This window comes from Tiliqua scincoides, chromosome 3 (genome assembly GCF_035046505.1).
Source record: "Tiliqua scincoides isolate rTilSci1 chromosome 3, rTilSci1.hap2, whole genome shotgun sequence".
NCBI lineage: Eukaryota > Metazoa > Chordata > Lepidosauria > Squamata > Scincidae > Tiliqua > Tiliqua scincoides.
Genome location: NC_089823.1, coordinates 8,859,163 through 9,003,341, shown reverse-complemented (window position 1 = coordinate 9,003,341; position 144,179 = coordinate 8,859,163). Strand labels below are relative to the sequence as shown.

Here is a 144,179-nt window from a genome sequence, read left to right as displayed (position 1 = left end):
TAAATCCAGGTTCAGGTTGCTCTCAAGTGTCCCATTCTGACCAGAGTTTTGTGTGTCCACAAGAATAATTCCTCCATTGGCTGCAATATATGGTTTGTACTGGCCTGGCAGAAAATGAAGGGGGAGATCTGGAACAGGCTTTGATTTCTACAGGGAGAGGAAGGAGGGGTATATTGCTAACTTCTGAACATCATGACTGAAACAAATGGCCCTGCAGAATCCCAGGATCTCTTGGTTCCTTTAAAATTGATGAGTTTGTGTGCTGAAATTGACTTGTCTGAACTCTAGAGAGCAATGTGCTGTTTGCTTTGTTCTTGACCATTTTCTTTTTACCTGCTTCTCTTCAACAAAAGACGTTTCTTAATGCCGATGTGATTTTGTGGGTTGGGGTTACTCTGAATCGGGACTGGTGTTTACAAATACACTATACAGCATTCACTCCTGTTAAGTGTAAATACTCAATGCATTCATTCCATTTGTGTAAAAAAAGAAAAAGAAAAGGAAAAATAAAGCACACACAATGAAAAAAAAAAGTTAAGATGTATGTTTCATATCGGCTGAGTCCTTGCTTATTTATTCTGTCTCAGGTTTGATTGATTCACTGTTTCTTGATAGGGATAGTATAGAGCTGTCACTGTTCTTGCTCTCTTGCACTTCGAGAGGCAGAGAATTGCTACAGCTGTTACATTTACCACTTTTGCTTAGTAGGGTTCTTGTGCATTTAACAATGGATGACAAGCAAAAATTTAACAGATATGGCTTCCCCCATTCTTGCACCTCCAAGGAAGGCATGAAAAATGTTACATGAGAAGCAAACATAAGAACAGCCCAACTGGATCAGGCCATAGGCCCATCTAGTCCAGCTTCCTGTATCTCATAGCAGCCCACCAGTATCTCACAACAGATAACAAGAGACCTCATCCTGGTGCCCTCCCTTGCATTGGCTTTCTGTCATAGCCCATTTCTAAAATCAGGAGGTTGCACATACACATCATGGCTTGTAACCTGTAATGGATTTTTCCACCAGAAACTTGTCCAATCCCCCTTTAAAGGCGTCCAGGCCAGATGCCATCACCACATCCTGTGGCAAGGAGTTCCACAGGCCAACCACACGCTGAGTAAAGAAATATTTTCTCTTGTCTGTTCTAACTCTGCCAACACTCAATTTTAGTGGATGTCCCCTGGTTCTGGTGTTATGTGAGAGTGTAAAGAGCATCTCTCTAACCACTCTGTCCATCCCCTGCATAATTTTGTATGTTTCCGTGTCACCTGGATCCAGCCCAGGTGGCTGGGAACTTCCCAGGAGTAGGGATCTCCTCTGGGGTAGAGACCTCCTCGAGAGTAAAACCTGAGTGCGCGCAGGACTGGGGTCCAGCACAGAGCACCTACCCAGGAGAGGGAATGAGGGCCCGCTGGGAACACCTGGCAGGCACGTGGGCCAGAAGGGTGGGGCCAGCCCAAGAGGGAAAAGGCCTCATAAGGAGCCTGGAAGGGAAGGAGGGGGTGGCTCCTCTCCAGAGCGGAGCAAGGCCCATGGACAGCTAGAGGGCAAACAGCCTCCCAGTCTAAGGGAAAGGTTGGAGACCTCCAGAGGCAGGGGATGGGGGTCCACCCTGACCTGAGGAAGTTGGAGGGAAGGCCTCCCCGGCCCAGGGCCCTCTTGGACCCAGTGAGTGACCTCTGGAGAAACAGGACCGTGGAAAGGGGGGATCGAAGTGGACCACAATCAGTGGGGACCAGCTGGCTGGGGAACCAGCCCAGAGCCAGCTGGGGCCCTCCCAAGCTCAGGCAACCTGACCCAGGCCAGCAGGGGGGTATTCCCCAAGAGCCCAGACCTAGGGCCCCAGGAACCAGCGCTGAAGGCTTGTACGGAGAACCTCCAGGGACGGGAAGGGTCTGTTCCAGGGACCATTCGGCACCGACGGCACCAGTCGGCATAATATGTGTAAGGCTGTGAAGGAACAGCCCTGATGAATGTAAAGTGGCTGACCCTATTAAACCGGCTGTATCAAACATCTGCTCCTGCCTCCCGTCTGTTAGCGCGCCACTGACCGTCGTCCAAGGACCGGGTACCACCCCAGGGAAGGGTCCACCGCCCGCCATGGACATTACACTCAGTCATGTCCTTCTGCAAGAGTTCTCCTGCTGCTCGACACAAGAGGGACAAGCAACTCCAATATCCATGTCTTTGTGTGCATGTGACAAGGAGTTGTCAGAGGGATGGCACCACAGTCGATTGGGTGCCCAGTCATCAATATTGTGTACCTTGCACTCCATAGCACAATTCCTTCGAAATCTCTGCGGTAAGCATACAGATAGCAACACAGAGTAGAGTGGCACAGAAACAGCACAGGGACTGAAAATTTGGTATAAAATGTACAGCTGTCATTGTGTTCCTGATTTTCTAGGGGTGCAGAGTGGTCTTGGCACCCTCCCTAAGGAAAACTTTTACCCTTTGCCTTGAGACATGAGAGTAGAAACTGGTTCCATTTTAGAGCAGAAAGAAAGACTGAGATGTACAAAATAATGCAAGGGAGGCAGAGAGTAAATAGATGGATGTTCTTTTCCTTCTCACACAAAACCAGAACCAGGGAACATTCACTAAAATTGGGAGAGTTAGGACAAATATATAATTTTACGCAGTGGGTAATAATCTGTGGAATTCCTTGCCACAGGATGTGGTGATGGCATCTGGTCTAGGTGCCTTTAAAAGGCAATTCCTGGAAGAAAGGTCCATGATAGGTTACAAGCCATGATAGGTATGTGCAACCTCCTGGTTTTAGAAGTAGGCGACCTCAGAATGCCAGATGCAAGGGAGGGCACCAGGATGCAGGTCTCTTGTGCTCCCTGGGGCATCTGGTTGGCCTCTGTGAGATACAGGAAGCTGGACTAGATGGGCCTTTGGCCTGATCCAGCAGGGCTCTTCTTATGTTCTTATGATGCGATACCACTCTTTTTCTAACTCAAGGGAGGTCAGGAGGAACTCTTACGATGTTTGGCCGCAGCTTGCTGATTCCAGGTGCCATTTCACCTCCATGCTGATGGCTTCATCACATGATGTTCTTCTTATTTGCAGTTAACAAAGCAACAGTTAGGTGAATTCATTTCTAACATTCATACACTTGCACACACACTTCATGAGATCATCACCTGGGCTGGACATCTGTGAACACACCCTTCTTAACACTGAGAAACCTGGGCTACTAGGTGTCAATTTGCAAAATGGCCACACTGGTAAATGGCCAAAAAAAAGAAAAAACTAATAGTTCATTGATGGGCTAGAGCAGTGATTTTTCAACAAGAGTGCCCCACGCAAGCTTGGAGCACAGCAGTTGAAAATCACTGTAAAACTCTTCCTGGTTCTGGGCTCTGTTTCTAGGGCAACTGTCTGTAGTAACAAATGGTCTGCTCCACCAGCAAGAGAAGAGGAACAATTCGTTTCTACAGACAGTTGCCCTAGAAACAGATCCATAGAACCCAGAAGAGGCAGCTGGAAGTGACATCCCGAGAGACAAAGACCATAGAGCAGTGTTTCTCAAACCGTGGGTCGGGACCCACTAGGTGGGTCACGAGTCAATTTCAGGTGGGTCCCCATTCATTTCAATATTTTATTTTTGATATACATTAGACTTGATGCTCCCATGGTATGTGACTGCATTTGGGGAAATGTACAGTCCTGAACAAGCTACTATGTATATTCTTTTAACAATGATAGTCGATGGGACTTACTCCTGGGTTCATGTGGGTAGGATTGCAGCCTAGGATTGCTAAAAATTGTCCTGCTTGATGATGCCCCTGCTGGTCATGACATCACTTCCAGTGGGTCCTGACAGATTCTCATTCTAACAAGTGGGTCCCGGGGGCTAAATGTGTAAGTACCACTGCCATAGAGGTTAGTGTGCCATGAAAAAAAAAAAGGTTGAAAGTTGCTGGGCTAGAGAATCACACTATTGAGATCAGTTCAGAGGGGGGCAGCCCTGCTGTAATGAAACCCACAAGTCCTACCACTTGCCCCAGTTTTAGCCAAACCAAGGCCAACTTGCAGTCTTCTAAAAACAGTACCTGGGGGGGCACATAAGGCAGGAGGCAAGCCCCCCCTTTGGCTGCCATTGCAATTCAAACATCGGAGAATCAGAAAGAAATCCAGAGCACTCAGAGATATCTCTGTGGCCCAAAAGCTTTGTCTGGGAATGTTTGAGTGGGCAGTGGGGAGCTTCTGAATTCAGCAGTGCAGGTCTATCTGCCCAGCAAAGCCACAGAGGCCAAAGGTCAACTGAGAGCACAGGTCTACCTGCCTGGTAGGGGTCTGAAGGCAGAGCCCTGCCCCCCCAACACTGGATCTACCCCTGTCTCCCTGTGAGGGTGGGAGGGTGGCACCTGCATCTTTTTTCCCCCTGTTGTTTGGGAAATAGGGATGACAACTGTTGTGAGAAATAGGGGACTTAGCCCAGTGTGAGGGAAGAAATAAACAAAAATACCAGCGCTGGATTTTAAAATCTTATCTGGCAATATAAGGACACAAGTCGGCATGTGCCGAAAAAGCTTGCATGCCAACCTTATCTTTCACCAGCTTTTTTTACATTCAAAAGGTCCATGCAGCACATTCTTGACATGTTGTTTGTACATAGTTGCTTATTACTAGTAAATATATCATTAACTATTTTACTTCCTTCCAGGAGCAGGGATTATAGGTTCTCTCTTGTCTTTTCCTTGGTAGACTAATAATATCTCCATATCTCTGTTAACTGGGGTCCTTCTGCGGTCTCCCAGGAAGGGTACCTACAATCAGTCAATGCCCCCACTTAACTGTTTGATGGACTTAGCATGTTCCTTCTTGTAGCCCCTTATCTTCTTGCAACACCAAGCTCTTCCCTCAATTTTCCCTGGTCTACTCGCTGTCTGTGCTTGCTGCTGAGGAAGCAGGAGTCATTCCTTAATTTACTTTCTTTACCTTTCTCTGGAAGACAAAGGAACAAGGGATTTTCCTGCTTCCCAGCAACATTGGACAACAGGGGTGTCTAATGACAGGATACATTTCATTCAATTTGTTTTATACTCTCACTTCACAACTGCCAATGGACTTGGCAGTTTTTTTCCCTGAAGGCTGCCTCACACTGAGCCTCTGTTGGGGCTATTGTTGGGAGGTAGAAAAAATGCAACTCAGAGGTGAGGTGGCCAACGAAGACAGCTGGAGCTTAGGCACAGGGGCAGGGCATCCAGGCCAATCTGCCCTGTTTGTCCATTTGCCACTGAAGCAGCTGGTTCAGCTCACCTCGTCAGCAGGCCAGCCCTGCTGCAAAGGGGGCCCAGAGGGTTTCTTGATTGCTCAGGAAGTGCGGGTCTCACTTACCAGTGGAGCCACTAAGGGGTGTGGACTGCACCTGGTGATACTGTTGGATACACCAAAATGACTTGCTGCGGCCATGCTGCTGACAGCGCTTCCTGTGGTTGTGTGCAGCAGACAATATTACCCAGCATGCCCTTCACTGCACGGTGGGCTTGGATGGAAAAGGGATTGGTCCTGGGGCGGGGGGGCTTCCTCAGGGGTTCCTCTGCACACTGAGCACAGCTTAGCCAGGCAGGGTAGCGTGCTTGCCGCCTGTCCTGCAGTGATCCACTGTGAGCACCAACATGACTCGCTGGGCCTCCGAGCTGCCTGAGATGGACCTCGCACAAGAGCTAGGAATTCCCAGAAGTAATTGGCACAGCCCTGAAAGGGGTGGGGCTAGCCTGGGGTGGGGAATACACCATGCCAGCCCATGGGGGTGACACCATCCCTAGTGATGCAACTGTTGATCGCTATACAACTTCTTGACTAAGCTGACACTGATGAAGGAAGCTGAGGTTGCAGCCACTTCTTTTGCTTTGCTAATACAGCTGCTTACTCCAAAGTCAGGAAGCTCCCAGGATGCTGCTTGTTTACTGGTGGAAAACTGCCGATCAAGGCAAGGTGCAGCCTGCTGTGAAATTTTTCAAACTGCAGAAGAATGGCAAAGCATTTCCTAAGCCAACCCGGTAGGGACAGAGAGATGTTGCTTGGAGGCAGCAAAATGTGGCCTTTCCCCAAAGGCTTCTGGGACCTGCGGCCTTCCATGCCATCAGCTCAATTCAAAACGCCATGCAACTAGCCTGGGGCATGCTTTCTTGGCATGTACCCAACAACACATACACATGTACAGAAAAACTAGGGCTTTTTTGTAATGGAACGCACCAGAACGGAACGCACCTTTTTTTTCCCCTCCTCTCCACCCCCCACCTTTTTTCCCTCCCTGGACCTCCCCGCCCCACACTGCTGGCTAGGGAGGGATTCGAACCTCCAACCTTGTGCTCCACAGCCCAGCACTCTCTCCATTGGACTATAGGAAAGCCTATAGTTAAAGTGTTCAGAACTAATATATAAGATGTTGAGCCCAGCTGGTGGCCATCAGCGCCTCAAGTATTAGTTCCAAACACTTTGAGCCTAAGAACTCTTATGGCTCAATGGCTAAAGTGCTGGTCTGTAGGGTTCAAATCCCTATGAGGAAGAAATATATTTTTTTTAGGTGGGGAGGTGCTCCATGGCTGCAAAATATAAAGGTTGGTTGCCAGTTGCCAAAAGGGGGGCCAGTTGAGGCTGCAAAACTCCTCAAAGTTCAGTCCCAGGCAGGCTTTTTTTTAAGTCCCAGGTAGGACTTAACCCACAGTTAATCTCCTGGAGTGAGCCCCCTGCTGGAGGCTGTGGGTTAAGTCCTACCTGGGACTTAAAAAAAAGCCTGCCTGGGACTGAAATTTGAGGAGTTTTGCAGCCTCAACTGGCCCCCCTTTTGGCAACTGGCAACCAACCTTTATATTTTGCAGCCATGGAGCACCTCCCCACCTAAAAAAGAAAAATTCTTTCTCATAGCAATTTGAGCCCCTAGCCTCTAGTTCCACAGACCAGCACTTTAGCCATTGAGCCATAAGAGCTCTTAGGCTCAAAGTGTTTGGAACTAATACTTGAGGCGCTGATGGCCACCAGCTGGACTCAAGACCTTATATATTAGTTCTGAACACTTTAACTATAGGCTTTCCTATAGCCCAGTGGAGTCCCTCCCCACCTAAAAATAATGGGGTGTTTCACTCCAGCTGTGGCAGGAGTGCTTTTGCTATCAGAGAGCTCACACGGGATGGACATGTGTGTGTGGTTATTGACTACGTCTAGTTGTATCTTATTACTTATTTCTCCAATAAAAAATGGTTTATAAATAAATAAATAAATAAATAAATAAATAAATAAATAAATAAATAAATAAAGGATCAACAAGTTGTGAGTTCCTGCACCTTTTTTTTATTTATTTTTTTTTACAAAAAAAGCACTGAGAAAAACAATGCATCAGCACCCTTAAAATGCTCTCCTGAGAGAGGACAGAGTGGAAAAAAGAACCACCTGCAGGAAAGGTTAGCTCAGGAGGCCTGCCCTTGTTTTCTGTTCTGGGCTCTTCAGAAAGTTTGAAATGACATATTGGCAGCTCACCAGAGAATGTGATGGGGAAGCCAAATCCATCAAGCCTGCATTTGCAAAAAAAAATTAAAAGGCAGGAGCTGTGAATACAAAGGACAAAGGTACTCTATATCAGCACCAGAAATAGCACATTAATAAACATGGTGAGGACAGACTAGGTATGATATGAAATCTCCATGAATAGGATGGCCTGTGAGTTTCAGTGTTAATATGAAGCAGAGTTTACTCTGGATGTTGAGGGCTGTAACTTACATACGTAACTTACGGATGTTAACTTACATATGGCCACATAAAAAATAAGAATGGCGCCAACATGGCCGGTGCATGGAAGGGAGGGGGGAGAGTGAAACTAAACAGACTACTGGATCCATGTTTGACTGGCTGGCCAGAATGTCTGTCAAGAGCATTGCAAGTCAGGGTGGGAGGTAAGTTGGGCTGAGACAAACTGTTCTTCAGGGCAAAACATTTACAAGCTGCGATGAGCATGCACATTTGACCACATCTATTGTGCCTCTGGATTCTCTTGCACATAAGAACATAAGAACAGCCCCGCTGGATCAGGTCATAGGCCCATCTAGTCCAGCTTCCTGTATCTCACAGCGGCCCACCAAATGCCCCAGGGAGCACACAGGACAACAAGAGACCTGCACCATGGTGCCCTCCCTTGCATCTGACACAGCCCATTTCTAAAATCAGGAGGTTGCACATACACATCATGGTTTGTAAACCGTAATGGATTTTTCCTCCAGAAATTAGTCCAATCCCTTTTAAAGGCACCTAGACCAGATGCCATCACCACATCCTGTGGCAAGGAGTTCCACAGATCAACCACATGCTGAGTAAAGTACATTCCTCAAGTAAACGGCAGGAGGCCAAATCCAACACATATGCGCCCCTCTTGGAGAGCTTGCACAGAAGTCCCCACCGGCACAAAAGTTGAGAACAACCTAGCATGGATAGCATTTGTTGGCCAAAGCCAAGGCGAAAGAGCGTCTCTCCTTTCAAATGGAAAATAAAGCCCAGATTAACAACCACCATCTGCTTCCGACACCAGACAGAATGCAAACCGGGATCCTGGCATTTTGTATCAATTTGATTGGCAAACGTTTGCCGGCTGCTGAAATGAAACCAGGCAATTTGACTGAAGCCAGCAGCCTGCCAGTGGATGGATATGGATGGACATGAATTCTGCATCATGCAGGCTTCCCTCTTGCAAGGTCAGACTTTAAAATAAAGTCTTTTATTAAATTAAATTAAATATTAAAATAAAGTCTTTTATTAAAATAAAGTCTTTTTATTTTAAAGGTCAGACTTTAAAATAAAACAAAAACAAAAACCAGTTAAGACATTGGAGAGTTATAAACCCAGCAAGGCCACCCACAAGCAAGAAGAAAATATTTAAGCTCCACTGGAGCCCAAATTATTCATACTGGCTAAGTAGGCTATCTGGAGGTATGCCATCTTCCCTTTTGCATTCAGCCAAAGAGTTGAACAGCAAAGGTTTTGTACAAGAGCAAAGTCGACTTGGCTGAGAATATGTTATGAATGCAGCAAACAGCTCTATGTTTGGCAGGGGCAGCGGTCGGAAGGGAAAGTACCTATGGAATTGTGGAATTTATTCTTTCAAATCCAGAACTTGGTATAAAACAGAAAATCTATCAATCAGAGGTGTAACAAGGTGGGAGCCCGAGGGGCATTTGCCCCGGGTGCTATACCAAGAGGGGCACAACTTTTTTCCTCCACAGAACCTCCTCCTCTTCCATGACTTCTGGGTTCTCCAGAAAAGGAGGAGGCACCAGAGGCGGCCCCTTTGCGATCTGGTTGCTGCTCCTGTTCCTTCTCTTGAGGGGGCTCCCCAAAGCAGACGACAGCCAGATTGACCCCTTAGGGAGCCCAAGGAGCAGAGGGCAACAGCCATATCATGAAGCAGCTTCCACCAGAGCCTCCTCCTTCCTCACATACAGCATTTCTAGCTTGTAGCCATTTCTAGACTGCTGCCAGCAATACTGACCCATCAGTGTTAGCAACATATTAGCATCGTACCCACAGGCTGTTACCCTGCACATGCCCGATCTCATCTGATCTCAGAAGCTAAGCAGGGTCAGGCCTGGTTAGTACTTGGATGGGAGACCGCTTGGGAATACAGGTGCTGTAGGCTTATACCATAGTCTTTCAAGACTGAATGTTGCCAACCACAGGCTGGCAGCAGCTCTCCAGGGTTTCGGACAGGAAATTTTCTCTGCCAGGGATAGAACCTGGAACTTTCTGCTCTGCAACTGAGCGATGGCTCTTCCCAGATTTTGGAGTGGGGGGGGGGGCTACATCTTGTCTCTGCTGCACAGCCTTGTAAACTAATGCGCACTAAGGCACTGTGAAGTTGGCACCTACCATTTTACAGCCAATCAAATACGTCACGTAAGACACCTGTATTTTTATGTATATCTTTATCCAAAAGAACAAACCTCTCACTTGGCTTTTAAATCAGTGGAGAACAGGCTGTTGTGGAAAAAATGAATACAGCATACTGCAGGAGGTGAAAGAGTCTTCAGCAATGTGTAAAGGGGGGGGGGGAACTAGGGCAGTGATCCTTGATTTGAGACCACAGGTGTATCCTTATTACCTTCTCCGAAATGCTGGAAGGTGTACTAAGGATCACTACACACCAGTTGAGGGCACCACAAATTTCTGAGTATGACAAAGTCTCCAATTAGGAAGATTCATAAGAAAAAAAAAACAGCACATTCTTCTAGATGTTTTAATGGCAAGGCAAGTCAGTGTGACATTGCCGAAACTAATTAGTTCTCCCACAAATTTTTAAACGCACCTGAACCTTTGAGTGTCAGTCAGAAAGCCAGGAAAATGAGTCAAAGCAACTTCCATTTCACCTAGGCAGCAGGCTCTTCTCCTGTCTTGGTAAAAATGAACTGAGAATGTGTCTGTAAACTGTCAAGTTCAACTTCCTCTCTGAAAGTGATGCTCTAAAAGACCAAACCAGACATGACATTAAATGTGTCATCATCTAGTAAGGGGCTTGTTTTTCATGTAACACACCCGTGCATGGGCCCAAACTACACTGGAACCACAACATGGAAACCTGACGCTCTTGAAGCAGCTGACACTGGAATGCCAGTATACCCCCAGGTCCATAGATCTCCACGAGCTGCACATCATAGCTCTGATTGGGACTCGGCTTTAACCTGGAGTGTCTGCACTTCCCTTACCATATCAGTGACATATTATATGAATGGACAGAGTGGCATGGCGTTGTGAACCCTTTGCTCCTTGGCAAGCACAGTTTGGGACTGGTACAATCAACATCACATCACCCCAGCTGCTGTTCATCTAACTTGGGGGTCCAACACCTTGGCAGACACCCACAGGGGGACACGGAGCCTTGACACCTATGCCTTCAGTTCCAGAGTTCATCACTGGAGTCACCATGCTATCGAGCTACAGTTTTGTCACCAGTACTATACAAAGGTTTTGCAATTGAGCTAGACACAACCCCCTGTTCCATAAGGAATGTAGTTCTAGTCCCTTGGGAAGGGGGCCCCATTCTATATGCTCATGTCCTTCCTGCTAATCACAATGGTCATCAACAGGATACATAAACTCCACATCGAATGAATCCTGATAGCTCCATGGTGACTGAGGCTCATCTGATTTGCACCTCTTCTCAGGATAGCAAGAGTATCTTCACCTCCCTTCTCACCCAAACCTCCTGTCATAGAATCAAGATTGAATATCACACCACAGCCTCAGAACATTAAAGCTGACAGCATGGAGGATCTTTCTGCAAAGAGATCACAAAGAAGAAGGACATGTAGCTTGGCTGCAATTATAGTTCTTTGGGTGGTGATCTGTGCAGATAAGAAAAAGATCCTCGCTGGATCAGGTCAAAGGCCCAGCTTTCTGCATCTCACAGTGGCCGACTCTCAGGGAGCACCAAGACAACAAGAGACCTGCATCCTGGTGCCACTCTCTTGCACCTGGCATTCAGAGGTAGCCTATTTCTAAAACCAAGAGGTTGTAAATACCCTTCACAGCTTGTGACCCGTGATGAACATTTCTTCTAGAAATCTGCCCAATCCCTTTTTAATGGCATCTAGGCAAGATGCCATCACCACATCTTGCCGAAGGTTGCCTCACAGATTACTTACATGCTGGGTAAAGAAATATTTTCTTTTTGTCTGTTCTAACTCTCCCATTACTTAATTTTAGTGGATGTCCCCTAATACTCAAGCCACTCACGATACTCAGCCCACAAGACCATCTTTCCTCTGCCTGTCTGGTTCCAACTATTAGATCTCTCCTTAAATGTTACCATTTGAGCTTTAGGGGTGTGACTCAAAGAAACTGAGCAACTGGATACTTTTTCCACTTAAGAAGCGCACAGTGTGTGCCCCCCCCCCAAAGGACAGAGACAGAATGCTTAGCAAAGCTCTGGAAGTTTCCACCGTTGGCCCTGACTATGTGTGGAACTCCACTACTGGTGTCAGACTGCACTGCACAGATGGCCACCCAAAGCTCTATAGATATAGGTAATATATTTCATAGACCTTCCAGAATTACAAAGGTCCAGAATTATTCAGGTCTGTCTGTGTGAGAGACAGACCTGAATCATGACCTTTAAGCACCGCTTCATTCATCTTCATGGGAGCAAGTGCTTCAGTAGTAGTGGCCAAAGGATGTTGGCAGCAGGCCAAAAGGTGTCTCCTTTCACAGTGCTTATCAAGTATCCATTTTCTCAAAACATTTTTCACATCACATTACATGAGCAGAGGCTTTTCTAGCTCCTCAAGGCTGCTTTTGCTATCACAATGAGAAGTTTTTGTTGTCTAAACTGCAGTGGCATAGCTGTGGGGGGCAGGGGGTGGCAATTGCATCAGGCAACAAGCTTTAGGGGGGCAACAAACTGAACTTGGACACTAGTGATCAAAATTGTGAAAACCTTGATATGTACAAATAATACCATTCCATTATATATAAGTGGAAGGATAATTTAATGCAGAATGCCATGAAACAAACTGCATTGAAATATCTGTGTTCTGTCAACGTATGGCCAATTAACCAGAAGATGAAAACACAACTGCCTTATAGAACAAAAAGTGGATTGAACTCATCACGGACCAATAAGACTGATTGGCTCTTGGAACTCACCCTTCAAGCACAGTGTCTAATACGGGGCATATTTTTTATTTATTTAAATTTGATTTTGTCGTGGAGGGGGGCTACATGATCTTCTTTGACCCCCGAGTAGCAGATGCCTTAGCTACGGCACTGCTAAATAGCAGAGTAGAGTGGAATTCTAGAAAATTGCTCCTTGCATGATCAGAGAGCATGTTTCTCCTTGTGGGGAAAGCATAGGACAGATACATAAAGAACATGTGAACATTATACACATAAGTTACACCTTCTGGAATACCCTTGACAGTAAAATCTGCAGCTCTATTTCTAGGGCAACTGTCCGTAGTCATGAATTGTCTGTCCCTCCACAGAGGCAGCAGAGGAAGAGGAACAGACAACTCATTACTAGAAACAGAGCCACAGAACCTGAATAAAGTCTTTTGGAAGCTGGAAGTGACTTCATAAGAGGCAATGACCGTAGAGAAGATCATAGAGGTCAATGTACCAGGAGAAGAAAAACACTGAAAATTGCTGATGTCACAGCACCCACACTTCAGCCCGTAAATCTTTCGTGATTCAAACATGTTCTTAAAGCATAAATAACAGGAGTATGCCATCATATATTTCCAAAAGGTCAACCTAACTTGTCCAAAGCTTTTCCAAAACAATATGAAAGAAAACCATTTCCTTCGAAAGACATGACCGAAATTTGGGATCTCTCTTAATTTCACGCTTCAAGCTACATCCCACAGTTTAGCCAGCCAATATTTTGTTTTCACGTGGGTACCATAGTTTTAGCTTCAGCTCTTCAACATAATCCTTCTCGACGACTAGCATGACCCCACCCCCTGCCAACATCCAGTGGGATGTGTTTCTGCTCCAAGCTTATAAATAAATAAATAAATAAATAAATAAATAAATAAATAAATAAATAAACTCCTACACATAAGGAGAAAATGTTGCTTGGCGTTAAAGGCCAAGCGAAATGACATTTGACATTTTCATTTTCAGGTTTGCCTCCACGGACTTTGTGCTATATTTTGCTGGTTTCTGACATGTTTCCTAAGCAAGACAGGTGAAGAGAATGTCATGTAGTAACTTTGATTTTTTACACCCTTTAACTCCTGTAAGTTTCTTTGTTTTCTCTTTTTGGAGAATTCAGGGATGGTTTTTCTTAAAAAAAAAAAAAATTTTAAAGGCAGCATTGAGGCCACTTCATTACCAAAGATACCCAAAAGTTATATAGCTATGAATGCAAGAATCTCTATCCTCCCCCCTTCAAAGAGTTCAAGTTTAAAACAATAAAGCCACTGAATATTCAAAATCCCAATAAAATACAACACAAAACATACCAGCTGTTTTATTCCCTACACCTTTTCTAATTATCCCAAGCATGGAATGAGCCTTCTTCACCTCCACTGCGCATTGGGTCAATACTTTCATCCAGTTGTCCACCAGCACCCCAGGATCCCTCTCCTGATCAGTCACAGACAGCTCAGAACCCATGTGAAGTTTTGATTTTTTTTTCCCCAATGTGCCTTACTTTACACTTAATTACACTGAAAGGCATCTGCCATTTTGCTGCCCAGTCTCCCAGTTTGGAGAGATACTTCTGGAGCTCCTCACAATCCCTTCTGGTCTTCACCACTGAAAAAAGTTTAGTGTCATCCGCAGACTTGACCAGTTCGCTGCTCACCCTTGTCTCCAGGTCATTTATGAAGGGGTTGAAGAGCACCGGTCCCAGGACAGATCCTTGAGGCACACCGCTTTTCACCTCTCTCCATTGTGAAAATTGCCTATTGACACCCACTCTCTGTTTCCTGGTCTTCAACCAGTTCTCAATCCATGAGAGGACCTGTCCTCTAATTCCCTGACTGTGGAGTTTTCTCAGTAGCCTTTGGTGAGGGACCGTGTCAAACACCTTCTGAAAGTCCAGATAGATAATGTCCACAGGTTCTCCCGCATCCACGTGCCTGTTGACCTTTTCAAAGAATTCTAAAAGGTTCGTGAGGCAAGACTTACCCTTACAGAAGCCATGCTGATTCTCCCTCAACAAGGCCTGTTCATCTATGTGTTTTGAGATCCTATCTTTGATGAGGCATTCCACCATCTTACCTGGTATAGATGAAACAATGTCATGTTTATTGTGTGAGTTATGGGGGGGGGGGGAATGTCCTGATTCCATCATCAGTCTACAACCCAAACAAGACATGTGCAATAAAGCTTTGAAGCATTAATAGTAATTATATACAGTGCAATTATTATATGCAATACAATGCTCATTTTTATTCACAGCATTTTATATTGCATATTTCAAGTGTCCTGCGCACTTCACACAGATTATTAATCATTATTATTTATAGGGTGTGCAACACCATACGAGAAAATGAGATGCCCAGTCCTTACAAAAGAGCACATGATCCATGCAGCTAATTTATAAGGTGGCCCTGTATAACTCTTCTCATATTGTAGTCAGAGCGCTAAGGACAGCAGAGAGAACTGCTAACTGCTTTGTGAGTTCATGGCCAAAGTGAGATCCATTCTGAGGCCTTCCCAGTCACATTCATGACCATTAAACTACTGTATCTCTCCTGATACAGATTTATTCCAGTCCCCTGGCCCTTTCTTTCTTGTTGGGTTGCATGAATGTTCGGTTTCCTGCTTTGGGCCTTGCAGAATTCTTAAGAGCCAAGAGCTTCTGCCAGTCTCTCCTCCTTGTACCTGCAGGGTTATTAATCATTTCACATTTGCTCTTGTAAGAGCCAGGAGTGAGACCTAGTTACTCCAACACTGCATTTCCTCGCAAGCTAAATACAACTAGCTTTTTGACAAACTGCTTCCAAACTGTCAATGAGGAACAGGTGAGGGACTGAAGCATAACTAGAGTGGAGCCTGAGGGGTACCTGCCCTGGGCGCTAAGCGAAGGGGGGGAACATGAGTGGCTCTCAGGCTCCACCCTAGTTATGGAGGAGGCACTGACAGCTTCATGCCCCCCTGTTCCATCTCCCGTGGAGGTTCCCCTTCATAGGAGAAGGAACAGGGGATGTGATCAGTAGTGTCACTAGGGTTTGCATCTCCCAGTAAGGGAGGTCAATGTTTCTGCCTCATATGGACCTCCTCCCTATACAGTGGGAGGGACAACGCCCTGATCAGTGGGGATGGTGATGCACCATTACCCAATTGCAAATGGCTTTTTGGCTATAATTTTTAAAAGAATAGAGATATTTCAATGTGGTTTCTTTCGCTGCATTCTGCATGAAATTACACATCGCATCATATATAACATGATGGTATTATTCTAAAATACCAAGATTTAAATTTTTTTTTACTAGTACTGGTGTCACTCTCTCTCTCTCTCTCTCTCTCTCACACACACACACACACACACACACGGGCACATCACCCAGTGTGGCCCGGGACTCTCTAGTGACACCACTGGGTGCGATGCCACTGCAGTGAGCGCCCCTCCTCTGGGGAGAAACCAGTAGCTGAGCAGGCATCAATCAGGATCACAACCCCAACAGACAAAGTGGCACTTTAACTCATTTCCTCACCACTGAATGATGCATACAATGGAAGTTTTCTTTCTCTTGCAAATAGTAGCCATGGGGGACTATGACCCAGGTCAGGAACACAGATGGGGTCTAGTTTGCCATTTAAGAACACACACATTCAGGAACCTGCGCTGTTAGATTGGTGTCTTCTTTCAGACAGTTTTAAAAAAAAATACCTCTACGAATCCCCCATGAAGGTTACTTTTCTGCCTTTCATCCCTCGGAGAAAATTACTGGTTTCCACTCTGCGATGAGCAGTGAGCATTTCTGAACAATCGGTATCAGTAGCTCCCCACCTTTCAGCACTTTTCAAGGCGCCCCAATCTGTGGTATTTGCAGATTTCAAGCCAGCTGAAAGGTTATCATCAAGGTTGTGGCGCTCATAGCAACCAAAGCCATTCTCTCTGAATGACTTTATTTTTTTTTTTCACCCAACATCCTGAAATAGCAAGAAGCTGTATAATGGAGTGGCTGAAAGCTCCATAGTCTGCCCAGAAGTCAGGTAGAAGCTCTTGACAATGAGGGGAAATGCTCTTTAGGAAAAGAATAAAATAAAAATCTCTGAATTTATCCTGACAACCTTTCAAAGAAAGCCCCGAACACAGTCTTTATTTCTCTTGCAATCCTCCTGCATATCCTTCTGAGCTCCATATCCAGTCACCATGGGGCAGGATACAGAGCGTTCTTGACTCAAAGCATACTTGACTCCTCTCCTGACCAATGCACCCTCCTTTCCCAAGATGCTTGAAACACAAGGTTTATCAAGACCTGCTATTCAGCTTGGTGGCATCTCCTAACTCATCCACAAATGGGAGGTGGTCCCAGAGGCTGCCTGACTTGCCACAGAAGCCTGTAGGGGCAATCTCCCATTTATGGATGCAAGAGAAGAGAGGAGGAGGCAACAAGAGAGCTGCAAATAGGAACTTTTCCCCATAAGCTCCTGGGACACAGGGCACTTAGAAACGTTCCTGTTTATGAATGGGATGAGTGGAAAAAGGTGGTGACACAGCAACTCTATGAATGGAGACTGTTGGAAGCTTAGTTACCTGGGGCTGAGTTACCTGCTGCACCTCCACACAAAAGTGGACTGGCAGTGAGCCCTCTGAAGGTCCAGGGTGCTGGACAACTGCCTAATGGTGCCAAACCCAGGTACTACACTGGATTCCTCGTCCCCACACAAGAGCTGCCTACAATAGATAGAAAAAAGACAAGGTTTATCAAGACCTGCTATTCAACTTGGTGACATCTCCTATTAAGATGGATGGAACTTGCCCTACAAATAACCCACCACTTTCTGTTCAGTTTTTAATCATCCTAGTTTCTCCAAAGGGATGTGTTTTGGACCCATCTTAGAGAGCATGAAACGGTCCAAACAGCAGGCACCAAATCAAGGTCCGCGGGCTGCATCCGGCATCCAAAAATTGTCTTCCCCGTGCAGTGTGGTGTGGTCCTGCACTACAGCAGCTTATCTTTTCTGCTGATCACTCCAGAAACACATGCTGGGCAACTGCTTTTGCTGCCCATTGCCCCAGCAGGTTATGCGACTGGATTTCTGGGCAGAAGCAGCTGCCTGGCACATGTTTCAGGGGTGATGGGCAGAAAAGCCGCTGCAGTGCGGAACCTTAAGCACCGTGGCGTGTGGCGAAGACGTTTTCAGAATGCAGTTGTCCCAATGTTTGGTGACCACCAGGCCGTAAGAAGGCTCTCCTTGCCAGGATAGACCACCTCCTCTACCAGCACCCCAACAAAGAGGAAGAGTTGGCAAATGGCATGTTCTGTCCCATGGCAACATGGCCCAAGGAGCCTATAAAAGTTGCTGCTTGACTTTCTGATGAAAATATAAGTGGCTGGCAAAGTAGCAGCATGAGAAATGTCTCCTCCCTCCATTTCTGCTCCGGTTGTTCTCGGCCCAGGTGTTTTTGGCTGGCTGCTGTGACCTGCCTGCTCTCAGTTCTGCTCCCATTAATTTGTGTTCATCATAAATTGGTGGGCTGCTGTGTAGCTTGCTTGTCAGGTGCCAGTTTGAAATCTCTGGGGCTATTTATAAAAATGTGCTCCTTCCCTTTCAGCTTCATTTTTCTTTGCCGTGTGCTGCAGCTGCTTGTGTATTCCATTTGTGGCAATATACAAAAAAAAGTATTTGATTAACCAGGCTATTTAGAGGTAGGGCACATAAAACTATAGTACTTCATAGTGATGGTCTGCAGCTTGGGTGGACTTCAGAAACCGGAGTATTTTTTTTTTTTAATCAGTTGTTGGTTTGTTTCAGGAATGTAAGAATCTACTTCAGGAGTTCCAAAACTGTGGGTCGTGACTCACCGGTGGAACACAAGCCTGTGTGTATCACACGTTGGGCCCTCCCTTGCTCCAAAATAGCTCCAGATAGGAGCCATTATGGAAGCTGACCAATTTACAGGGCTTCCAGAGGACTCTTGGCTGCAGACCCACTCTGTTGGCCTCGACAGGCCTTGGAATGGCCCACATAAAACCTTCGGAAGCCACTTCCATTTTGCTTCTGAAAATTGAATGGGCTTCCAGAGGCTTCTGTGGGCCATTCTGAGGCCTGTGGAGGCCCACAGAATGGGTCTGCAGCCCAGTGTGCACACAAGCCAAAAGGTCAGCCTGGAACAAAGTTCTTGAGTGGTGCCCACTGCTCGTTATTGGAATCCTATTCTGTGTTTCTGTGGCCAGCGCATTTGGAGAGAGCAGTGCTGTTTATTGCCAGCATGGTGCAGATCTGAGGTTAATGGAATGTAACTTCCCTCTGAGCAGACTTCAGTTCTCTGTCTCATGCCATAATACTCCACTTATAACACGTTCTCCTGTAGGGCGAGAAAGTGGCTGGGGGAGGGAGGAATGCGACACCCTGTAGTGTTGTCCAGCTTTATGCATAATTGAAGAAGGAGATTAATTTACACACTAGTACCAATGCACAAGAACTCCCCACCCGAGTCTATATTTGTTAAGGGGGTGCAGAAAGACAGCAATGAATATTTCCTGAGGGCTTGGCTGAATTTTAACCCACGTGTTAAATGTCTGAAACAGAAGTGATGGTACGTTTCTCACAAATGCTCCGATTCCAAACATATTTTCTCTACAGAGAGCCCTACTGATGTTGTAGGGATTGATTTTCAACCAAGCACACTTGGGCCAGCAGTCTTCTTTAAATTTCCAGTTTGTGATTCTGCAATGGAGGTGAGTCTGCTGGGGGGCTTGGCCCTCCATGATGCTGCCTAACATGCATCCCACAGACTCCTGTGGCCACACATTGCAAAGGAAAATACGGGAGAGCACATTGTCTTTGACTGAAGCCCACCTGCCATTACAAGCATTAAAGAACAACTGAAGACCATAAATGCACTGAAGAACATAAATCTGCAACAGATTTATTCTGAGTCGGACCACTGACCTAGCAAGCTTTCTACTGTCAACATTGGCCAACAACATCTCTCCAGGGTTTCAAGCAGAGGCCTTTTCCTGCCCTACCTGGAGATGCTGCCAAGAATTGAGCCTGGGGCCTTCTGCATTAGCTGTACTACTGAGCTGTGACCCCTTTGGATGGTCTTATTGATATATTATCAGCTGATTGATTTGCTGCCTTCCTCTCTGATTATTTAGGTTTCTACTGTGCTCATCGCTTTGCGCAAATTTTTTTAAACAGCCGCTTATAAGTCGTCTGATCTCTGAAGCTAAGCAGGGTCAGGCCTGGTTACTACTTGGATGGGAGACCTCCTGGGAATACCCAGTGCTGTAGGCTTATACCATAGTCTTTGGAGACTGAAAGACTGATTTCGAGACTGATTTTTTTTTAGCACTTCTTTCGCCAACTGGTAAAGCTTCTAGTGGTCAAGAAAGAATGCGCTCCGCTTTCCGTCTGCACAGCAGTCCTCTGATAACCTCAATTTACCTCAGAAAGAACCAAAGTAACTGGGTTGAAGAAAAGTTTTGGGATCATTTTGTGGAAGTTGCATCTTGTCCCCTATTTTTCTGAATGGCTGGACCCACGTGGAACTTGGGCAAACGCTTTTCTAACCCTGGGTTGGAAGAACGGATTACAAACCCCTAATCATTAACGTTAAGAATGTAAGATGGTCCTCAAGCAGAGTCTCAAACAGGTCTTCCCCTAGGCAGGTCCTCATCCCCCACTCTCTTATGCCCTCTCAGGCACAAGGAGTTATTACCCTGAACTTGGTTGCACTGCAGCACCACCCAGCTGATAGCCAGAGAGGGTACGGCTGCTCATCAGCCCAGCCATCCGAGGTGATCCAGGGAACCAGTAAGTGCCCAATTGGCTCTACATAAGAACATAAGAACAGCCCCACTGGATCAGGCCATAGGCCCATCTAGTCCAGCTTCCTGTATCTCACAGCAGCCCACCAAATGCCCCAGGGAGCACACCAGATAACAAGAGACCTCATCCTGGTGCCCTCCCCTACATCTGGCATTCTGACTTAACCCATTCCTAAAATCAGGAGGTTGCGCATACACATCATGGCTTGTAACCCATAATGGATTACATGTAACAGTTGCTTCAAACCTAGGTCTGGCTCTTCACTTGTATCTCTAGGAGTAGCCACACAGATGTCCATACTGTGACCCCCTCCCGAACCGCTTGTGGGATGCTATCAACATTATTTCACTCCATACACATCTCTGACTCCATCATTCTGGAGCTCTGTCTGCTGGTGTTTGTCTTGACTTCTCCCTGACCCAATTACATACAGTCAATTCTCATTATCACCTGGGGTTATAATTCCTGGAAATTATATTATCCTGGGGGTTGGGTTCCTGGAAAACCCTGTGGATACCTGTAGACACTGAATCACTGATCCTATGGGGAAAATGGAGTCAGGTTCTGCAGACCCTCTTCATTATATACTATATTAACTTTACAAACCTGAATCTTAAACTTGAAGTTTATGGGCTGGGTGATAGTAAGGGCAGCATCCAGTATAAACCACATTAGCTCTTCGTTATGGAACGATTCCTAACCCTAACAAATTATTATTCCTTCCTAACAACATTATGCAAATAAAAAAGGTATTTTACAGCATATGGGTGGTATCCAAGACCTGGAGCAATTCTTCTTGGCCTTTATCCTGACAGTCCAGAGAGACCACAAACCGTCCCCATTGTGTTGCAAATGGCATTCCACAGATCACACACACACAGCTAACTCCAAAAGAGAGAGGTTACTTTTTAAATGCAGCAAGGCAGGGAAAGTTTGCTGTGAGAGAAATGTGGAGACCCACGGGGAGGGGGGGGAGCTACATCGATACCATTTTTCTCCATTGTGGGTCACAAGACTGAGAAGTTAAGAACAGATCTTTGGTGACAGCAAACTGGATAATCTCACGAGATCTGGGTAAAAGCAACTCCGGCAACTTTTGCATTAGCACGCTCTCGCTCTCTCTCATATATAAGTTTGAAAAAATGTCTGGCTGAAACCAAACTTCCCATTCTGCCTCGAGCAAACAGTTCCACTCACAGATCCAGCAGCCCAGAGCAACACTGTTCATGCACAGAAAATCTGTTGCGGATAAAGTCGAAAGGTGCGCCCTTCAAATACTTGGCAGAATCTGCTGATGGGCTGGCTTATGGTTTCAGAAATGTCCCACACAGCTGAGCTTTATCAGCCCTGATTCAAGGACACAATGCATGATAGCAAAATGTTTTTAGTCCAGGCCCTAGCAGCAAGTACTTTGTGGCAGACACCCACCACCAGACAGGCAATACTGTTCTCGATGGACTTACGCTCTGACTTCGATGGTAGCTTCCTTTGCTCCTAAAAAACCTAAGCTTTGTCTGAAAACCAGTAAGGCTCCTTTGCCCCTTCAACTGTTCTAGAGAGAACATCCCAGAATTTTCTTAGAGGATCTTCATCAACACAGTTTTTGTGCTTTATCATTCGTTCTTGAACAGGTTTCAAGTTTAGCAATTTGCAGGGGTTTTAATCATGGATCGATATGCATAGGCAGGGCTTAGAACTGCAGCGGTAGACTCCGCTTCTGACTTGCCATATTCGTTTCCATCTGAAAGGCACATTCCCACAAATGCACATTTGTTTCAAGTGTAACAACAGCTGTGTGCAAGTCAGGGATAGATCTTGCCACCACACTGTCACTCTCCCATCAATGCACATTGATCAAAGACTGGAAAGGACCAGTGGCGTAGCTATGGGGGGGCAAAGTGATAAGTACTGCAGGTGCAACATCACACTGTAAGTGGCCCCTCCCACTCAAATTTGGAGCCATTCCTGGCAGTGAAGGCAGTTCACAGGCACTCGCTTACCCAAACTCCTGCACACTGTCATTGCTGCCCAGAATGGCTGTGATGACAAGTGGAGGGGCCACTTATACAATGTATGCAGGGCCCTCAGTACTCACTGTCGTCCCCCCATTATGTTACTGAAAAGAACTGGTGTTCATGCTGAAGACTTTCTAGAAAATTCTGGAGCAACCTCCAGAAAGCTAGGGGGAAAAATGTACTTGGACACTCTAAGGCACCAACTGCATTTATGAAATGTGATTAGTACGTGTTATTTTATCATAATTAGGTGAAAGCAAACACAATCCCTACTCCTAGAGGGAAAATTATCTCTCAGATTGCGTCTCTCTGTTACTTTTATATATAGCCGTTACTGTTGACGGGAAAAACATGAACAAGCTCTGAAAACTGAAGGGCAAAATGGTAAAACAACCGAAATAGGGAGCCATTTGTGATTTACATCAATTGAGCAAGCCCTGTAGAATATATTCATCAGCTGTGCAAAATAGCTGTTCCAATCCCATTATTTTTTTCAGATTTTTAACAACATAAGCTGCTTATTTCCTGCAGTGACTCACTTGTTAAAATGTTCCTCTTAACTAATGAAATTAGAGAGGATTTCTTTTTTTTTTTACCCCCAAAGTGCACAGAAAGCCAAATAGGTATGAGATGAGTTTTAAAAGGCATGAACTGAAAATTAAGTAACTGTATTAAAAAAATCAATCAGGTGATGAAAAATTTAGGAATGCTGGGTGGAAGCTAGGCATTAACTTGGGCCCATTCTCAGTAGCATATTATTCCATTTACACAAATATGTTTGATGTTGTTGGATCTTTTCAAAATTAGACATTTATACAACTTGCAGCCCAATCCTATCCACACTTTCCTGGAGTCAGCCCCATTGACACTAATGGGACAAACTTCTGAGTAGGCATGCCTAGGATTGGGCTGTTATGTAACACAATGGTGGGATACAGACACAGCTAAGACCCCAGGGAATAGCAACACTCTCTCCTAGTTACCTGGCTTTGATTTCTTTCTCATTTCGAGACCCAGGAGGAAAAGTAAAGCACTCGTTGACCATATGTAATAATAATAAACTTTATTTATATCCCGCCCTTCTCCCTAAAAGGGACCCAGGGCGGCTAACAACATATAAAAAACAGATTTAAGAAACATAAATTATCACACATAGCAGATAAAAACATTAAAAACACATTAACAGAGACCATAAAAACAGTAGTCAGATTAAAAGACAGAATAAAAAGAGCACAAAAGAGCAAGTCACAGAGGAATCAGGCCTGTAAAAACTACAAAATGTGTAAAAAATGTTAAGAAGGCCAAAAAATCAGAAGGCTTGTATGAACAACAGTGTCTTCAGGCCTCGACGGAAACTCTCAAGAGAGGGAGCCATTCTCAAGTCAAGGGGAAGGGAGTTCCATAATGTTGGTGCCACTACCTATTTCTTGCAGCCGCCCCCCAGACCTCCTTGGGTGGCGGCACTTGTAAAAAGGCCTTCTCTGATGACCTGAGAGGGCGAGCCGGATTGTACAGGAGTAGGCGGTCTCTAAGATATCCTGGCCCAGAGCAGTATAGGGCTTTAAAGGTCAAAACCAGCACCTTGAATTGGGCCTGGAAACGAATGGGCAGCCAATGTAGCCCCCGGAGAAGCGGACTGACAGAATGGCAACCCCATTCAGAGCAAGCCGATAATCCAGCACCTGCATCGAGGATTTCCGAACCAGGAGAGCCTCTGTCTTATCCGGATTTAATTTCAGCTTGTTAGCCCCCATCCAGATCCTCACTGCTTCCAGACAGCGCTCCAGGCCCTCAACCATCATCCTGGAGTCTGGAGGAAAGGAGAGATAGAGCTGGGTGTCATCAGCATATTGATGACACCCCACTCCAAACCCCCGGATGACCTCTCCCAGCGGCTTCATGTAGATATTAAATAGCATGGGGGACAGAATTGAACCCTGTGGCACCCCACACCTCAAAGGCCAGGGTGTCGAACAGGCATCCCCCAGCACTACCATCTGGGACCGACCCTCCAAGTAGGAGCGGAACCACCGCAAAACAGTGTCTCCAACTCGGCCAGTCGGCCCAGAAGGATACCATGGTCGATGGTATCGAAAGCCGCTAAGAGGTCCAGCAGGACCAACAGGGACGCACTCCCCCTGTCCAGTCCCCGGCGTAGGTCATCCACTAAGGCGACCAAGGCAGTCTCCGTTCCGAAGCCCGGCCTGAAACCAGATTGAAAAGGATCCAGATAATCTGCTTCATCCAAGACCCTCTGGAGTTGGGTCGCCACCACCCGCTCAATTACCTTGCCCAGAAACGGGATGTTGGAGACTGGCCGGTAGTTATTCAACACAGTGGAATCCAGGGAGGGCTTTTTCAGGAGGGGGCGAACCACCGCCCGCTTCAAGGTGAGCGGCAACGTCCCCTCCACCAAGGAAGAATTGACCACCCTCCCCGTCCACTCAGCCAGTCCCCCCCGGGCAGCTCTAATCAGCCAAGCTGGGCAAGGGTCAAACAGGCAGGCAGACAGCCTCACACTCCAAAGGAGTCTGTCCACATCCTCAGGCTGCACAAGTTGAAAAGAATCCCACAACACTGGACAAGCAGTTGCCAAGGGGACATCATCAGACATTGTCAATGTGGCATCCAAGTCGCGACGAATACGATCGATTTTATCTGCAAAGTGTTGGGCAAACACGTCGCAGCGGCTGACCGTGTATTCCCCCTGGACTACCGGAGGGGCCTGATGAAGGAGGCCCCGCACCACACAGAACAGCTCTGCCGGACAGCTATCAGCAGACGCAATGGTAGCAGAGAAGAACAATCTCTTCGCTGCTACCACCGCCATGGAGTAGGCTCTATAATGAGCTCTACTCCATGTCCGATCGGATTCATCGCGAGTTTTCTGCCACCGTCGCTCTAGACGCCTGTCCTGCCGCTTCATCATTCGCAGCTCCTCAGTGAACCAAGGAGCTGCTCCAAGTCTGCAACGTGGCAGAGGTTGCTCCGGAGCAATCTCATCCAGAGCCCTGGACATTTCCCCGTTCCAGAGGTCGACCAGGGTCACAGATGAGGCGCCAGTCTTGGCAGTGGGAAAGTCCCCCAGGGCCCTCAGGAAACCTTCAGGATCCATTAGCCTCCGGGGGCGGACCATAGAAAACGGTCCCCCACCTCTGCGGAGGTAGGAAGTCGCAACAAGCCTAAACCCTACCAGGAAGTGATCTGTCCATGACAACGGAGTGATCTTGATCTCCTCTACATCCAGATCGCTGCCCCCGTGCCCAGCTGTGAACACCAGGTCCAACACGTGTCCTGCTGTGTGTGTCGGGGCCCAGATCTTCTGGAACAGGCCCATGGTTGTCATGGCAGCCATGAAATCCTGAGCTGCACCTGCCGCAGGGCCTCGGCATTAACATTGAAGTCCTTTATATGTACATAAAGCTACTTCTTGAAATGTTCGCTTTTAAGACTGCATTCTGCCTTCTTATTCAAAAATCTACTTTTCCTATTATGCCCTCTGCAGCACCAAACCTAATATATCACATATCTGCACTTTTAATGTTTGGGCTGTGTGCGTCTCATTTTTAATATTGCTTGTGTTATAATCTGAAACTGCATAGTCCTTGGATTTTTTTCTACTATTGGATAAAGTTTAATAAAGAGAATGTTTGGGGGGGAAATAAAGGGTATTTATTTAGTCAAAGGAGCTCTCTTATACTGAATCATAAGAAGAATCCGGCTGGATGAGATCAAGGCCTATCTTTATAGTCCTGGATTCCGCTTTCCCCAGGAGTCAACCAGATGCCTCTGGAAAGGTCACAGGTAGAGCAGGAAAGCAAGGCTGGTCAACTGGTGTCCAGAGGTATACTGCCTCCAAATATGAGGGTACCACATGACTGAGCAGCAGCCAGTGACAACCCTTTCAGCAAAATTGCCTAATCCCCTTTTAAAGCCATCTGAGCTCTTGACAATCAACACATCCCATAGCAATGAATTTCATAAACTACTTGCAGGTTAGAACAAGAACAGCCTCGCTGGATCAGGCCATAGGCCCATCTAGTCCAGTTTCCTGTATCTCACAGTGGCCCACCAAATGCCCCAGGGAGCACACCAGATAACAAGAGACCTCATCCTGCTGCCCTCCCTTGCATTGGCATTCTGACATAGCCCATTTCTAAAATCAGGAGGTTGCACATGCACATCATGGCTTGTAACCCATAATGGATTTTTCCTCCAGAAACTTGTCCAATCCCCTTTTAAAGGCATCCAGGCCAGATGCCGTCACCACATCCTGCGGCAAGGAGTTCCACAGACCGACCACACACTGAGTAAAAAATATTTTCTTTTGTCTGTCCTAACCCTCCCAACACTCAATTTTAGTGGATGTCCCCTGGTTCTCGTGTTATGTGAGAGTGTAAAGAGCATCTCCCTATCCACTCTGTCCATCCCCTGCATAATTTTGTTTGTCTCAATCATGTCCCCCCTCAGGCGTCTCTTTTCTAGGCTGAAGAGGCCCAAACGCCGTAGCCTTTCCTCATAAGGAAGGTGCCCCAGCCCAGTAATCAATTGTATGAAGAAGTATTTTCAAACGAATGCATGCAATTCTTGCCAACTATTCCCATTTCCTGATCCCTCTTCCTAGCAAATCACTGCCCCTACTTTTTCACCTTTAGGGGGCAGGCAGTCTTGTTAAAATTTTGTTAGTGTAATTGGTGAGCATGTTCATTCTTCAGAGTTCAGCTTCCTCCCAGAGGCCTAGAAGTTCAGTTTCTGAGAGGTGCGTGTTAAGAAATTTTTGTAGATCCAAAACCAAAAAGAACCATTATTATTCCTTTGACTTTTAACCCAACAGAATTCAGGCTACTGCAGAATAAGTAAAGAAAAAGAAGAATGCAATCCTATGCACACTTTCCTGGTGTTCTGCCAGATTCCAAGTTCTGCCTAGAGAACCTATGCCCACTTTTGAGCTAATTAGCTCCCCTGTGTACCCCAACAATGGCCCTGATTCTGCCCTGCAGCACTGCTGGACCCCACCAGTAGGGTAGCTTGCCTGTTCAACCTACAGAGGTCTTCCACAGAGGTCTTCCTTCTTCCCCTCTCCTGCCAGCAGCTCCTTCCACCACCACAGCAGCACCTTGGTCCTCAACAGGTCTTGGACGTGACAGCCAAACACCAATCTCCAGTGTCTTCAGCAGCCTCTGCTCCAACAATCTCCAGTCCATTTACCCATCAGTCCTTTAGTCCATCAGCCCTTAGTCCATTGATCCCATCTCCTCCTACTACCCACACCAAACTCTCCCTTCCTCAGGTGCTTTTATGTCTGAGGGCCCTATTACCTTCAAGTGGCTGCAGCTGTGCAGCACACCCTTGGCTGAATACCCAGGCCTTAACCCTTAAAGGGGCCACTGCTGGCACCGCATCCTGCCTACAGTTCTTCCTACAGTTCCTACCTCCTACAGTTCTTCCGTGATTCCAAAACACCTGGACATAAGTCCTATTGAACTCAATGGGGCTTATGTCTGAGTATACAGGCTTTGGCTTGTGCTCAAATAGTCTTAAGGAATGTGTAATAGGGGAATGAGTGGCTGGGAAAATGGGGATATAAGAATGTTCTGGTTTCAGGCCGGGCTTTGGGACGGAAACTGCCTTGGTCACCTTGGTGGATGACCTACGCCGGGGACTGGACAGGGGGAGTGCGTCCCTGTTGGTCCTGCTGGACCTCTCGGCGGCTTTCGATACCATCGACCATGGTATCCTTCTGGGCCGATTGGCCGAGTTGGGAGTTGGAGGCACTGTTTTGCGGTGGTTCCGCTCCTACTTGGAAGGTCGGTCCCAGATGGTGGTGCTGGGGGATGCCTGTTCGACACCCTGGCCATTGAGGTGCGGGGTGCCGCAGGGCTCAATTCTGTCCCCCATGCTATTTAACATCTACATGAAACCGCTGGGAGAGGTCATCCGGGGGTTTGGAGTGGGGTGTCATCAATATGCTGATGACACCCAGCTTTATCTCTCCTTTCCTCCAGACTCCAGGGTGGCGGTTGAGGGCCTGGAGCGCTGTCTGGAAGCAGTGAGGATCTGGATGGGGGCTAACAAGCTGAAATTAAATCCAGATAAGACAGAGGCTCTCCTGGTTCGGAAATCCTCGATGCAGGTGCTGGATTATCAGCTTGCTCTGAATGGGGTTGCACTCCCTCTAAAGGAGCAGGTTCGCAGCTTGGGGGTCCACCTGGACTCGCAGCTGCTCCTGGATTCCCAGGTGGCGGCTGTGGCTAGGGGGGCCTTTGCTCAGCTTCGGCTGGTGCGCCAGCTGCGTCCGTACTTGGATCATGCAGACCTGGCCACGGTGATCCATGCTACGGTGACATCGAGGTTAGATTATTGTAACGCGCTTTATGTGGGGCTGCCCCTGAAGACGGTTCGGAAACTGCAATTAGTGCAGAATGCGGCGGCCCGTGTGGTCACTGGAGCTAGGCGGTTTGACTCTGTCAGCCCGCTTCTCCGGGGGCTACATTGGCTGCCCATTCGTTTCCGGGCCCAATTCAAGGTGCTGGTTTTGACCTTTAAAGCCCTATACTGCTCTGGGCCAGGTTATCTTAGAGATCGCCTACTCCCGTACAATCCGGCTCGTCCTCTCAGGTCATCAGAGAAGGCCTTTTTACAAGTGCCGCCGCCTAAGGAGGTACGTGGGGCGGCGGCAAGAAATAGGGCCTTCTCAGTAGTGGCACCAACGTTGTGGAACTCCCTTCCCCTTGACTTGAGAATGGCTCCCTCACTTGAGTCCTTTTGGCGAGGCCTGAAGACCTTGTTGTTTAACCAAGCCTTCTGACGTTATGGCCTTTTTAACATCTTTTATATATCTTTTAGTTGCTTTTTTACAACTAGGCCCGATTCCTCTAAGAACTGCTGTTTTATGCTCTTTTATTCTGACTCTTCTGATTTTATGCTCTCTTATTCTGACTCTGAAGTCTGCCACAGGCGAGGTCATCCAGGATCGGGCGCAGCAGATGGAACGCTGGGTGCAGCACTACTCTGAGCTATATTCCAGAGAAAATGTAGTCACCGAAGAAGCACTGAACAACATTGAGTGCCTGCCTGTGCTGGAAGAGCTTGACAGTGAACCAACCCTAGAAGAACTTCACGTGGCCCTGGACTCCCTTGCCTTTGGCAAGGCACCTGGAAAAGACAGCATCCCTGCTGAAGTCCTAAAATGCTGCAAAGAGATCATCGTCACTGAGCTGCATGAAATCCTCTGTCTCTGCTGGAGAGAAGGTGGAGTACCTCAAGACATGAGGGATGCAAACATCATCACGCTGTACAAGAACAAAGGTGACAGGGGTGACTGCAACAACTACCGCGGCATCTCTCTCCTTAGCGTTGTAGGAAAGCTGTTTGCCCGAGTTGTACTAAAGAGGCTCCAGGTACTTGCAGAGAGCGTCTATCCAGAATCGCAGTGTGGATTCCGAGCCAACAGGTCCACCACTGATATGGTATTCTCCCTTAGACAACTGCAGGAGAAATGCAGGGAACAACGACAGCCACTCTTTATAGCCTTCATAGATCTCACAAAGGCTTTCGACCTGGTCAGCAGAGACGGCCTCTTCAAGATTCTCCCCAAGATTGGATGTCCACCCAGGCTCCTCAGCATCATCAGATCTTTCCACAAGGACATGAAGGGCACTGTTGTCTTCGATGGCTCCACATCAGACCCTTTTGACATCCGAAGCGGAGTGAAGCAGGGCTGTGTTCTTGCACCAACCTTGTTTGGGATTTTCTTCGCTGTCCTGCTGAAGCAGGCCTTTGGAACTGCAACAGAAGGCATCTATCTCCGGACCAGATCAGACGGAAAGCTCTTCAACCTCTCCAGACTGAGAGCAAAATCCAAAGTCCAGCTGAAATGTCTGCGTGACTTCCTCTTTGCCGACGATGCAGCTGTCACTACCCACTCTGCCAAAGATCTCCAGCAGCTCATGGATCGTTTTAGCAAGGCCTGCCAAGATTTTGGACTGACAATCAGCCTGAAGAAAACACAGGTCATGGTTCAGGATGTGGACTCACCTCCCTGCATTACAATCTCTGAGCATGAACTGGAGGTTGTCCATGACTTTGTGTACCTTGGCTCAACGATCTCCGACACTCATTCTCTCGATACCGAGCTAAACAAGCGCATCGGTAAAGCAGCTACCACGTTTTCCAGACTCACAAAGAGAGTCTGGTCCAACAAGAAGCTGACGGAACATACCAAGATCCAGGTCTACAGAGCTTGTGTCCTGAGTACACTTCTGTACTGCAGCGAGTCATGGACTCTTCGCTCACAACAGGAGAGGAAACTGAGCGCTTTCCACATGCGCTGCCTCCGACGCATCCTCGGCATCACCTGGCAGGACAAAGTTCCAAACAACACAGTCCTGGAACGTGCTGGAATCCCTAGCATGTATTCACTGCTGAAACAGAGACGCCTGCGTTGGCTTGGTCATGTCGTGAGAATGGATGATGGCCGGATCCCAAAGGATCTCCTCTATGGAGAACTCGTGCAAGGAAAGCGCCCTACAGGTAGACCACAGCTGCGATACAAGGACATCTGCAAGAGGGATCTGAAGGCCTTAGGGATGGACCTCAACAAGTGGGAAACCCTGGCCTCTGAGCGGCCCGCTTGGAGGCAGGCTGTGCAGCATGGCCTTTCCCAGCTTGAAGAGACACTTTGCCAACAGTCTGAGGCTAAGAGGCAAAGAAGGAAGGCCCATAGCCAGGGAGACAGACCAGGGACAGACTGCACTTGCTCCCGGTGTGGAAGGGATTGTCACTCCCGGATTGGCCTTTTCAGCCACACTAGACGCTGTGCCAGAACCACCTTTCAGAGCGCGATACCATAGTCTTTCGAGACTGAAGGTTGCCAATACAATTCTGACTCTTCTGACTACTGTTTTTATGGGTTCTGCTAATGTGTTTTTTAATATGTTTTTATCTGTGAAATTATGTTTTAATTTGTTTTATATGTTGTTAGCCGCCCTGGGTCCCTTTTTGGGAGAAGGGCGGGATAAAAATAAAGTTTTATTATTATTATTATTTCCTATATTCATCTTGGAGATGGAGGGCATGCAGTGATCCATCTAGCTCAGTAGGGCATGCTCTGAATGAAGGAAACTCTCCAAGGTCCTAAAGAAAGGACTCCTCCCCCCCCCCCATTTTAACTGAAGCTGCCAGGGAGACATCCATGATGCCCACTAAGGAGATAAAGCATGGTATAAATAAATAAAGATCTGAGAAATTCTTCATTCAGCAAATGGCTTAGTTGTGGCTGTTTTACCACAATAAATGTTTGAGCTTGAAATACACAATTTAATTGGTGATGGAATGACTGTGATGCAGCTGGTGCTTCTTAAAGTGGGTTGGCTTCTAAGCGTGTATTATTTTATTACTGTTTTTATTGAATGGATGTGATTTTAGTTTTGATTTTAGCCTATCTGAAGTGATAATTCTATAGTAGAATGTTGTGTAGAACCTTGAGCATTTTATGGCAAGGAAACAGATAAACGCAGGAAATAAATATCTGCTCCAAAAATAACATTCAAATAGTGAAGGTTCCCCGCCATTCTCAACAGGTAACTTACAAGGCACAAATTACATTATTAGAAATGATTTTTTATTTTTAAACAGGACACATGCTATTCATGCTAACTCAGAAATAAAACAATGCACTTGTTGGGTATCAAACAAAACCGATTGGGCCAGGGGTGTCCAAACTTTTTGGCAAGAGGGCCATATCATCTCTCTGAAACTGTGTTGCGGGGCCAGGGAAAAAAAGAAGTAATTTACATTTCAAATTTGAATAAATTTACATAACTGAGAGCCCAATCCTGAGCTCTGGGGCACTGTGCTCTGTGACCTCTGTGCTGCGCACAGTCACAAATGTAATACAAGGCACATTTGCGGGGCTCACCACCGGGCTCCCACCCATGTTCCCACCCACTGGTTGGTGCTGGGCTAGCGCCAGGCCGTCGCCCTGCTCCAGACCCCAAAGCAAGGAGAAAGCAGACGTATGCCACTATCTGCACAGATATAAAGAAACAGATACACAGGCAAAAGACTTTTTTTTTAATTAGCATGATTGTCTACATTTTTTTAGTTTTGTTTTTCTTGCTGTTCACAAAGCAGAAGGTAACATGGTATTGTATGGTATTGGCAACCTTCAGTCTCGAAAGACTATGGTATCGCGCTCTGAAAGGTGGTTCTGGCACAGCGTCTAGTGTGGCTGAAAAGGCCAATCCGGGAGTGACAATCCCTTCCACACCGGGAGCAAGTGCAGTCTGTCCCTGGTCTGTCTCCCTGGCTATGGGCCTTCCTTCTTTGCCTCTTAGCCTCAGACTGTTGGCAAAGTGTCTCTTCAAACTGGGAAAGGCCGTGCTGCACAGCCTGCCTCCAAGCGGGCCGCTCAGAGGCCAGGGTTTCCCACTTGTTGAGGTCCATCCCTAAGGCCTTCAGATCCCTCTTGCAGATGTCCTTGTATCGCAGCTGTGGTCTACCTGTAGGGCGCTTTCCTTGCACGAGTTCTCCATAGAGGAGATCCTTTGGGATCCGGCCATCATCCATTCTCACGACATGACCAAGCCAACGCAGGCGTCTCTGTTTCAGCAGTGAATACATGCTAGGGATTCCAGCACGTTCCAGGACTGTGTTGTTTGGAACTTTGTCCTGCCAGGTGATGTAACAAGGATGACAGGAAGTAAAAACAAACTGATGTCAAGCTGCATTTTCCAGTTGCCCTCACATTCCTGCTTTCAGCCTGCTAGCTTTGTACCCTACACAATTTTCACCAGCAGGAGTTCTCAAGGAGGAGACAGGCTGGAAAAAAGAATCAAAATGAAGCCAGGAGCAGCCAGCTGGGAGCTTTTTGCCTACTCCTCACTTTTGCACCTCCCCCCCCCTCCCAGTTCTCCTGTTGGAAGATGAATTTCTAAAAGGGGTATCCCAGCAGCAGACATGAGCTGTTGGCCAGAAATGTGCATCTTATGTTGCATCCAGACAGCCTCTTCTTCCAGAGACTGTTTAGGAACTTCTTTTCTGGAGACTGTTTAGGCTGCTCCTTTAGGAACAGCCTGTTCCCAACCAGGCATTTACGGCAGCGGAACATGGTTCTGCTGTCAAAAATGGCCATATAGCGTACCACCAGCAGCCATTTTTGAACCGCCACCACAAATGGCAGCGGTGTCAGAGGTGGGAAGCTAGAGGCGGACCTAAGGAGAATGGGACCAGGATTGGGGCCTTCAGAAAATGTTGCAGGGCAAGCAGAGGGTGGATATCAGTGGTGACAGCTCTGTCAATATCCTCCAGGGTTTTGCACATTTATGTAGGCCTAAAGATCCACTTTGAAGCAAAAGGGAAGTCAGCATACTTCATAGAATGGACATTACAATGTCAAGTATGGACCTGATGACTCTATCACCATTTTGCAATGGGGGTGGAGGGTGGGCAGGAAGGGCGTGAGTTCAGTGGTGGCAGCAGGCTCAATTCAACTTCATGGATTAACATGAAATTGCAGCAGTGATATCACTGGTGCAGATCCAAGTTGACCCAGCGGGCCAGCCAGGGCTTATCCTGGGGAAGGGAACAAACTTCCCTGTGGGATTCAGGGGTGCCACATTGGCTCTAATGCACCATCATGTAATCTGCAAGAGGGATCTGAAGGCCTTAGGAGTGGACCTCAACAGGTGGGAAACCCTGGCCTCTGAGCGGCCCGCTTGGAGGCAGGCTGTGCAGCATGGCCTTTCCCAGTTTGAAGAGACACTTGGCCAACAGTCTGAGGCTAAGAGGCAAAGAAGGAAGGCCCATAGCCAGGGAAACAGACCAGGGACAGACTGCACTTGCTCCCGGTGTGGAAGGGATTGTCACTCCCGAATCGGCCTTTTCAGCCACACTGTTCTGGACGCTGTTCCAGAACCACCATTCAGAGCGCGATACCATAGTCTTTCGAGACTGAAGGTTGCCAACAGGATTGGGATGTTAGTCAATGCTCACATTTTTGGGGTACAGCCCGTTAAGAGAGATTGAAGCAAGTGCTGAACTCTCCCACTGAAATCAATGGGATTTTAAAATGCATAGGATTGGCTAGATCATGCTGCTGTTGTCCTAAAAGTGTCCTTCCGTGATCCTGGCTGCCTGAACAAAATGCACAAAACAATTGTCAAGAGAATTGCAGCTGCAGAGAAAACAGAGAGCAAGTTTTCCTTAAGTCAGTTCTTCAGCACCTTAGAATGCACACTGAAGACAAGTGTCAGAACAATTTTGATGTACTAGCTAAGGGGTCAGTGCACAGAGGCCACAAGAAGTGGAGAGGGAGTTCATTGATCAGACAAGAGAGAGAGCCACATGGCTGGGAGGAACTGCTGTCAGAGAGGAGCGGTGGAGACCTTTGGGCTCCAGTCTCTGCTCAGATCATTCACTCCTGAGATGAGCCAACGAGGCAGCTTTCAGCCAAAGGCATATTTCAAGCACGGCAAACCCATCGTTGGAAACAGACTTCTGAAATAAAATTTTTCCTCCTTGGCTTGATGCAATTCAAAGGTGGAAGCTGAGCAAGCAGCAGATCCCAGTTCGGTGATCATCATATTTAGGGGTTCTTGACTGACTTAATAAACAAGTGAAAAGATGACAACATCACAACTGTTTGAGACTCCTCAATGTGAAACCAGTTTCATCTGGTTAATTGTATTAAGAACATAAGAAGAGCCCCGCTGGATCAGGCCAAAGGCCCATCTAGTCCAGATTCCTGTATCTCACAGTGGCCCATCAAATGCCCCAGGGAGCATACAAGACAACAGACACAAACTGTGTCCCCGTGCCCTCCTCTAAAACCAAGATTTTAACCCTAGTGATGCCACTGCATTGATTCATTACTAACATTTAATATCACACCGTTCTTATGCTCTTAAACTGGGGCCTAATTTTTCTAGTATCTTTGTTTTATCATTTATTTTAACTTATGATCTGGAGAATCATAGCAGGATACTACAGGAAGTGCAGAATTCTTGGGCTCTCATCTTAACCCATTTTCACCTGGCCCACAGGTGTGCACATTTGGTCCCTGTTGCATATATGCAACATTGGGCAGAAATGGCTTAAACAGAGGGAAGGAGATTACATTAAATAACTCCCACCTTTCCTTCTTCTGGATGCCCAGCTGAGCTTCAAAAGACTACTTCTAACTTGCCTTAAATGCTGCCTCCCAGTCAAGACCCACTTCCAATTTCTTCTTCATAACTGCCATCAGCTGCTAAAACAAGGGAACCTGCCCCAGGCTACAATCTTACACACACTTCCCAGGGAGTAATTCAAACTAAACTTACTAGGGTTTACTTCTGAGTAGACTGCACTGTAAGCCACCTGACAACAGGGCCACCCCCTGCATAAGAAGGGGCTAGAGAATAAGCAAATAGTTTAAACATTGAAATTGCATTATATTTTAATGGTGGCTTTTATGGTGGGGACATCTTGCATGGGCAGGATACAAATGTAATAAGTGAACCAAGACACAGGAATCCTTCTCAGCTGGGTCTGTCTGCAACCCTTCCACCTGACTGCAGCAGAGGAAGCCATCAGGCAATGATTTTATTTTTTGTGACTGTTTTCGCAAATTGCCTCAAGGGGTTTTAAAGTTGAAAGGCAGGGTAAGGGGAGGGGAATCTTCAATAAATAACCTAAACAAATGAATGGCTAAATGAATTACAGAATGCCAGTAAACGGGTGAGGCTTCTAACTCCTGGCTCCAAATGCAATATCTGAGCAACCTTGTGAATATTTCTTACTTTACTGCCCTACCAGACAGTGCCATAGCTACAGGGGGACAGTGTGGTAAGAACTGCAGGTGCCACAATGTGCTGTGTAAAGGCCCCTCTCCTCTTCTGCCCAGAATGGCTCTGATGGTGAGTGGGAAGGGCTGCTTACACAGTGCATTGTAGCACATTCAATACTTACAGCCCCCTGTAGCTACACTATTTTTGCCAAAGATGGGATTGGGGCTGCGAATTTCACACTCCTAGCCTCTACACTACTGCAGCTGTCCAGAGTTTCTGGCAAACCCCCCCCCCCCCCAGATAAATTGACTCCTATTCCAGGAGATGAACATTGGGATAAAAGGGTTTTTTCTAAGGGTTTGTAAGGAACCATTGAGCTCTTTGAATTATTGAGGTTAATGGAGGTGCAGTGACTTCTAGTCGAGGTAGAATCAGTGCCGTCTTGTCTCACCTGACAAAAAGAAGCTGGGAGAACATGTGGGTCTCTGGCTTTCTCCGGCATTCAATTATTCAAGAGCTGCTCTTACCATTTAGGTTGCAGAGTTGATGGTTTCCCGTCTCCAAGGATTTCAGAGTACTGGCTTCTTTCTCAATAAATCAGAACAGAGAATAACTGTGCCCTTTTTTTTTCCAGGGAAGTGCCTGGAGCTTCTGGAACTTTACAAATTAAACTTTAGTCCGGGAAATGGATGCGACATCTGCACTGAGAGGGTCCATATTTGGGGGGAGAAGGGCACATTTGAGAATGAGCACATTTGGGGCTCAGAGATGCTTGAGGGCCCAATCCTATCCAATTTTCCAGTGCTGATGCAGCCATGCCAATGGGGCATGTGCTGCATCCTGCTGTGGGTGGGCAATCATGAAGTCCTCCTCAAGGTAAGGGGCCATTTGTCCCCTTACCACAGGACTGCACTGTGGCTGCATTGGTGCTGGAAAGTTGGATAGGATTGGGCCCTGAGTCAACAGTAGAGTCCAGGATCCAAGGGGTGATGTCTCACAGGTCAAAGGACACAGCATCAGGACTGACTTGGAGGTTACAGTTAGATGCTGTCACAGATCCTTTCACAGCTGGTGCAAAATTTGTAATAATGCATTCAAGTGGGGTGTGACTTTAAGTCACTGCTTTGCAAATTAAAGTCAGAGAAATCCTTTTGGATGTGAAGCACCCTGATGTTCCTTCCAGAAAAACAACCACCACCCCACAACAATTCCATCATTATTTGGCAGGGGGGAGTCACTGCTATGCTAGTGCTAAATGTTTTGTGGGCAGATGCATGATTAACAGTACAATCCTAGAGATGTTTACTCAGAAGTCTCATAGTATTCAATGGGGCTTACTCTCCCATTCACGTGGGAACACACTAACATTTACGTATGTTTAGTAATGCAACTGTGGTTTCCATGGGTTAGAGAAAAAAATCAAAAGCAAAAATACCTGCTGCTTCCTGCTGGAGTTTTCAGGGCAAGGCAACTGAGAAACCTCAACCCCCCCCCCCCCTCAAAAAAAAATTTATTCGGGAAAACCTGAGCCTTCCTTCCCAGTCCACCCACCTTATGAAAGTTGGGGGCCGCATGGCCAGAAAAGGAGAGGAGATGCCATTCACACTTTCTCATGGACAGGATGCCTCCTTCCCCAGTTTTGCTCATAACTGCATCTCATCCCTGAAATCCGTTTGCCAGGCTGGTTCTATACCCTGCCTCTTTGAGTACTAACCAGTAACCATGGTTTAAGGCCTGTTTGGTTAACTTGGTTTGAATTATGGGCATCTAGAAGGATGGGAACTCAGGCTACCATAGCAGCAAAAACGGTAGCTGGCAGAGCCCTGTCTTTGGTTTAGGAGGAAATGGTGGGAGAGTTAGAACCGACAAAAGGAAGTATTTCTTCACCCAGAGTGTAATTAATCTGTGGAACTCCTTGACACAGCATGTAGTGATAGCACCTGGTTTAGATACATTTTAAAGGGGATTGGACAGATTTCTGGAGGAAAAGTCAATTACAGGTTACAAGCCATGAGGACTGTATGCAACATCTGGGTTTTAGAGAGCCATAAGAACATAAGAACAGTCCCGCTGGATCAGGCCATAGGCCCATCTAGTCCAGCTTCCTGTATCTCACAGCAGCCCACCAAATGCCCCAGGGAGCACACCAGATAACAAGAGACCTGCATCCTGGTGCCCTCCCTTGCATCTGGCATTCTGACATAGCCCATTTCTAAAATCAGGAGGTTGCACATACACATCATGGCTTGTAACCCATAATGGATTTTTCCTCCAGAAAATTGTCCAATCCCCTTTTAAAGGCTTCCAGGCCAGACGCCATCACCACATCCTGTGGCAAGGAGTTCCACAGACCAACCACACGCTGAGTAAAGAAATATTTTCTTTTGTCTGTTCTAACTCTCCCAACACTCAATTTTAGTGGATGTCCCCTGGTTCTGGTGTTATGTGAGAGTGTAAAGAGCATCTCTCTATCCACTCTGTCCATCCCCTGCATAATTTTGTATGTCTCAATCATGTCCCCCCTCAAGCGTCTCTTTTCTAGGCTGAAGAGGCCCAAACCCGTAGCCTTTCCTCGTAAGGAAGGTGCCCCAGCCCCGTAATCATCTTAGTCGCTCTCTTTTGCACCTTTTCCATTTTTACTATGTTTTTTTTTAGATGCAGCAACCAGAACTGGACACAATACTCCAGGTGTGGCCTTACCATCGATTTGTACAACGGCATCATAATATTAGCCATTTTGTTCTCAATACCCTTCCTAATGATCCCAAGCATAGAATTGGCCGTCTTCACTGCCACTGCACACTGGGTCAACACTTTCATCGACCTGTCCACCACCACCCCAAGATCTCTCTCCTGATCTGTCACAGACCGCCCAGAACCTATCAGCCTATTTGTAAAGTTTTGATTTTTTTTGCCCCAATGTGCATGACTTTACTATCTCTGAATGCCAGGTGCGAGGGAGTAGCAACAAGATACTGGTTTATCGTTGTCTTGTGTGCTCCCTGAAGCATCTGGTAGACCACTGTGAGATACAGTAAGTTGGACTAGGTGGGCCCTTGGCCTGATCCAGCAGGGCTCTTCTTATGACTGATTGGCCATCCTCATCTAACCGGCTGATCCTAGCTTTATCCTGCCTGCCATTGCTGCTTCTGCTCTAAGAGAGGATCATTTTTTCCACAAGGGTATATTATCATTAGGCTTTCCAATTAGTCCATTGTTGACTCATATTCATTTAGCCAACCAAAAATTTTGAGTATTTTCTAGCCAGCAGACTTGACCATTTCCTTATCCCTATTCTCTTCTTAACTCGTTGTTATAAAACTCTCTCACAATATTGAATTTTATTTAGGAATACTAACAAAGTTTTGGGTGCCTGCAGCAATGAAAGATCTCAAATGAGGGTACTGAGACTATTCCTATTCCTGAGACTATATAACACCCTCCCCCCCCCTAACGCTCTGTGTGCCTGTGTAATCTAGATGAGGTGAAAGACTTTTCCCATGGCAGTTTTTTTTAATGACTTAGGGCACTAAAACATTAATTCTTTATTGATTGGGAAGGAGCTTCGTATTCTAGCAGATAAAATTGCTAGAATCTTTAGCCTTGCACTCAGTCATAAGGTTCTCATTTATGCTCTCAACTCAGAAAACAATTCTTTGTGTTTATAATATGGAGACGGTGTTGGGGGTCTGTCATTGACCATTTTATTCTTGGGAAATGTATATTAAAAATGGTTTGTGGTGACTGTATCCAGGATGTCCCACTTCTGTGTTCCCAGTGTCTTGGGGAGATTCTACCTTCTTGGCAGTCAAGCAGAGCCAGACAAACACAAGAAGAGCCCTGCAAGATCAAAGGCCCATTTAGTCCACCATCCTCCTTCCTATAATGTCCAACCAGCCATCCCTGGGAAACCCACAAGTAAAGTAAGGGGGCACCATTCAATTCATTTACAGAAGCATTCGTTCCTTGCCTTCTTTTCTCTTTGAAAACAAAGCAAAACACCACTACCAAGAGGAGGTGGCTTCAGAACATCACACCAACTTTGAAAATGACTTTCACTTCCAACAATACAGGTGACTTTCCTCTGAATGTGATCCTGGAGGAAAGGTTGTCCTTCTGAACATAATGCAGCAGTGCATGTGCTTCCACTCAAATTTATGTGCATCTCTAGATGAACATACAATGAAGGATCTCTGTAGCTAAATTATATAACCAAACCTCCTTGAGAAAGCTATTACAAAAACAAGCCAGAGGGGGTTAAATTCTGGCACCCCTAATCCCAGGATACGAATTGCTACCACCATCTTGGAATGACACTACAAAGAGCATATATTCTATTTTAGGATTGGTTTCAACACTTGCTGTCTGGCAAGAACCCAAAATGCATTTCACCCATCAAGTTGCTATCTACTCCCCCTTACTTCATGGTAAGCAACTGCTTCATCAATGTGTGTGTGTGTGAGTGTGTGGAGAGGGAGGGAGGGAGAGAGAGAGAGAACGTAAATATCTGTCCTTTGGTAAAGGGGCCATGTAGTGCATGAACCCTAACATCTCTGCCTGTTGTTATCTCCCTATCACTGAGGGCTGGACCAACCAAGTTAAGTGTGGAATGGGTTGAGGAGGCAGTGTGTTGTAGCAGTTAGAGTGGTTTGTTTCAACCAGAGAGACCCAGATTTAACTCCCTACTCACCCATGGAGCATATTAAGTGACCATAGATCAGTCAGCATCTCTTAGCCTAACCTACCTCACAGGATTTTTGTAAGAACATAGGAGGGGAGGGAACTGTACCTTGGTTCTCTGCAACTCCTGGATGTGACAGCCACGTACCAGTCTCCATTCAGTCCATCAGTCAGTCTGTCCTTTGCACTTTCTCAATCCCTCCTTCTACACCTACGCCCTCTGGCAGTGATTCTCTCACCTTTATCCCCAAGGTCCTCATTATCCCACCAAGTTGCAACCCTGAGCCACACCCATTGCAAGCCAAAGGCTCTGGGGTTACCTTTGTATTTTCTCAGGCCTGTCAAGATGAGAGGCCACTGCTCGCACCACACACTACTATCTCCTTGGGGAAAATCTTCTACATTTCCACTATACCCACCTAGTCCATGTGGTTGACAGCTTACCATCTTAGGGCGCAATCCTAAACCCATATGTCAGTGCTTTCCAGCACCAGCATAGCAGTGGCAATGGGGCATTTGTTGCATCCTGCAGTTGGGTGTCACTCACAGAAGCCTCCTCAAAGTAAGGGAATGTTTGTTCCCTTACCTCGGAGCTACATTGCCCTTAAGTCAGTGCTAGAAAGCACTGACATAAGGGGTTAGGATTGCTCCCTTAGTCACCATTCTGCGCTGTCACCAAACTCCAGATGCAAGAAACTACACGTGCCTGCCTTCTTTTACCTTCTCCCTCCCTCTTTTGTTTTCCCCATTGCCGTTCTTAGATTGTAAGTTCCTCGGAAGCAGTGACCTGCCTGTTTGTTCATTGAACCCTGTTCACTGATGGTATTAGATGTATAAGGGCCCAACTCTATCCAATTTTCCAGTGCTGGCGCAGTTGTACCAGTGGGGTGTGTGCTGCATCCTGTGGTGGAGGGGCAGACACTGGGGCCTTCTTAAGGTATGGGAACATGTGTTTCCTTACCACGAGGCTGAACTGTGGCTACACCAGAGCTGGAAAGTTGGATGGGACTGGGCCCTAAATGAGCCCAGGAATAACCAGAAAACCCTTATATACAAGGATCAACAGTTCCAAGTGCCTTGTAGTACTGGCTTGTAGCCACTGCATCTTATCCATGAACAGTTACACAGCCTTTGTAACAGGCAGTCCTGACATCATGATCTGAAGACCCAGAGCTCACTGCTTAGCATGTGGCATCCCACACACTCCGACTCAGCTTCCTGCCATTTGCTCTGGAGGCTTTTCGATCCCATTTGGTGTGACATTATTATAAATTTGGTGCTCTGATTGCTTTGGCTAGAGCAATGGCAAATAACCTGTCGTAACCTGCCCCAAAGGGCAGCGCCAGTCGGTAGACAGGGGTGGGTCTGCCCAGTGCAGCTGAGATCAAATAAGCAAGACACTGAAAGGTGGAAGGCTATGAAGGCTGTTTATTGTTTCAGCAAGGCATGCCTGAGGCCTCTGGGAGACTCAGCTCAAATCCAGAAGGCACTCTTCAGAGGGGTGGGATACTTTTATACATTTCAACAACAACAACAACAACAACAACAGTATTTATATACCTCTTTTCAACAAAAAGTTCACAAAGCGGTTTACAGAGAAAATCAAATATCTAATGGCTCCCTGTCCCAAAAGGGCTCACAATCTAAAAAGATGCAACACCAGCAGACAGCCACTAGAAAAGACACTGCTGGGGTGAGGTGGGCCAGTTACTCTCCCCCTGCTAAATAAAAGAGGAGCACCCACTTGAAAAAGTGCCTCTTAACCAGTTAGCAGGGGAAAATTAATTAACAGGTCTTCTTACTAACATCATTAAAAGAGAGCAGTATAACACAAATACTTTAAGTCACAATGTCAGTGTGAAGGCCGACATGACTTCATATGACTTCATAGGATATTTTCTTGGCAGAACGTACTCATCCCTCATTAGGATGGTCTGGTTCGAGCGGCCTATCTCATCTCTTAGTAAAGCACTGTGGGGCCCTCTGCAAACTTCTTTTTACTCAAATCAAGCAGTTCTGGTTCCCTATGGCCTTCTTCTATTTCAGCTGCAATTCAAACAAAGAGTCTCCAAAAGCAGAAGTTTTCCTGGTATTTTTCCACTTCATTCCTCTCATCTTCTCACCCCCTCCTTACTTTCAAAGGGGGAGTAGCCTTGTCTCACTTTGACTTGTTCAAGGATGCTTGCTTATCTAATTAAAATGTGTGCTGTCTTCTAAAGTTCATCTCTTCCAGGTGTCTTGTGGTTAGCTAGCTAGACACTTTGTTAGTTTGCCAAGAAACATTGCCAACTGATAGGACTACCTTGACATTTTAGCAGAGCAGTTAATTTAGCAGAGCAGTTAATTTTTAAGCTTTCCCCTGAGTTCATGATTTCCCTGTCTCCTTCTTTCCTTCTCCCCCTCTCTCTGTTACACTGTATTGATGGTTGCTACAGGTTTGGCTATCTTTTCTTGGGAAGAGGTCTGAGACAGGTAAGCAGGCATCAAACCCCTATCAAGAAGATCAGAAGGCACCTCTATGAATCATATTAGTCTGGGGCTGCTCTTTCATTATCCCGCGCAAACATAAGATGTCAATTAGACGTGCTCTGCAATGTGAGAATGAAAATGCCATTGATTTCAGAATTGTTGCACCCTAACAAGCAAAGAGAACAGCATCAGGGGGAGTGGGAACAATCTGCAGGCTTTTGCTCCCTTTCCATTTTCTTGAGTGATTCTTTATAGCTTGCAAAATCAATAAACATCTAAATTAAAACAAAGAAAGAAAAAGAAAGCCGCAGCTGCCTTAGAAAATTATAGCCATCTCTACACTGTCTACAATTCTGCATTAAAAAAGAAAATGAGTGCAGAGTATGGTCCTTCATAGAATTCAGCCACTCAGAAAGAAGGCTGTGACTGGGAATTAAATTCAGGGCCAAAGTAGAAATGATGGAGGCAGATCCATGTGGTTCAACCCAGTTCTGCCCTGATCATGTTGGAAGGGGAAGGTTTAATTTAAACAGCAAAGGAGGCATACCATTGAACTGTGTATACTGTAGAAATTGTCTCCTGCCCTACCGTGTCGGTGCACAGCGTCCCAGCACATTTCTCCTTGACCAGAGCTTGGCTGGGAGAGAAGTATTTGTAGAGATGAGCTGCAGGGAGGTAAGTGGTAAAACTGCACATACACACACACATCCATCTTGGCAAAGGTCTAGGTTTAAACACAGTGATGTGCCACTGCCACATCTACTCTAGTTAATCCCTGATTAGCTTACTGCAGTGACTTAACATAAGAAGAGCCCTGCTGGATCAGGTCAAGAGCCCATCTAATCCAGCTTCCTGTATCTCACAGTGGCCCGCCAGATGCCTCAGGGAGCACAACAAAGGTACCAGCATCTTGTTGCCATTCAATAGTATCTGGCATTCTGAGATAGCCTAATACTAAGACTAAGAAGTTGCCCAGGCTCCTAGCTGACCAAATGCTTCCACTTAGGAGCAAATATATATATTTGAAAATATTTCTTTACTCAGCATGTAGTTAGACTGTGGAACTCCTTGCCACAGGATGTGGTGATGGCATCTGGCCTGGATGCCTTTAAAAGGGGATTGGACAAATTTCTGAAGGAAAAGTCCATCATGGGTTACAAGCCATGCTGTGTATGCGCAACCTCCTGATTTTAGAAATGGGCTATGTCAGAATGCCAGGTGCAAGGGAGGGCACCAGGATGCAGGTCTCTTGTTGTCTGGTGTGCTCCCTGAGGCATTTGGTGGGCTACTGTGAGACACAGGAAGCTGAACTAGATGGGCCTATGGCCTGATCCAGTGGGTCTGATCTTATATATTTACACAGAACGTCAGGAAGGAGGCTTGGATAAAATCCTTTTCTCTGATATTTTATACTTTATGCACTGAGAATATTTCTACATAGAACCATCCAATCATTCCCCCACATCTCCAGTCTTAAGTGGTAAAGTCAAGGAGCAGTTTTAGCAATGGCAAGGCTCCATATGTTGTAGGCATTATTATTATTATTATTATTATTATTATTATTATTATTATTATTATTATTATTATTAACAGTGTTTATATACTGCTTTTCAACTAAAAGTTCACAAAGCAGTTTACAGAGAAAAAAATCAAATAACTAAATGGCTCCCTGTCCCAAAAGGGCTCACAATCTAAAAAGATGCAAAAGAACACCAGCAGACAGCCACTAGAAAAGACACTGCTGGGGTGAGGTGGGCCAGTTACTCTCCCCCTGCTAAAAAGAGTACTACTGGCCCACGTAACATTTCATTGCAGGAAAAATTCCCCACAATGATCTCAGCATAGACCGAGACATTGGGAAGTAGTTTACAACATTGGCTGAGCAGAGCCTATAATTTACTATGATTTGTAAATGCCTCTCAGACTGTGGTGCTGTACTCCCACATTCATTTCAGTCGTCAAATATTTTGCTTCTGTTTGGTTCATGCTGCCACTTTAGTGAGGATTCAGCCATCACTGTTCCTTTTGGTTTACTCCGTGATTAGTGTAAATGCACCCATTTCAGCTTCTGTCCTCCCTTCTGAGAAAAGAAATCAGGATCTCTTTGGTTCAGAATGAAGAACACCCTAATCCGGTGTTTCCCAAACTGTGGGTCAGGACCCACCAGAGGGTTGTGAGTCGATTTTTGGCAGGTCACAAAAAGTTTCTGAAATATTTTTTTAAAAATTTTTGCAAGTACCCTTGCCCAATCTGGGAAATCCAGATGGAGAGAGGGCTTTTGTGGCTGGAATGCTAGCCAGTGGTACGAGGTCATCTTCATACCCCCAAATTAAAATGTCATATTTTCCTATTTTGTCTAGTAATTCACGTTCTGTAGATCAAGCATTGATCAAGCTCAAGTGTAGATCAAGCTCTCAGACCAAGAGCAAAGTCCAGCTGAAATGTCTGCGTGACTTCCTCTTTGTCGACAATGCAGCTGTCACTACCCACTCTGCCAGAGATCTCCAGCAGCTCATGGATCGTTTTAGCAAGGCCTGCCAAGATTTTGGACTGACAATCTGCCTGAAGAAAACGCAGGTCATGGTTCAGGATGTGGACTCACCTCCCTGCATTACAGTCTCTGCGCATGAACTGGAGGTTGTCCATGACTTTGTGTACCTTGGCTCAACGATCTCCAACACTCTTTCTCTGGATACCGAGCTAAACAAATGCATCGGTAAAGCAGCTACCACATTTTCCAGACTCACAAAGAGAGTCTGGTCCAACAAGAAGTTGACGGAACATTCCAGGTCTACAGGTCTACAGAGCTTGCATCCTGAGTACAATTCTGTACTGCAGCGAGTCAGGAGAGGAAACGGAATGCTTTCCACATGCGCTGCCTCTGACGCATCCTCAGTATCACCTGGCAGGACAAAGTTCCAAACAACACAGTCCTGGAATGAGCTGGAATCCCCAGCATGTATGCACTGCTGAAACAGAGATACCTGCTTTGGCTCGGTCATGTCGTGAGAATGGGCGATGGCCGGATCCCAAAGGATCTCCTCTATGGAGAACTCGTGCAGGGAAAGCGCCCTACAGGTAGACCACAGCTGCGATACAAGGACATCTGCAAGAGGGATCTGAAGCCCTTAGGGATGGACCTCAACAGATGGGAAACCCTGGCCTCTGACTGTCCTGCTTAGAGGCAGGCTGTGCAGTATGGCCTCTCCCAGTTTGAAGAGACACTTGGCCAACAGACAGAGGCAAAGAAGGACGGCCCATAGCCAGGGAGACAGACCAGGGACAGACTACACTTGCTCCCAGTGTGGAAGGGATTGTCACTCCCAAATCGGCCTTTTCAGCCACACTAGACGTTGTTTCAGAACCACCATTCAGAGCGCGATACCATAGTCTCTTGAGACTGAAGGTTGCCAACCATAGATCAAGTGTGAACTCAGTTTCAGTCTTTTGGTCTAAAAGTCCCTAACTGCACAACTTGCTCTCCAGTTCAGACTTCTGGGTACCCTGGAATGACCTAAAGAAGGTATAACAAATGACCACACACACACAGGAATATGTAAGGCCTCTAGCAGCCTTGGGAGCACAGGATCCCATTTATTATTAATATTAATTATTATTAATACTACACCCAGAGCAGGGGTAGGAAAAATAAGTTATCATGATACTTTGGGTACTGGTGCTGTAGTCAAACCATTTCCACCATCTCGAAAATGATATATCTGTTTCCAGTTTTGGCTTGAATGAACTGGAAACAGATGTGACATTTTCTATATGGTGGAAATGGTTTGACCACAGCACCACTGCCCAAAGTTGTAGGGTTTCTGCAGAACCTGGCTAGAATTTACAATCAGTTGGTATAAGAAGCAGAACATAACAGCTCTCACTTCCGTTCTGTAAGCATAGACCTATGTTTCTGGTTATTTCTGGAAAACTCAAGGTTGATGGCAAGCATATGAAACAAATAGTGCTCGCACATAATTTATATGAGGCCACTACAAACTTATGGGGTTGGGTGGAGACAGGGGACCAAGTTATAAAAGCCCTGACTGTTTAAAAAAAAAAAAATGGAGGCTTGATTGATGACCTTCACAAGAACATAAGAAGAGCCCTGCTAGATCAGGCCCAGGCCCCATCTAGTCCAGCTTCCTGTATCTCACAGCAGCCCAACACCTTCAACTTCTTTCTTTCCCCCATTTTATGCTCCTTCCATTTCCAGCTGCTTGATTTGTGTTTATAACCAGAGATGGCTGAGATTAGTCAAGGAGTGACTGAGGAATCATTGAATGTTAGCATTGGAAGGGAATCTTGGAGGCCATCTAATCCACCCTCCTACTCAGTGCAGACAACAGCTACAGCATCCCTGACAGGTGGCCAACCTCAAGAGGAGCCCATGATTTTGCACAAGACAGGCTATTCTAGTGCTGGACAGCTCTTACAGTTATGAAATTCTTCCCCACGTCTAGCTTAAATCTGCTTCCCTGTGAGATCCTTTCCAGTAGTGTTGTGTCCTCCCTAGAAGATTTACAACCTAATCCTATCCACCCTTTCCTGGGAGTAAGCCCCATTGACTCTGATGGGACTTACTTCTGAGTAGACATGCATAGGATTGGGCTGTCATCTGGCACCTGTGTTTCCTGGGCCAGGCAAAAACACTTTTCCTTCCTACACCTTTTAAACTAGATTTTATTCTAGTGCTTAAAAAAAAAAATTAGCTCCTTGCTTTTACATAAGAACATAAGAACATAAGAACAGCCCCACTGGATCAGGCCATAGGCCCATCTAGTCCAGCTTCCTGTATCTCACAGCGGCCCACCAAATGCCCCAGGGAGCACACCAGATAACAAGAGACCTCATCCTGGTGCCCTCCCTTGCATCTGGCATTCTGACATAACCCATTTCTAAAATCAGGAGGTTGCGCATACACATCATGGCTTGTACCCCGTAATGGATTTTTCCTCCAGAAACTTGTCCAATCCCCTTTTAAAGGAGTCTAGGGTAGACGCCAGCACCACATCCTGTGGCAAGGAGTTCCACAGACCGACCACATGCTGAGTAAAGACATATTTTCTTTTGTCTGTCCTAACCCGCCCAACACTCAATTTTAGTGGATGTCCCCTGGTTCTGGTATTATGTGAGAGTGTAAGGAGCATCTCCCTATCCACTCTGTCCATCCCCTGCATAATTTTGTATGTCTCAATCATGTCCCGCCTCAGGCGTCTCTTTTCTAGGCTGAAGAGGCCCAAACGCCGTAGCCTTTCCTCATAAGGAAGGTGCCCCAGCCCCGTAATCATCTTAGTCGCTCTCTTTTGCACCTTTTCCATTTCCACTATGTCTTTTTTGAGATGCGGTGACCAGAACTGGACACAATACTCCAGGTGTGGCCTTACCATAGATTTGTACAACGGCATTATAATACTAGCCGTTTTGTTCTCAATACCCTTCCTAATGATCCCAAGCATAGAATTGGCCTTTTTTGGGGGGAGGCTCTATATGATTCTGTTTAATCATGATTTGCTGTTTTATTGTTTTACTGACTTGTTCACCATGCTGAGACTAGCAATATGGAAGGGTGGCATATAAATTCAATAAATTAAATGTATCCAAGTTTTTAAAAAAAAATATGGATAAAAATGTCTCTGCAACTTTAGCATGTGCTCTGAGCTTGCTTAGAAGCCAGCTGCAGAGTAGGGGTATGTGAGCTTAACAGAAGCTGTTCATGGTCTAACTGCAGGTTGGAAGCTTCTCTGTTTTGCAAGGATAAGTGGAATTGGGGTTGCAGCCCTATAGAATTTCAGGTATGCATTTTTCAAGTGGCACATGTACACATACACATAAAGAGGGGTTTTTTCATTGTGTTGTTCAAAAAGCAGGATGAGATTCACTGTATAAACACACCATCTTGGTCTGCTTTGTTGAGCTGGATTTAATTTGTCAAGCACCCCTTTGGGATACTTTTCACTAAGGAAGAATAGGCAACACTTTGTTTGAATGACTTTTAAAAGACTTTTGCAGAAAAACGCACATTTTCCTGCAACAGAGGGAATATATACAGGACCCTTTGAGCCTCTTTGAGGGCTTTAATTAGAAATGAGAAGAATTAGAAAATCTCCTCCTCTGGAAAGGGCTGGCTTAGATGTTTTCTGTGCCAAAGGTTGCCACTGGAAACCTCTTTCCCAGTGATCCTTCATGTGTGGTTTTTACAAACACACGGAGGGATGGGAACTCGAGGCAGGTCAGGTGACTTGAGTCCAAGTCACAAAAAACACGTGTTTTTTGCTGACTTGTGGAGACTTGAGTCACCTTGAATGACTCAGGCATTGTCTCAACTCTGTGCATACTCGGTCCCCACGCATGCAAACTCGAGTCCATCTGGGTGTGCTTGCTTACTTTTTTTGCAACATGAAAGACCTCGTGGGGCCATCATTCAGACCTGGCAAGCAGTAGAGAAGTTCCAGCCAGGAGGCAGAGAAGGGTTAATGTTTTGCTTTTGCATTGAGCAGGAGGAGTGGAGGCAGGAGTTGTTGTTCATCTTGTTCATCTCTGAAGGAACCAATAGTCTTTGGACGAAGGATGGGCGGCCTGATTTTTTCCTTTAGATGAGGGAGGGCAGGAGGAGGATCCCAAGGCGGTTCTTGCTTTAGAATTGGCTGGAGAACCAGAGAAGGGGAGAAAAGGGGCAGGGAAGCTGGGGGAGGTGGTTTGTAGCAATCCCGCTTTCCAGCCACATGGCTGGCTCCTGTGGGCTCCACTGATACTTGGAAGGAGGAAGCTTCATTGAACAAATGGCGCAATTGCCCACCCCTGATGGTGCACTGGGTGCTATGCTGCCAGAATTCAGTGGCTGGCCTGGCCAAATGGGCCCTCTTGTGGGTGTGGGCCCTCAGCCACCGCCCAACCTCAGATGCAGAGAGGAGGTGCCCCAGAAATGCCTACATCATGCAAGGCTTCTGCGGCTGACGAGGCAATGCAGAAAGGTTCCCTGGAAGTAGAACATGAACGTTAGGGTAGCTCTGCTTCATCCTACACCACGTGATATACCACCAACTCACAAGGAGGCAGCTCTGATAAGTTTAATACATGTTCCATGTGACTGAAATAGCTGTTCCCTCATCCCTTAGCAGTCCTGCCCTGTAGCTCTCGCATGCAGAAGACTGGATGGTAGAAGTCATAGTGCAAGAATGGAGACTTAGAGCCCAATCCTGAGCTTGATTATGGCACATTTGCGAGACTTAACGCTGGGCCAGCGCCCGTGCTGGGCTAGTGCCAGTTGAGTGCTCGGCCTCTGTCGCTTGGTGATCACATGGACCACTGAGCCACAGTAAGGAAAGCGGGAGCATGGGGTGAAGTGGGGAGGAGGCATTCCGGAGAGGATGGAGGCGGACGGAGGGTGGGGAGAGGGCGGGGAGGAGGCGTGACGGGGAGGCGGGAGGCTGGGAGAGGGCAGGCGGGAGGCGTGCTGGGGGAGGGAGTGGAGGGAAGGGAAGCAGGTCCAGTGGAGCAGACATCCACCGGATCCTGTCGATTCGTGTGGGGCTCAGTGCCCTACACGAACACCTTTACCTCACCGCCGACCTTTTCGTCGGCAGTGAATTGAGTAGCCCCATTGAGGGGCTACTTTCCTTACCCGGGAGAAGGGGATGAAAGTCTCCTTCTCGCGAGGTGCCACCCGTGGTGCACAGGATGTGGCGGCAGCTGTTTTCCATGCCGCTGAAGCTGCGTGCCATGGGAGCTCAGGATTGGGCTGTTAGGGCCCAATCCTATCCAACTTTCCACAATGAAGCTTCAAGGAAAGGGAACAAACATTCCCTTACCTGGTGGAGGCCTCAGTGACTGCCCCCTACCACAGAATGCAGCATATGCCCGTTGGTATGTCTGTGCAAGTGCAGTGAAAATTGGAAAGGATCTGGCCCTTAATGGGGACATTCCCCGCATGAACAGTCTCCTAGTTCTAGTCCCTTTCTCGAATGGTCCACCTGTCCATCGATCCTTCCAGCTTTATCTCTTCACCACAGTCTGCACAAAGATCCTCCAATCAGGCTGCAGAATAGAGACAACTGATGGGTTTCTCACCTCACCAAGAGGCAGTATCCGAACCATTAGTGATTTGATTTTTCTCTGTAAACTGCTTTATGAACTTTTCGTTGAAAACCATTATATAAATACTGTTTATCTTCATCATCTTGAAATCTGTGCTGGGTTTTACCTGTCTGGACCCCAAGGTTAGAGCCCAGATGTTCTCAATGTGTTTGTAAACCATTAAGCATACGTGCGCCTGGTACCAGCTCACACTGAAAAACTGCTGTTTTGTAGTATGACACCAGTAACAGGGAACATCTACTATTAGGATATGTTCCTACAAAAGTATTCTTCCCTTGACAACTCTGCAATGTCTTGAGGTCTCTAAGAACAGCCCCTCTGGATCAAGCTATAGGCCCATCTAGGCCAGCTTCCTGTATCTCACAGCGGCCCACCAAATGCCCCAGGGAGCGCACCAGATAACAAGAGACCTGCAAGGCCTCCTGGGAATTGTAGTTAAGAACATAAGAACAGCCCCACTGGAGCAGGCCATAGGCCCATCTAGTCCAGCTTCCTGTATCTCACAGTGGCCCACCAAATGCCCAGGGAGCACACCAGATAACAAGAGACCTGCAAGGCCTCCTGGGAATTGTAGTTAACAACATAAGAACAGCCTCACTGGATCAGGCCATAGGCCCATCTAGTCCAGCTTCCTGTGTCTCACAGTGGCCCACCAAATGCCCAGGGAGCACACCAGATAACAAGAGACCTGCAAGGCTTCCTGGGAATTGTAGTTAAGAACATAAGAACAGCCCCACTGGATCAGGCCATAGGCCCATCTAGTCCAGCTTCCTGTGTCTCACAGTGGCCCACCAAATGCCCCAGGGAGCACACCAGATAACAAGAGACCTGCAAGGCTTCCTGGGAATTGTAGTTAAGAACATAAGAACAGCCCCACTGGATCAGGCCATAGGCCCATCTAGTCCAGCTTCCTGTGTCTCAAAGCAGCCCACCAAATGCCCCATGGAGCACACCAGATAACAAGAGACCTGCATCCCAGTGCTCCCTTGTGGAGGTTCCATTTCTGTTCATCTTGGTGTCAACTGGATCGCCCCCGCCCCCACCGGTTCCACTCCTGAGATCTGCCAATGTAAATCATGAAAGAGATTTGCATGCACTTGTGAAGAAATCCATTCCTTTCCAAGCTCATACATAGTTGACCAGTGTGTGGAAAACCTCTTAATCCTGTTATAACCTATTCAAGCAAAGAAGAACTGTGAAAAGAATGGCCAGCAAACTGTCCTCACAGAACATGGCTGGGGGGAGGGAGTAGCAAGAGATATAGCTTGCATTAAAATTCATTCATTGCATTAAAATTCATTAATGGGTTTCAAGAGTATTTTGGAATTAGAGCGGTAAGCAGAAGGACTCCAACAAAGAATAATGCAGGACTCTAAAATGACCCCTTCTAGCAACATCCAATCGGAACTCTCTCCCACCTCCAGAGACATCCCCCCCCCCCATTGAGGTTGACCCTTCTGACAAAACTGCAGAAACAGAATCTATGCTAAGGAGCTCGGTTCAACACACATGCACTTTGGGAAGTGCCATTGTCTCCTGTCCTTTTGGCTCTTTCAAAAGAGGCTTATTGAAGCTTGAGGAATATCTCAGAAAACCACTCACTTGGCTTGGAAAGTGGTTTTGAAATTACAGCTACACAGAAGGCAGCTCCCGACCTGAAGCAGCTGCAGGAAGACTCTGCCAGGACAACTTGGCCATCTAAACCAGAGATTTTCAACCAGTGTGCATGGCACATTGGTGTGCTACCAATGGTCTGCAGGTGTGCTGCTGGATTTTGGGGAGGGTCATTAATTAGTAGGAGGACCATTGGGGAATATGAGACTCCTACCAGCAAAACAATATGCCTTTCCATTGTCCAAAAACTGATGGTGTGCCTTGACCATTTAAGGCCTTGTCAATGTGCCATGAGATGAAAAGGATTGAAAATCACTGGAAAATGAACATTAGCCTCATCAGCCCAAACCTCTGAGGTACTCTTTTGAACTCCAGCCTCCTATGCAGCTCCTAAAGGCCACAGCTATGACTGTACAACAAAGACCCCTGTTCATACAGACACCTATTCGTGTATGCTGCGTGCCATGTGAATACCCCTATATCAAGAGTACGTTGTGTATTTAAGTTGTGCCTTTGCTCCTGGAAAATCAGAGCTCCTTCCTGTACCTGCTGTAGACAGGGGTCTATTATCCTAGGTTGGGGTTCCCACCCCCCACCCCCGCCCCAGAATCTTAATAAATCAAAACCAACAAAAATGCTGAGGAGGAAGACCACAGCTTTTGCTGTAGACTTGCTGCCCTCTGATGGCTAGAGGCAGACATGTTGCCATTACTCCCATATAGGGCAACCAGAAGTAAAATGCCTTTTACAGAATTCTTAGGACGCATCCAGGATGAGTTGATGTACCTGCCAAGCGGGTGGTCACAGACATGGGACCTATCCCATGATGTATCTATCTTTGCACGAATGCCTCCCTGGAAGCATTGCATGACAGTCATGCACAAGCAAAGAAGCAAATTCAATTCACTTCTTGCTTATTGGACTTGGAATCAGTTCTGTCCTCTTCTGCCCCATTTAACTCTTCACCTTCCTATCTACCAAAACTGGTTCCTTCCCTGCTGGCAAAAGCAAGATCAGTGCTTGATTCTGCAAATGTATTCAATGTATTCTGCAAATACAGTGTGGGTCCTGCCTTTGGCGGGTCTAGCAGTACTGTTTGTATTCTACAGGGTGGGTGGGTTTGGTGGCTGTCTGGTGTGAAAGCCTTAAAATACAACCCTGCCTTTCTCTTCTCCCCCTCTTGGAAAGCGCGCAGAGTGCCAAGATAGCATCTCCCAACCAGTGGTGTGGCAAGAGGGAGTGCAAAGCACTAAGTTTTGCAGGCACCTGAATGTGCCATGCAAACGGCCCCTCACCCTCCCCTTTGGCGGGCAGTGGGAGCAAAACGGAGGTGAAGGGGAAAGGGAGGGGCTGTTTGCACACCGCAGTGAGGCTCCCTGCAAAACTTAGTGCTTTGCACCCCCTCTAGCTATGCCAATGCTCTCGACAACCACCCTAGCTGTAATGGGACGTCGATAGAAGCTGCTATGCTATACGCTCTTTCCTGGGAGTAATCCCCACTTAACACACTGGGTCTTACTTTGGAGTAGACAGGTCTAGACTTGTGTTGCCAGAAACAGAGCAGCTCATTTCCCTTTAACACTGAAATCCCACTGTGGGCGATGTGGGCAAACAAGCTGAAATTAAATTCTGATAGGACAGAGGTTTTCCTGGTCTGGAAGTCCAAGACTCGGGTACTGGACTATCGTCCAGTTCTGAACGGGGTTGCACTCCCTCCAAAGGTGCAGGTCTGCAGCTTAGGGGTGCTCCTGGATCCACAGCTGTTCCTGGATTCCCAGGTGGTGGATGTGGCCAGGGGAGCCTTCACTCAGCTTCAGCCCATTTGCCAGCTGCCACCATTCCTGGGTCGCTCAGACTTGGCCCTGGCGACCCATGCCCTAGTGACATCCAGCTTAGATTCCTGCAACGTGCTCTTCGTGGGGCTGACTCTGAAGACGGTTCGGAAACTGCAACACATGCAGAACGTGGATGCTGGGGCTTGTTGGTTTGACTCAGTCGGGCTGCTTCAGTGGCTGCAATGGCTGCCAGTTCATTTCCAGGCTGAATTCAAAGTGCTGGTTTTGACTTTTAAAGCTCTATATGGCTCGGGTCCAGGGTATTTGAGGGACTGCCTCCTTCCATACAATCCGACCCATCCTCTCAGAACATCAGAGGGGGCCCTTCTAACTGTGCCGCCACCAGTGGAGGAGAGGGGGGTGGCGGCAAGAAAGAGGGCCTTCTCGGTGTTGGCTCCCCATCTGTGGAACTCCCTCCCCCTGGAACAGAGAACAGCTCCCTCTTTAGAATCCTTTTGGCAGGGGCTTAAGACCTTTTTATCCAGGGAAGCCTTTTTATGCTGACTCAGGGAGTGGGGTGGGCTGGTGCTTTTTTAATGAACATATTTTAATGGTGATCCAAGTTTATTGTGCCTTATTGTTTTGTTTTTATCGTATATCACTGTTTTTCATATTGTTTTATCGTTTTATTTATAAGCCGCCTTGAGAGCCCTTAGCGGGATAGAAAAGCAGGATAAATAAATTCCAGCTGTGCCTACTCAGAAGTAAGTCCCACTGTATTCAAAGGGACCGACTCCCAGGGAAGTGTGTGCTGGCTTGCAGCCTAAATTCCCTGGACCACTTGCTCCTGTTCCCCACCAGGCATTGCATTGCCTTGTAGCCCATTTCCAGACGTTGGTGAGCATCAGCAAGCCTGGGAAAGAGCTTTGTAGGCGCATATATGGGCAAGAACTACGTTTCCCAGAGAACCTTGGGGCTCTAGGCGGAAGTGGTTTCTTCCCGTCCTGTTCCTTTTCTGCTGGGTGACTCTTGCAAGCAGAAAATCATCTACAAGCAGATAATGGGGAAATTTAGTGCATCCACTCTGAGGTTCTTGGTCCACAGGACCATTGCACTGAAGACATCTCCAAGAGGTATTGGGGACCCTGTGCAGGGGGAGACTGGAGAATGCGTGGCTCAGGGTCTCATTCACACGTTACATTTTGACAAGTGCATTTGCTTTGAAAATGCACCTTGAAAACACGTGTGTTGCACAATCCTTGCAAAGCCCAGGAATGGTTGCAGCCTTTCTTGAGCATCTGCTTGGTGTCAAGCCTGAATTTCTTTGCCCTGTAACGTGTGAAGTGGCTCTTACTGCTCAGTGCTATGCTTGCCCACTATGCTCCACAGAGTTGGATGAGGCTTACTGCCAAGTAAATTTGCTTGGGATCACCCCAGTAGTGGCCAGATGGAGATGTTAGCCCCCCCCCCAGCCCCAAATTTCACAAAATTGCAACACAATTGTAACATACACCAAAGATCACTGCCTCCCCCTCCCCAGCTTTGCTGAAGCCTCTTCTCTGCTTGCTGTTTGTTTATTCTAGAGTAGCTGCAGTGGCTTCTGACCTGGGTTGTGTTCATAAAGTGATATCTTCCTACCAACCAAGCACTTAATAATTGCAAAATGTCTAATTTCATAATGGATCTGGTTATATATAGGGCTCCCTAGTATTTTCCCATCCAGGCACAAACCAGACCCATACCTGCTTGGCTTCAGTGAGCTTTCTGTATCATCTGCCTTCATACCATGACCTGATCATGCTGTTGAACTTTATTTGGAACTAAGCTGGTGTGTAAAACTTATCACCCATTGCCCCTTTTCAGGTTTTGCCGCCACTGCCCCAGTGCAGTCCTATGATGTCAGAAGAGTTGAAATCACCCCACTGGAGCAGAGAAAACTCACTTTTGATACCCATCGTCTCGTGCAAGACCTGGAGGCACATGGTGAGCAAAAATCTGATGGAATGTTGTCTCTATCACAGGATCCATGTCAACAAGATAAACTCTAGTCCAGTGTTTCCCAATGTTTGTCTACTGCTGTACCACTTCTCATGATCCACCTATTGGAAGTACCACTGGAAGTAACTGGTGGTGATGTCATTGCCAGTTACTTCAGGTTTGGGAGGCCAAACACAATGCAACCAACACCAGTAAGAGGTTCAAGGTGGCCATGAGGGCTTTTTCAAGCGTGCGAAAAGCGCATGCTGGAGCTTTGTGCACCAAGCTAAGCCTCCTATCACTGCTTGTCGCATTGCATTGCTGGTCTCATTGCCTGGCCGCAGGGTCCTGTGGGTCCTACAAGTACCAGCAGGCACCACCTCAAGTACCACCAGTGGTACAAATACCACTGGTTGAGAAACACTGCTTTAGTCTAAGCCAGGGGTGCCCAAACCCCGGCCCTGGGGCCACTTGCAGCCCTCGAGGACTCCTAATCCGGCCCTCAGGAGCCCCCAGTCTCCAATGAGCCTCTGGCCCTCCGGAGTCTTGCTGGAGGCTTGATGCAACTGCTATCAGCATGACGGCCAACTGTTCGACCTCTCGTGTGAGATGTGGGACAAGGGCTCCCTCCACTGCTTGCTGTTTCACATCTGTGATGCAGCAGCAAAGGAAAGGTTGGCCTTGCTTTGTGCAAGGCCTTGAGCTATTGCAAGACCTTCATTTATATATGAATAAATTTCCATTTCATAGAGAAGTTCCATCTCTAATATATTCATTTATGTAAATTTATTCAAATTTGAAATGTAAATTAACTTTTTTTTCCTGGTCCCCGACACAGTGTCAGAGAGATGATGTGGCCCTTCTACCAAAAAGTTTGGACACCCCTGGTCTAAGCCATAAGCCTAGTTCCCACTGAGGTGGTTGATCTGTGTCTGGGTGAGGCTATTTCAGGTTGCAGGTTATGTGACTGAATGTAGGGTGTCATAAGAACATAAGAACAGCCCCGCTGGATCAGGCCATAGACCCATCTACTCCAGCTTCCTGTATTTCACAGCGGCCCACCAAATGCCCCAGGGAGCGCACCAGATAACAAGAGACCTGCACATAACCCATTTCTAAATTCAGGAGGTTGCACATGCACATCATGTCTTGTAACCAGTGATGGATTTTTCCTCCAGAAATTAGTCCAATCCCCTTTTAAAGGCGTCCAGGCTAGATGCCGTCACCACATCCTGTGGCAAGGAGTTCCACAGACCAACCACACACTGAGTAAAGAAATATTTTCTTTTGTCTGTTCTAACTCTCCCAACACTCAATTTTAGTGGATGTCCCCTGATTCTGGTGTTATGTGAGAGTGTAAAGAGCATTTCTCTATCCACTCTGTCCTTCCCGTGCATAATTTCGTATGTCTCAATCATGTCCCTCCTCAGGAGCCTCTTTTCAGAGAAGGTTAGAGCCAGAGCCGTCTACTATAGCTCTCTTTGTTTAGAGAGTGTTTCTGAATGGAGGCACATGCAGTAGTGTGAACCCCAAACACGATAGTGTAGCCCACCTCATTGAGACCTAGGCCTTGGTGTCTGGGATAGAAGCAGGGGGTCTGTCGTGATCCCATTACCAAGGTCAGCACTTGACTTTTCCCTATAGGAATAAATGGAAACAAATCACTTATATGGGAGAAAGTCAAAGGATGTACTCAAGGAGAGCACTGAGTTGAAGGCTGCATCTGCGCCTGGTCTCCAGCCATTGAGAACTGAACCTACTTCATAGTCTAGGATCCATTACTTGGCTCATAATGCTTAATGGTGCATTAGAATGTGCTACAGCAGCGATTTTTTCAGTGGTTGTCTTCTCATGGCACACTGACATGTATGGTCTTCTCTATAGTCTTCACCTCTTATGATGTCACTTACAGCTTCTGGGAGATTCTTCTGGGTTCTGTGGCTCTGTTTGTAGGGCAATTGTCTGTAGTAACAAATTGTCCATCTCCCTGCCAGCTACCAGAGGAAGAGGGGCAGACAATTTGTTACTACAGACAGTTGCCCTAGAAACAGAGCCACGGAACCTGGAAGTGATTTTCAACTGCTGTGTTCCAAACTGTCGCGGCACACCTGGGGGCCTTTCATGGCACACCAATGTGCCATGGCACACTGGTTGAGAATCACTCTTGTACAGAATACTTCCTGAGATTCTGTAGGGTTGCATATTTTTTATTGTGTACCCTTCCTTTCAGTCCCCAAGCCAACCAGAGTCAATTAAAACAAAATTTTAAGAGATCAAATTCATAATTGAAAATGGTAACTTAAAAACTATGGGAGATTATAAGCTTGCAAGGAAGAGGAGGGAGGCGATCAGGTCTTAACCAAAATAGAAATGCCATCAATGAGGCAGCTAGACTGTGAAGAGGCCAGACAGACCTTACAGGGTAGGAGCTCATAATCTTGGTGCTACAACTGCTTCATATTGGGGGTAAAAGTGGGTTCTGGGTCTGAAAAGGCGAATGTCTTCTAGCTTAGTTCATTCTCTTTCCACATCTTCTTCCTTCAAAATCTTTTATCTTCATCTACCCAACAGGCTTTGGGAAAGAACAAGCCCAAACCATTGTGTCAGCCTTGATGGTTTTGTCAAATGTCAGCCTAGATACCGTCTACAAGGATATGGTGACCCAGGCCCAGCAGGTAAAGGAGCATCCTTGCCTCGGTTGCTTTTCCTTCAGGAGCATGGAAAAAAACCGGACCTGTCATATTTGTGATTTATTGTACTGGGTGTTCATTGTTGCTATGTAGATTGTTTCACCTAACCGTTGCAGAGTTTAGAGTTGTCTCACAGTTGCTAATCACCTGGTAAAATGGTCTTTGTAAAAGTATCTTCATGTGGTAATGTCACACGCTTGACCACATGTCCAAATCCCACTTCCTTCCACACCTTTGTACATCATCCTGGGGATAGGGTAGTGGAATGTTTGTTGTTGCTGTTTATGTTGCTATCTCACCCTTCCCCCAAGTTCTTCAGGGCAGCATACAAGTTTTTCCCCACCACCAAAAGTTAGGTGAATTAGATTGAAAGAGAACGGAATCACCCAGTGAGTTTCATGACTGAGTGGGAATTCTTGAACCCAGGTCCTCTAGCATCCAATCAAACACTCATAAAATGACACCACACCGGGTCCCATGTGCAAGTGTGCGCACAGGAGGGCACCCTGCATTTGGTAGAGAAATAATTCCTGCTTGCATAGATGCTGCAGCATAATTTAGGATTTGCACCAGGTACTGCCTGAGCCAGTTCTTTCCAAAACTGTCGCTCTTGGGTTCTGCTCAAGTGCTCATCACTCACCTGCATGCAGCTTGCAAAGCAAAGGGAAGCACAAGGCCTCTACTTTGAGTGTGAATTTGGGCAAATCCTAGGGAAAAATTTCATGAACTTGATTGCAAGATCAGGGAAAGCAGAAGGTTAGAGCTGACTGACTTCCCTGTAGGCCAGGGTGGTAAACCTGTACCACTTTATGAGGTGGTAAACCTGTACCACTTGACTGCACCACTTCGAACTCAGCAGTTGGGGGCTCACATAACTGAAGAACATAAGAGCAGCCCTGCTGCATCAGGCCCAAGGTCCATCTAGTCCCATCTAGTCCAACTTCCTGTATCTCACCAAATGCCCACCAAATGCCCCAGGGAGCACACCGGATAACAAGAGACCTGCAACCTGGTGCTCCTCCGCATTTAAACTTGTGAAGAAACTACCCCTCTGCCCCCCGCACAGGTAACTGCCCACTTGCTTCCAAGACATCCTTCCCAGACATCGGCTAGAATGTTCTTTGAATGTTTTGGAAACAAGTGAAGTCAGTGGCCGCACCCGGTGACACGCACGGGAGGGGGACACCACTACTAGCCAAAATTTTTAAAATCTTGGTCGTTTTGAATAATGCCATATGTCATTTGATGCATAGTTTCATGCAGAATGCAATGAAACAGACCGCATTGAAATGTTATAGCCAAAGACCCAGCGGGGCGGGGCAATGGTGCACCACCACACCCACCACCTGGGTTGTTGCCCCACCCACTGCATGGGAGGAAGTCCATCGTGGGGGTGATGCGCTGACCTCCTGCATCAGGTGATGCAAAACCCTAGTGATGTCACTGAGTACCCATGACAACATGGATTATCAGGAAACCGCTTCAACAGAAGCATCTAGTTCTAGATCTTTACCCAGCAAGTTCTTGTGTGTCTTACTTTAAAAAAAAAAAAGATGTTTCACCCATCAAAAATATTTGAGGATGTTTCAAAAAGTCTCAATGCCTTGTACACTTAGGAAATAACTCTGCAGCAGATCATGGCTCATCTGGACTCTATCCGGAAGGATATGGTCATCCTCGAGAAGAGCGAATTTGCAAACCTGAGAGCAGAGAATGAGGTATGTCCCCAGGAGTGCCAAAACACTCTTCGTTGACCGTCCACCTTTTCCCTGTTTATTTATTAGTTATAATTCACTCTTCTTCTAAAGAGCTCAGGTGATATAAATTGTCCTTATCGAGAACCCACCTCCCCTTTATTGCCACAACAACCTTGCAAGGCCGCTTAGGCTGAGAAGAGTGACTGACTGACCCAGGATTGCCCAGTGAGCTGGATGGCTAAGTATGGATTTGAACCCTGGTTTCCCTGGTCCTCATCCAGCACGTTCACCGCTGTGGACGTGTCTAAAAGGGGAGCTCAGCTTCATTGTGCCAACTGCTTACCAGTTCATTTTGTCCACACACATCCTGCCATTTTCTTTTTCTTTCTGCTTTGATCATTAGCCATCTTTTGCTTTCCTTTTCGTTGCCTAGAAAATGAAGATTGAGCTGGATCAGGTCAAACAGCAACTTGTGGTAAGTTGGCAATAATTGATCGGGCATTTAGGTAAGGAGGGGAAAAGAAGAAAGCCTGAGAGTTGTCTGGGCCACATGCCCTGGGCTCAACCTTGATTGTTAATAATGCTGCTTTTGTCTTGTTTTTTTTAAAGAATGAAACTAGTAGGATCCGTGCTGATAACAAGCTGGACATAAATTTGGAGCGAAGCAGGGTGACGGATTTGGTAAGCTACTGTTTCAAACAACCCCCCTGCCCCAACCTAATTATTTTGACTCTTGTAGAGTTAAAGTGTCTCATTCCTCTTCTAATTCTTCAGTTCTGAGCTGTCTGTGACAGATCAGGAGAGAGATCTTGGGGTGGTGGTGGACAGGTCGATGAAAGTGTCGACCCAGTGTGCGGCGGCAGTAAAGAAGGCCAATTCTATGCTTGGGATCATTAGAAAAGGTATTGAGAACAAAACGGCGAATATTATAATGCCGTTGTACAAATTGATGGTAAGGCCACACCTGGAGTATTGTGTCCAGTTCTGGTCGCCACATCTCAAAAAAGACATAGTGGAAATGGAAAAGGTGCAAAAGAGAGCGACTAAGATGATTACGGGGCTGGGGCGCTTTCCTTAGGAGGAAAGGCTACGGCATTTGGGCCTCTTCAGCCTAGAAAAGAGGCGCCTGAGGGGGGACATGAGTGAGACATACAAAATTATGCATGGGAAGGATAAAGAGGATAGAGAGATGCTCTTTACACTCTCACATAACACCAGAACCAGGGGACATCCACTAAAGTTGAGTGTTGGGAGAGTTAGGACAGACAAAATAAACTATTTCTTTACTCAGCATGTGGTTGGTCTGTGGAACTCCTTGCTACAGGATGTGGTGACGGCATCTGGCCTGGATGCTTTTAAAAGGGAATTGGACAAGTTTCTGGAGGAAAAATCCATTACGGGTTACAAGCCATGATGTGTATGTGCAACCTCCTGATTTTAGAAATGGGCTATGTCAGATGCAAGGGAGGGCACCAGGATGCAGATCTCTTGTTATCTGGCGTGCTCCCTGGGGCATTTGGTGGGCCACTGTAAGACACAGGAAGCTGGAGTAGATGGGCCTATGGCCTGATCCAGTAGGGCTGTTCTTATGTTTTTATCTTAGTTCACAGAGCAAGAGAAAAAGTTCATGGAAGCCACTACAGAGTTTCATAAAAAAGTAAGTGCTGAAGGTGAGGCAGTTTGGAATGGGGTGTTGGTTTGGTGAATGTTGTGCTAAAGGGACCCCCTCTTCCTGCACAAAGGCAAGGTGAATTCTGCCACCTGTGAGCAACACCATGCAGAATATTTGCTGCTTTTGTATAACTTAATTTTGCTTGATCGGAAAGCAGTCCTGAACGGATCTGTCTAGACGCCAGAAGGCTCTGTTGAGTACTGTAGTTATATGCAGGGTTTCACTATACACTTTTCAAAAGAGGACTGTGGAACTTGCTGCTGGGGATGATCCCCACAAAAATATACAATGAGGTTCTCCTTTGTTGGAGGGGTGAGAACTCTGCTTTCTTCTGTCTCTGTCCATTGTGGTATATCAAAGTGAGGTATCAAATATTTTAATCAGTGAGAAGACAGGATAACAAAGCTTGTGTTATGTCCCTTTAGGATTCGAGCACCAACAAGTCTGTGACAGGCGTTAGCAATAAAATAGATGCCGAGATAGCTGCCCTGAAAACACTCATGGAATCAAATAAACTCGATACGATACGTTATTTGGCCGGTAGGTGGTCAGTATATTTTAGTATATTTTCTTGGGTGGAAAAGTTTGCGTTTGTATAGCACTTGCTGAGTGTGGAATGCAAGTCATCCCTCTTGGTATAATTCTCACAACAACCAGCGCAATGGTGTATTAAATACTTTTTTGAGTATCAACCCCCTCCCCAAACTGTGACTAGCTTAGAACCTTTCAACACGAACGGCCAAAATATTTTTTCTCGTTTGTCCTTCCAGCTTCCGTTTTCGCTTGTCTTGTCATTGCCCTGGGAGTTTATCGATTCTGGAAATAGAAAGCCGGCCACAAGAGTCAGGATGGAACAAGCCCTCTCAGAGTTGACCTGCAATGTTTTCTTGGCTACACCCTCCGGCAGGCATTTTCTGAACCTTGATATTGGTATTGATTTTTCTAATGCGTACCAAAGGACATTGTTTGAAGGAACAATAGGCCAAGCAGCACGTCCTCTGTTCATGTCGCTGGTGCCTTGTATGGAACACTACGGGAGGCCAAAAGATCTACAGGGCACTTAAAAAAAATAAATACATAAAAAGAAGCTTCTTTGGTGGCTGGAACATTACAGCACTGTCCAGCGTTACACAACTGTATCTGGGTCTTTCCAGGTCTCTTATAGCTTCTCCATCGCCCCATTCCAGTTTGAGCCCCCCCCCCTCCTCCAAAGCCCCTCCTTGTGTACCACCAAGTGATTTTGTGTTGGGGACTGTTGGTGGAGAAATAACGTGTTAGCCCTTTTTCTTTCCCTTCCTCCTTCCCCCCCCCCGCTCCAGTTAACATGCTCACAAACAGTTGCATACACCCAACATGCCACAGTGGATTGTGCCCTGTGCAGGATGAGAAAAATGTGCAGTGGAGGAATGCTTGGTCAAGGGGGTTTTCTTATGAATGTGTGAAGCTGCCTAAAACTGTGTCAGACCCTCAGTCCACCTAGGTCAGTATTGGCTACACAGACTGGCAGAAACACTCCATGGTTTCCAGGGGAGGGGTTTTCCCAGCCCTGCCTGGAATTGCTGGTGATTGAACCTAGGTAGTAGCATAATAGAGAACATATTCCAAAGGTTACCCAACAACAGGACATGTGATGCTGCCTTATATCCTTGGTCCCTCCAGCCCAGTATTGCTTGCTCTGACTGAGCATCTTTTCCAGGGACTCAAGCAGGTCTTTCCTGGCCCTGCTACCTGAGATGTTTTGCTGGGGGGTGCCAGGGATTGAACCCTGCATGCACCCTAAGCTATGGCCCCACAGGTTCTTTTAGAAAAAAAATGTTTTTGCCTTATGTTTATTTGGCTTCAGGGCACATAAGGGTTGTCATACCAATCATTGCATTATCAGAAACAAAGGAAGCACATTGCTTCAGAATGCCACATGCAAGGAATGACTGTTAGCCCAGTTAGAGCATTCTAGAGCACAGCCTTAACCTCTTGTCATGGAGTGATGGATTGTCTCGGATCTGGGGCTCCTGAATCCATGTATACGTCCCCTTTTAATTCCAATCTGAGAACACAGGAGTGGCTTTAGGGTGGTGATGCCCCACCCCCATTTCAAGAAACACTGTATCTCATTGCATATTTCCATTGCCTCCCCCTTTTTTTGCAGGCAGCATTGTTGTGTCATGTGCCTGTATTGCCTTCAGTCAAATGCGCCTCTCCCTCGCTATGCTGAAGTGTGCACTTTTGCAGACGGCCTCGATGTGGCTTTTTCAGGTGTCTCCTGCTTCCGGCAGGCAGACTCAGTGAGATTCAGCTACACTGCTGTGATCCTAAGCATGCAGCTCTGGTGCGCCCTGATATGTCACAGGCAGATTTAAGTGCAAGCTTTGCTTATGAAGCTCCATTAAGTGCAAGCTCCATTATTCGGTGGGATTTTAGTTAGTCATTTGTGCTCTTTCTCTGCAGTGGGGCCAGGCCCTAGTGTTCCGTGGAATTGCTTTTGCCTTTTTCCTAGGATGATGCATTTGAAAGTACAGGAAAGTTTAGGTGGTCATAGCAGGTGCTGGGGGGCAGGAATTGCTCAAACCACACTAATTTGTACCGTACCTTAGTTTTTGTGCCACTTCTCTAGTGTGTCCGGATGTGTCTCATTATCAATTGAGCATTTCCAGCAGGCATTTTCTAGGTGATGCATCTCCCCCTCGCCCCGTACCTGCAGGATACTCAGCTTATTGTGATGTGGTTCATAAGAACATAAGAACAGCCCCACTGGATCAGGCCATAGGCCCATCTAGTCCAGCTTCCTGTATCTCACAGCGGCCCACCAAACGCCCCAGGGAGCACACCAGATAACAAGAGACCTCATCCTGGTGCCCTCCCTTGCATCTGGCCTTCTGACATAGCCCATTTCTAAAATCATGAGGTTGCGCATACACATCATGGCTTGTACCCCGTAATGGATTTTTCCTCCAGAAACTTGTCCAATCCCCTTTTAAAGGCATCCAGGCCAGATGGGTTCAGAGCTCTTACTTTGCCCAGGTTTGGAATGCACAGTACCTCCTCTTATCTGCACATACACTTACTCTTGAACAAATGTGCTATGGGGAGGGGCAGGAAGGGGAAGGGTCTGTGTGTTATACAGCATTTTTTTTTATAATGACAAAATTATTCCAACTCAAAATTAGCCCTGTGCACTGCAAGATGTCTCAATGAAACTGGTTGTTGTTGTGTGGGTTAGTTCTGCAAAGCATGAACCGGAATGCAAAGCCAATCTGTGGTTATGAACATCTTATGCCATTTCTGCCCAACGCTGCATATACGCAACAGGTATCAGATGTGTACACCTGTGGCCTCCAGTGATTCCCAAACTATGGGTTGGGACCCACTGGTGGGTCGCAACCTGATTTTTGGTGGGTCACCAAAAGGTGATGGAAAGATCAGATAACTGCCTCAAGCCCTGAAGCTATTTAAAAATCAGATACTGTAGTTGCTAACTACCCTGCAAGGAGCTGAGTTCCTGCAGTTTGCAAGCATATATAAATATAGAGAGATAAATGTTTGTGGGTCTTTCTTTCTGGTTATTACTTATAAATTAAAAAATTATTTCTTTCTAGATCTCCTTTTTTTAAAGTCTGGTAGACCTAGGTGTGTCCCAACACAGTATGTTTTTTAAAAGTGGGTCCTTTTTGCTCACACAAGTTTGAGAACAGCTGTTAAGGCTATCAGTGTTGGACTCTTGCGCCCTCAAGTGTCCATAGCTAGAATTCTACCAGTGTTTCATTTGTTGCATATTCAACAGCTTTTCTTTTTTTCTTTTTTAAAGGAGTAATAGGTTTGTCCATTCTGGTCATGATTCAATTGTAGCTAAGTCACGTTGCATGCTGTGATGAGGGTTTTCATCAAAAGCCATTGAGCAGTCCTGTTGGGGACCTGTTACTGATGGAGCAGTGTCTGTCGAGGGACACATTATGTTGAAATAGTAGAATAGTCTGAGACACTCCAAGCCTAGAAAATAATTGTTATACATGGTCTGGAAAATCCAGGGCAAAACATAAGAACGATGCAATCACATAACAAACATGTATCTTTTTCCAGCTTGGCTTGGGCCGAGCTTGCTCACTGCATCTTTGAAATTATGGAAGTGGCACTGGCTCCTGCCTGAAGATAATGTGTGTTTGGTGGGGCAGGAGGTCTGGTCTAGAGGGTTGAGCCTCCATTTGCCTGAATATAACATCCGAAGGTCGCCAGTTCGAGGCCACCAGCACCATGAATAGCGAGACCTTGAAGCAGTTGACAAGCTGAGCCGAGTTATTCCACCTGCTCTTTGGAAGGAGCTGCTTGTCAGCCTGTGTGGGAGGAGGCCAGAAAGTGATAACAGACCGCAAAAGTTCCATCTGAAATGTTGTGTGGTTCTTGAAAGATAGAACCTTTCTTTAATTGTAAAAATCCCTACGGGGATTTAAACAGCCTGCCTATGTAAACCGCCTTGAATTAAAGTCTGAGGAGAAATCTGACGACCAAGAAAGGCAGTATATAAATACCTGTATTATTATTATTATTATTATTATTATTATTGACCAGCGGGGCTGCAAAACAGCATAGGGCTGGCAGGAAGTGTACTACCATAAAGCACAACTCCTGGCAGGCAGAAAACCAACTGTGACTAGGGTATGTGGCAACTTCAGAGAGCCACTAAATGGCTGCCTGAGGTTGTAACCAAATCATGCATTGCTTCATCTTCAAACTCTTTTGAAAACTTTCTGAAGATCTGCTACACTGTGACCTGACAAAACCACTGTCACACTCACGTTTCCTTGGGAAGCATATTGGAAAATATGTGTCATATGGGAAAAGAACCAGATATTTTTGCAAATGTGCTCATGGGTTCCGGTTGTGCAATACATTTTCATTCCCAAAGACAATCCTGGCTTCCCAAGCCATGTGCTGGTATCAAGAAATGCAGCATGTGCACCAAGCAATTGAGAGTGTGTCTGCCAGCAATTCCTCTGTGCTTCCATGACTGGGAAGCTGAAGGAATGCTGGCCTTACACGTGCTCCAGCCTGCCTTCCCCTGTCCAGGGGAAGCCCCACTTTGAGTTCCCTGCCACAGTTAGTTTAGCGTGCAAGCCGTAAGTAGAGGCATGTGTTAGTGGCACCCTTCATTATGGACTCTTTTTCACAAGAGCAGCCCACCAGACCCAGCTGAATTCTGGCCTTGGGAAGAACGGCAAAGGTTTCTCTGTTTGCAAGGGCAATTGCTGCCTCAGGACACAATCCTATGCGTATCTCAGAACTAAGTCTTATAGTGTTCAATGGTGCTTACTCTCAAGAAAGTGTGGATAGGATTGCAGCCTTAGAAAGCTGATAGCATGATTTTGTTTTGAGCCAACTTGGGGCTGCTTTTGAACATTGCTGCTTCGTGCTATTAAATACGATGGACAGCATTTTTATTGCTTTGAAGCCATCTAGCATCTTTTAACTGTAATTTCATTACTGCATATCCTTGTGAATTGTTTTCAGGTTTCTAAGCTACTTAACAGCACCTTGGGGTGGGAGGGGAGGCCAGGGGGCAGAGCCAGAGATGAAAATGAAAGAAAGAAACAGATGAGACTTTAATGAATTGCTAGTGCATTTTAATTGGCAGCCCTTGTTAAAGAGACAACCTGCTTGCTGCCATGACCATCCTCTGGGTCATGTCAAAGCATGGATTTATAAGGAATAAACTGATAGAATATACTTCAGGCACAATGGATGCATTGACTTGTGGGTGCAGCACCATTAACTGATGTCCTTTCATGCTAGGAAATCTTCTGAAATCTTCCTGTCAATCCAGCAAGACGCCTTGTGGACTTTAACTCTCCTGTCGTTCCTCCTTAGCATCTTCTCACGAACACTCCCCCTGGGCTTGAAAGTGGCCTTTTCATCATTTTCTTTTTCTCTTTACGGGAATCTGAATTTGTCGTATTGCTGTTGGAAGCCTCCTACAGAAGCAACATTGAAAGGGTTAACTGGGTGTCATGCCCCAACCATGACAATCAGAAGATGGAACTACATGAGAAAAAAGCTTCTGTCACACGTGATGTTGGGTGCGATGCTGGGAATGAAAAGGCTTAACAACTACAGCAGCCCTTGCCACAATTTGGGACTTCTTAGTAGTTTCTGGATAAATGATTGCCCCTTGCTGTTCTAGTGGTCCAGTCCTATTAGGTTTGGGCAGGGCAGCTCAGTGGGAAACCTTGGACAATTCATACATTCTTACCGCCATAAAAACTGGGAATGGAGCTCACTGGGGGAAGAGCAGATAGAATAGATTCTATTATAGAATCTATAGAATAGAAGGGCAGATTCTAATTTGATATATGCAGGCATGCCTCCACATAGACCTTACTTGGATTGTACAGCCAGTAGTGTAGCAAGACAGGGGGCTCAAGCATCTGCACATTGCTATCACTGCCCGGAATGGCTTGATGACGAGTGGGAGGGGCTGTTTTCACTGTGTGTTGTGGTGCCTAAACCACGCTGTTCCCTCCCCCAGCTATGCTACTGTGTACAGCTGCTTCAGTGTGTAGATTAGCGACTAATTGGTAAGGGGTTGTAAACTCCCCAATATATTTTTGAAAAACCTTGCATGGAAAACCCAAATTCTGAGGCATGGGGTCTCCCTGAGACACACCTGTGTACAAATGCAAAGGCCCCCAGAGTCCTAAGGAGCTACCAGATTCTGGGGCAAAGGACCTGTTCTCCAGGAGTATGATGCTCAGTTTAGAAGGGTAGGACACAGCTGTTAAAAATCGATTAAAGCTTCTTCTAAACATCCTGGGGCAAGACTGAGAATCTGTCAGATCTCTTCCACCCTCCCATTTTCCAATGTAGCCATGAGTAACATGCACTACCCACCACAGGGGAGCTGACTACGGGAAGCTGGGGTTTCTGCTGCTGCTCCAGGAGGTCCTTTATCTCTTCCCGACACTTGTCCAGCTCTGCCTCAAGCTTCTCCCTCTGCAGCCGCTCATATTCCAGCTGTGCCTTCAGCTCCTCAATGGTCCTGACCACAGACAAACCAAGATGGAGAAGACACTGTTGACACCCCTTAGGACAACTCCCCTCAAGTGACAGATTATCAAGTCCCAAGGGTCACTACTGCACACCACTCTCCCAGCTGCAGAGATGCGCATCCGTCCTGTTAGATTGCCAACCTATGCATTAGGCCTTCAGCTCTAGGAAAAACTCTGCAGTTCAGATCTGGCTGGGAGCCAGCCAGTTATTCCCACAAATAATTTAGATACCTTTACAAACATGGGTGTGGCTCAGAGGAATCCCTATGAATCTTAAGGCAGTGCTTGCACTAGTAGGCATTTGTTAAACATTCATTAATCAATTATTAGGCAATTGTCAGTCAATTGATTCAAGCTGTTCAACTTTCATCAATCAACTGGTGTCAAACTAGACATGACAATGGAGAGATTGGTGACTAACAGCCCAATCCTATGCATATCTACACTGAAGTAAGTCCCACTGAGTTCAGAGGGGCTTACACCCAGGAAAGTGTGTATAGGATTGCAGTCTGAATCGCCTAGTTTCTGCCGCCGCCGCCCCCCCCAAATGTTAAAGCCGGAAGGCGGGAGGGAATAAGATGGATGTTTCAGTACTAGGGGATAGATGTTAAACAAGGTTAAAAATTATTAAAATATGTCTATCACATACCCTGGAGAAAAAGACACAGTGACCAGATGTCCCCTTTTTTCAGGATATGCCCTCTTTTTTAGCCTCATGACCTGGAAAATAATTTAAATATCCTCCTTTTTCCTGAGAGCAAGCCCCTGGAGGCAGTGCGTAGCATTCGAGTAATTAATAATTTATATGAAATAAATTATATGTAATATAGTTTTAAATTTAATAATAAGTAATATGGTGTTTAAATTAACCACCAGAAATCAATATATAAATGTTCTTTAGCTTTTATTTTGTCACGTCCTACATTTTGGGGTGCCTGCTCCTCTTCTGCAGTCATGACATCTGTCACCCTGAAAAGGCACGGAATGGTGAAATAAATGGCATGAAAATGAAAACGTAACTGGGAGCCAACCACTGTCAGGATTATTTTGTGTTTATGTAGCTCTGTTATAATATGGGCATGTTGGAAAAAAGATAATGTATGATTTATGGGACTTACTCCCACATTAATTACATTTAATTTAACTTAAGGAAGACCAATGGACTCCTTGCCTCTCACCCCCATACTGGTAAAGGCATCTAAGCTGTTGTGGGAATGAAAATGAAAAGATGTGATTATATCGCTGCAGTCGCTTAACTTGGTATTTAACTTGTTGTTTTTTTTTAAGGGAAGCTACTGAGTGTGTACAAGGTTGTCCTTCTTGCAGAAGAGCCCGCAGAAGGCAGCAAAGCAACAAAGATCAAGCAGAACCTGTCAAATCCGGGGTCTCTGAAAGAAGATGGAAACAAGCTTGCTGGTTTGGACCTTGTTGTATGATCTCCCATTGCAAGCCATCTAGCCTCACAACCCATTATGAAGTTCTTGCCTGGCAAGCCTTTTCTCTTCTAGTTTTGCCTTCCTCTCTTCAGCGGTTATTCCCCCGAGCAGCTTGTAATTGGCCGCAGCTACTTCCAGTTGCTTCTTCAAGCTTTCAATCTTCTGATGGGCTCTTTCTGCAAGCAAGAACAGGGCCCCGGAGCTTTTCAGCAGCCTGGCCCTGCTGAGGATAAAGACCACAGGAATCCTCCCCACCCCTGTTAGCTGGGAAGAGGGTCTTTCCAGAGGGCGTGGTGGGGGACTCCAGTGCTTCAAGCTGCAGGACACTAAGTATATCTCTGCCACATGCATTTGGGGACAGAGGGGAAAAGAACCAGAAACTAACAAAATACCCGAGGCAGTGGCGTAGCTACAGGGAGGGGGGTGTGGTAAGTACTGCAGGCGCCGCAACATGCTGTGTAAGTGACCCCTCCCACTCGCCAACAGAGCCATTCCAGGTAGCGATGTCAATGCGCAGGTGACACTTCCAGGTTGGCATCACTGCCTGGAATGGCTCCAATGGCAAGTGAGTCCCGTTCCCCCCCCCCCGGTAGTTAACCCACTGCCCTCAGGTTCCGCTTCTTAAGTCTGGCCCTTCCATCAGGCTGACTGGGCTACCTGCCTCTCTCAGCCTGCTTGTTTCCACTGTCCTCTTCCCACTCCCTGGACTGGAAAAGGAAGAGGGGAACAAAAAAAAATTGAAGAAAAGTAGGGCAGCAGCACCTGTGCTCTCGCCCATCACTCTCTTCTCCACACTTCCTCTTCTGCTCTGTTCATCACTTTCTTTTCCAATCCAGGCAGTCAGAGAAGAAGAGGCTGGCACATCACCAGGTAAGGGGATCAGCATTTGATATGCTACCTTAGATGGTAGAAGGTCCTGGACTAGCTTTGCTAATCGTACTTTTGTTTCAACCCCCTTTAAAGTAATCTCCGCAACTGGCCATCGTCATCTTGACCATAACCCTTGATCTGCTTCAAGTATGGCACCGAAAGAAACCCATTTGCCTGTGGACCTAGACCATAGAACCAACCCACACCTTCTGTAACTCTCTCTTCCTCCCTGAGTCCTCGATGAGATGGTAGGCCTTTGTCAGGGCTGTACCACTTCAGATTTCAGGTGGGGCTCATGTAACTAAAAGCAAACATACCATACCCTCCACATAGAAAATAAACATATGAAGGAAAAGATTAGGCTAGAACCCTTCTCCTTAACTTCCTTGTGAGTGGTATTAGGGAATAGGGTCACAGCTCAGGGGCAGGGCATCTGCTATGCTTACAGCTGATCCCAACTCCAACCTGTGGCATTTCCAAGTACGGCTGTGAAAGACCCATCTGAAGACTCAGAACTGCAGCTAGACAGCACACATACCGCCTAGAGACAGGCCACAGGTCTGACTCGGAAGAAGACCGCTTCATACGTACTGTATGGAAGCACTTTTCATACAGAGGAACATTCAGCCGTGTCCGTGCATATTTATGGTACCAACATACCCCTTCACTCACACCCACACCTGTGAAACATAATGCAGGTATAACAGGTTTTGTTCATGCCGTGTACTTTACTCTTTAGCAGCCACGTGGATTTTATTCATGAAGATACACAGAGGCACAGCTTTGGGCTAAATCCTGAGGTGAGGGGGAAATAGATCCTGACTCCAAGCATGCCATGTGTCAAGACCAAAGGATGAGGCCAGTTTCCAGCAGCAAAGCTCCACTCGCCACACTCTCCTTGCAACACCTCAGCCTGGAAGATTCCATGCCGGAGCATCAGCTATATTGCAAGGTGCTGGCTGTGGCAGAAGGTGCTCCATTTGGTGCCCCAAGGTGGGGGTTCTCTAGGTGTGGGGCCCAATTTGGCCAAATCAGAAAAATTGTGCTAAGGCCAGTCCTGGCTCAGAACCAGGGTGGCATCAGGTAATGCAGGCCCTGGATAACAGTGGGATCTGGACCCCATATGTGAGGAGCCCCTCAACTCCTAATGTCCATTTAGCATGAGCCTTTGCTTTTGAAATGCACACTTCCAAACAAAGAGAGTGGCCCACAACTTACCACGAGCATCCGTCTTGTCTTGCTTGGGCAAGCGCAAGTCAGCCTTGAAGTCCGTGCTCCCTTCCACGCTGTGCCTTTCGAAGAACCGTGCGTCCTTTTCATCAATTTCCTCCTCAGAGTCATTTCCCATTTTGCTTCCCAAGTATTCCACGACAGCCAACTGGGCAAACCTACATGGTGCAAATGTCCATTATTAGGTCACGGCCACTTGCCTGGATGGTGTTAAATGATCAGATAAACTCAAGAAGGACAACAAGTGTATCAATGGCTTCCAGTCACGACCACTACTTGCTACCTCCAGCTTTATAATACTAGTTGCTGTGAAGCGACAGTGGGGGAAGGCTACGTGCCTCTATGTCCTACTTTGGAGTTTCGCAGCGGCATCCGGTGGGAAGCAGGATGCAGAAGTAGATGGGCCTTTTGTTTGATCTAGTTGGGCTTTTATGTCCTCTCATATGGTGCATGAGAAAACAGATGCAGTACTATGCTCTGTGCACAGGGCAGTTGAATTGCATGAAGGAGAAAGCCTACAAAGATCCAAATGAGGCCCATGGTAGTCACATGAACTGCCCTTAAACTTGCTATCTGAACTTCAATGTGTGGAGTAGAGAGTCCGTTCCGCACTGACGTTTGTCAGAACAAAAGCACCACGGAGTGCAGATTTATTAATCCTCAAAGCACCCCCTGGGTGGAACAGCAACACCCAGCAACACAGTGTAAACAGTCACCTCCTGGCAACATCTTTTGGTGTCTCTCCAGCATCATTGGTGATGTTACAGTCTGCTTCTCTATTGATGAGCCACTCCAGGACGTGCAAATGACCTTGTCCGGCGGCTGGAGGGAGAAAATATGTCATTCAAGGAGAGTCTCTCGTCTTAAAAATTAGCCCATGAAATTAGCCCATTGAAATACAGTGACATGATTAAAGCATCCTCTGTTGGTACAGGAAGCTAGATGATAGCTAGAGATAACGGCTACCACCCAAAGCAAAGTTAGGTGTGCTTAAATCCATCCCAGTTAATGGTCTATGCCAGGGGTGTCCAAAGTTTTTGGCAGGAGGGCCACATCATCTCTCTGCCACTGTGTCGGGGGCTGGGGAAAAAAATAATTAATTTGCATTTAAAATTTGAATAAATTTACATAATTTTACATAAATGAATATATTAAAGATGAACTTATATGAATGAATGAAGGTCTTGCAATAGCTCAAGGCCTATAAAAGGCCTTGCACAAAGCAAGACCAGCCTTTCCTTTGCTGCTGCTACTGCATCACAGACGTGAAACAGCAAGCAGTGGAGGGAGCTCTCATCCCACAGCTCACTTGCGTTGCAGTTGTGAGAGCAGTTGCGTCGGGCCAGTGTGGGCTCCAACAAGTCTCCGGAGGGCCAAAGGCTCATTGGAGACTAGGGGCTCCCTGAGGGCCGCATTGAGAGGCCTCGAGGGCTGCCCCTGGTCTATGCAACCATTCCCAACCTTTTTTTTTTTTTTGCTACAGCACCTGAGGAGCTCTTCTCAGGTTCCAGGGCCCCCTTATCAAACAAGGAAACAACGCAAACAGTTAAACATGCAATCATTTCTTACTGAACCCCAAGAAAATTGTGACCTTCAAATGTGCCAGGGCTCCTCAGAGGGCCGTATGGCCCCTGTTAATGGCTGGAAGGCACATCTATCTCTGTGGTGTTATGACCAGCTTGGTTCTGGTGTCCTAAAATCAAAATTCTGCACTCAGAAAATTTAGATACTGTGCCAAAATATGCAGGTTGTAAGATATGAATTCAACCCAGTCTGCCCATTTGGATTATGCAAATTCTGCAAAGTATGCAAATTACAGTTTGAACATAATAATAAGTAATAATAAAACTTTATTTTTTATCCCGCCCTTCTCCCTAACGGGACCTCAAACATAAAAATTTGAGGGATTCAAACTGGGCCCTTCTGCATGCAAAGCACTTGCTCTATTGCTGAGTTGTTCCTCCTCCCGCCCTCACTTCCACTGCTGGAGCTGATCAAGTGCGTGCCACAGGCAGTGTTAGCTGGGGCGGGGACAGTATGGGGACAGATCTCCTGTTTGAGTAATGAAAGACTTGGGGCAGTTGCAGACACTGAATATATCTCCTGAATCATAGCTAGACTGCTTATCAGAAAACAATTTGATAGCACAAGCAGCAGCGATTTGAGAGCACATGTCTTCTTCCTGACCTCTGTGCAAGAGAGTGGACCCCTTATCGTCCCGCTCGTTAATGTTGATGACTCGGTTTTCAAGTAGCAACCTTAACATGTCCACATCTCCTCTGAAGGCAGCATCATGACCAGGAAAAGTGAGATCTAAGCAGGGAGAAAACAGAAGCAGGTGTGTTAACTGAAGTCATACCCAGAAATGGAAGTAATTGTAGCTTGCTCAATTATTTCAGCTTAAGAGGACAGTGTCCAGGCTATTAAAATTCAAGAATATTCAAAAACCTCTATGGGGGAGGGGGCAGAGCAAGAGGGGTAAGAGATGCAACCAAAGCATTGGGAGAGCCCAATTATCACATGGGCAGTGCTGCTTCCGCTGTGGTGTTTGATCCCACATTGCAGAGCACGTCTCAGCTAAGAAGTGACACCTCAACAGACACGGCGCTGCTGAAAGGGCAGCCAGCGTGATCATTGGACTCTTCTATATCTTGAAAATATGATCACAATTTGCATTTTCTCTTCAGTCATTTGCAGCTAATGAATTCCTACTTGAGAACAAAGTGTGAGTTTCTGGCCATCATCTGCTTAATGATGTCACTTCCAGCTTAATGATGTTACTTCCAGCCCTTAGCAAGAACTCTGAATGCCATTCAACCTGTTGTCTGAAACAAGTTTGACACCCTGAACTAGGAGGTTGCCCTCTCGGCCAGAAGACTAGTATGATTTAAAAAAATTTAAATGGGATCCTGTGTTGCAGGTTGTAGCTGAAAGGTGGGACCTGGGTCTGAAAAGGTTGAAGATGGCTACTAAACTACTATATAAACTCGTTTCCCATGTAGCACAGCATCAACATGGGTCCAGTTACTCACCTTCCTCCTTTTTCGGCTGATCGTCCCCCATCTGCAGAGCTTCAATGTACCCTACAATGCTGTCCTTGTAGAACCTCTGCGCCAGATCCCGCGGGGTCTCCCCATGGTCGTTTCTGGCTTTCAAGGAATGAACCAAAGTGGGCATCTTGCTCACCAAGAACTTAAAACAGTGCAGGTGGCCCTCCATTGCTGCCAAATGAACTGTTGCACGAAAAGAAGAAAGAACGCTTAGTTAGAGCCAAACTGTTGAGCACTAGAGTAGGGTGGGGAGGTCTCAAATTGGGGATCCCTGCTGGAAGGCTCTGGTGGTTGATCTCCTGCACCTCTGGCACTCTTGTCCCACTGCAAGATTAGCAGACTGAGCTCTGTGTTTCAAGGGCACCATCTAGACCAGGAGTTCCCAAACCCCGGTCCTGGGGCCACTTGTGGCCCTCAAGGCCTCTCAATGCAGCCCTCAGGGAGCCCTCAGGGAGCCCCCAGTCTCCAGTGAGACTCTGGCCCTCCGGAGATTTGTTGGAGCCCACACTGGCCTGACACAACTGCACTCAGCATGAGTGTGACTGTTTGACCTCTCATGTGAGCTGTGGGATGAGGGCTCCTTCCACTACTTGCTGTTTCATGTCTGTGATGCAGCAGAGGCAGTAAAGGAAAGGCCAGCCTTGCTTTGTGCAAGGCCTTTTATAGGCCTTGAGCTATTGCAAGACCTTAATTCATTCATATACGTTCATCTTTAATATATTCATTTATGTAAACTTACGTAAATTTATTCAAATTTTAAATGTAAATTAATTCTTTTTTTCCCTGGCCCCCGACACAGTGTCAGAGGGATGATGTGGCCCTCCTGCCAAAAACTTTGGACACCCCTGATCTAGACTGCTGAATCAACCTGCCTGAGCATGCAGTCCCCAGGTCCCCAAGGGTCAGTTCCCATCTACTGGGACCTATAAAGCCCCAGGGTTCAGAGTTTGCTCCTCAGTTGAAGCAACTTGTCTCCCTTCCTCTTCCTCTTTTGGGTTCTAACCCAGAGTTTCATGGGGCCCTTGGCAACTTGTCCTCGCTGGATGGACTCCAAAGGACTTTGCCGGCTAGCACATCCACATATGAACTGCAGGCAAAGAGGTGTCCTCTGGGAAGAGTAGTGGGCTCTCTAAAGGCCTGTGCAGTTGCTTGTAGCCCACCTGGACAGGCAGTCATCCTCTTCCAAGACTCAGAACCCAGTGGCCTGGACCCTGATGCTTGCTGAGACGTGACACAAGCTTTCACCATCCTGCCAGTTTCAAAGCCAATCAGTTATTCCTGTTTAGTTTGTTGTTTTGCTGTGATATTTGTTGCATCCGGGTTTTTTGCTATGTATTTTGACATTCTGGGTTTTTTCCATGTTTTGCTATAAGCCACTTTATTTTTTAAAAGGAAACAAGGGGTTTATAGAAAATAAAATTCGCATATTTCCCTTGCAGTACCCGGAAGGTTTCCATTGTTATCCACATCGTCTAGAGTAGCTCCCCATCGAACAAGAAGCTGCAGGCAACCTAAACGGCCGTGGAAGGCAGCGTTGTGAATGGGCTTCCAGTCATTCTTATCAGAAACATTCACATCCTGATGGTGGAGAAGAGGAAATGAAGAAGAGTCATTCACTCCAAACATGAAGTTCCTGGGAAGGTAAAGGGATGATCATAAATGAATGAGCATCAGATCTGCAGACCTGATCAGTGGCATCGCTAGGACTTGCATCACCTGGTCCAGGAGGCCAGCATGTCACCCCCATGATGGGCCTCCTACCATGCAGTGGGCAGGGCAACGCCCCGGGCGGTGGGCATGGTGATGTGCCATCACGCCACCCCACTGGTTTTTTGGCTGTAACTTTTGATAGGATAGAGCTATTCCGACACAATTTTCTTCACTGCATTCTGCATGAAATCACACGTCAAATGATATATAACATGATGGTATTATTCGAAAATCCCCAGATTTAAACCATTTTGGTGAGTAGTGGTGTCACCCTCTCTGTGTGCGTCACCCGGTGTGGCCCGCACCCCCTGCACCCCCTTAGCGGTGCCACCGGATCAGATGAACCAGAGGTGGCATCAGGGATCCGCTAGGTTCGACACTGGCACCAAGATGGACCAACCCCTGAACCTGTAGAATCAGTTGCAGTGGTAGCACCTAATGTGCCATTGGGGAGGTGGATAGGAAGTGCCATGGCATTATTATTATTATTATTATTATTATTATTAGTAGTAGTAGTAGTAGTAGTAGTAGTAGTAAGATTGTTTATATGCCGTTTTTCAAACAAAAAGTAGTTCACATCAGGGTTTACATAGCAAAATAAACCAATAAATGGTTTCCAAAAGGCGACTGGAAAAGATGCCAAGCTGGGGTGAAAAGGGGCACTCTCCCTCTGCCAAGATGAGAGGACACCACTTTAAAAGGCACCTCTTTGCCCAGTTAGCAGGGGTTAATTTTTGGGTCCCTTTTTGGGAGAAGGGCGGGATAAAAATAAAGTTTTATTATTTATTATTATTATTAATGCCAAGGATTGCACTGTGGAATGCAACAGAGTGGTAGCAAGAGAAAAAACAAAATTAGATAGAAACCGGTTCTCTTACCACCCCACTCCGGAGAATGGTTTGCAAGGTGTAGGACTGGCCGTGGGTCGCAGCTAGATGTGCTGGGGTACACCCTCGATCATCCTGCACTCCTAGATTTACACTGTCCATAAGAAGTGCCTGCAGATACATCAAGCAACAGTCCTAGTCTCAAGCTTAGGGCTTGGTAGTATCAGCTATGTTTCTATAAGAATGGAGCATGGATATGGTCCAGCACCATGTTTCCCACAGCAGAGAACTTAATGCCTCTGAGGAAGCCCTCAAGCAAGGACTTAAGACAGCTTGTAGTTGAGACAGTGAGCTCAGTGCTGCCCACCCTCTCCTAGTGATGCATCAGTCTTTGCTCCTCTCACTCTCTGGAATGAAAGGAAGAGTAGGATGGAGGAGAGGAGAGTGGTAGGCTAGAGCTTCCCAGCTCCAGGCTTCCTCTTCCACCACGTCCCACTCTCCCTATCCAATTCAGGGAGCAAGAGGAGGAGGAGCCGGGGAGGCAAGTGGGCAGGTAGAGGTGGACACCTCCCACCAGTCTGCTGCCCGAGGCAGTCTGCTGCCCTTTAAGCTTTAAGGCCTGGGCATTCTGCACAGCCAGCACCCTCGATAGACTCTTCCCCATGAATTTGTCCAACAGCCTTTCAAAGCCAGGTGCACACGAGGCCATCATAGTATTTTGAGGCAGTGAGTTTTATCGACCATGCAGTGGTCCAAGAGACCTTCCTGTTGTCTGTCCTGTCACAACGTGACCTCAGGTTCAACTCTTTGAATGATGGAGGAAAAGATCTCTCTCTCTCTCTCCACACTAAAATCCAGAGCCTAGAGTGGGAAGTCAGAGTTTCAAAGCCACTTCTCTGACTCCAGGCACAACCAAGACCAAGCCAGGATGGTGCTTACCTGCATGCATGCGTCCTGACCTCTGATCGCAGCAAGATGAGCCGCAGTCCAGCCTCTCATTGTTAGAGCTGTCCTATCAGCTCCGTGCCAGAGCAGCCATTGAAGACACTACCAAACAAAGACACAATCTGGATTCCTATTTTGCCCTGCCTTAGAGGCTATTCACAGAAACAATAGTTGATCACAGAGTATAACCAGGTATTTCCAGGTACACCACATGCCTCCGCTGGAGAGACAGAGATGTAGGAAAGTCTGATTTCTGCTCTTCTCCAGTAGGTGCAGTGTCTTGGGCCACATGTATATCTAATTTTATCTTTCACTGTTAACCATTTTTGGGTACAATATGAGTCTACTGAAGGCCTTAGGAGTGGACCTCAACAGGTGGGAAACCCTGGCCTCTGAGCGGCCCGCTTGGAGGCAGGCTGTGCAGCATGGCCTTTCCCAGTTTGAAGAGACACTTGGCCAACAGACTGAGGCTAAGAGGCAAAGAAGGAAGGCCCGTAGCCAGGGAGACAGACCAGGGACAGACTGCACTTGCTCCCGGTGTGGAAAGGATTGTCACTCCCGAATTGGCCTTTTCAGCCACACTAGACACTGTTCCAGAACCACCTTTCAGAGCGCGATACCATAGTCTTTCGAGACTGAAGGTAGCTAACAACATTTTTATGAATCCACCAAGGAGAAAGAGAAAAGTACCAAGTCCCTGGTTCAAGATCTTTCTAGTGGCAAGAGCATATTGGGCTACCTACGAATTCCTGCAACTAAGGAGCAGGATACAAAATATTGTAAACCACTTTCTCAACTTATGTTCTCCACCATACCACCTCATACAGTCCACCTTTTTAAAAGTACCACCAGAAGTAACTGGCAATAACATAATTACCAGTTACTTCTGGGTTAGGAGGCCATTTGCAATGTAACAAACACCAGGACAGACGGGAAGGCTTTTACGAGTATGGAAGTTTTGGAGCCTCCTACCACTGTTCGTTGTGTCTTGTTCCTGGTCTCACTGCTGGGCGGCAGGTGTCCAGGGAGCCTGCAATAACCACTAGACACCACCTCAAGTACCTCTGGTGGTACCCAGGTACCACTGGTTGAGAAACACAGTTGTAAATTAATATTCTTCCCAAACTGCAGAGCTAGGAGTTGTGGAAGTTTCCTAACAATTCTGATGCCCATGTGAGTTGCACAAGTGAGGCCCCAGCATTGGTGTACATCTCCTACAACTTCACTAGCTATGCCATGATGCAACCCATAAAGCAGGCATGCACTTATAAAAGCCCAGGGAACACCAACTTTGTCAGGGTTACTTGTTTTTGTCCCTTTCTCATAGAAAAAAAATGGTTGGCAACCTTCAGTCTCGAAAGACTATGGTATAAGCCTACAGCACTCGGTATTCCCAGGTGGTCTCCCATCCAAGTACTAACCAGGCTTGACCCTGCTTAGCTTCCAAGATCAGACAAGATTGGGCAAATAAGTGTATAATGGGATCAATGGTGAAGCTGCTCTCGCTTTCCCTCCCTAGTCAACAGTCCCTGAGTTCTACCTCCATCAACCTCTTACCTCCAGGCTTCCAGAATGTGCTGCCCAGTGCAAGGGTGTCAATTTGTAAACTGGATCCACCTCATTCATGCTGACTCCGGCCTTCACAAATCTCTCAAGCTGTTCTACGTCCCCAATTCTCACTGCCGTGTGAATGCTCTTGCATTTCAGCTTCTTCAGAGCTGCTGGAGAATAGCAAATGGGCTACCAACTTGTTTCATGGCAATGGGGGGAGGGGGGAGGTGGGAAAGAGAGTGGGCAGAGGACATGGAAATAGACACTGTCCAGACTAGCCATTTTCAATTGGTGTGCTGCAGAGGGAATGCAGGTGTGCTGAGGAAGTTTGGGGGAGTAGAGCCACTGGGGGATGTGACCCCCACCCACCCAGCAGTGCTGTGTGCCTTGTCAATTGTTCAAAAACAGATGGCGTGCCTGGGCAATTTTATCACCTTGTCAGAGTGCCATGAGAAGGAAAAGCTTGAAAATCGCTGATCTAGAGACATTATTTAATAGGGACAGTTCATAATTTCTGGTCTCCCTGGAAAATCAGCGTACCTGTTTTGTCTCTATATTTGACACCGACTGACCCCTTGTTTAAAATGTTGTTAGCCTGACTTACTACTGTTCCTGCTCTCAAGGTTCAGCTCCTGCCCCAGGGGTTCTAGAAGTTAAATCTCTGAGAGTGGGTGGGTGGCTGCATCTTGCCTCTGGCACACATTCTGTGCATGCATGTACATGAGCATAAGAATGTGCACGGCACAATGTGCATTTTACCCCTTGCAGCTGCAGAGGTACAGTATATTTTGACGGTCACAAACATATTGTAAGAAAATTGTGTTTCCCTTGCACTTTTAACTAACATCATCATCATCATCATAGCTCTTTTTAAGCCATTTCTACCCAATGTTGCATATACACAGCAGGGATCAGTGTACACCTGTGGGCTGGGCAGAAATGGATTAAATCAGTGGAGAACTGGCTAACAGAGAACAAGCTAATATAGCAGACAGAACAGAGTTTTTCCTTTTCGTGTGTAAAACGAAATAATCAAGGACTTATGAATTAATGCCTTGATGTGAAAAAAAAAATCCTTTTCCTCTCAGCAAAAACAGAGGATGGGTTAGGTTTTAAAGAAAAGGGGGTACTCTGTTATGTCTTTACTTTCTAAAATATTTGTTGGGGTTTAAAGAAAATGGGGAACTCTGCACATGTTCAAGGTATCCTTCCCTTATATTGATTTTTGAAAAGTAGCTTCTTCGCAGAAGAGACAGGCACTGAAAGCCGGCAGTGAAACTTATAGGTCCACTATTTTTTGGTGGTTTTTGTTACAGCCCAGTGGCGTAGCTAGAGGGGATGCAAAGCACTAAGTTTTGGAGGGAGCCTCACTGCAGCGTGCAAGGGGCCCCTCTCTCCTCCCCTTCAGATCCATTCCAGGTAGTGGGAGCAAAATGGAGGCATTTGCCTCACTACCTCCTTGCAGTCATCTCCATTTTGCTCCCACCACCTGGAATGTCTCAGAAGGGGAAGGGGTCCCTTTTTGTACTGCGATGAGGCTCCCTGCAAAACTTTAGTGATTTGCACCCCCTATAGCTCCGCCACTGGTTACAGCATTTGTTCCATGCCAGGAAGAGGCATTCTGGGCATGCTCAAAAGTGCCCTGCCATTCTACAGATGTTTGTGTTTGTCTGTTTCAAAGGAGCACCACCCTTAGAAGAGACAGAAACTCTGCATATGCAGACATTTTGTCAACAGGGTCATTTAAAAATGATACACCCAAGGGGGAAAGACACTAATAAGAAAATAAGAACAGCCCCACTGGATCAGGCCATAGGCCCATCTAGTCCAGCTTCCTGTATCTCACATTGGCCCACCAAATGCCTCCGGGAGCACACAAGATAACAAGAGACCTGCATCCCGGTGCAACTTCCTTTGCACTTGGCATTACAAAGTAGCCTACTTCTAAAACCAGGAGGTTGCACATACGCATCATGGCTTGTAACCTGCGATGGACAGTTCCTCCATAAACCTGTCCAATCCCCATTTAAAGGCCTCTAGGCCAGATGCTATCACCACGCCCTGTGGCAAGGAGTTCCACAGACTACTTCGCTCCACCTATGTATGTTCAGAGGCACTCCACGGAGGAGCAGACCCTGTGCCAAAGGCCCAAGAGCTTTGCCAGGAAGAAAGAAGCTGATAAACCTGCCCAAATGCCTAACGCTAGTCTCACCAGCTGGGGTGACTGCAGCAGACATGGTGTCTTAGCCAGGGTGCAGCCACCTCCTCGATTCGCACCACCCTCCTCTGCTTCTTCTTCCTCCTCCCCTGTTGCTTCTGTCTCCTCTGTAGCTGCTGCTGCTGTTGCAGGGTAGCCATGGCAACAGTGTATACTTCCTGAGGTTGGCGGTACATTCTGCAGGATGGAGTCAGATGCCCCCAGCCAGCCACAGAAGAAACTGCAGCTTCAGCTGGGGAGAGACTGAGCATTGGAGGTGGACATGCTCATCCCGAACATACTGAACACAAAGCCATAGGGGTGCTGATGACCTGTAGCCGGTGTTTTGTTTTGTTTTGGGTCCCTCTGGGGTGGTATTTTCATTTTTTAAATAATATATTTTATTTACAGTGATATTAAAAAGAAAAACAACAAACAACAGCATGAATACAAAAATTGTAAGGAACATTTTGGAAATGTCAAGCACATAGGAGCTTACTCAACAAGCACAAGGGGCTGGAAATCTGCAACTTCAGCAAAGATGTTACAACATCCGTGGTTTTTATCCTCCTCCTATGTAGAAAATGGTCAAGATCCTAAATGCAATTCCATTCCAAGTTCAAGGGAGCTTCCAAAAGGAAATATCACATATGATCTTTATAACAACTTATTTTTAATTGTGGTGATCCTGGGGTTTTAATTGTTTCTCATATTTTAATTGTTTTTCATATATATTGTTTTATTTTATGTTGATATTGTTAGCCACCTTGAGTCCCCTTTGGTGTGGGAGAAAGGCAGGATACAATTAATTAATTAGCAAGGCTCCAGGTACTTGGAGAGAGCGTCTATCCAGAATCACAGTGTGGATTCCGAGCCAACAGGTCCACCACTGATATGGTATTCTCCCTTAGACAACTGCAGGAGAAATGCAGGGAACAACGACAGCCACTCTTTATAGCCTTCATAGATCTCACAAAGGCTTTCGACCTGGTCAGCAGAGACGGCCTCTTCAAGATTCTCCCCAAGATTGGATGTCCACCCAGGCTCCTCAGCATCATCAGATCTTTCCACAAGGACATGAAGGGCACTGTTGTCTTCGATGGCTCCACATCAGACCCTTTTGACATCCGAAGCGGAGTGAAGCAGGGCTGTGTTCTTGCACCAACCTTGTTTGGGATTTTCTTCGCTGTCCTGCTGAAGCAGGCCTTTGAAACTGCAACAGAAGGCATCTATCTCCGGACCAGATCAGACGGAAAGCTCTTCAACCTCTCCAGACTGAGAGCAAAATCCAAAGTCCAGCTGAAATGTCTGCGTGACTTCCTCTTTGCCGACGATGCAGCTGTCACTACCCACTCTGCCAAAGATCTCCAGCAGCTCATGGATCGTTTTAGCAAGGCCTGCCAAGATTTTGGACTGACAATCAGCCTGAAGAAAACACAGGTCATGGTTCAGGATGTGGACTCACCTCCCTGCATTACAATCTCTGAGCATGAACTGGAGGTTGTCCATGACTTTGTGTACCTTGGCTCAACGATCTCCGACACTCATTCTCTCGATACCGAGCTAAACAAGCGCATCGGTAAAGCAGCTACCACGTTTTCCAGACTCACAAAGAGAGTCTGGTCCAACAAGAAGCTGACGGAACATACCAAGATCCAGGTCTACAGAGCTTGCGTCCTGAGTACACTTCTGTACTGCAGCGAGTCATGGACTCTTCGCTCACAACAGGAGAGGAAACTGAACGCTTTCCACATGCGCTGCCTCCGACGCATCCTCGGCATCACCTGGCAGGACAAAGTTCCAAACAACACAGTCCTGGAACGTGCTGGAATCCCTAGCATGTATTCACTGCTGAAACAGAGACGCCTGCGTTGGCTTGGTCATGTCGCGAGAATGGATGATGGCCGGATCCCAAAGGATCTCCTCTATGGAGAACTCGTGCAAGGAAAGCGCCCTACAGGTAGACCACAGCTGCGATACAAGGACATCTGCAAGAGGGATCTGAAGGCCTTAGGGTTGGACCTCAACAAGTGGGAAACCCTGGCCTCTGAGCGGCCTGCTTGGAGGCAGGCTGTGCAGCATGGCCTTTCCCAGTTTGAAGAGACACTTGGCCAACAGTCTGAGGCTAAGAGGCAAAGAAGGAAGGCCCATAGCCAGGGAGACAGACCAGGGACAGACTGCACTTGCTCCCGGTGTGGAAGGGATTGTCACTCCCGGATTGGCCTTTTCAGCCACACTAGACGCTGTGCCAGAACCACCTTTCAGAGCGCGATACCATAGTCTTTCGAGACTGAAGGTTGCCAATACAAAGTTCCCAATCCTTTTAGCATAATTAATTAATTGTGTGAACTTCAGCTTTTTTCTGTATTGTGCTAATGCAGTTTTTCCCCAAACTGTGGGTCGGGATCCCCCTGGTGGGTCATGGCCTGATTTCTGGTGGGTCTTGAAGCTGAGCAGAGCCTCCAGTGTAAACACAGGTGATGGCAAGTTCAGATAACTAATTGCCTTAGGCCCTGAGTCTATTTACAGCCCAATCCTAACCAACTTTACAGTGTTGATGCAGCTGCAATACAGTCCCAAGATAAGGGAACCAACAATCCCTTGCCTTGAGGAGTCCTCTGTGATTGCCCCCCCCCCCGCCAGAATGCAATGCACACCCTGTTTGGCATGGCTGTATCAGCACTGGGAAGTTGGTTAGAATTGGGCTGTCAAACATCAGATAGCTGCTAATTACCCTGCAAACAGCTCAAATGCTGGAGTTTGAAAGATAGCTGCTAATTTCCTTGCAAAGAGCTCAGCTCCTGCAGTTTGCAGAAATGCATAGAGATAAACGTGTCTTAGTTGATGCTCCTAATAAAGAATTTTTTAAAAATCCAGAAGATACTATATTTTTTATTTTTCTGGGGAGAAAGAAGAAAAATGGATCAAATTGTTGGTAAGTAAATAAAAATATCATTTGTAAATAAATAGTCTAAATCTTTTTTTTTTTTTTTAAGTCTTGCAAACCCAGGTGGGTCCCGGTAGAGTGTTTTAAAAAGAGGGTCCTATGCTAAAAGGATTGGGAACTACTGTGCCAATGAAATCGTGCTCCCTTCCACGGTGAGTGCAGGGCCCGCCGGAGGCCTCCTGATGCCCAATGATGTGCCAGCCTTTGATCCCCCACCCTCCAAAGCTCTAGCTCAGCACTGTCTTCCCCTCCATGTTTCTTATTCATTTCTGCTCCCCCCCCACTTTCAACAAACTGGATTGGAAAAGTGCAGCTGTGGAGGAAAGTTGGCAGAGATAGGTGCCCCCTCCCCAATCTATTGCCAGAGATGACCCCAACCAAAGTGTGGACTGGACCCTTTCCCCTTCTGTTCTCTTTTACTTGATAGTTGCCTTGCGTTGTCATGCAGTTTTTCTTCTGCTCAGTTGTCTTTTCAGAATAAAACTTGTAATGAGTAAACACCACAAAATGGCAAGAGCAAAACACGCATTAAAATGCTCCCTCAAAGACTTAAATGCTCCTAGGAAAAGACAGGCATTGCAGTAGGTGCAAGGCAGGCCTCCCTGCAGAGATGCCTTTGAAAAGGGATTGAGCTGCTGGACATGGAAGACCCAGGTTAAAAACCTCACTCAGGTGACTATGGGACTCTCGGCACAACCTACTTCACAGGGCTGCTTGGAGGCTGAAATGCTGTAAAGGAACTCAGGGTTCCCCCTCAATTTTCAACTGGTGTGCCACAAGAGGTCTGCAGGTGTGCTGCCAAGTTTGGAGCACAGTGGCTGAAAATTGTGAAAAACTGTTCTATGGTCTACAGTAGTATAATAAACCATGAGGCAACTACAATGAAAATTGGTGTATTATTGGCTTTTCTTTCCCCCCACACTTTGGTTAGTTTGCATATTTCTAGGGCTGAAAGTTCCAACTGGAAGTACCTGGCGATGATCTCAACACCAGTTTTACTTTTGGATTGCAAGGCCAGATGCAATGTGACTAACACAGGTAAGAGGCTCACAGAGCAGATAGGAGGGCTTTTTCAAGCGCACAAAAGGTGCATGCTAGAGCTTTGCCCATGTATTGGAATCACAGAAGATCTGGCGAGGATGCGGTGTCATCAGTGGCCCCTTTAAGGCCTGGGCATTCAGCAGAGAGTGCACTGCACAGCTGCAGTCACTTGAAGGCAATACTGTCCTCAGGCATAAAAGAACCTGATGAAGGGAGAGTTTGGCATGGGTAGTAGAAGGAGAAAAGCAAGACTGGAGAGATGGTTCCCCAGCAACAGCATGCTCCCTGTTTTTTTTTCTCTTAGAAGCCAAGAAATCAGATTTCAATTCTTCCATTTCATGTCTGCTTTGGTCCAAGTAGCCTGAGATTCTTGGAGGCAATTATACTTTTAGGACTTTGGAGATGAATAGTTATCCAATTAGAAGACACATTTGTTCACTTACAATGGCCAGTTATAGGCACAATCCAAATCCTTCCCAAAGTAATTCAAGAAATAATGAGATTCAGACTGGTATACGATTCACTTTAGTTTATTACACGAAATAAATATGAACATCTCATGGTATTCTCTTCATCATCTAGACCCAAGTTATAAACCAACAAAAATGTTAACCATACTTCAAACTGAGCAAATCTTACATTAATTTTATTTTTGTAAAGTTTAAAGAAAATTGTTTCAGCTGTACTAAATTCTTGTGTATTTAACTCGATGAAAAAAGAACTATGGAAATCTGAGTCTGCTTCTGTTTGCAGTAGGCCCTGGGTTTTCTGTAAACTGTTGGCACGTGTCCAGGTTAAGAACATGTTATTTTGTTATGTATCCCTCCTAGCCCTCTTTTTAAACATCCGGATGTGAACGCAGATTAAGAAAAGCAATCTAATGTTTTCAGGAACCTCTTTTCAAACCACCATGTTCTCCTTAACCTTCCTGTGGTCTCTCCCAAAAAGTTCATCTGTCGTATCTTCTCAGAATCCTATGTAAGCACAAGGCCTATTTTGAAGCCCAAAAGCAGAAATACTCCTTTTTTATTGAATGGTGTGCATAAACATTACACTCCATAGATAGCAAAAATATCTTTTATTTATAATTTACATTTCCACAAGTGAAAAAATCATACAATGTTTCTTATATATACAGTCTATTCCTGTTCAATTTGTATGCCATCTACAGAACTTCCACACAATAGACACCTGACACTGTGCAGGCAGTAAGAAATTCAAATACAAAAATGTATTTATTAACCAAATATGCATCTGGGGCCCCGCCCCAGGTGAACACTTTATTCATAAAAAATTATTTGCCTTCTAGAGTCAGCTAGAACACAGGAGCTCTTTTCTCTGTAAAAAAAGACAATTTAAACTGACTCAACCTGTTCAGGTTCTGTTTTAATTTCGGCAGGAGTAGGTGTGCTCTCATGCATACATTCATCAGGCTTTTCCTCAGGCTCTTCTTTGACTTTGGGACTGTTACAGGAGTCCTGCACTTCTTGCTTGACAATGTTCAACATAATATTTAGTGGGTTTTCTACAGGGGTCTTGCTAGGAGATGGCGTTGAATCAAATGATGAGGTCTGAAAGGCAACACCACACAATGGGGTTTTCATCATTGACATACAACACGGCTAGTTCATGGTTGGTTTATGTGAGGTTATGTGAAGCAAAATGCCAGGTTTAAAATACTGCTTTCACAATGTAGCTAAACATTCATCTCACGGTTTTTAAAAATCAACACATTATCTTGAGCAGCTAGGTCATTTTTTTCCTAATTTGTACATTTCAGAAGAATAAAGAGTGCTCTGCCACATACTCTCTCACTTGAATAAAACAGTATATTTAAAATGAACGGTAGTGTTATTCTTTTAATCTACAGACTCTTACAATTATGGGTTTGTGTCACACAACTAACTCGGTACACCCAACTAAGGTTGCAATAAGCTTGCAGTCTGGTCTATAAAGTTTTGTTAATCTGGTTCATAAACCTAGAGAAATGCAAGACAAGAATGCACTTACATTTTGATAATCTTCATAACATGATGGATGATAGATCTGGAGATGAAAAGATAATCACATTTTCAAAAGGTAAACAAGAAAACACTTCAAAGCAATGCAGTTTCCACTTTAAATCAATCATTGTTCCAACTATCCTGCACTACTGCAGTTTTTAGTTCTCTTTTGCTAGTATTTCACCATGTCTGGCAGGGTCTGTTAGATACCTGTGGCAAATTAAGCATCAGCCCACAGAAACAGGCTGTAAAACTCATCAGGAGTACAAACAGGAGGAAACACTTTGATGGACATCACCCCTTAAAACTGTTAAGTTATGAGACTAATAGCCCAACTAGCCCCTGAAGTCCATTCTTGTTCTATCATGCTATAATCCCATATAACATATAATCCCTGGATTAGGGGTTTGGATAAAGTGGGAGAACATTCTTTTAAATAAATAAATGGGCATAGAAAGCCAACTGTCAGAGAGCAAGACCGCTCCAATCAGTTGGTTGGTAGAGAGACAACTGGTTAAGTCATTAGCAATCACCCACTGACAGCTAGGAGGCTTGATGGACAGCACCTGAAGGACTGGGGAGCCAGAGACAAACAGAGAAACGCAAAAGGAGATAAGAGCAAGCGAGGACATGAGACAAGGAGGCAGAGGAAGGGAAAGCACCACCCACTGGATATAAGAGGAAAGTGAGCAACGGAAAGAGGATGAAGAGACATGGGGGAGCTTACGTTTGGAGAAGAAGGACAGGAAGAGGTAAGAGGAGGGTAAACTAGACTTGAAGCAAGGGGTGGAAGAAGAGAGGGGCAGGTGTGTGGCAGGAGACAGCTGTCAGCTCCAGCCCATATGCTTGCCTTGGGACAAGGTAGGGGCAGGATCTCCAGAGCCCATCCTAGCCAGGGAATCAAAGTGAGCCAACAAGTGGCTTGGAGTCTCTGGTACCTTGGAGGACCTTACCCTGGGCTTCATTAGTGCAGAAGAGCCTCCACCTTAGCTACCTGGCAAGCCCATCCAAGGCAGGGCAGCGAGGAAGAGTGAAGTCAACCCAGAGAAAGAAGGGACAACTTCTCTTTATTAACTCCTTGTTGGAATGAATAAACTATTAGCAGTGTAATAAGCAGTGTGGACTAAGTGACCTCTAGAGTAGTATGAGCGATCTTTGCAAGCCCCCTAGAATTCCCCCCTGGGAGGAGGTAGCAATGGAGGTGATACACTAGTACCAAAATTATTTTCCACGTTACCTTTTCATCTACACGAATAGCATTTTTTAGGTGCCACTCCTCCTCTTCCTCATCCCAATATTGTTCAAACTGTTCCTGGCAAATTTCACAGCTCTGAAATATAGAAATGCCGTTAAAGAACACCCTTTACATTTACATTCTTCTGAATGATTAAGCAATGCCATAATGAATAATGAAAACAATAAAGGCTACCCTACTAAATACTGATAGTAGTGTAGATTTGTCATGATTGCAGTATTCACAGCATAACATTTTTTGTACTGCAGATATTTGCATTCTGTTTTTTGTACTGAATTCAGCATTCAGTTCTCTTTCAACTGATAATACAAACATTTCCTATAAGCCTGCAAAGTTGCAAAACAAGAAGTTTTCAGAAAGCGTCCACAATTTTGGCTAACACAGTAGATACCAATTAACTAACAATAAAAGCACAAAACACAATTCAACTGCAAGGCTGAGCAGGTCAGATTCTAGCTTTTTAAAAAATTACAAAAAGATCTCTTCTGACTAAAGTGCCTAAAGGAGAACAAATAAAGAAAACAGGAATTTCCTTTCCAGAATTTTGACTCAGAAAATAAAGCAGATTCATATTCAGTCTACAAAGCTTTGTCATTCATTCTTCTTACTATAAGCCCATGTCTACAAAAGCCTAAAAGTGTGGAGTCAGAATTTTCATATTGCACACGTGTCAAATATAAACTCCTCTCCCATAGCTATAGGCAAATATGAACAAATGCTAGTAAAGGCAGAAATAATTTCTGCAACTTTAAACAAGTTTCACAAAATCAGTTGACTAAGGCTGGGTTTGAAACTTCTGTTTACCTCATCTACTCCAGCTGGGCCAGCAGGGACACTTTGAAACTCCTTTTCCTTTGCAGCTTCTTGTGTTTTTAACACAACTTCTTCGTGCACTTTTTCAAAGAACTGACTCTTTGCGCGTTCCTCTAAATCAGCTATTTCTTCAAATTCTATCCAGTCCTAGAAAGCAAAAAGTTGCCAAAGCACAACTTAATTGCCTTTTTTAAAACCTTCAACATAGCTCCAATATATTGCAACAGTTCTGCATGAATTTTAATAGAATTTAAAAGTAAAATTTAATCCTCTTTAAAGAGTGGAACTGGTTTGCCAACCTCTGTCTACGGCACTAATCAGCTCTCCAAAATCTGTACCTTAGGTTCAAGCTCAGAGTGGTGTATCCTTGACAAAACCGAATCACTAGTTCTACACCACTTTAAATCTCTGCAGCATCAGAGTTAACCATTGTACTTATTTAATAAATTCATACACCGCCTTCAAGAATAGTTTTCTCATGTAGAGACACAAAATAAAATACACTCATGTAGAGACACAAAAAAATCAAGTAAAAGAAAATACAGACCAGCATTAAAATTATATTAACCAAAGATAATAAAATCAATCCTAAAAATATCTTTCGAAACAGAAAGGTTTTCACGATCCCTCCTAAAAAAGAAAGGAAAGAATTTCCCAAGGAGAAAATTCCACAATTACATTCACCTCCAAAAAGACACTGTGTCTGGTGTATATCAGCTGCAGCCTAGTTAAGCAACTTAGGATGGATTCAAACCACCAAGTGGCACACTGTGCACCTGGTAATACAGTAATCACTGGGAAAGCCTCCTCCAGTCAGACACCATTACCTGCATATGCTGAAGAGGGAGAGCAAGCAGAACCACCAGAGTATTGCATCATAAAACACAACTGCAATATGCAGTACAGTCATTAAATAATCCCCTTCTACAGAATCCTCTGTTAAAGCAAATATATATCTAAAAGCCAACATCTATCTGGGAAATAGCAGTGCTTATCTTATTGGCTTGAACAAAATGTGCATTTCCCTAAGAATTGAGACCACTTGTTAGAATCATAAGAATTTCAGCTTTCATTGCAATGAACATGAAACCATAGCTGCAAGCAACACAAGCTTTCCAAAAACAGGTACTGAATGCATGTGTCCGCCAGAGGGCACTCCTAGGACAATGGACTACTAATAAAAGTACACCCTACTATATCCTGTCTAGCTTATGTGGGCAGGGAAGTATGTCATGTCAAGGAAATTACACAAGCAGCTAGAGAGCTGCTTACCTAGCATGTCTATCTGAAGGATCGGGGAGGGCAACAGAAACATAGGTTGGCCAGGAATCTGATGGCACTGGAAAGTCACAACCCAATATGAAATGCTATGCCCCTAGAAAATTTAAACTTTTATTAACAGTTAGGTCTTTTTCATTTGAGCCAACAATGTTAAGTCCAGAGTATGTGGTCTTAAATGTATATTATCTTAATATTTTGGTTGTTTTTAAATGAGGCACGTAATACATTTAATACAGTAGTTATCTATGTAAGTAGACAAAATAGTCTAATCCTGCTACTTACAGTTAAGCTGTAGTACCATCTTCTGTGTGTGACTTTCCTGCTGACATCCTTTTCTGTGCGGTTCTGTCGATAGTGCCAGTCCAAGTGGTCAGCATATACATCCGTCTGTGAGGTTGTGAACCTCATTCCACAAGAATAACACTGAATGCCAGTATAGAGCCGATTTATAACGCTATCGAAACGCCTGTCAATAAGTTGAAAACATTTTAGCAGCTGATTACTTTGCAGAGGAAAAAGGTAAGCAGACTTCAAAGAATTTCCAACACAGAAAGTAAATGCAAGGCAAAGTTCATTTTCATATTTCTAAATCAATTCAGCAACTGATGCCAATCAGTCTCATTATTCAAGGAAACCTACTCTAGAACATTACCAGAAGTTAGCTTGTTATTTATAAAATTTTATACATCACTTTTTCTCCCAGGAAGCTTTACCAAAAAACAAGAACAAAACTGAACACAATAAAATCATCATAACCAAAAAAAATTCCAAGAGAGCAACCAAATCAGCAAAAACAAAGACATCAGGAGAGAGTAACACAAGCCCCAAATTAACCAATCAGTCGAACAGTCAGCACCAATCACTTTCTCAAAGAGCCAGTCTTGACCAGACAGCTAAAGTCAATCACAATAGCTAGATGCCTGTCTGGCATGCAGGAGGGCATTACAAAGGGCTGGCAGTGCTGCTGAGAAGGTCCTTCATCTTGTGCATGCCCAGTGAGCTCCTAACAACCAAGTACCCAAAGTAGGGTATCTGACGACAATCTGAGCCTACTGGGAAAGTGGCACACACATAGAAGTCTGCTTCCAGTACCTTGGCTCCAAGTTTATTAAAGAACTTTACAAGGTACGCAGCAGCAGCCGCTTAATTTGAGTCCAAAAGCACATTAGAACCCATAGTAATATACACAGCAGAGGTATGATGGGCTCTCCATGAACTGTTCCACTGAACTGCTGGGCAGTCACATTTCGCTCCAGCTAAAGTCTTGCATCAGTTAAAGAGTTGTATTCAAGGGCAGCCCCATATGAAATACATTATTGTTATCTGGAGAAGACCAGGGCCTGATCTCTGAGGCCCAGTCTGACTTTTCCAGGAATGGCCACAGTTGGCTCAGTAGCAAACACCAGTAAAAACATCCCTCAACAGACAGAGGACCAAATTAATACTTGGAACACTACTAGTGGCTAATGCCTAATCCTAAAAGTATTGTATTTATATATCCCAAAGAAGTATTTAATGAGTATAACACAAGGGAAATGTCTTTTACATTCTTCTGCCCTTACTCCAGGGATTTCCTGACTACTCCCAAATTAATTTGCTCTTATATCAAGACAATTCAATTATCTTTAGTATAACATGTCAAACCTCACTGGATGCATTGCTCCCTTAAATTAATATACATACTGTTTCAATTCTTCAATCACAAAATTGGTTAGGTCTGGAACATCTTGATCCTCATTCTGATCTTGATCTTCATCTTCCTCTTCAGGAGCTGGTTGGGTAGAAACTTCACCAACTTCTAAACAAGTGGAATATGTGCTGTTAGTTTTGGATCAAAGTGTGTGCTTTTTAAATTGTGCCATTATCAACTGCTTTACAAATTTCATTTTCCCATCTCTACTCTATTTTTCCACTAAATATACCCAAGATGGCTAGCAAAGAATATAAAAAATAAAAAGACAATTTGCAATAAAAACCAGAGCCAACAATTAAAAAGGCAACTCAAAAAAAACTCCAGCAACAGTATATAAGGACAACACAGTTTCCTAACCTCAAAGCCTGTCTGAACAGGTGTGTGACCACCTCTTTAAAAGCAAAGAGTGAAGTGGTCTCCCACACTTCCTGAAATTCTACATCCAGAAAACAATTACTAAGATTACGCTATTTCCCACATGCACACCAAATGAGTCTTGTTCAATGCCAGGACAAAGAGCAGAAGATCCTGAACATTAACTTCCTGAAGATCTCACAGTACAGCTGGATTCATATGGCAGGAGGTACTGAAGAGCCAAAAACCACGTAGTACTTTAAAAGTAATGACCAGCTCCTTGAAATAGAACCAGAAATTAAAATCTCTGCTCTTGACTTTAAAAGAAGTTATGCTCAGTTCCAATTTGCTTAAAATTAGGCTATTAGGACACAAGATCCTCACTTTGTATGTCACTGGTTAAGAACTTTCTAATGAAATAATTTAACATCTAATGACAATATTTTAATGCTGCTATTTTATCGTGCTGTTTTATTGATGGTTGCTTTTTAAATTGTGTTTAATGATTTTACTGCCTTTTGTTATTTAGTCAGCAATACTTAAAATAGTACTATATCTAAATCTGCAAAATTAAACAAACATTTCTCACTCTGTCCATTTCTACCTAGCAAGCACTCAGGTTTCACAGAGCTTACATCAAATTGTGGGATACCATATACAACTGTGTATCATACAAATCTTCAGAACAGAGAATCAAAGGGTAAAAACTATACTTACGGGCTGATGTTGAATCAGGTTGTAAAACTTTAAGAATTCCTGTTGAAAGCAGTTTTGAGTACAATTCATTTACATCAAGTTGTCCAAGATGATTATCCGGATAAGAAAGTGCAACATTCCCTAAAACAGATAAAAATGTAAACATTTCACATATTGTACCTGAAAACTCAACATTCTATCATTTCAAATATCATTATTTAGGCTTAAAACCCAGTGTTACTATTTTTCATCCCCTAGCATTTCTTTATTATTATTTTTATTAACAGTATTTATATACCGCTTTACATTTTTTCCCTATACGCGCAAAGAACCAAACAATAGCTGAGAACCAATAAGCCAAGTTTTGCAGTAGGCCAGGATACAATGAAGGGTGAAAACAATTTTGTGTACCAAAAAAGGACCTGAGCTTCCTAAACAGCTCTTCAGACTATGTGACAAACTGCTCTTGAAACCAAGGGAAGGGGAATCCAAGGGCTCAAAAGCAGTCTGTGATGTGCGTGGAGACAAAAGTTCAAAGTCAAAAGCACCACTGCAAAAACGCACATACAAGACCTCGGGTCACCTAAAGTAACTATTTCTATTACAGTCACTATGTTCCAAGTTAACTGATATTGTAAGAATATTTTCAAATTACTTTCTGATTTGGGCTAGTTTTTTTCATCTTTTATCTCAATTAGGCATGATGTTTGCTGATGTTATTTTGGAAACTTCAGTTTTTTTATAGAGACACAAGGTAACACATTTCATAAATTCAGCCACAGCTCAATCATACAGTTTCTGCCTACCCTTTAAATCATTCCTTGAACCTAACTAGCTCTGCCTCTGTGCACATCCAAAAACTACCTCACTTTTTCAGTGATTCTGTCTTGAGAGACCAGCTTCAGGCATGCCCAACAGTTGCATTCTCTCAGTGCTAATTTTGATTCTCTCTCTCTCTCTCTCTCACACACACACACACACACACACACACACACACACAACCCAGAGGTTCTTGGGTTTTATGCCAAGCAAACTCCTCCAGGTTCACTGTGTGATGGGGCCATTTGAAACTTACAGATTTGAAGCCTTATCAGGTACAAAAAGGATTTTTGGTTGTGAAAATGAGCTCTGCATTCAATATCCCTACAGTATTTGAACCACTCTATGCAGGATGCCCTCAGGCAATATCCTCATATGTTAGGAGTGGAGAGATGAGGCATACTGGAAATTCCACAGGATTATTTCTGACCCTACCGAATATGCCTTTGGAACAAGAAGCCACAGAATACAAAGAGAAAGAATACAAATGGAAGACCTCTGATAAACAAAGGACAAAAACATTTGGATGGACACTTACCAGGTTGACTTCGGATAAAACTTCCAGGATTTTGTGCTGGAACTGGCAAGAGTGGTTGCCCTTGACTATAAGGTACAGGCTGAGTAGATGCTCCTGAGACAACAGGAACCTGTCAAGGAACAAATACTGGCTTACTCTGACCATTCAGTTATTTTCCTAGCAAGCTCCATATCAAGTGAACTGAGTTTTCATTCAGCTAGTTAAAAGCTATTTACAAACAAAATTACATAGCACAAAATTGAACCTTAAGGCAGTAGTATAAAGCAGATCAAAAACTCTTTTTTCTGGAGCAAGATGTACCACTGACATCAAAATAAATTCAGTCTCAATTTCAAGGAGTGCCAAGAACTAAAAATTTGACCCCAATTTAGTTGGTGCTTTATACACTAAATAATCAAGGCAAAATTCACCGTAACCTTCTCTCATGATGGAAGGACACCATCACTTTCACTTATTCACACAGAAACTAAACAAGGAGTTGTGAGTCCTGACTTTCCACGGAGCACTCCATCATTGCTGGCAGTTCCTTCTGCAAGCGGAAGGAACTGACAATGACAGAGAATTTTGCAAGTTATGATATAAGTAACATGAAAGACCAAACAACACACTGAAGGGGCGTCAAAATTTACTACAAAAACCCCAGTTTTTCTGCTATTATCTCAAACACATCAATGTGAAAGTTGTTTTAGGCTTTTAAGAGACTGGAAAACCTCTGTGTATCAGTAACTGTGAAAACTCAGTACATTTCTTTGACCAAGCTCAAAACAAATACCTGGTAACCATTCAATTTGCCTCTTGGGCTCAGTTAAACCTATTTCCAAAGACTTTTAACAAATTGTAAATATTTTTAAACTTATCTACATCTTGCTGCTACTTCAGATGCAAAAGAGCAGAATAACATTCTGATTATTCTTCAAGAAACTTGAAATAAAACCCTTACCTGCTGCAGCTGCTGAACATTTCCTAATGTCATATTATTAAAGTTTCCATATTGAGGACCCTGAAGGTTCTTGTCATCAAAATAATGTCCAGGTGCCCTATTAAGTGTATTAGGAAAGGTCTGTGCTCCAGTGACAGGTGGCCCATTGAAGTTTGGTCCTTGTGGGATATCAAACATTTGTTCCGCTCTTGAAAACTGCATTCCTTGTGATGGCCCATTATAAGGCTGGTTGGGAGATTCATTGTAAGGACCAGTTTGCCCATAAGGTGGAGTTTCCAGTCTCGAGGCAGGGCGATTAGCTACAGTTTCAATTCTCAGACCTTGATGACCAAGCGGAATATCAAATCGTGTTGCTTGCTGGCGTTGAGGATCTTCAAATGGTTGAGGTATTGGTGTTTCAAATCGTGGCTGTACCTGCTGACTAGGTGGACCGTCAAACCGGTGTGGCGTCTGTTGAGCTGGCCCCATTTCAAATCTTGGACCAGGCTGAACATGCAATCCATCCAATCTTTGCAAAAGTGATGGCTGACCAGGTTGACCATCAAATCTCGACTGACAGCCATCATACCTTGGGCCTGATTGGTTGATAGGTCCTTCAAATCTAAGCCCACCTGCAGACTGTACTGGTCCCTCAAACCTGGGACCAATCCCTGGCTGTCCATGAGGTCCCACAGGCTGCCCATGAGGCCCCTCAAATCTAGGTCCAACTCCTGGTTGACCATGGGGTCCTACAGGCTGGCCATGTGGCCCCTCAAACCTCAGGCCACCTGCCGGCTGCCCATGAGGACCGATTGGCTGCCCATGTGGGGCTTCAAACCGTAAATTACCTCCAGGCTGGCCATGGGGTCCTAATGGTTGCATATGCGGCCCCTCAAAACGCAGACCAGCCCCTGGTTGGCCATGAGGCCCCATAGGCTGACCATGTGGTCCCTCAAATCTCACTCCACTTCCAGGGGTGCCATGAGGCCCTTCAAATCGTATCCCACTTGAAGGTTGACCATGTGGCCTTTCAAACCGCATCCCACTTGAAGGTTGGCCATGTGGCCCTTCAAACCGCATCCCAGCTGAAGACTGATCATGAGGTCCTTCAAACCTTACTCCACTGGAGGATTGACCATGTGGTCCTTCAAATCTTATCCCAGTGGCTGGTTGGCCATGAGGTCCCTCAAACCTCATCCCACTCACTGGCTGACCATGGGTCCCTTCAAATCTCATGCTACTAATAGACTGGCCTGTGGGCCCCTCAAACCTTGTAACTCCCGCTGCCTGTGCAATAGGACCCTCAAACCCCATAGGATTCCCTGTACCAATTTGCCCTGTGGGTCCTTCAAACCTCAGAGGACCACCACCTATTTGCCCTGGTGGCCCATCGAACATGAGTGAACCTTTTCCCCCAGACTGTGCTGCTGAGGGCCCATCAAACTGATGTGCTTGACCCTCAAACCTTAAATTAGTCTGTGATTGCGGTCCTTCAATTCTAGAATTTGTATTAGCAGGACCTTCAAAATGAGCTGCTTGTCCATCTCCTCCTGCTCTTGTGCCAGGATGTCTAGGAGAGCCCTCAAAATGAGATTTATCCTCCAAGAGTGAACTAAACCTTTGCTTTCCATCAGGAGCCCCATATCTGGATCCCGGAGTCTCAGCAAACGGTTTCTCTGCATCTTCATATCTTGGTCTCTTGTAATGTTCACTGAATGGAGACCTTTGCTCTTCTCGAACACCTTAAGAAAAAGAATATTGTTACAGACGGAAAAAGTGATATACAGGACAGACCACTGCTATGAAAACCATTTATCAAATTTGGAAACAACCACACCTTCAGGTGTTTGCACATTCCTTTTTTGTTGCCCAAAGAAGTATTTAAACCTCAGCAATATAGGAAACAGAGCTTCCTCCTATCAACCCACCTTCCACCCCAGGCAAATACAATTTTTTGCACCTTTTGAAACATTTGGGTCATCATGTCTTCTCCGGCCATCATGTGCTGAATTATCAGAATACGGTCTGTTGCCACCAACAGGGGAATGTCGCCTTGATCTCTCACCAAACTGCCCTCCACATTTGTTTTTGGTTTGCTCACATTCCATTCCAGGAAGAAATACATCACTCAAGTGATAATCTAAAATTTCTTCGGGATCCAACATGTTAAGTCTTGGAAATGAATGCTGGACTTGTGTTCTTTTTAGCTTAGCTTTATGTTCATGATAAATCAAGTCTGCATCAGACAAGAGGGGCTTCTTCTTCAGAATGCCCTTTTCTCCTGTGGGACTATCCCATACATTACACCTATGCTTTCCTTCTTGATACTGGAAAAGCTGACGAATCTGATGACACAGAACAAGGAAATCCTCTTGCGTTATTTCCCCAGATGCGAGCCTTTCATTTGCCTGTGATGAGATAAAACGGTAAGAGTTATTTGGAAAGCATTTAAACAAAAACAATTTTAAGAAGCATTGAGAACAATTATTCTACCTTCTTAAGTAACTCCCTTTTGTTTGCCACAGTCAGTTCTTTGGGAATCTGCAAATTGGCATCCACACTTAATCGATGTTGCTGCTTTGGTGTGCGAGGTGATGGAACTCCTTTACTAGTCGCCCAGCTGTCCCTGTGCCTCTGATGTGGTGATTTACTGAGTCCTTGATGGTCTTCTGTTGGTTGGGGGCTGAAATCAAAGGCCACATATTACATAAGGTTTCCTTAAACGCTTCAAGAGAAAAATCAACTATTTCCCTTTGGCATGACATCTTTGCACTTGTCTTAACTACTATAACTACTTTATATTTGCACCCATTATAACAAACTGGTCTCATTTCATAGATACCAACTTACTTTTTATTTTCTTCCCAGCCAGACCTCCATCTTTTGCTTGACTTGGAACCTTGCCAGTTTTCAACATTTTCTTTGGGTTCCGAACTTGCTTTTGAAGAGTGCTGATTCATTCCTTCCTGGAGTCGATCTTCATGTGTTTTCTTCAGCCTCCTTGAATCCCTCACTTCCTGTTTAAGGCCCCTCTTATTAGAGCTCCTTTCATCTCTTGTTCCTGGCCCAAAGTCCTCTATATGAGATTGTTTGGGCCCAGACTGTCGAAGCTTCCCAATTTTAGGTACAGAAGGAGAAAGACTTCTGAGTCTTCTTTTGGGCGACCTCCTCTCTCTTCGTTTGGGGGAATGGGAAGAGGGTGAGCGAGATCTAGGAGAACGTGATCGTTTCCTAGTACTTGACCTTCCTGGTTTTCCACCCTGTTTTTCTGACTCTTCTGTATTGGAATCTTGCTTTTGTACAATGCCATTAATTATTTTACTTCTACTACCAACAGACCTATGTTCTTCTTTCTCTTTCCTCTCCAAACTCTTCTTCTTTTCTTTTGCATCATCTTCTTTACCATCTGGCTTTTCTAGAAGGTGCTTTTTTAATCTTGGATCTTTCTTGCTTATTTCAGACACTCTAATGTTTTCACCTTCTTGATTTCTGGTATCTTTAGCATGAAAAGACTTATTTTGCAAGGGAGAGGGTGACTTTGATTTTGCATCTAATGGATCAAACTCTTTCTTCTGTGATTTCTCACTTTGTTTTAGTTTTTCTTGCTTTGATGTATTTTGTTTTTCAGCCTGTAAAGTTCTGCTTGTCCTTGGATCAGACTGATTGATTGGATTCATTAGAAAATCTTTCCTATGACTTTGATCTTTAGCATGAGAAGAATGTTGACTTGTTCTATTAAGACGAGGATCTCTGTTGGTGATTTTGACATCATGGAGTGGAGATGGACGCTTTTTTTCTGGTAGCAGATTAACCTGATGAGAAGGTTTTACTGATACTTGAGATGGTTGTGGAACATGTTGTTTCAGAGATGCTGGACCTACACTTGATGTAGTTTGCTGAACACTAAGAGAAACTGCCTAAAACACCAAAGAAGAAAATAATATTTTAAAACACAAGCACTTCAAAAATCACAGTGTTAACTCAACATAAAAATCTAAACTCCCTAAGAACATATGTGGCATATTACCCAAACACACATCCTTGTACGGAATAAATCTTCAACATTATTATACATATTAATCCACTTTCATGGTAGAAAAGATTATGTGATAGCACATGCCTAAAATACTAGCATACTTTAGAATTAGCACTCCTTGTTTAGGGTATTTCCACAGCATTTACCAGGTCTGTAAATGAGCTGAAAAGTAACATTTCAAACAGATGGTGTTGTAGGAACACTAATAAGACACCTATGAATGTCTTCATTTTTGAATTTCTTTCCCTAATAATACATACTTGAGAAAACAAATGAAATTTCATAAAAAAACTAGACAAATATGGTGGAGCTGCGTCCTCTGGACACATTAGAGTTGACTTTGCAGGTTTTATTGAGAACAAAATGATGTATTCTCCCATAAGTAACTGAAATAAAAGCACTAAAGATTCCAGTCTTGACTTTCTGTGACAGAATGCAATTGTTACCAGGACATCACGAAACCTGGCATTACCCTGCAGCTTAAACTCTGGAAGAATACAAAAATGTAGTGATCAAAAGCCCATTCATATATTACATATGGCACAGAGACCAACATCCCGTAAAACATCTTACCCTAACCACAGTCACATATTGCTGCTTGTGATCCGTGACAATGATGTTCACTGGCGGGAGCAGGAACACTAAAGTTGCAATGGCCCCAACTCAAACACTGAACTGTACTAAGTTATGGCTGGAAGTGTAAAACTTGCCATTATTGTAAGTGTACTGTACAGATAGATTACAATATATAGGTGAAAGGTTTGGCTCTATCACTGGATGAGTACGATTTGAGGACAAGCTCTAAACATTATAGCAAAGTCCATGACCTTAATGTATTGCGACTATTAAGGCAAATTATCATTTGTATTGCACTTGGGTTCCACAGAATACTCCAACTGCAAGAAAAATTACATATAGTCAAAGGTTCCACTAGCTCACTAACTAAAATAAACTGAAATGGAGGACTGTATACCAGTACCAAAGTGGACCTTGTTTATGTCAGAAGGGGAAAAAAGAATCCAATCTGACTTGCTACATCAGCCACGTCTATCTTACTCACCAGTTGTGCTTTAGTCTGCTCTAGCTCCAGTTCTAACTTTTTCTGCTGAAGTTCTAACAACTGTTTCTGCTTTGCTAGAAGCTGTTGTCTTATTAGTTGCTCTTGAGTCAAATTCTTCTGTATTTCAGGAACAACTGGCGAAGAGGGTACAGTAGAACATGACCCAGCTGGAGAACAAACTGTAGAGCTAGGAGCAGGAGATTCCTCAGGCTACCAAGAAAATGGTAAAAAAAAGGAATCTTATGGATTGGAAGAAGTAACCAGGTATTAATTCAAAACAACCATGTTTAAATGTTTTATTAAAATATTTTGATTACTTCACATATAATTAACATTTAGAAGCAAACTATATTTCAGGAATTTAAGAACACTGATAAGCAGACAGTAGTTTACCCTGTGCCTTCTTCACCTCATTATGATATGGTAGTGAAATACTGAATTTCTGCCACAGGTACTAGTCTTTATGTGTTGCCTCACTCAAAGTACATTATTTCCAAGATCTACACAAACTGATATAACCACTATTTAAAGGAGTATATAGCTGTTACATCAACTTACCGATTTATTTAAAAACTTAGGATTCACGTGGATGCTAGAAGTATTCACATTAGGGGGAAGCGGTTTAATTGGCCAAGCAGGGTCTAATGAATTCACCCGGACGTCGAGGGCATAGAGTTTCTTCAAAGGGAAAATTTCATCCCATGTAGAACGCAATTTAAATAAACTTTTCCTAGTATTTTCATCCACCTAAGAACAACAGAATAATTCTATGGCTTGTTAAGTTAATATAAAACATTCAATATGTTTCTTTATACATCTCAAGCCCACAGATGCTTTATCCTATGGCTACACTCCTACTCACTGATGTGTGATTAAGTTCCACTAAAGGCAGAACTTAAGTGCATACAGCTGAGTAGAGGATTGTGATCTACATGTATACTGATATGCAAATAGAACAATATATATTTGAATTCAGTAAAACCTCTTATTTGAACTTTCCACGTAATTAGAAATATAGCCAGCCAGCCAGCCACACACACACACAGAGGGATTTGCCTCCCCCATGGAGCAATTTGTTTTGACATTTGAGAGACTCAATATTACTTCAGCCTCTTTCAACAGCACTATCCATATATATATGGAATTTCAATATAGGTTTTATAATTTTTTACTATGGACCCAACTGTTAGAAAAGGCCAACTATAATTAATTGTTCTCGGTTGCAGTAAAATGTGAAGAGTGCTAAACTGAAAAGGCTGGAAGAGATAAAAATGAGCCCATGTGATCAGAATACAAGGTCATTCACAACCTGGCAGACTAGCACTTGCATGATCCTCTTCTAAAACTTACTGAAACTTATTAAACTAAACGTTAACTAATCAAGTTTATATGAGCAAGACAGAAGAGTAGAAAACAGAGTAGAGTAGCAAACAGAAACTAGAAAAATACTAATTCCTCTGCAATATGAAAGTTATTCAAAAATGAAGCCTTGGGAAGTTTAGCGAACTACATTCTTAAATACTGCCTAAGCAAGGATCCAGTTCTACCGATGTAACACAGAAAACTGTAACAAATGGCAAGGTTAAAAAGGAGTAGCGTTTCCTTAATTTCATTTTCTAATGCTGGTCTTCTCTCACTCTGGATATGCCCTATATTTTTCATGCTGCAAACCCATAAAATTTTTGCATCCTTGTTTGCCGAGTATCATCTGAGCATGAATAAATGAAGTCCAGATACTGCATTCTTTACACTTAGTACCCAAGAAAACCCAAGACTGAGTGCCAAATATTTATTTATACATTAGCCACTTAAAAAAACATTTATGAAAGCATATATATATATATATACCTTTTCAAACACACTAACAAATGTTGCAACTAGATTTTTAGCAAACGCAGAAAGATATTCTCTTCCAACATTCTTGACAATGGAGTCCATTAGGTACATAACAGGAAGTTTCTCATTAGCAGGAGCCTGGAGTAATAAGAAGAAAACTGAGACATTTAGTTGCAACAAACATTTTGCTTTCTCTTTTTTAAAGTAAGGATTTACCTCTGCCTAAGTCACCTATCATGAACTAAAGGATGTTGTACCTATTTTGAGATGCTGACCAATTCAGATGCACCAAAAAATACCAGTTTAGCTACTTCTGGTAGACAGTGAATCCTTTTAAAAGAAGGGCCTATTCAGCTTCTGCCATGGCAGAAAGCACTGGTTCATGATACAAAGTTACTGCTAAATGTATCCACCGCAGCTGCTTTACACTTTTAGAATTAAGACTATATTTTGAGGGCACACACATTCATATCTGCTGACATCTCTAAAAGATGGGATGTGAGCCAACTTAAGAATTTGCAAGTCCCATAAAATAATTGTGCATTCTTGCAAATGGGAAACTCTCAGTGAATGGAAAGATGGCAAATACCAGTGTCTTTCAGTGAACCACATTTGGAATAAAGTTACTTTGGTGCAATCCAAACAAATGCTACGCAAGTGTCACCGTCACTGGCCAGCTGAAACAATCTCACTAAGACTTCTTCAATTTTGTAGGTATGTATGCCATTCAATGGAAACAAACAAGAAGTATAAATCCATAATGTGCTGAACAGGCAGGCTCTTAAACCAAAGACTGGCATGGAAGACAGTCTTCAAAATCTGGACACCCAGTGCTCAAGGACAAGTCAGGGATTTTTCCATACAAGACAGCTCCCAAGTTCGTGCAGCACAAACTGCATGTTGTAGAGACTGAACTTCCAAATAAAGTGGAAGACTTCTTGGATCTGTACAAAGGAATGTTTATGTCTCATCCATATCAGGAAGGGGCAGCAAGCTTCAAAGAGCATCATCATGTAGAGACTTGTTGGAAAGAACAGTTCAATTGTTCTAACAGAGGTTGCATATTGACTGTCCTCCTCTTGCACAGGAGTAACTCAATTTCCATTTACCACCCAATAATTCTAAAAGCATTTACATGCCATCTGGCAAGATCTGCAAACCACTATCGAAATTGCACTGTCCGGACAAGGGAGAAACTGCTCTTGATTTTTCTTATAACTAGTGCCTTCCTCACTAAAACACAATAAATTGTGAAGAAATTGGCAGAAAGTAGTCCAGCAACACACAAGGTTTATTAATGTGGATAAACCTGCACCATTGTAGAATTCACCCTTGAATGTGTGATTAGGGTTTTTTTTTCCCTGCCTAAGATTTTCAAACCATTCACGACTACTATTATCTGAAATTTGCTTCAAGGCAACTCAACTAGCAAGTCTTCAACAAAGTGGGGTTTTCACCAAATTGTACATAATGAAAAATTGAGTGGAGATTAGTTTGCCTTCATAGGAAACAGGGAAAGTCACAGCTAAGGCATATAGGGCATGTATAGGAAATTAAGTACTAACTCCCTAGGGGATTAGAAAAGAAAATAATTGAACTGGGCACAAGTTGGCAGTGTGCAAGACTCAATTTTGCTTGCTATAATAGGACCTGTAGAGTATTAAGGCACTTGGCCACTTCTGAGTGTCCTGCTTTTCCATCTCAGATGTGGTAGTTCTCAGACTTTCAAGGGCAGCTGATGATGAAACACAGCTGACTCACAAGAGCTTGTTCCCCAAAAGGACACACTACCTTTTCCCTTCTAATTTTTAGCAGTAAAACTGCTGCTCCAAGGGTTTATAAAATGTCACTCTAGTATGTAAGAACTGTGGAAACTCCAAGTGAAGTACTGTGGAACAGTAAGGAAGCAAGTCTCCCACAGACTGTTTTTAGAAAGTAGGGAGCAAGCCCCAGTTTAAAGATCTGAATGCCACATTTAGGAATCAGGACTTGGAGACTGCAGTATTTTAGTCTCCATTTAAAGTACTCCATTAGTCTCTAAAAGGAAGCACACCAAGATGTATTGAGGTCCACCCTCAGGATAAGGTAAACCCAAAGTTAGACTCCCCAGCAGTTGTGACAGCGGGAAGGCAACACAAACCACAAGAACTGAAGTCAATTAAACCTCAAGCTTATCTGCAGGGAAAACATGTTCAGAGTTCTTTACAGAATGCTTGCTGCACTTCTTCAAGCGTCATACGAATGAGTGTTGAAAATGTGTGAGTCCATGGTTTTCTGTTAGACTTCCCCAAAAAACTTGAGCTTTCCTCATACCACAAGTTGTAAACCCAAGCCACAGAATAATTTAACACATTGGAAACAAATTCTGCACTACACCCGGTAAATAAAAAGACAAATACATATTTCATACATTTTATTTACAATTTTTTGAATACCAGTCACATTTCAAAATCATTTATTAATATGTAATCAAACCACTTTGCATTACACTAAATAGAAACTGTCTCCAGACAACACTCTCTTTAAAAAGTGGTTTTTCAGAGAACTAAAATCTTATGTTTCATTCTGCTCACTATCGACAGCTAGGCAAATCCAATTAGTGGTACAGGTTTTTAGATATCTTTAAATACACTTAAGGGGAACACTGTGTAACCACCCTCTACATCCCCCCAAATGACAGCACTGGAATTTGATGTGTTTATGTATATCCAGTCATTAACAGAGACTGACAACATTTTAAAAAATAAAAAAGGGAAAGTGTCTGGAGAGTATGTCAAAATTAAGCACCTTGAGCTAGAAAAACAGCCTTTCCCAATACCATGTTTAAATTTTAGCCTAGACGAAATAACCTAAATGAAAAGACCAACAACCTGGAGGAAACAGGGAGGGGTCAGGGCAAGAAAGAGAATCAAAGTGTTTATCTAGGGCTGAGATATGAACTGGGATTGGTTACCATTACGCTAAATAAATGACAAAAAGATCCAAAACCCCTGGGCAAAAAAGGTACAATACAATCTAATGCACCCAGCTGACTTATACCAGCAAGTGTCTAGGCTGGATTCGGACCCTACTCTTTCTTTTTGCATCATATGCCTCTCAGGCGCCATGTTGGGATTGTACAGGCTGTTGTGGTTCCTACTGATGGGGTGGGTTGCTTCTTTCCCTGCCTTAATGAATAGGCTGCTCCAAAAACTCAATCATACACACTCATACACCCTTCTAATCTTACATTCTTCATAAGGTTACTGACCTCCCCCAAATTCTACCCTTCATAACAAAAAATCTTTCCAGGTCTAAAGAGAGGAGATCAGGTTTTTCTATCACTACATGACACAGAATTATCCCTGTTTGTAAAATCTTTTTCCTTCTCCTTCAACCCGGTTCTGCCGGTTTAAAGGCTCAGTGCAGATTACTAAGTTATGAATTACAGTTCAGCCATTTAAAGAGACAGGACTGCGAGGCAACGTGCAGCTTCTACTGCACAGTCACTGCCAGGCCGCCATGTTGTCTCTCTCATTTATGAAAGCATGAAAAGCCATCACAGTATCTTCCTAATCTGATTAGGGTGGGGGCGGGAAAAGAGAGCTTGCCCTTTTCTTCATATTTGTTATTTGTTCAGACCTCCCAGCTTTCTGATAAACTTACTGCCCTAGAACAGTCCATTCCCTTTCCTTGCCTGGTCTTTTTAACTCTGCCCTGCCATTGAATTGACCCCCTTCCCCTCAGACTTTTGCCCAGGCTCTTCACTTTCCACCCAACCTTCACTCTCACAATCATCTCTTGAAATCTATTCTGTCTAAAAAGCCTTCCCCACACTCTTTCAACTCACCACAATGTTAGAAAATGCCCCTCCTTTAATCCTATAAGCTTTATTCCCCCTTTCTTTTGATTTAGCTTCACCTTTTCCTCTTTGACCGTACTCTCCTAAACCACCATCATCACAATCCATACTTTTACATCTCACAGGAGAGAGAATCTCCCCCCATCTGCTAATCTTAAAATATCCGAGACACCCATTCCATTCTCCTGTTCCCAATTCCTATAATCCATCATTGTTTCCTCCCAATTAGGAGGATTCCCTAATTGGGAATCCCTAATTCCTCCCAAAAAAGATTCCCTGGATCTTTTCCTACCTCCTCCTTCCCTTCCCCATAATGACCCTCACTGTTAATCCTCTCTAATACCACTATTCCCTGATCATACTCTTCCTTGCTTTCAAGAAGCTCCTGCTGCAGTGACACGTTGCAGTCTGACCTTCTTGTATTATTTAATACGTCTTGATGCAATGAAGAAAAATTTCCACACTTCCTGTTTTCATCACAGCCTTGCTTACGCAGTCTATCTGGGGCGAAACACAGGCAGACATAGTCTTCCCTTTCCTGCCTAAAGTGTCATGTCTACCTCTGGATTTTACTGTATATAAAGCAGAGACTGAGGCCTGTGTATGTGTGATTTGTAAAGTAGATAAATTTTAATCAGTCTATAGATAGGGGGGGGTGTTTTTGGTGATATTTTTTCCCAAAATTTCTTCATTAAAATAGCAAACTATGATAAATTTTATTCCAAGGGTTCATTTTAATAAACTATAATTATGAATCATAGTTACTTTAAAAATGAACTAGATAGGTGATATCGTGGCAGCAGATGCAGCAACAGTATTATTTCTAAGTGGACAAAAGAATCTAATTTAATTTCTGGAAAATATCTTAAACACAAAAAGACAGTGTTTTGTGTTTGTATACAAAAAAAATACCCTTATCTATAGATACTACTACTATTAGTGGGATGGAGAAATAAGCAGGTGCCATCAATACTTGTTTCCCAACATGCCTGCCTGTCTTCCCCATACACATGCCCCAATTCCTGTTTCCCAACATGTCTGTCTTTCCCCGACTCTCCCCTATACGTGTCCTGCCCATATACAGATTTCACTACTGCGAGTGGGGGGAATAAGCATGAGCCTTCAATACCTGCTTCCCAACCTGCCTTCCTAGTCTCTCCTTATACACGTGGCCCAACTCCCTTCCACCCTGCCTGCTTCTCCCCTATACGTGTCCCAATTCCTGTCCCCCACCATACCTACCTGCCTCCCCTATGCATGTATCCCAACTCCCTTCCAACCTGCCTGCCTCTATACACGTGTCCCAACTCCCCACCATGCCTGCCTCCCCTCTACACGCGTGTCCCAATTCCTGTTTCCCACTATACCTGCCTGCCTCCCCCTATACACGTGTTCTGCCCTTCCTCCCGGGAGCTGCCCTCCCGCAGGCCCGTCGTGGGCCCAGACCTTTGCCTGACCCACCCAGAGCCCTGCCTCCGCTCTCCCCGCCGCACAGTCCCAGCTGACACGCGCACGCCCGCTCACACGCACACGCGTCGCCCAGCCACCTTCATTCAACCTTCCTCCGCTCTCTCCCCACTCTCAGCCTCCTGACACGCGTCCACACGTTCACACAGACACGCTTGGCCCTGCTGTCCCTGCCTGCGGGGCGGGCCGGGAGAGGAATGCGGCGGAGCGTATAAAAACCTTGGCGACTTGCGCCTCGATCAGCGAGACGATGTCCTTGGCGAAGGGCACGTTCTCCTCGGCCAGGATGGTCAGCATGTTGATGTGCGGCTTGCTGTTGAAGGTCAGGTCCTCCAGCGACGACTGGTAGTCCCGGCACGCGTCCTCGCCGCTGCCGCCCGCGGGCCCCCCGGCCTCGGCCGTCGCGCCGCCCCCGCTGCCGCCGCCGCCGCCGCCCGACATCTCAGCAGACCGCGCGGGACCAGGCCAAGAAGCGCCGCCGGCCTCGCTCCGTTTCGCTCCTCCGCGGCCCGCTAGTTCATCGTCCGGCCGCCGCCGCCTCGCAGAAGCGCCTCGCACAAAATGGCGGCGGGCGAGCTCCTTCTCCTCCGGCCCCGGCCGTTGCGTCACCCGAAATGGAGGGCGAGGGGCGGGCCCGGGCGGCACCTTTTGTTCTCCGCTCACGCGCCCGTTGGCTCGCGCTCCTCGCCGCCCGGCTTCCCATTGGGCGGCCCCGTCCGTCCGTCAGAGCCTCGAGACGCGATTGGGCGCCGTCCCCAGGACTGCGCTGAAGCTGGGATTGGTTGGGGCGGAATGCTCGCTTCCGATTCGACGCGCGCCCTCGGCCCCGCCTCTCTTTATCTCCTCGATGTCTGATTGGGCCGTCTCACCGTAATCCCGCCTCCCGGTAGCAGTGTGACGTTCAGAGAGGCTTGTTCCCTCCCCGTCGCCAGCACCCCCTCTTGTACCCATTGGCTGAACGGCGGGCAGGAGACCCGGTTTCCTATTGGCCCGTCGGGCTGCTCAGCTGTTGCTATGGCAACGGAGGCCCTTTTTGAGGCCTACCTGGGAAAATCAGGACGGGGGGGAGGGAGAAAAACAGGCCCCAGGCAGCACAAGCCGGGGGTGTCTCCTCGGGAGTAAATGCCATTCAATGGGGTTTACTCTCAGGAAAGTATGTCCACCACGTCTACACACTGGCCACACACTGAGCCCAGTACTGTTTAATGCACCTTATCAGTCAATCAGTCAGACAATCAACAATCAATCGGTCAACAATCAATCAATCAATCCATCCACATCTAAAATGGGCAATGAATTAACATTTTGCCTGGCCATGTTTAAATCCAAACTTACAGCCCAATCCTATCCACACCTGGGAGTAAGCCCCATTGATTAGAATGGGGCTTACTTCTGAGTAGACATGCTAGTAGACTTCTCAACAGAAATGCATAGGATTGGGCTCCAAGAGCCCAATCCTATGCCTGTCTACTCAGAAGTAAGTCCCATTTTAGTCAATGGGGCTTACTCTCAAGTAGGTGTGGATAGCATTGCAGCCTTAATTCACAGATCAATTCATCCATCTTAATTGAGAACTATGTCTTATTTTCTGCAGAGGAAGGCTTCAATCCTAATCACACTTTCCTAGGAGTAAGCCCCATTGACTATAATGGGACTTACTTCTGAGAAGACAGGCATAGGCTAGAGCTTTCCACTACTGGGGCAGCTGCAATGCAGCCCCAAAGCAAGGGAACAAATGTTCCCATGCCTTGAGGAGGCCTTCAAGACTGCCTCCCCAATACAGGAAACAGTACATACCCTATAGGCAGCACCAGCACTGCAGAATTGGATAGGATTGGGCCCTAAGGCCACAGTCTTATCCATATTTACTTGGGAGTAAGCTCCACTGACTACAATGGGACTTTAGACAGGCATAGGATTGGGCTCTTAAGCTCTCTCCCTCCCCACTTTTTATACAGGCACCTAAGGCTGCAATCCTACCCAAACTTTCCTGGGAGTAAGCCCCATTGACTATAATGGAACATATTTCTGAGTAGACATGCATAGGATTAGGCTCTAAGGCTGCAATCCTATCCACACTTACCTGGGAGTAAGCCCCTAGAACTACAATGGGACTTACTTCTGAGTAGGCATGCATAGGATTGGGCTTTAAATTCTCAGGGTGGGACATCATAGCCATTACATTACATACTTACTGACAAATCCTATTCAACTTTCCAGCCTTGGTGTTTGGTGTAGTCATGTCAATGGGGTGTGCACTGCATTTTGTGGTGGGAGAGTAGTTATGGAGGCCTCCGCAAGGTAAGGGAACATTTGTTCCCCTACCTTGGGGCTGCACTGCAACTGCTCCAGGGCTGGAAAGTTGAATAAGACTGGGCCCAATCCTATGTATGTCTAGTTAGAACTAAGTCCCATGATAGTCAGTGTGGATAGGATTGCAGCCTTACTTACTTAGGGCCCAATCCTATCCAATTTACCAGCACCAGTGCAGCCTCAATGCAGCCCCAAGGTAAGGAAACAAACATTACCTGACCTTGAGGAGGCCTCTGTGACTGCCCCCCCATCCAGCACATGCCCCATTGACACAGCTGCACAGGCACTGGAAAGTTGGGTAGGATTTGGCCCTTACTTATTTATATCCTGCCTTTCCCATACTGAAGCAAATGCCCAGGGCAGCTAAAACATCTTTTTTAAAGAAAGAAAGCTTTAAAACTGTGTTTCTCAACCAGTGGCACTGGTAGCACCAGTGGTACTTGATGTGGTGTCTGGTGGTACTTGTGGGACCCAAATGCCCTTGCCACCCAGGAGACCAGGAACAAACAGTGGTAGGAGGCTCCAAAGCATGCCTCTCTGTGCTCAAAAAAACCCTCCTATCCAGCCTGAGCCCTTACTGGTGTTTGTCGTGTTGCATCTGGCCTCCCAACCCAGGAGTAACTGGCAATGATGTCATCACCAGTAACTTCTGGTGGTACTTCCAATAGGTGGACCAGGTGAAGTGGTACAGTGGGGAGACAAACATTGACTATGGGCACAATCCTAACCAACTTTCCAGCACTAGCATAGCTGTGCCAATGGGGTATGGGCTGCATCCTGCAGTTGGGGGGCAGTCATGGAGACCTTCTCAAGGTAAGGGAATGTTTGTTCCTTTTTCTCAAAGCTGCGTTGCCCTTATGTCAGTGCTGGAAAGTTGGTTAAGATTGTGCCCTTAAAGCATCCATTTTAACAGTTAAACACTAAAACATTTTCTAAAAAGCATTAAAAGAAAGCAAAGCAAAAACAACACACACTGTCTAGCTATTAGTGGGGAACAAATTAGCCCAGGGAAGCAGTCACGCCACAGCACTATTCCAGAGGTGTAGATGGCAAACAGCCACCTATCAGACAAAAGCCTTACAAAATACATACATTTGAGCCCTCTCCCAAAAGCCAGGAGGAAAGTAGTAGTTCTTAATTCCACTGGGAATTCCATAGTTGTGCAACCACTACAGAAAAGTCTTGTCCCCATGCTGCCACCCCTCTAACTTGGGATAGAGGTGGCATTATGGAATTTATAGATAACCTATTTTAAAACTGTTTATATACACACATTTATATTTGTGAGTATCTGTATATCAGATACATCTGTTTGATGAGCCATTTTCAACCACTGTCAGTTAGGCTTACCATAAGTTCCACGCTTGTGATGAGCTGCCCTGGGAGTTTGCAGAAAAATAAAAAATTTTCTCAATTAAAATTGATTCGTTAATTAGATTTATGTGGCAAAGTTCTCTGCTTCTTGTTATATTCATACATTCTGGGAATCCGATATGCCCCTGAAAATACAAATGTAGTCTTTCTCCCAAAAGACAAAGGGTTCGGTCTCTGTGGCATGTCATGTGATGAAACCTCCAGGAATACGTCCGACCAGACATGCCAACCTTTATTGAGAACTAAACCAAAACAAACTGTAATGACCTTTCTAGGCACACTGAAGAGCCACTTGGGATCCATTTTGAATTGGTGCACGCACGCACACTCATTATCGTCGTTGTGGGAGTAAAGGGTAGATAATGTTTCATCCAGGGGCATAGCTGGAGGGGGTGCAAAGCACAAAGTTTTGCAGGGAGCCTCACCACAGCATGCAAGGGGCCTCTCCCCCTCCCCTTTGGAGTCATTCCAGGCATGGGGGGGAGCAAAACAGAGGCATACACCTGACTTTGGAAAGGAAGGGCTCCCTGCAAAAATAAGTACTTTGCACCCCCTCTAGCTACACCACTGGTCCATCTATTCTATGCATATTTGCATGGGTGAACAATCTATAAGGATTGTTTTCTATTTCCTAATTAATTAATTAATTAATTAATTTTTATAGAGCATTTTTACAATGCCAGGAGTGTGACAATCTGTATTGCCCTAAAGAGCTTTATAAGAACTTATGTTTAAGCCCCAGGGTAACTTCATGGCAACTGAGTTTGAATTTTTAAAAAACTGATAAGAGATGGGGGATAAATGGGAGGCCTTTGCATAAGAATCAGTTGCAAATTTGCAAGTGGACCTTGTCACAAGATGAGTTTTAAGAAAAACAATAGTGAATTTGTCTTTCAGGTTGTCAGTTGGCTTTTTCCCCAACAAGATGTAATGTTGGAAATTCCAGGAGGGTTTGTTAACATCTTCAGAATTACTTGTAATACTGACCTGAAGATTGATGCTAATTCCTGGAAACTCCAAACCAATATTTATTTATTTATTTATTTATTAACACACACAAACATACAAACATATAACATACATTTAGGAGTGCTAAATACCATATACCATTACTAATTAATCATACTATATCTCCTAATATACTTACTCATCTATTTCTACCTCTTATTGATTTATCCATTTATTTATATAATATACAATAAATTTTCCCTAATGCCCTATACTATATTTTCTAAATATTCACTTTCTACCAAGCATAAACTAACTTCAATTGCTCATTAATATTAAAACAAAATAAACTAATTACCAAAATTATCACCTCAGCTATTTCAACTCCAATCTAATTCTCCAATCTAATTACACTTTTTTCTTTGACATAACTACATATAAAACAATTCTTCCACATGTTTACATTTCCAGCTATATTCTTTAGTAATTCTAATTTCATATTTATCAATTTCATCAATATTTATCAATTTCTTATGTATTCTTTTTTTTTTTCTTCAAATAAATTTGGGCCATTGTTATTAGCTGAATAAATCCTCCAATTTTCTTTAACCCTCAGATTACCCCTCAGGGTTCTTTTTCTTTCTTACTCTCCATTTTTTTTCCTGTAATATCTTTAATAATTTATCTCTATAACAGAATCTGATAGATCCACACTTTCTTATATAGGGTGTGTTCATTCTTCCAGTTAACTGGGATATATTTTCTCCTTCTTGTTCCAACAAATTTTGTGATTTGTGCACTCCTGTTACTCTGTCCATCTTATCTTTCTTGATCTCCATCAGCGCCTCTTCTTTGTCCTGTTGATCATCCTGTTGATTTTTCTCCTTGTCCGCTTTTTCACTCCCTTGTTTATCTTCTGCTTGTTTCTTCACATCTTCTAATCTTTCCTTACACACATCTATCTGTTGGGAAAGAGTCTCCAGACTGGTTTGAATCTACGAGGACCCTCAGCTGTTGTAGCTCCATAACAAGCAATCTCTCCATATTAATCAAGATTTTCTGTATCCACATTTCTGGAACAGAGTCCATTTTGCACTTTCTCTCTAGTCCACTAGATGTCCACAACATATTATTCTCCTCACTTCCACCATGTCATTACTACTCTGCCATCCGCATTCCTTACATACCTCTTGCAGATAACAGTCCAGTGCGGTTAACGGAGAGAAAAACAAAACAAAAGAAAACAGTCTAACCATCTCTGGTGCAGAGAAAACAAAGCTCTTGCAAATCTAATGAGAATTATATTTATATCCAATTATGTCCAAGAATAATTCTGGATTTTAGTTCACACCCAAGTTATAGTTGTAATTATAATCCACCACCAATTTATGCCATGACAGAGAAAAACAGCACTTTCAACCTCCTTAAAAAGTCTCTTGTTAACGCCTCCAATATATCCAGGGCTTTTAGCCAAATCAGTCAATCAGAGCTGGGGACAATATTAACACCTACTTATCATAAATTTCCAGTTTAAACTTTACACTTCACGCTTTTTTTTTCCCCTCCATATGGCATCTCAGCACGGAGCCAGCAGCTTGATTGCAGATCACTGCACCTCCCCAAATACTGTCACAAATGGTTAGATTTCTCTGAGAAGAAAGCCCCCCCCCCAGTCAGGCTTTCCGTTTCCCAGATACCTGCACCGATGAAGATCTTGTCTCTCCTAACAAAGATCTTCAGGTCCTCTTCAGACCTGCAGTATTTGGGGGAAAACAAACTGTCTCCCAGGAGCTCCTGGAGACATGCCTGTTTGTCCACTGTTGGCTCCTCCTCCTCAACTCCAAACCAATCTTGAAGGTTTGGCAATCCTGCTTGTAATGTGACTGTATTATTTCTTTATCTGTTTGTTGCTCTTTAGCGCCTTCTGTTCATTTTCTCTGGAGTAAACTTGGAACCCACACTGTATATTGCCAACTGCCTGGGGGCTTCAAAGAGGCTTCTTTCCCCCAAAGCACCAACATGTCCCTAGGTGCACTTACAGTACTTTTGTGGATTTTAATTGTAAGCTACTTTGGGAACCCGATCTTGGTTGAAGGATGGGACATAAATATACACAACACATTATTACATTAGAGAAATAATGTGGAGGTTGCCATATCCCAGTAAAGTGCCCCCATGTATTTGGCACATGATTTTCATTGGCATCCTTCAGTCTCGGGAGACTATAGAATCGTGCTCTGAAAAGTGGTTCTGGAACAGCATCTAGTGTGGCTGAAAAGGCCAATTCGGGAGTGACAATCCCTTCCACACTGGGAGAAAATGTAGTCTATCTCTGGTGTGTCTCCCTGGCTGTGGACTTTCCTTCTTTGCCTCTTTGCCTCAGTCTGTGGGCAAGTGTCTCTTCAAGCTGGGAGAGGCCATGCTGCACAGCCTGCCTTCAAGCAGGACACTCAGAGGCCAAGGTTTCCCATCTGTTGAGGTCCATTCCTAAGGCCTTCAGATCCCTCTTGCAGATGTCCTTGTAGTGCAGCTGTGGTCTACCTGTAGGGCGCTTTCCTTGCATGAGTTCTCCATAGAGGAGATCCTTTGGGATCCGCCCATCGCCCATTCTCATGACATGAACAAGCCAACGCAGGCATCTCTGTTTCATCAGTGCATACATGCTAGGGATTCCAGCTCGTTCCAGGACTGTGTTGTTTGGAACATAACGAGGTGATCCCTGCACGAGTTCTCCATTGAGGAGATCCTTTGGGATCCGTGGCACATGATACACACATATGATATATGATTACACTTCTGTTTAATTAAAATGAACAAACATTCAGCATAACCGCCAATGGGATAATGAAGTGCAAACCTTACGAATTAGAGCACAATCCTACGCTTATCTACTTGGAACTAAGCCCCACTGAGTCCAATGGAACTTACTCCCATGTAAATGTGTATAGGATTGCAGTCTCAGTCATACAGAGCCATTTTCATGGGAGCTTGTGGCATCTTGATTTACTCAGGTTTTGACAAACTAGCATCAAATATACATTTTTGAAGCTGATTGTTACAGTAGTGATTGTTACCTTTCAGAGTACTAGGTGCAATAATTTTCAGATTTCAGTATTGAGCTATCAGTTCTGGAAATTGTTCCCTAGACACGTGGGAGACAATATTATGTAGGGTTGCCAACTGACCAGAAAAAAAACACAGCCTACTCTTCTGCATTTAACATCATTTTGCCATTGACCCCAAGCATCCTTAAAACACATTTAAAAATCATAGCCTATGAGATACCATAGGAGTGTTAAAATGTCATGACCCACACAGATGCCTTAATGCCTTAGTTTGGGTGTTGATCCTTGCCAATTCTTATTTTGTATATAAAATAATTGTGGCTTTGCAATCACCACTACTACTTGAGTAGTCTTTCAGTGAGCACTCTATAAATTCAACCACTCTGGCTTGATTGATATCATTCATATTTTCAGCCAAGACCTTGCCATAAATTATTCACTTGTTCTCAGTCCTGTCCTCCTGTCTTCGCCCTGAGGTTAAAAGCTTCAAGGAAAACAGGTGTGATTAGATTAGCCATGGTAGCCAAGATAGTGAACAAAAAGTGACAAGACATCTTCCACACCCTGAGCCCAGTTTTCAGAGACTGCAGTGAGGGCTTCAATTCTGGGTTTGTTTCATGATACTATTATATGCTTTTACTGTTAATGTTTGATGTTTAATGTTAATGATTAATGTTAATGTTTCCCTTGGGGGCTGGGGACAAGAATAGGCCCTCAGTTTGGCTTACTTGTCCTAAGAGGCAACTAAACAGCCACCGGATAGATGGGACTCGATAGCCTGGGAAGGCAGCTCATCTGAGAGAAGGAAAACTCTGATCCCAAACCTCCACTGCCTTGTGGCTACAGTTATGGAAAAGGCTTCAGGAGTCAACCTCGAGGCAAAATCCGGAGCCGGAGTCCCTGAGGCAGTTTGTGACTGTAAACAGTCATACTCTGGCAACTCCTGCGACGCTGCTGGAACCAACCGTATTGGTCTCTGCCTTTCCATTGGACCATTTCAGCGACGTGGAGAGGGGGGATTTGCTGCATGGGTAACAGTCTATCCTCCATATCTACTTTACCCATGCTTCGTGCACTGGACAGGACACTCTGTTCTAGAACCACCATTCAGAGCGCGATACCATAGTCTTCCGAGTTTGTTAATTCCAAAAGGCAGAAATAATGATTTTTTTTTTTAAAGATTCTGATCCGACTAGAACTCTTGATAAATTTGTATCAAATATGAGTGAACAGTTCAATTGCACATGGGAACAAGTGTGAACTGGGATTCAGGGAGTCCCTGAGGCAGAAAATAAGCACAAGTCCTGACCCAACTAACAGGTAATGATCTCTACCCTAATTACTTGCACTATTCCTGGGTCCCTGCTCCTTACACTCACACTTGCAGCATCTCAAAAATCTAAAAAATGTTTTTGTTCCTGCAAAACTGTGAACATCTAGTGCAGTGGTGTCCAAAGTTTTTGGCAGGAGGGCCACATCATCTCTCTGACACTGTGTCAGTTCAGCCTGTAGGCTCCTCACTGTGGGGCTGGGGAACAAAAGAATTAATTTACATTTAAAATTTGAATAAATTTACATAAGTTTACATAAATGAATATATTAAAGATGAACTTACATGAATGAATGAAGGTCTTGCAATAGCTCAAGGCCTATAAAAGGCCTTGCACAAAGCAAGGCTGGCCTTTCCTTTGCTGCCGCTACTGCATCACAGATGTGAAACAGCAAGCAGTGGAGGGAGCCCTCATCCCACAGCTCACATGAGAGGTCAAACAGTCGCCCTCAGTTGCGTCAGGCCAGTGTGGGTTCCAGCAAGTCTATGGCGGGTCAGAGGCTCATTGGAGACTGTGGGCTCCCTGAGGGCCACATTGGGAGTCCTCGAGGGCCGCAAGTGGCCCCAGGGCTGGGGTTTGGGCACCTCTGATCTAGTGGATAATGTTTCTTTGCTCTCTGTTGGACATCTGATTTTAATACATGTTTCGGATGTTTTTATTGTGCTGTTGTAGCTTGTTAACACATTGAGTCTCTCCGAACAGAGGAAGAACCTGGGGGACAGATTTTACCAAAAAATAAAATGAAATAACTATTCCCCACTCTTCCTGCTTGCCATCCTCGTCCTTCCCCAACCTCTGATCAGTCCTGCCATTACCCCCCCCCCCTTCTGCAGTTCTGCTACTGTTCCCTTGTATCTCAAGCACCCTGGATTCCTGGCTGCTTGCACCCCCAGCACTGACGTCTATGGGTGGCTTTTAAAAACTTACTCTTCCTCAAAACAGGCTCTGCCTGTCAGCCAGGATGGGGAAGTTGCCACAAAGCCTGACTCTTCCACATTACTCAGCTTACAGTCAATGCTCCAGTGCATGTTCTGCTGACACAAGACTCGTTTTTTTTTTTCCAGGCTTGAACTGCAGATGCAAGAATTGCAGACTTCTCCTAACCATTTAAATCTCTATCACCAATCCTATCCAACTTTCCAGCACAGATGCAGCCATGCCAGTGGGGCAAGTGTGGCATCCTGCGATGGGTGTTCAATCACAGGGGCCTCCTCAAAGCATGGGAACATTTGTTCCCTGACCTTAGAGCTGCATTGTGACTGCATCGTTGCTGGATTGGGCCCTGAGAATGCCAAGTACATAAGAACGGAAAGTTGGTAAATTCCCAAAAAGCACAACTCTGTGGACTGCTTTTGGTTTCTCGTCTATCTGGAACCCTCTTCAGAGAGCTCCCTCCCCCCAACTTTCAGCAAATGTGTGGAAACACAAGCAACATGGATAGCCACAGCACCGGTACACTCACAGGGTTTTTGTGTGTTCACACTGTCTGCAATGTGGGGAGAATTCTTCCATGTAATTTGGAACACTGAGCGGCCACTTGACATGAATGTACAGCAGAGGAGGCACCAGGAAAAAATCCTGGGGAAGCTGGGAAGGGGCAAAGTACACCTAGGGGGTTGAGTTTTGCCCCGTGTGCTTGCTCCCTGAAAGACAAAAAATGGTGTATTTCACATTAATGTGAGGCTGATAATAATAGTGCTCTGGGTATGCAGCCAAGGGTTTTCCTTCAGACTTCTACTGGGGTCCAGAAATAGAGGGGCAGCATGCCAATGGAGAGAGGTGAAAAGCGGTGTGCCCCAAGGATCTTTCCTGGGATCAGTACTTCTCAACCTCTTCATAAATGACCTGAAGACAGGGGTGAGCAGTGAGGTGGCAATGTTTGCAGATGACACCAAACTTTTCCAAGTGGCAAAGACCAGAAGTGATTGTGAGGAGCTCCAGAAGGATCTCTCCAAACTGGCAGAATGGGCAAACTGGCAAATTGGCAGATGCGTTTCAATGTAAGTAAGTGTAAAGTCATGCACATTGGGGCAAAAAATATCAAAACTTCAGATATAGGCTGATGGGTTCTGAGCTGTCTGTGACAGATCAGGAGAGAGATCTTGGGGTGGTGGTGGACAGGTCGATGAAAGTGTCGACTCAATGTGCGGCGGCAGTAAAGAGGGCCAATTCTATGCTTGGGATCATTAGAAAAGGTATTGAGAACAAAACGGCGAATATTATAATGCCATTGTACAAATTGATGGTAAGGCCACACCTGGAGTATTGTGTCCAGTTCTGGTCGCCACATCTCAAAAAGGACATAGTGGAAATGGAAAAGGTGCAAAGAGAGTGACTAAGATGATTACTGGGCTGGGGCACCTTCCTTATGAGGAAAGGCTACGGCGTTTGGGCCTCTTCAGTCTAGAAAAGAGACGCCTCAGGGGGGGACATGATTGAGACATACAAAATTATGCATGGGAAGGATAGAGTGGATACAGAGATGCTCTTTACATTCTCACATAACACCACAACCAGGGGACATCCACTAAAATTGTGTTGGGAGGGTTAGGACAGGCAAAAGAAAATATTTCTTTACTCAGAGTGTGGTTGGTCTGTGGAACTCCTTGCAGCAGGATGTGGTGACGGCATCTGGCCTGGATGCCTTTAAAAGGGAATTGGACAAGTTTCTGGAGGAAAAATCCATTACGGGGTACAAGCCATGATGCGTATGTGCAACCTCCTGATTTTAGACATGGCTATGTCAGATGCAAGGGACAGCAGCAGCATGCAGGTCTCTTGTTATCTGGTGTGCTCCCTGGGGCATTTGGTGGGCTGCTGTGAGATACAGGAAGCTGAACTAGATGGGCCTATGCCTAAGGCAGCTCATCTGAGAGAAGGAAAACTCCGATCCCAAATCTCCACTGCCTTGTGGCTACATCCACTTATGGAAAAGGCTTCAGGAGTCAACCTCGAGGCAAAATCCAGAGCAGGAGTCCCTGAGGCAGTTCATGGCTGAACACAGTCACGTTCTGGCAACTCCTGCAACGCCGCTGGAACCAACCGTATTGGCCTCTGCCTTTCCATTGGACCATTTCAGTGACGTGGAGAGGGGGGGATTTGCTGCATGGGAAACAGTCTATCCTCCATATCTACTTTACCCAGGCTTCGTGCTCTGGAGAGGACATTCTGTTCCAGGACCACTGTTCAGAGTGCGATACCATAGTCTTCCGAGACTGAAGGATGCCAATGATGATGATGATGATGATGGGAGCAAATGCAACTCCACTAGTTTAAGCCTTTGTTTCATTTGATAATCAAGGCCAGTAGCTAGCCGCCTTGGGTGCCCTTCGGGGAGAAAGGTGGAATACAAATTTAATAAATAAATAAATAAATAAATAAATAAATAAATAAATAGTGGCTACACCAAAGGTTTCACAAAAAAGGCGGGTTTTGAAGACAGCTTTGAAGGAACAAACCCTCTGAACAGGCATTCTCTACCATCTCCTTCTTCCTTCAAACCTGCTCCTTAGAACCCCCTTTTCTGCATGTCTACCCCTTTAATCATCCTTTGCAACACATGTCACTGTAGGGTCACACTTGTCTCAATCCATTTCCCCATTGTCTCTTTTACATTGTAAGCTCCCTGGGGGAAGTGACCTGCCCATGAAACTCATAGGCACTGGGCCACCCAAGACATAGCTCAATAATTATTATCACTAGAAAAAAAGAAAAAGGAGAATTGTCTCTATTGTAGTGGGGGGGGGATGGTTTTAAAAGGGTTTATTCCCTTGATGCAGAATCGTTAGTTCATTTGAATGTTGAACGAATCATCTGTAACCAAAACAAACTGGAAAATGTTGCTCTCCTATTATCTCCCACTGGAAACTCGCCATTGTCTCAGAGCGTTTGATGTAGTCATTAATCCAATCATAAGAACATAAGAGCCTCCTCTCCCCCTCCCGCCTTCCATACCTGCCCAGGATTTCCATCTGAATGAAAACTGGGTCAAGTTGTAGAAAACTCAACACACCCTCCCCCCCAGGTACTATTCCAAACCATAGAAAAAAAAATGAAATGAATACAGCATTAAAACCCATTTCTGCCCAACCCACAGGTGTACACATTTTATCCCTGTTGTGTATATCCGTTGTGTATTTGGGGGACCAAATCAATAAAAAAAAACTATATAGTTTGTGGAAATCATGTTGGCAACCTTCAGTCTCGAAAGACTATGGTATCGCGCTCTGAATGGTGGTTCTGGAACAGCGTCTAGTGTGGCTGAAAAGGCCAATTCGGGAGTGACAATACCTTCCACACCAGAAGCAAGTGCAGTCTGTCCCTGGTTTGTCTCCCTGGCTATGGGCCTTCCTTCTTTGCCTCTTTGCCTCAGTCTGTTGGCCAAGTGTCTCTTCAAACTGGGAAAGGCCATGCTGCACAGCCTGCCTCCAAGCGGGCCGCTCAGAGGCCAGGGTTTCCCACCTGTTGAGGTCCACTCCTAAGGCCTTCAGATCCCTCTTGCAGATGTCCTTGTAGCGCAGCTGTGGTCTACCTGTAGGGCGCTTTCCTTGCACGAGTTCTCCATAGAGGAGATTCATGGGACAAACACACAAAAAAGATAACCTTCATGCCTATCACCTGCATTGTTAAGAGCTTCAAAAGAAATTTGGACAATAGCTTATTTGACTAGCAGCCCAGTTCAATGATGGCTGGGCTTACCCTGACAGATCTTGCGATCCATCAATATAAACTCTGTTCTGGTAGCACCGAAGCCATGCCACAGTTGTATGCTTTGGAGTCAAACTGGGGCAGTTTCAGAATGAGAGGGTCTTGGCGGCTGCCGTGCATGCCAATATCCTATTGCAGTGGTTCCCAAACTGTGGATCTGTGGCCCACCAGTGTATCGTGACCCAATTTTTAGTCAGCTGTAAAACTGATAAGACAGATTTGACTGTGTGCATCAAGGATTAAACAACTTGCTACCTGTGGAGAGCACTGCTATCCAATCACCATTATATCCACAGAAGTTTGAGTGGCTGGTAAAGTGAAACTTTTTTGAAGTGGGTCCCAGTGTTAAAAAATTTGGGAACCACTGTCCTATTGCCTTCTTCCCAGCTTGACACACTCCCTGAGGCTCCTGGGCCTTACACCAGCTAAATAGCATCTCAATGTCTGCACCAAATTTCTGGGTTGCCAAGCTCCCACAGACATGGCCAGTTTGGGGCTTGGCTTGGGAGGTTTCATCACCCAGATGTAGCAACTTCACCCAGATGTAGCTGCCTTGGGTCCCTTTGGGGAGAAAGGTAGGGTATAAATAAAGTAAATAAATAAAGTAAATAAATAAACTTCAACAGGATGCAAAATCTCCCAAGCTACACTGATTTCAGATCCAGTCTGCGGGCTGTAGGTTGCCAACCCAGAGCCTAGACCAGGGGTGTCCAAAGTTTTTGGCAGCAGGGCCTCATCATCTCTCTGACACTGTGTCAGGGGGCCAGGGAAGAAAATAATTAATTTACATTTCAAATTTGAATAAATTTTACATAAGTTTACATAAACGAATATGTTAAATATGAACTTATATGAATGAATGAAGGCCTTGCAATAGCTCAAGGCCTATAAAAGGCCTTGCACAAAGCAAGGCTGGCCTTTCCTTTGGTGCTGCATCACAGACATGAAACAGCAAGCAGTGGAGGGAGTCCTCATCCAACAGCTCACACGAAAGGTCAAACAGTTACCCTCATGCTGAGAGCAGTTACGTCAGGCCAGTGCAGGCCCCAGCAAATCTCTGGAGGGCCAGAGGCTCATTGGAGACTAGGGGCTCCCTAAGGGCTGCATTGGGAGTCCTGGAGGGCTGCAAGTGGGTTTGGGCACTCCTGGCCTAGACAATCAAGCCTCTCATATATTTTTTTTGGGGGGGGGCCCTTGGGCAACCTTTAGGCACACCATCCAAGTGCAGCATGACAGCACATTCAGATGGGGGGAGGCTTTCCTGGTTATGGGGCCATCAGGCCTACGATGATGGAAAGGCAGGCTCTCCTCTCTCAAGGCAGTTGATAGCCACCTGAGCTGGTGAAAAAGGGCACAGGAACATATCAGACTGTTGAGCCCTGTTGATCTGCATCTGTTCATCAGCGCCTGGAAGCTAGAGCCATCAGCTGGTTCCTGGGAACAAAGCAACCTGACTTGTCCCTTGCATTTTGTTGTGTCCTAATTGTGTCCACATTGTGACAGGGCAAATACAGGTGGGAGGGTGCCATGTTTCCATTGGCAGAACAGTCGGTGCAAAGTCTCATTCTCCTTGACAGCGCCAAGGCCTGCCAGCAGGGAAAGGGGCTGCTCTATATTGCAAAGAAAGGAAGGTCTTGTCTGGGTGTCTCTCTTACCAACTCCAGGTGAGTGAACTCTCACAGAGGGGTGACCTACATGGTGTGTATGTGCATACAGCTCTGTGCATGGAAGGCTCTCTCCCTGCCTATACAATTATATGCACATACGCACTGTGCAGGCATTCAAATAAATGCGTGCAGCTTCAATGGCATAGCTAGAGGGGGTACAAAGCACTAAGTTTTGCAGGTGCCTGACCGTGCCATGCAAGTGGCCCCTCCCCCTCCCCTTTGGAGCCATTCCAGGTGGTGAGAGCAAAACAGAGGCAGAATGCTTTCATTTGGCTCCCACCGCCTGGAATGGCTCCAAAGGGGAGGGGCCACTCACACAGCACATTTAGGAACTGGCAAAACTTAGTGCTTTGCACCCTCTCTAGCTATTCCACTGTGTAGATTAGAGGTCATGGGTCTTGCTGCTGTGATCCTCCTTGCCTTTGTACGCATCAACACTTGACCTGATTATGTTGCAAGAACAGGTCTTCTGACTTGCAGGTATGTGACTCTGACCTAGAGGAAGCAGGCTTGTTCCCTGAATCAGAAGCTTTGAGTCTCGCACACACCCACAATCCCTACCTAGGAGGCAGGCAGTCATACATGTGACAAAGTCTGCAAACATTGGTTATTAGCTACACAGACCCCCGCCAGACTGCAATACACATGACAACGTATGCAAACAGTAATTAACCTCTAGCTAATACCTCCATACCTGATGAGTGTCAATGTGCATATTTCAACTGGCTTTAAGTTTCTTGTTTTAGGTTAGATGCACCGCCATGCAGTGGCATAGCTAGAGGGGGTGCAAAGGGTTAAGTTTTGCAGGGAGCCACATTGCAGTGTGCAAGTGGTCCCTTCTCCTCCCCTTCGGAGCTATTCTGGGCGGTGGGTGCAAATCGCCTCCGTTTTGCACCCAGAAAAGCTCTAAAGGAGAGGGGGAGGTGCTGCTTGCACAGCGTGTTCAAGCACCTGCAAAACGTAGTGCTTTGCACCCCCTCTAGCTTGGCCACTGGCTGGAGCAGTGTCACCATCTCCAAGCTCCACAGTGGGTCACAACCCAAAAGCTAGAGAGAGATTTTTGGTTGTTACAAGGCCACCTTCTCTTAGCTACCATGGATGAAACGGCAACCAACCACTTTGGACTACGGATGAACCATCAGCTTTACAAAGGATGGTCTGATGGCAGTGTCAGGGCACAGGATACATGCCACATCCATGCCCTCTTTCATGCTTTCGTTCCCTGAGAAGGCTGGCCTGGCTCTTGACCTACTTCTTTAGATTTGTGCACTTGCTGACAATGCCGGCTAGCTTTGAGCAGGTTCTTCTATTCGAAGCACTTTGAACTCCTGCAATATAAAACAAAATCTATTATTAATGGGCTGTACCCAAACCCCACCTCTGGTTCATCCTATCCTGCACTCATGCAGAGGCATCCCTGGCGTGGAAGCCAGCTGGTGCAGTGCTTACCTGGAGGAGTTTTGCGTTCCGGGAGTTTGGGGGTGACATAACAATGTAATCATGTCTGCCTCAACATAACGAGTTATCACAGTGCCTTAAACGTGAAAAGCCCACCTCTGGATGCTCTGGACCCAGTCGCTTTGTGTTCTTGCCAGTGAGTGGCAAAAATAAGAATGTCAAGAGAATATGAGGCAGCTTAGCCCAGTGTGGGACAGGGTTGGTCTGTGGAACTCCTTGCCACAGGACGTGGTGATGGCATCTGGCCTAGATGCCTTTAAAAGAGGATTGGACAAATTTCTGGAGGAAAAATCCATCAGGGGTTACAAGCCATGATGTGTATGTTAAAAATCCTGATTTTAGAAATGGGCTATGTCAGAATGCCAGATGCAAGAGAGGGCACCAGGATGCAGGTCTGTTGTCTTGTGTGCTCCCTGGGGCATTTGGTGGGGCACTGTGAGATACAGGAAGCTGGACTAGACGGACCTATGGCCTGATCCAGCGGGGCTGTCCTTATGGCTGACCTGAGTGTGACACCCAGTGCGACCCTCACCATCCACAACCCCATAGTGATGCCACTGCACTCATGCAAAAGGGGGGAACAAACTTTGCTTATTCCCCCTTCTTTCTCCACTCCCCCCTAAAATCTGCTGAGTTGGGGGGCCCTCTGGAACAGATTTTCCTTGGTGATCTGGGGCCAGTCGTCTGACCTACTTCGCAGGGTTACCAAGGTCAACATAGGAGGGAACCACTTATGACAGCCTGAGTTCCTTGGAGGACTGGTGAGACAAAAATGTACCTCATGGTAATAAATGCCCAGAGTGTTGTTTTGACGGACAGGTTCTCCCACAAAATAAAATCTTTGCAAAGCATCCAGCAGTCCCATAATAACAAACTCCGAAATAATGGCATATGCGTAATGTGGCAGGAGAGACTCCACCCAAGAAGCACTTGCTCACTGGTCGTGCTTCCACAGCCACGCAAACAGAACACCCCAAATCTCCATGAGCTCTGGGCAACAGACCAGCATGAAATGAGCTCTGAAGCATATAGGCAATTTAAATGCTCACAGCCAGCACACAGGAAAGAAGCCAAGGGAACATTACGCAAGGCGCATGGTCCTTTGAAAGGAGAGGGCATGCTTCCAGCTGGGCACTGCTGCACAACACTTGCGATATTCCGAGCTTTCAGACACTGGAGCAATTGTTTCATTTTGCCTCTCTCTTAACCGAGGCATTAGAAACAAAACAGTTCTGGATTTCCGTATAAGATCTGAAAAATGAACAATTGTCATTTGGATGGCGTTTGATTTTCCTTGCAAAGATTATTATTCTGACTAGCACTCATAATCCAAAATGTGGAAATCTAGCAGCCAGACTGATTTGAGCAACAGTTGGCTTTTACGTATATTTTTAAAACATGGGGGAACCACCATGGTTGTTTCTTTGTCCCACAGCTCTGGGTTTGGCCTGAAGTCTGTTTGGCAGCTAACAATCTCTTTCAATTAAGGCTGCAATCCTATGCACAATTGCTGCAGAGTAAGCCCCATGAACTGCAGTGGAACTCGCATGCAGCGTGATCCTAACCCCCAGGTTAGGCCGGCACAGGTGACCTGGAGGTGTTGCCTTGTCACTTGTCACCAAGTCACTTGTGCTGACCTGGGGCATCGTTGCCTTTAGAGTCAGGGAGGCCAGCGCAAGGCGTTGCATTGGCTTCCCTGTGCCAGCAGGGTAAGTGTGTGTTGGCCAAACTTGGCTGATGCAGGGGTTTGGAGGGAGGGGCATGGGGAAGGTGGGCGTTCCTGGGGGTGGGCAGAGGAGGTGCCACGATCCGGTGGTTATGCCAGATCCTGATCCCGTTCCCAAGTGGCGCAGAGCAGCCTCTGGCTGCTCTGGTCTACTCAGATTTGCACCACCTCCCAAGATGGCACAGAACTGAGTAGACCCATTGGGGTCAGTGCTGCGTGACATGGGGTAAGGGGAGAGTTTTCCCCTTTGTCTCGGGATGTGCTGATACTGGCTCCACACTTGCACTGGATGCCGCGCCGACCCCCTGGCCTGCCTGCTCCAGTGCAAGTTAGGATTGTGCCTTTAAGAGTTTAGATGCACACTGTGGTGGCACATGGTTCAAGGCAGCTGCAAGATATGATAAACTGACAGTGAATCAGTTGCTCTCTCATTGCCCAGCCAGGCAACTGAGGGGGGGCACCTGGCACCCTTCCTGAGATGCCTGAAGAACTTGATCTGCCCCTGGTGTGGCTTCCTAACATGACCCTTGTAAATGAGCCAAGGATGCATCTTTTAAATGGTGCTTATTTTAGCATGGGGAAAGCTACTGTCCCCATTCATCTCCACAGAATATGTTTTCCCAAGGGTGTTTACTGGTGTCTTTTTTCAGATGGTGAATCTTTCTGGGGTCAAGAAACCAGCTCTTTCTTTTGCGATGCAAACTATTGTGAATTCTTTTGGCTGCCTCCCAACTCCAGTACTCCATCTTAGAGCTGTTACAAACTATAGATAAGAGGACTTCAGTGCCCAATTCTTGCCTCTCTTCCACGACTATTTTGCTTAATATTCAAAGAACTCTGGATAACTCAGATACTGGAGATATTCTGGTCTTAATAAAAAAAAATTACCTGCATTGTAGTCATAGTTTGCGTAGCACAACTCACTTTTAAACAGGGACGGTTTCCTGGCTAATGCTTTCATTCTGCATTCATTCCTTGCTTCTGTCTGGAATGAGAACCTCCCTCTGAATTTGTGAATCAATTGTTTCAGATTGTTTACTGGGTGGAAGGATGAGTCAGATTGGCTAATGACCCTTATGCATTCGTTTCAGAGTCAAGTCACAGTCTGTAAAGAGAGGAAAGGGAATAAGCCTTAATACTGGGGCTGCACACAATGTCACACTTGGCGCTTTGAATGCATCTAAAGACCAAGAACATGTGGGAAAACTAACTGGCTAAGGTCGCAATCTGAATTGTGCCCTGGGTTGGTGCAAGTCACTTGAGCCAGCATGGGAGGGTGACAAATGTGCCATAAAGTGTATTTGGGCCTCTGTGGGAGTAAGTTTTGCCAGCACACAAAGGTGCGTTAGCCCAGAGACCAGAGCCAGTCTCTGCGACATGTCACTGCAGCATTAGGTGAGTTTGCCTTGGCTGAGCTTGGCCAGCGCAAGGTCTGGGGGGGGGGCATGGAGAGGGTGAGGAGGAGGCATTCCAGGGCAGGAGCAGTGCAGGCAATGGGAGGCAGGGCCAGAACACGGCAGTTATGCCAGATCCTAGTCCTGTTTCTGGGCAGAGCAGCACAGCTCCAGGTCACTTTGTTCTGTGCCTCCTCATCAGGTGGTGCAGATCTGAGTAAACCCATTGGGGCTGCTGCTGCTTTACCTGGGGCAAGGGGAAAAGTCCCCTTGCCTTGGGCTGAGCCGCAGTCAGACCCAGCCTTGTGCTGGATACAGAGCAGGTCTCCTGGCTTACCTGTTCCAGCACAAGTTAGGCTTCAAATGTAAGTTCTCAGAACTGAAACAAGATTTAGGAGGAACCTTTTTGAGGGTAGGCATTTTACAGCCCAATCCTATCCACTTTCCTGGGAGTGTTGGTTGGCAACCTTCAGTCTCGAAAGACTATGGTATAAGCCTACAGCACCTGGTATTCCCAGGCGGTCTCCCATCCAAGTACTAACCAGGCCTGACCCTGCTTAGCTTCCGAAATCAGATGAGATTGGGCATGTGCAGGGTAACAGTAAGATGCATTGACTCGAATGGGATTTACTTCTGAGTAGACATGCATAAGCTTGGGCTGTTAGTCTGTTGCAGCAAAGCCAAAAAGAGTCAAGTGGCATTTTAAAGTTGAATAAAGGTATTATAGCTTAATTTTTGTGGAGTACAATTTATGGCATCAGATGTATGTGTAGGTGATGAGATGGACTGTAGCTTTCAAACCATTCAAGGCTGTAGTATATTATGGGAAATGTGTCTAAGCCATTTCTGCCCAACGTTGTGCATATGCGACAGGAACCAGATGCGTACACCTATGGGACAGGCAGAAATGGGATAAGACACCACAAGCTTGTTTCAATGCAGCTCCCTGCATGTTTACTCAGAAGGAAGTTGCACCACGATAAGTGGAGCTTGCTCCCAGTCAAGGTGCCACTTTGTTGTTCTGGCAGATACATGGAATCCAGATAAAGAATAATCTCCAGCAAACACGGCAGCCAAGAGCTTCCTGCAGCTAAACAAACCAAATTCTGCTCCAAGATAACTCAAAATGGCAACAGTGAAAACTAGCTTCTGTTACCAGCATCTATTAAGCTCATTTGTGTAACTGATCTTCTTTTGAGCAATGCGTTCAGCTGTCACTGGGAAGTAGTCAGGAGCAAGCCTGCTTAGCTCACTGAAAGACTGATTCAGTCGCCTCTCTAAGCTTTCAACAGGCATAGTTCACCATCAAGCATGTTTTTGTGACCAAACAGGCAGACAATGTGGGTTTTGTCTTCTTGTTTGTAAGAGAATGGAGTTCCTAGAGAGCTCAGTTCTGCACTCAGGACCACAACCTGCACATGCACAACCTGTGCACTCACGTATGAAGCCCTGGGATCGCTTCCAGAGGCCGCCTTGGCACCAGCCTTTCTGTTGGATTTGGCCAGCATATGCCAGGCATACTACTAAAAATAAGGCTGACATATGATGAGGTAATCTATGCAGACGCTGGGTTGTGGGGATTGAGTCAGGAGGGCCGCTGGCACTCCCTGTTGAGTCAGGGTTCGGTCTCTGGAAATCCCAGTTAAAAAGGAGCTTGGGACAAGAGGGATCTGTCTATTGCAAGCACATGTTCTGATTAAAGTGCGGCTTACTTTTGAGTAAACATGGGGGCGAGGTCAGCTGGGAAGATGAGTGTTCACAAGGCTCACCTATGAGTATGGCATCAATAAACGCACAGCTGAATTCATGCTCTTGGGAGGAAAGGTGGTGTCTGTCTCATCCAACTGCCCGGGCTTCTAGCTTGACACAAATGCATCATATCCAGGGATTGCTCCTTGGTTTGACACATCTTAAGCACAGCAGCTTACCAGAAGCCAAATGTAGAGGTGCCCATGCAAAATCCAGGCCATAGCAGATATCTGCTTAACACTGTAGCAAATGCCAGTTTCTTTCTTTCTTCGTAAGATTGCATAGCAGGTAATTGCAGGGTAAAATTCAAAGCCCTTCATGATTTCACCCAGGAGGACTGCATTGTGATTGGCCCAGGAGGCAGAACTAATAATCTTATGTCACTAGAACACCTGCACTCAGGTAGTGAACAGTCACTGGTATTGACTGGCAAATCCAATTAATCTCAGCAATTCTCCTCCTCCGAGCACATAGATGGAAACTGAACTTTTCCCCAGCTGAACCCTCAATACCATATGGGACATACAACATTCATATACCTAGACTTTGCAAGGCAAAGTAAGGAGAATGAAGCTAATATCAGATGGCTGCAGCACCAGAGCTAAATGTGTACTGGCAAGTCCCCGATTCCAAAGCTCATCCAAACCATGAACTCAGAAGGCATCCTCAACAGGTCACAGGTTTTCAACCTCAGCCCACCTGTCTCCAATGAGGTTGATAATGCTTGCTTATCTTACAGAATCATTTAAATGACACCTGAAAAAAAACACACACAGTGACTTTGAACACTGAAAACTGCAAAACAGCAGCTAATCAGGGGTTGCATCCAGTTAGCCTTCTTCCAGCAAAAGTAACTGTGAATGCTATGCCACAAGTTCAACCACAGAGAAGACCTTTTGGGGACACTTTGGTGCAAATCTACTTATTCCCATCAAAGGTATTCAGCTATCTAGACTTCCCCATGGCATAAGCCCTAGGAGTCAGGCTGTGCATGATCCAAAATTACTTCCTAAACCATGCCTGTGGTAGTACTGTATTCATGGAAGAAGCATGTATCATCGGCAGAGCAGACTGAATGAATCCACAATGTTCCAGGCTCAAAATACAGCATCCTCCAAAGAGATTCTTCAGTAGCAGAGCTGGAAAGAATGTTCCTTTAGCCCTGGAGAGTCACTATAGATCACAGTGGGCTAGATAGTGGAGCACAGCTCCACCAACACACACAATGGAGAGGGGATGTAGCCCACTCATAACTTGTATACTTTGCAGGCAGAAAGTCTCAGGTAAGACTAGGAAAGGCTCACTGCAGGAACCTTGGTGTCATTGCTAGCTGCGCTCATATTCCCTAAGTAGATGCACCAGCAGACCTACACCATATAGCTTTACATGTTGAATATCTTCCCTCAAGACAGGCTTGCAACAGTTTGTGTGCTCACTATCTAGATCAGGGATGCCTCTCCTGCATCACAGACATGAAACAGCACATAGTGGAGGGAGCCCTCATCACACAGCTCAGGGATGAGGTCGAATAGTCATCCTCATGCTGAGAGCAGTTGTGTGGGGCCAGCACTGCCTCCAGCAAGTCTGGAGGGCCAGAGGCTCATCGGTGACTGGGGGCTCCCCAAGGGGCAGATTGGGAGCCCTCAAGGGCTGCAAGTTGTCCCCAGGCCAGGGTTAGGGCAGCCCTAATCTAGATTAAAACTTTGAGACACGGATGGAAATGAAACTGAAGCCAAATTAACCCCACCCTGCAACGCAGTCAGCTCCACTTCTACTTTGCAAGCTTCCATTCTCTTGTTGTGGTTCTTCATGATGCTCACCAGTGTTCCATGTCATGGAACACATCCTAGATAGGGGAACAGCACCCTAGACTGGAAGTTTTTTAAGAGGATTCAGCAGCACTTCACTTTCTCCTGAAATAAAACAGCACCTATCATGATTATTTGCTGAGCCTTGAGGTCAGTATCATATATAGAAATATGGGGGTAGTGTGTGTGCATGCAGTCAGAACAGCTTGCACCCAAGGTCACCTAGTGAATTCATGGCACAGGCAAACTTTGAAACAAGGACTTGCCTTCTTAACATGTTGCTCATTCTTAGATAATGTAAACATCTCCCCTTTAAGAGCAGACTTATTACAAACTTGCTTCACTCAAAAAGGTAATATAAATGGAATACTGGGGCCCATTTAAATGGAGATCTCCTTGTAAACATGCTGTTTGTGCCTTCTTTGAAAGAGATGGCATTGCACAGGGTGTGGCCACTTTCCCCATGATGTGTGCAGAAGGGCACAGTTCACTGTGAAGGCCCCATGATGTCATCATCTCGACCTACGGGGGGGGGGGGGGGGATTCTTTGCAGCTTCTCTGCGAAATGAGATTGGGTGTAATACTGTATTTTTTTTTCTCCCCCTGCTGGATGAAAAGCATATACGTGCCCAAATCATATGGCCCAGTGCTATTAAGCACCACAGGGCTAAATTTCTTGCTAAGTAGCTTATGATCTACACAGAACAACGCCTGACTTTCAAAGCTTTCACAACTCTAGGTATGCACCAGTGGCAGCTCTGAAAAGATGCAGCTTATTTAGGTTATCTTGGCACTCCTGTTGGGCAATTAGCATTCTAGGGAGAGGTTTTCCAGGGCCCAGCAAAGCTTCACTGTGCTCCTTGGCGCTGAAAGACAGGAGAAAAGTATTAGTGCAGGCCCAGCAACCTACTCAAACAGCCAAAACTGCAAAGAGATTCACTTTAAAGACAAGTTCTCTTCCCAGCTGAGTCACGCATTCAGCATTTCCCATACAAGCGTATTAATGCCATTTAAATACATGAAGTGCATTTGCTTTCATTTTTAGATGAAAATGGCAGTTCTTAAAGCTTCACAGCTAACTGGATTTATGCTTCCTTCTTCACGCACCTGTCAAACAAAATACAGTGACTCTCCCCATTTCACATCTCCCCTTCCCTTCCTTTAAATAGCTGGCTTGTCTTACAGATACTGAACAGCCTTGTACTTATCTTGGGGTGTCGTGAGAAACAGCAGCACTTGTTGAAGGTCACAGAATCACCTCCCATCACTGAACATTTTCGAGACACACATTGCCTATATACACTCGGTTCTGCTGAGCATTCAGTTGGAGGATGCTTTTCTTTGTATCCACCTGTGCTTTGTGTGCCACCCAGTGGAGGGTATACTTTTAAATGCAACTGCATACGGCCAAACTTGTATGCGACACATGTAAAAACCAACAGATAGACCCATTTTGCATGTAAAGCCACTTTGAAAGGCAACTGAGAGTGAAGTAGCTGGGAGAGGAACAATCCTTTCCCTAACTCTGACTCACACTTCTTTCCCAGTAGACACATGGTAAATTGCCCTTCAAACACATTTGAAGCTTGGGGGTGAGGCGTGGAGAAGCCTTTTAGGGCAAGCTGAGCAGGAGAGGATTAAGCAGCTCCACCCAAAACAGTGACTCATTCAAAAAGGCAGGGAAGCAGCAGGAAACTTGGATGTACAGAGTACAGTATGTAATCATTCACTCCTGTTTATCAAGTCTTGAGCTTTACTGCTTATCTTGAAACTCAGCTCCCTTGCTTTCAACCCAGACTCTGGTGTCACCCAGTGGGAGCATGTCTCCCACTGACTCAGTTCTCCCTACAGGGTGCCCGCATTGGTGCTGTGTTAGTTGCACGGATAGGTTCCACAGCTGTGCAGCGTTGGGACTGCATCATGACACTGCTTGGCTTAGTGGGAACAGTGGACTGAAGTGCTTTGGGCCAAACCTGGCAAATCGGTCATCAGAAGAAAACTTCATTTCAAAGGTACACTTGATCTTTAAAAAAAGGAAAAAAAAAAGAACTAACCTTCCTTTCATACATTATACATTGAAAAATCAATAACAGTTTTTCAAGTAATACTTTGGGTGCAACTTAGCTGATGTTCTTCTGAGTAAAGAACAGAAAGTCCCAACCATTTATTAGGTTAGATTGTACCAGGTGATCGAGGGAACTGTGATTATCCAGTGTACAGAAATTGCTTTCATAACATCTTAATCTTGTGGTTAAAGAATGTTGAGAACAGACTGTCCTTGTGTGTTCTCCACTGCAAACCATTTTTGTTCACCAGGCCAAAAAAAATAAAAAATCAATTCAACCCTTGTGCAAAGTCACACAGGCATAAAATAACTTTGTACAACAAAGTCATTTTATCCCAGTGCTGTTTGTACACACTTACAAGGTATGTAACACTGAAGAAGCATCATTACTTACCTTCAAGTAACCCTTCAATCCACCTGAGAAACTGTTAAGCAAAGACTCTGGGGAAAAATGCACTAGGAAATTAGGTTGGAAACTGTGGATTTCTTCAAGTAATAGCAGCTGAAAAGGTGTTAACAAGTACAGATGCACAAGAGTGAAACTCCACCTAGTCATGAACCCAAACTGGCTTGAAGACTGCTGATATCAGCTTAAAAAGGGCCATTTACACCCTGGAGCTTTAAATCACTGAGAAACCAAGACACTATCTAGGAAGATAGAAACACCCACTCCCTTCAATGCAACAACTAAATTGCATCTAAACAACATCTAGATTACTATCACACCATAGGGATTTAATCCTAAACATGTTGACTTGGAGGATTGTTCTACTAAAATAGAAATTACTTCTAAGTAACTATGTCAAAAGACTACAGCCTTACAGTGCAGCCCCAAGGACACATAAAGCAAACACCACTGAAACACACCCAAGTAAACAGGACACAGGAAAAAAATGCTAGATGAGCTTAAGTTTACCCAGAAGCCATGAATTCAATCAACACAACCATTGTGTCTCTCCCTCTAAATTACTTCTGGATGAAATCTCATTTATCCACAAGCTATGCAGATGCTGTATTGAGTATTACAAAAGTAAGTGGAGACAGGGTGGAAGACATCTCAGCACTGTTGTCAAGTATGCTTGTAAAGCTGAAAGACAGTTTGTCACCTTTGAACATATCTATGCTCTGTACAATTTAATCAGAAAATTATGACCTCTGGAAGACCTGGCCTTACCTTTATACCTGCAGCTGTATAATTTTGAACTTGAGCAGTTCAGGATACTCAGGCCAGCCACTGGCTTACACAATGACTGCTCTGAAAAGGGAATGAAGGATTGACCCTACATGAAAAAGGACTGCCAAGGATTCCTGTTGGCACAGTTCCAATAACACACCTCTGGACTCTGGGTTCTCTTTTGGATCAGAACTGCTCACATTCATCCCTGATTATCCTTGTAACTTTCCACTTCAGCATTAGTCATCTTTCTCTTATTTTACATTGATATTGTATGCTCCTCAAGGGTAACATTCTGAACTTCCAACTCATGTTACTCTGTCCTGCAGGGGTGTCAAACAGGCTGGATGCGGCCCCCAGAAGCTTTTTATTCAGCCCTCAGGCTCTCAGCTGCTGAGCAGTGCTGAGGTGTTACTGCTGAAACATAAGCCCACTTCAAAATTGGGCTTTCCCATATCTTGAAATATGATCAAGATTTGCGTATTTTCTCTTCTGTCATTTGCAGTTAATGAGAATAAATTGCTGATTTCTGGCTATCAGCTGCTTAATGATGTCACTTTCTGGTTAATTACAGCACCTCTGGACCTCAGCAGGCACCCCGAATGCTAACTTCGGCCCTCTGTATGAAAAGTTTGACACCCCCACTGTAGTGTATCATGCACAGATGACTCCATGTATAACAGCAGCAGCAGAAGCCTGCAATGTCAGAGATCAGCAGTGACAGAGCAAATGTTTTGCATGAGCAAAGTTTCACTGCTGGCATTTCTCTTTTAAAGATATTGGGTAAAAGGGCTAGGAAACATTTATGCCAGATATCTTCTCAGTCAACAACTCACAAAGGTAATACTGGGTCAGATCAGCAGAATGGACATAAGGCGGGTTCACATGCTGGAGAAGCACCTTCTAGTTTGCCTGCAGTAACACTTTGGCCAAGTTCAATACAACTTGGAACACTGTTATTTCAGAGAATAAAAAACGAAACAGTAGTGCTTTGAGAACACTTACCACTTTTACCTAAGGAAGGGTGGCAGCTGCCAAGTTCCAAGGTCAGATTTAATTACAGTCTTAGAAACAGGATGTTCTCTCACCCAGAAAAGACTATCCTAACCTATTTAGAGTCTAAAGCCCTCAAAACAACTTTTTCTGTAGGTGCTAGGTTGACACAATATAGGAAAAAATAGATCTCAAGAAGGAATAAACCATGTTTGTAGAAGGAAGAGGAGTTGTTAAAAAAGCTTATTTGTTATTTTGAACCCGGCTGTGATAAAGCTACAGTGTCCGTCACTTCAATTCTTGCTGGATTAAAGGCCGAGCAGTGCACTCTAGTATGGCGCAGATGGAACTGAAAAGGCAAGAAAACGTAAATCACTGACATTTCTAATGAGACAGCATATGAGACAAACGTAGTTCCATTTCATGTTATCTGCTCTGGCAGCTCCTGGAAAGACTTAAATTGTAGATTTGCAGTGTTGTGTGTTTTGCAATCAGTCCTTTTTTAGGCTCTCCTCCAGCCACTCACCTCGAAAGAGACATCTTCAGACTATCAAGTGACCATGAATGACTCACTGGAATGTCTAGACAAGACGGCTAGTAACTTTTGAGATAGATTTGTTCTGTGAACCTGCTTGCAGCACAGGATCCCTTTTAATGGCTCAGAAACTGTGTTAAAGGCCCTGTCTGACTGAGCTCAATCGAATGAACACATGCTAGATCAGGCTGCAAATTGATTTCTTTAGAGGGGTCACCACAGAAGATTTGGATAACAAACAATGAACAAGATGTAAAGAAAAACTGACTCAGTATGTACTCAGTGTTATACCTGGAGGAGTAAACTATTAATGGTATCCCCTTGCATAACAAGTATTCAGAATTAGAACACAGTTTATGTGAACCCCTCCCCATTACAATGCTAGTACCAAAAATCTAATGGTGTATACTTGAGCCTATATTGAGTAGTTTATTTTCTTCTCCCAAAGACTCTCAAAAGGGGAACCATAAGTAAGCTTACTAGACATTAAAAACCTACTGAATGCAATGTGACTTCCTTCTACAGGTTTATATTACTAACAGGCATTTATGTGCAGACTTCTTACCCACATTGCCAAAGGCAAACTTTAAAATGTGTAGTCTGAAGCTCTAGATCAGGGGTGCCCAAACCCCGGCCCTGGGGCCACTTGTGGCTCTTGAGGACTCCCAATCTGGCCCTCAGGGAGCCCCCAGTCTCCAATGAGCCTCTGGTCCTCCAGAGACTTGCTGGAGCCCGGGCTGGCCTGATGCAACTGCTCTCAGCGTGACAGCCAACTGTTTGACCTCCAGCATGAGCTGTGGGACAAGGGCTCTCTCCACTGCTTGCTGTTTCACATTTGTGATGCAGCAGCAGCAGCAGCAAAGGAATGGTTGGCCTTGCTTTGTGCAAGACCTTTTATAGAACTTGAGTTATATAAGTTTCATCTCTAATATATTCATTTATGTAAATTTATTCAAATTTGAAATATAAATTAATTCTTTTTTTCCTGGCTCTCGACACAGTATCAGGGAGATAATGTGGCCCTCCTGCCAAAAAGTTTGGACACCCCTGCTCTAGAAGAAATACCTCCAAAATAAAAAGTATGTCAGCTGCCGCCCACCCCATTTCTAGCCAACGTTGCCAGGGGACAGCATAACAGCTCTATAGGAGGATCAGCTTCATTGTTTAAGTTTAGCTCCAGCCTGACTAAAAGCCCTGCTTTTAACGTAAACTCTCACAAGCGCTTCTATAGCATTCGTCAATTATAACCTCCCCTCACAATACCATACACGCACACTCTCGCTACATGAGTTAAATCAGTCATATTTGTCTTTTCTATGCTTCACTTGACTATTCGATATACGTACATATTGACATCATATGAGAACTTTGAAATCTTGTAATCCTAGGATTACGTAATTAATTTTGACTAAGTCAGCTCAAGATATACTCGCATATATTCAAGCATTTTTGACACCAATTAAACTGCCAAAAGGAGAAATTTTAGGCTGGAATCTTACATGGTAGCAGATCCCAGTATTTGCAGCACCACGATCATGCTGCTGTGGGGCTGGAAAGGGTTTTTTTTTTTTTTTTTTTTTTAACCTAGGGGTCTCTATGACTCTCTGGAGAGTTCAAGGAACCTATGACCCCCTCTGCAGGCCTCCCTGTGCCTCCAAACTGCTGTAAAATGTTTTTTAAAAACCACTTCTGGTTTTCACCACAAAACCAGGTCTTTTCTTGATATTAACAGCAGTTTGGATGTATAGGGAGACCTGTAGACAGGGTCACAGGTTCTTTGGATCCTCTGGATAGTCATAGGGACCCCTAGGTAAGTTTTTTAAAAATCCTTTCCCCTGGTTGGTGGTGCAATCATGGGAATTGTGTCACCACTGCCACCCTGCCCCTTAAGGGGGCAATGACAGAGCTTCCCTGGCTGGAGCATCATAATGCCCCAGTCTGGGAACCTCTACAATACAGATTTGTCCGCAAGAAAGTTTAATTGAACTTCCGAGTACAAAATGCAGAGAACAAGGTGTCAAGGTGTGGACAAGAAATGGCAGGAGATACAGGCCACTTGTAGCTGAAAGTACTAGACTGTATTGGTCCTATTGGTCCATTAGAAGAACAAGGCAGAATCCAAAGTTGGGTAGCGCCTTTATCAGGACCAGCTCCCCCCCCCCCCCCCAAAGGAATCACACAACAAGCTTTTGAATCTATACGATTTTTCAACCAGTTAGTTGAAGCGGGGAGGGAACAGTGGGGATATGTTATAGGTTGTCCAACAGCATATCACTTGTAAACTCCATCTTTTGATTTTACAGACCTTTGAGGATTATCACTCCTTAATATTCCTCCCTGGATGGCTTATCTAACCTGACTGAAGAATCCCATAGAACTAAAAGCTTGTTTGTTGATGCTTTTATTAGGATGAGCCAAAAAAGTAATTGTGGATTTTTCTGACCCCAAAAGCAAACTTAAGAACTGCTACTACCCCACTATTATTCATCCAATGCAATATTATGCCCCTTGTCAGAAAGGCTGCATTCTCAAACCAATGGGATAAGTTGTTTTGATTTTATAATGATTTTCAGGCTCTACAATGACAAAATACTGGACACTCCTTCATAGACGTGGGATATCTGGGCACTGAGCATATGGCTTCATCATACCATTAAGGCTGTGAGGTCTAATATCTGAAAGTTTGTCATCCTAAGGAATGACAGCTCTCAGCTAAGAGAAACAGAAAATCTCTAGTTTTCTAGTTTCAACCCCTGCTAATTGGGTAAGAGGCACTTTTTCAAGTGGGTGCTCCTTTTTTTAGCAGGGGGAGAGTAACTGGCCCATCTCACCCCAGCAGTGTCTGTTCTAGTGGCTGTCTGCTGGTATTCTTTTGCATCTTTTTAGATTGTGAGCCCTTTTGGAGCCATTTAGTTACTTGATTTTTCTCTGTAAACTGCTTTGTGAACTTTTAGTTGAAAAGCGGTATATAAATACTGTTAATAATAATAATAATAATAATAATAATAATAGTTATAATTTCATCTCTGTCAAGAACTCACTAGGTCGCGTTAGGTAAGCCATAACCTCAATTGCAAGATTACAATAATTCTCACTTATCATAGGGTGGTTGCTGCAACAGGATGATCACAGTTGATGTGCTCTCAACACTTAAATATACTATAAATGCCAATTATCAGGGTGTAAACTCGCTAGGACTTATTATTAAGTATTATGCATCCATTAAGTTTTAATTTTATATGTTTAAGAAATGGAGAATAGAAGACACCTATTTTTGTTTCTTTTCTAGTGGCCAACAAAAATATCCATTTTGCACCCACAGAGAGGCAAATCAAATGAAATTCCTTGTCCTCAAGGCCCATTCTTACAAATTGTTCCCCTTCATGCCCTGTTCCTTTAACTTGCCCCTCCTTTCAGATTTATTATTGTACTGCTGCTACTAATTGATTTGCTTGCATTTTATGTTATCTGTTTGTCGTAAGCTTCCTTGTCCCTTTAAAGAAAGGCAGGATGTCATTTTTTTTTTTTTTAACAAAACAAATCTTTGGCACAACCCCTTAGTCCAGTGATGTCAAACTCATTTCATACAAAAGGCCAAAATTAGCATTCATGGTACCTGCTGAGAGCTGGAAGTGACATCATAAGCAGAAAGCATATGTTATTAAGCAGATGATATAAGCACTTAGTTCTCACATGCAAACTCATTAGCTGGAAATGACAGAACAGAAAATGAGCAAGTCTTGGTCATAATTTCAAGATATGAGAGAGAGAGAGAGAGAGAGAGAGAGAGAGAGAATTATCAACCTGGGGAAGCCCAATTGTAACAGGGGCCAGATATACTGCTCCTGGGGGCTGCATTTGGTCCGCAAGCCTTACATTTGACACGCCTACAGTAGTCCCTGTCCAACCTACGTCACTAAGCCAAAGTACATGTACAGGCACACCCCACTTGTTTGTCAGGTTAGGGACCAGAGCAGTGGTGAAAAGCAGAACCCAGTCATTTTTAGGTTTACAAATGGTGCTTCCAACGCTTTTCTACTTAGCAATTACAAGTGCTTTTTTTAATCTTGCAAATTTCTGCTGTGACATGAAGATTTCTGCAAATGGATTCTCATTAATGCCTTTGGGAATGGGTAGAGACCCAGAGCTAAAGCTGGCACACGTGCTCTCTCGTTTGCTCTCTCTCATGCACACACACACACAAATACCAGAACGGTTTGAATCACCATGACATAGGCAAATCAACATGGGGAGGGCAATTTTAGCCTTTAGAACAGCAGAGAGAGGTTGAAAGAGCGGAGCATGCTTTGCATGAATGACTTCCGGGTATAACTGAAATGTGCCGAAAGAGAAGATTGTCGGAAGGTGAACCGTCGGAAAGCAGGAGACGCCTGCAACAGAAATCATCATTTAGTTCTCCCCCCATTTAGGCCTCCTCTATCACAATTTAGAAGGGAAGCCACTCGGGTCAGGGACCTGGCCTCTCATTTTCGATGCAGCACCCCATATGCGATTAGAACTACAATTCAAATATGCACCTTAAAAATAAATAATTCATAACTAGGATTCAAAAACGCAGCTCTACCCCACCAGCCTCCCCCCCCCGCCACATCCCTGCTCCAGTGACCCTTCCCCTGCAGGTCCTTTCACGCGTTGGCTCCAGTCCCATCCTCCAGGGCGCCAAGGGCGAGCACCCCCTAGCGGTGACTCGAGCGCGCCGCCGCGCTGCACTGGAGAGGCTCAGGCGCGCGCCCGCCAAGCGTTTCCATAGCAACGCGGCCCTCCTCAGCAGCCCAGTTGCTACGGCTGGGGGGGGGGAGAGAAGAGGAGACACAATTACCGAACGCACTACGAGGAGGTTTGACCCTTACCCCCTCCCGCACTCCACCCGCCGCCCTCATCGCCCACCAAAGCCCGAACCCCCCCCATTGCTATGTTCGCCCTCCCCACCCCCCAGCTCCGAGGATCACCTTCTTGCCCCCCAAAGAAAGCAGCGGGTCTCCAACTCCACCCATCGCAGCCAATATGGCCGCCGTGAGGGAGAAGCAACCTCAACTCTCTGAGGAGAAAGGCGCTCCGTCCCCGCCTTTGTGAGAGAGGCCTCTTCTGAGGTTGCGCCGCACACAGCCGCATGGGAAACGTAGTTTTTCTTGTGCCTTTCTTTACCACGGTAGGGTTACAGGGAACTACAATTCCCAGAAAGCAACGGGAGGGGCTCTGAAATGGTCAATGAGCGGGCTCGGCTCTCTGAGGAGCGAGGCCCCGCCTATGTAGAAGAGGCCTCTTCTGAGGCTGCGCCGCGCACAGCCGCATGCGAAACGTAGTTTGTCTTGTGCTTTCCTTTACCGCAGTAGGATTAGTGAGAACCACAATTCCCAGAAAACAACGGGAGGGGCTCTGACAGTGCCAATGAGAGAACTAGGCTCTCGGAGAAGAAAGTCCTTCCCTCCGTCTCCGCCTTTGTGGGGGGAGGCCACTAATGAGGCTGCTGCGCGCACAGCCGCAGGGGAAGCGTA

General features: G+C 45.4%; 3 protein-coding genes, 1 long non-coding RNA gene and 2 pseudogenes across 4 annotated transcripts; 2 read left to right on the top strand and 4 right to left on the bottom strand.

Moving 5' to 3' along the window:
- Positions 1–9,521: 9,521 nt before the first annotated feature.
- Positions 9,522–9,638, top strand: LOC136647242 (5S ribosomal RNA; annotated as a pseudogene).
- Positions 9,639–55,880: 46,242 nt separating this feature from the next.
- CCDC90B (coiled-coil domain containing 90B) lies at positions 55,881–63,994 on the top strand. Its single transcript, XM_066620608.1, has 9 exons — positions 55,881–56,004; positions 56,735–56,854; positions 59,420–59,523; positions 61,155–61,256; positions 61,669–61,710; positions 61,845–61,916; positions 62,839–62,892; positions 63,333–63,447; positions 63,678–63,994. The coding sequence occupies exons 1-9, from the start codon at positions 55,932–55,934 to the stop codon at positions 63,731–63,733; spliced, it is 738 nt and encodes a 245-aa protein (XP_066476705.1). The 5' UTR covers positions 55,881–55,931; the 3' UTR covers positions 63,734–63,994.
- Positions 63,995–68,759: 4,765 nt separating this feature from the next.
- On the bottom strand, positions 68,760–83,797 carry ANKRD42 (ankyrin repeat domain 42). Its single transcript, XM_066619478.1, has 12 exons — positions 83,773–83,797; positions 81,567–81,727; positions 80,004–80,111; positions 79,116–79,235; positions 77,970–78,105; positions 76,510–76,710; positions 75,665–75,790; positions 74,194–74,299; positions 73,466–73,635; positions 71,427–71,553; positions 69,784–69,931; positions 68,760–68,867 (listed from the first exon to the last, which is right to left on the bottom strand). The coding sequence occupies exons 1-12, from the start codon at positions 83,795–83,797 to the stop codon at positions 68,760–68,762; spliced, it is 1,536 nt and encodes a 511-aa protein (XP_066475575.1).
- Positions 83,798–88,259: 4,462 nt separating this feature from the next.
- PCF11 (PCF11 cleavage and polyadenylation factor subunit) lies at positions 88,260–110,955 on the bottom strand. The gene is made up of 16 exons (XM_066619295.1): positions 110,576–110,955; positions 105,061–105,186; positions 103,771–103,959; positions 103,213–103,422; positions 100,967–102,033; positions 100,610–100,799; positions 100,077–100,524; positions 98,138–99,858; positions 97,198–97,306; positions 95,862–95,981; positions 94,781–94,895; positions 93,380–93,563; positions 91,808–91,963; positions 90,986–91,078; positions 89,756–89,791; positions 88,260–89,316 (listed from the first exon to the last, which is right to left on the bottom strand). The coding sequence occupies exons 1-16, from the start codon at positions 110,795–110,797 to the stop codon at positions 89,101–89,103; spliced, it is 5,202 nt and encodes a 1,733-aa protein (XP_066475392.1). The 5' UTR covers positions 110,798–110,955; the 3' UTR covers positions 88,260–89,100.
- A 9,297-nt stretch (positions 110,956–120,252) lies between these two features.
- On the bottom strand, positions 120,253–130,169 carry LOC136644952 (uncharacterized). Its single transcript, XR_010794115.1, has 3 exons — positions 129,870–130,169; positions 127,014–127,089; positions 120,253–122,714 (listed from the first exon to the last, which is right to left on the bottom strand). It is a non-coding gene; the product is annotated as an uncharacterized lncRNA (long non-coding RNA).
- Positions 130,170–130,832: 663 nt separating this feature from the next.
- Positions 130,833–130,946, bottom strand: LOC136646313 (5S ribosomal RNA; annotated as a pseudogene).
- Positions 130,947–144,179: the final 13,233 nt, after the last annotated feature.

Bases quoted from the DNA above. Each gene is read 5' to 3' on its own strand.
- CCDC90B (XM_066620608.1), top strand. From the start codon at position 55,932: ATGGGGAAATTTAGTGCATCCACTCTGAGGTTCTTGGTCCACAGGACC. The intron at 61,257-61,668 runs GTATGTCCCCAG...TTCGTTGCCTAG, and splicing joins ACCTGAGAGCAGAGAATGAG to AAAATGAAGATTGAGCTGGA. The intron at 62,893-63,332 runs GTAAGTGCTGAA...ATGTCCCTTTAG, and splicing joins CTACAGAGTTTCATAAAAAA to GATTCGAGCACCAACAAGTC.
- ANKRD42 (XM_066619478.1), bottom strand. From the start codon at position 83,797: ATGTCTGCTGCAGTCACCCCAGCTG. The intron at 76,711-77,969 runs GTACTGCAAGGG...TTCGTGCAACAG, and splicing joins TAACAATGGAAACCTTCCGG to TTCATTTGGCAGCAATGGAG. The intron at 74,300-75,664 runs GTCAGGAAGAAG...TTCTCCCTCCAG, and splicing joins GTCCACTCTCTTGCACAGAG to CCGCCGGACAAGGTCATTTG.
- PCF11 (XM_066619295.1), bottom strand. From the start codon at position 110,797: ATGTCGGGCGGCGGCGGCGGCGGCAGCGGGGGCGGCGCGACGGCCGAG. The intron at 105,187-110,575 runs GTTTTTATACGC...TTATTACTCCAG, and splicing joins TCGAGGCGCAAGTCGCCAAG to GCTCCTGCTAATGAGAAACT. The intron at 91,079-91,807 runs GTAAACAGAAGT...TCTATATTTCAG, and splicing joins GCCCAGCTGGAGTAGATGAG to AGCTGTGAAATTTGCCAGGA.